The following is a 121,896-nucleotide window of genomic DNA, read 5'->3' as shown; positions in this document are numbered from 1 at the left end:
CATGCGGCTATGTGATTGTATTTGTTCCCATTTTGGTTTTTTACTTCAACATAAGGTATGTGCAGTGTGCATAGGAATTTGTTCATAGGTTTTTTTTTTTAACCTATAGTCCAGCCCTCCAATGGTCTGAGGGACAGTGAACTGGCCCCCTGTTTAAAAAGTTTGAGGACCCCTGTTAGACATTCAAAGGGGCACAGATTTCTGTGCTTTCTCAACTTACTTAACAGGCATCAGTGTCCCCGGCAGTTACCAAGACTGGATTCTTGTCTTTGATTGTTCCTGTTTCCACCAGCAACCCTCTTTTGTCCAGTTACCAAATGCTTTTTCTTTCTTTTTTTTTTTTTTTGTAGAGACAGAGTCTCACTTTATGGCCCTCGGTAGAGTGCCGTGGCCTCACACAGCTCACAGCAACCTCCAACTCCTGGGCTTAAGCGATTCTCTTGCCTCAGCCTCCCGAGTAACTGGGACTACAGGCGCCCGCCACAACGCCCGGCTATTTTTTGGTTGCAGTTTGGCCGGGGCCGGGTTTGAACCCGCCACCCTCGGTGTATGGGGCCGGCGCCTTACCCACTGAGCCACAGGCGCCGCCCCCAAGTGCTTTTTCTATTTATACCAAAGCAGATACCTGAAGGCTCTTCGTTCCTCTTTCCCTGGTTATGTCCTTCCTTGCCCAGACACAGCTCACCTACATCTGTCTCCTTGAAGCACAGACCAAAGCATGTTACTACTTAGCTTGAGAATCTTCATTACCAGGATCACACAATTTAGTTTAAGTCTATTATCTCGACCTTTTAAAAGGAAGAATCGGAATTTCATCTCGGTTCATAAAAGGATTGCCTTTGAGTCGGGAGAAAGCGAAAAGGGGCTTTAGTGCATATCACAAAACAAGGCAGTGGATCTCAAGTTAAAGCAAATTCTGTTAGACAATGTGAGAAGGGTTATGATTGGCCTTTGTATTACACTGTATATAAAGTTTTGAAAATTCATGGAATATCAGTCAAATAATTGATAATGGATTAGAAGAAAGCATTTCTTTTCTCATTTCTTCAATATTCCATTTATTGGGAAAAATAGTCTAAATCTAGTTGTAGCATAATAACGTTAAGTTAAAATGCAGTGCCTATGTATTGAGTTTCTCAGAAGTAAAACAATAAAAGTATGGTTTGCAGATAAAAAAATGTAGAATTGCAGGAAATTTTTCTTACTAATATACCTTGTGAACTTTAAGAATTAACTGGTTTTTAAAATTTTGCTTATACATTTGTTAATTTAATCAATAAATACCTATTAAGTAGATTACTTGGTTCCAGGACCCAGACCCAGAAAATCTAAAAAAAGAAAAAAAAAAAAAAGACCAGGGTGGCACCTGTGGCTCAGTGAGCAGGGCGCCGGCCCCATATGCCGAGGGTGGCGGGTTCAAACCCAGCCCCGGCCAAACTGCAACAAAAAAAATAGCCGGGCGTTGTGGTGGGCGCCTATAGTCCCAGCTACTCAGGAGGCTGAGGCAGGAGAATCGCCTAAGCCAAGGAGTTGGAGGTTGCTGTGAGTTGTGTGATGCCACGGCACTCTACGGAGGGCAATAAAGTGAAACTCTGTCTCTACAAAAAAAAAAGACCAATGTGGTTTTTTGCCCTCAAGTACCTGATTTTCCTTTAACCTGCTGTTAGCCTTTATTTTATCAGATCTTACAAATATCAACAGCCTACTGGTTTTTAAAAATAGGCTACTTGTGCTGTATAGAAAAAAAAAATTTTTTTTTTAGATAGTCTCACTCGGTTGCACCTAGTAGGGTGCCATGGTGTCATAAATTACAGCAACCTCAAACTCCTAGCCTCAAATGATCCTCTTACGTCAGCCCCCTGAGTAAATGGGACTACAGGCACCCATCATGATGCCTGGTTAGTTTTTTCTATTTTTAATAGTGGGGGGGTCTCCCTCTTGAACTTCTGAACTCAAGCGATCTACCCACCTTGGCCTCCCAGACTGCTAGGATTACAGGTATGAGCCACCACACCTGGCCACTATATAGAAAATTGATCAAGAAATTAAACTGGGCCCGGTGCCCATGCTTAGGGAGCTGGCCACATACACCAAGGCTGGCGGGTTTGAACCCAGCCTGGGTGTGCTAAACAACAATGACAACTACAACAAAAAAATAGCCGGGTGTTGTGGCAGGTGCCTGTAGTCCCAGCTACTTGGGAGGCTGAGGCAAGAAGATTGCTTGACCCCTAGAGTTTGAGGTTGCTGTGAGCTGCAGAGACAAGGACAGAGAAGTCACCCGACAGCCCACACCCATCCTGAAGGCCATTGTAAAGACTTCGGATTGACTTTAAATAAAGATGAAAAGCCATTGGATTTTTTTTCCTTTTTTTGAGACAGAGTCTCAAGCTGTCACCCTGGGTAGAGTGCTGTGGCATCACAGCAACCCTCAACTCTTGGGCTCAAGCAATACTCTTGCCTTGGTTTTTCTATTTTTAGTAGAGACAGGGTTTCGCTTTTTTGGTCAGGCTGGTCTTGAACTTGTGAGAGTTCAAGCAATCCACCCACCTCAGCCTCCCAGAGTTCTAGGATTACAGGTGGAAGCCAACGGGCCTGGTTGAGAATAAGTTATTCTTTATGAGACTATCATTTATATTACATTGTTCCTATCGGTATTTTGCAAATACTTAATTAGCTAAATATTACATTATAATTTACATATGTGATGTCAGTGAGCTCTGCCAAATAATCCTCATGACACTGTTAAAAGAAAAATTTTAGGCGAATTAAATTTAACAGAATTTAATTGAGCAAAGAACAGTAGTCAGGCAGCCTCCAGAACCAGAATAGATTGAGAATGATCTGGGGCTGCCACATGTTTGGATACTATTTGTGGACAGAAATAGGAAAAAATGATGTATAGAAAATGGAAGTGAGGTACAGAAACAGCTGGATGGGTTCTGGGCATTTTCTGGGTGGTTGCCTTATCTGAACCAGCTTTGAACAGTTGGCCTCCTGGGTTGGCTGAGACTTGGCTACTTGTTGGAAGAGTAGGTTATAGTTATGATTTAATACTGCATCTAAAAAATAAAGGGAAAAATACCAGGTTATAGTCTGTCAGCGTACATCAAGTTAGGTTACAGTTCACTTTATATAGAGAAACTTGTAGGCCAAACTTAAAATATGTACAGAAGCAGCTTTAGGCCAACCTTCATTTGACAATACTATTAGTTAGGGCTTAATATTGCAGTAATGTATCAGTCAGGGTCTGATTAAGAAAACAGAACACACACCAGATGGTTGCTGGGGAGGAACACAAGGAACTAGTTACAGAGATGTCAGAAGAACTGAAAGGCTTAAGAGAGATGATGGGGCAGCCCGGAGATTAGCACAGCAGGACGGCAGAGACGACTCCAGAGCGCAGGAGGTAAGGAGCCCTGTGTGACTGACAACCCCAGCAGAGGCTGCCTCCGAGGCCTGGGACAGAGGAAGGAAGCAGAGTCCAGTGGAGGGAACACACTCCCTAAGCAGAGAGGAGAAGTCCTCTGATTTCCCCTTCCCTTCTACCTCACAGTCTCCCACCACTGCCTCCAAACTTATCACTGTACAAATTTATCATGAAGAAAGTAGGTTAGGGAGTCCAGGAAATGTCACTTACAGTATCACCAAGCAGTGTAAGAGGGGAGAGCGGTGCATCCGATGGCAAATGGCCAAGTGTTAGGCTGGGAATTACACTTAAAGTACCCAAGATGTGAAGAGCGGAAAGCCCAGACCAAACTAGAACACTAACCCATTAAAGCAGTGGTTCTCAATCTTCCTAATGCTGCGACCCTTTAATACCCACAGGTTGAAAACTGCTGCATTAAAGGAACGCACCTTAATTCATCTAAAGGTTAAAAGAAAAATAATGCGGGCCGGGCACCGTGTCTCATATCTGTAATCCTAGCACTCTGGGAGGTTGAGGCAAGTGGATCGTCTGAGCTCCTGGGTTCCAGACCAGCCTGAGCAAGAGCAAGACCCCATTTCTAAAAATAGCTGGGCATTGTGGCAGGCCCCTGTAGTCCCAGCTACTTGAGAGGCTGAGGCAAGAGAATCGCTTGAACCCAAGAGTGAGATTGCTGTGAGCTATGACGCCATAGCACTCTATTGAGGGTAACAAAGTGAGACTTGTCTCACAAAAAAAAAGAAAGAAAAGAAAAGAAAAAATAATGGTATTTAACTAACCATTATACAAACTACCTTTTCAAGGAAGTCTAACATAAGATAAAAGTATTTCAAATCAGAGGTGATCGCAAAACATGTAAAGATCAAAGTCCGAGGTAAAGGACCTGGGTTAACAGTAATATCTACCATACATAACCTCTGCTTCCTATAGCACTAATAAAGGGTAATATTATTATTTGTACTTTAGAAATGCAAAAGTGGGGATAACTGCGCAGGCGCAGGTAGGAGGGGCCTTTTCCGGGAAAGCGACAAGATGGCAGAAGTGGAACAAAAAAGAAGTGGACCTTCCGCGAGTTCACCTACCGTGTCGTGGATCTCGACCAGTTGCTGGATATGTCCTATGCGCAGCTGACGCAGCTTTACAGTGCCCGCCAGCGGCGGCGGCTGAACAGAGGCTTGCGCCGCAAGCAGCACTCACTGCTGAAGCGCTTGCGTAAGGCCAAGAAGGAGGCACCACCCATGGAGAAGCCAGAGGTGGTGAAGACACACCTGCTGCGGGACATGATCATCCTACCTGAAATGGTGGGCAGCATGGTGGGCGTCTACAATGGCAAGACCTTCAACCAGGTGGAGATGAAGCCTGAGATGATCGGTCACTACCTCGGGGAGTTCTCCATCACCTACAAGCCTGTGAAGCATGGCCGTCCTGGTATAGGGGCCACCCACTCCTCCCGCTTCATCCCTCTCAAGTAGGCTGCCCAGCCAATAAAGATACTTCTCCAGTTAAAAAAAAAAGAAATGCAAAAGCGGTAAAGACACCAACCAGCTTGCTAAAGACTTCTGTGCTAGTTAACAGCAAAACTCTCTGACTGTAAAGATCACACTCTTTCCCCAGTTAGGGCAAAGTGACTTGTCTATAATCACATGGCTGGCAGTCCAGTGTAGAATGTTATTCATACATTCCGCCTTCTAATCCAATAAGGCAGCTCAGAAATCAACTCCTCTGTGGATCTCAAGTCCCTCAGTTCCAAGAGTCTGTGTTTGTTGATCTTCCGCTATCACCACTTGAACCCACTCCAATCAGATTCTGCCCCTATTATCACAAGGGAAAACTTTGCACTAATCTGCAGCATTTGACACAGTGGACCACTCCTCTTTCTTAGAACACCTTCTTCCTTTGTCTTCAGGTCGACACACACTGCATCCATTTCCTCAGGCCTTGTTGGGCCCTCGCCCAGCCTCCGTTCTGCCTCTTCTGTTCTTCCAGATCTCCAAATGTTGCTGTCTCCAAAGTCTTTGTCTTTGTCTCTGTACCTCTTCTTTATTTTCATAACACTCCCTTCTGGACTTGATGTATGCTCATGGCTCTAAATACTATGTATGTATAATACTTAAAAAATTTTTTTGTATTTAAGCACTGATTTTACAAAATATGGTAGAAAGGTGACCCACATTTAGAATTTGTTCACATAAGTTCTCTTCAAGATATGTTACAGCTAAATGTTTTACATGTATTTTGGAAGAAATCACAAAGAAGCAGCTGCTTTTTCTTTTCCTTTTTTTTTTTGAGACAGAGTCTCATTTTATTGCCTGCCGTAGAGTGCCATGGCCTCACACAGCTCACAGCAACCTCCAACTCCTGGGCTTAGGCCATTCTCTTGCCTCAGCCTCCCAAAGTAACTGGGACTACAGGCGCCCACTACAATGCCTGGCTATTTTTTGTTTCCGTTTGGCCGGGGCCGGGTTCAAACCCACCACCCTCGGTATATGGGGCTGGCGCCCTACCCACTGAGCCACAGGCGCTGCCCAGGTAGCTGCCTTTTCAATAAACTGGATCAGCTTCACTCTTTTAGGTCAGCTCACTACTACTGTGCGAGATGAGAGTTATCAGAACCTTAGTGAACCAATGTGAGTGAAGAGTCATCTTCTCTGTTTATAGGACAGCTCAGGCCGTGAGTCATGTTTAAAAGGTAAACTGAGGCATGATTTTTTTTTTTTTTTAGGATTTATTTGCGTAAAAGGGATTCATGAATTAGACAGCTCCAAACCAGATGTGTTTCAGGGACTTCAGTGAAAAGGGGTAAGGAATAAGCTTTTATGGAATAAATACAGAAGTGATACAAAGAAAGTATTTGGTTACAGTTATGAAGTAGCTTTCTTTGATCTGTCTCACTGCAAAGTCCCTAGTTACGTAATTATGTTTATTAGCTGCTTCTGAGTGGTTGATCTTAAATTCTGTTTTTCTTTAATCTATGTGTTTACAAGAAATAGAACAAGTTAAGGTTCACTTGTATTTCCAGAACAAGCAAGGTTAAGGTCACTCATGAGGCCTGACTGGTTTTGTTTGTTCAGGGATTCTTTAGCTCTGCTTTCCATTTTAATTTACTTTAACAGGCCAAAGTCCTGATTAAAGTTTTTGAACAATTTGTTGGAAATGCCCTCTTTCTCTCTTAATTTAGACCGTCCTGTTGCCTTTAGATCAAATGTAACCTTGGTTTCTCTACTCTGCTGCCCAGCACTGGTTGCCCCCAAGGGGCCCAGAACTGCCCAGAACTCTCCATCCATATGCTTTTAACTCCCAGAGTTATCTCTGCAGCCCAGATCTCTCTAATGTTAGTAGTGCATTTAAAACTCGTGTTATCTGTCTACTTAGCACCTTCAGTACCTTTACATGGAGACCTGATGGGAATCTCAAGCTTTCTATGCCCCACACTGAACTCCAGTTCTTTTTTCTTTTTCTTTCTTTTTTTTTTTTGAGACAGAGTCTCACTCTGTCATTCTGGGTAGAGTGTCATGGCCTCATAGCTCACAGCAACCTCAAACTCTTGGCTTGAGCAATCCTCCTGCCGCAGCCTCCAGAATAGCTGGGACTTCAGGCACCTACCACAACGCCAGGCTAGTTTTCCTATTTTTAGTAGAGATGGAGTCTTGCTCTTGCTCTGGCTGATCTCTCAGCCAGAACTCTCTTTTCTTCCAAACCTGCTCTTCCAACATTATCCACAGGTCAGTAAATAGTAGCTCCATTTTTCTAGTTGCTCAGCCCACAAATCTTGGTGTCATTCTTAACTCTTTCATGTTCTATGTCCAACAAATGTCACTGGCTCCACCTTCTATAGAAATGTAGAATCTGATGTCTTCTCAGCACTCTTAAAAATCCACCATCATCTTTCAACTGCTTTATTTCATTAATTTTCTAACTGACACCTTGCTTCCACTCTTGCCTTTTTAAATGGACAATAGATTAAACCAATTTTCTGCTCAAAACGATCCAATGGGCCAGGCGCGGTGGCTCACTCCTATAATCCTAGCATTCTAGGAGGCCGAGGCGGATGGATTGCTTGAGCTCAAGAGTTCAAGATCAACCCGACCCAAAAAGCAAAACCCCATCTCTACTAAAAATTGGAAAACCACAGCAAGAGGATCACTTGAGCCCAAGAGTTGGGAGTTGCTGTGAGCTCTGATGCCAAGGCACTCTACTCAGGGGAAAAGCTTGAGACTCTGTCTCAAAACAAACAAACAAACAAACAAATTTAAAAACCAAAACCACCCGGGTGGCGCCTGTGGCTCAACAGAGTAGGGCACCGGCCCCATATGCTGGAGGTGGTGGGTTCAAACCCATCCCCGGCCAAAAACAAAAAAAACCACCCAATGGCTTCCCATCTTATTTAAAGTCAATCCAAAGTCCTCACAATGGCCTTCAAGCTGGGTGTGGGCTGGAGGTGACATCTCTGACCTCCTCTCTACTCCTTTGTTCTGCTGCAGCCTCATGGTTGCCCTAATGTTCCTACAAAACCCCAGGCATGTGCTCACCTCAGGACATGTGTGTTTCCTTTTCCAGGATAACACCGTGCCCACATTTCCACATGGCTTCCTCCCTCCTCTCCTGCTTGGGTCAAAATGTCACTCTTCAGTGAGACCTTCACTGGCCACCTGTCTCAGGTTGCATCTTCTAGAAGCAGAGACTGTGATAGAAGTTGGTGCACAGGGATAGACACTTGTGAAGGGAGGGTGGGGTGGTAGGATTAGACAGGAGAAAACAGCTTCAATATGACTGGCAAAGGCTTGTGCAATCCAGGAGTGAGTCGTGAGCAAGTATTGCTCGCCGGTATGTCCAGACCGTCAGGCCTTTATGTCCCCGTCTTGTTTGGTCACTGAATGTGGGCTGATCTGTGAAGGGCATGGCTGAGGCATGGTGGGCAGAGTGATGAGCCCTCTTCTTTCCTAAAGGTGGATCTGTGCAGTGTGTTGCTGCATGTACCGTGCCATTCTGTTGAAAATTGCAGCATTACCTATAGTCCCTATCACCCTCCCCTGCTTTGTTTTCCCCATAGCATTTAACATCTTCTTATATAGTATGTTATCTACTCATTGATTCTGTGTATTATCTGACTCCTTCACTGAAATGTAAATCCTAACAGTAGAGGGATTTTTGCCTCTCTCGAGCACAACTGCATGTAGAATGGTACCTGGCTTGTAGCAGCTACTCTAGAAATATTTGTTTTGTTTTTTTTTTGCAGTTGGCTGGGGCTGGGTTTGAACCCACCACCTCTGGGATTATGGGGCCGGCGCCCTACTCCTTTGAGCCACAGGTGCTGCCCAGAAATATTTGTTGATTAAACAGAGTTGTTCACTAGCCCGGCTAGTCATTACACTGTCCAAGCCTTGTAAGAACTGTGTCTTATTCATTGTGCTAGCATGTGGCACACAGTAGGTACACAATACATGTTTGTTGACTATGAATATGAATAATTAAATCTATGAATACAGGCCATTAACTTTATTATAAGAATATACTATTGCAGCAGCACTGGCCAGTAGAAATAGCATCTGTACATCTGTAACTTAAAACTTTTATTAGCCATCTTAGAAAATAAAAAGAAAGCTCATATGTTATTTAACTTAATATAACTAAAATAGTATCATTCAACATGCAACCAATATAAAATTAGCAAAGAAATATTTGTTTTTTTTGTTGTTGTTGTTGTTTTATACTAAGCCTTTAAAACTTACTGTGTATTTTACACTTACTTACACCACATCTCAATTTGGACGAGTCACATTTCAAGTGCTCCACGTGGACAGTACAGTTCTAGTGCAATTTTACAATTCGGGCATCGGAACAATACGTTGTAGGGGATGGGTGGAGAGGGGAGGTGTCTGAAGTCATTGATTTCCTGGATCCCAGTTGTGGCTTACTAGCTGTTGATGTCCTCCAGCCCAAACCACTAGCAACATGCCTGTAGGTTTTCTTGTTGGAAGGAGAAGACACGCCATGGGGAACTGTGGAGCATTTGGGTAAGAGAATGTTAGAATGGACTTACAGGTTTGGGGTTTGTGTTAGGTGACTGGGAAGGGTTGAAGAATGTTGCCAGAAAGTGGGTATCACTCTAAGGGTGGCTATCTTAGTAAATCCTGTCTAGATGAAGGAAGACTAGGTAGAAGCAAACATAATTGGTAAAGAAATAAGAGTCATTCATATTAGCCAGGATGGGGGATGTTGGGTCATTTTTGTGGTTTGCACAACGTTTATGTTTTGGCTGTGTTTAGACATGATTATGGAGAGCTCTTGTCTGATGTTTATGTTTATGCAGTCATCTCCTAGCAACATTAAAGCCTGGCTCGTTATACCAGGCTTTGAAATAACCTATGCAAAAAAAAAAAAAAAAAAAAAAAATTGGGATAGTGCCTGATATATAGTCAATGCTCAATAAACATCATCTACTGTGGTTCAAAGATTTTAAAGTCCATTGTATTTTTCCCATTTTAATATTTCCGAAATTACGATGTGTCTTCAAAAAATGGCTTCTTAAAATGAAGTATAGCAGCAGCAGTGGTATTTCTGAAGGCTCTGGTTTGGGAGACGATTCCTCCTCTCTGCCACCAGCTCAATTCCTTCCGGGTTGAAGGACTCAACACTTTCCCATTTCTCGTCGGGCGCCCTCTGTGGTCCTCTCTAGGCCTTGCAGTTTTATGATGCGCGACTTCCCCAGGCAATACGGGCGGGCGGCGGCAGCACTCGGGAGCTTACGGCGGCGCGGCTCCCCCGCGGTCCCGGCGGCCAAGGGGAAACCGGCGCCGCCCCGCCCGCCCGCCCGGCCGTCAGCTGATGGGCCGCCCGCCCGGGAGGCCGCCGCCGCGCGAACATGGCGGCCGAGATCCACTCCAGGCCGCAGAGCAGCCGCCCGGTGCTGCTGAGCAAGATCGAGGGTCACCAGGACACCGTCACCACCGCGCTGCTCATTCCCAAGGAGGACGGCGTGATCACAGCCAGCGAGGACAGGTAGGGCCGGCGGGGGCTGCGTGGAGCGAGGCGCACGGGGGCGGCCCGTGTCCGCGGCGACGGGAGGTGGGGACGGGGGAGCCGCGGCGCCCGCCGATCCGCGCGGGGGCGTCCTCCGGGAAGCGTGGCCGGCGGCCCCGCCGCGCCCCTCTGTTCGCTGGACTCCCGGTTCCCTCCCGCGGGTCCTCCGGTTTTGACCTCAGCCACATCTCCCCAACCCCGGGCTCGGTCCCCGCCGGGCCTCTCCAGTTCGGGACCATGGTCCCAAACGCGCCCCTCCAGCCCGGGACCCCGTCCCCGCCTCCTCTCTACCCCGGGACCATCGTCCCAAACGCGCCCCTCCAGCCCGGGACCCCGTCCCCGCCTCCTCTCTACCCCGGGACCATCGTCCCAAAGGCGCCCCTCCAGCCCGGGACCCCGTCCCCGCCTCCTCTCTACCCCGGGACCATCGTCCCAAAGGCGCCCCTCCAGCCCGGGACCCCGTCCCGCCGCGCCGCTGCGCTGACTTTCCCAGGGTGTTTCCTTTGCGGATTTCTGTCTCTCAGATGTTTCTGGTCCATCCCGGGTTAGTTCCAAGTCGTCTCCCCCGGTGGCCCGGAGGACTGGCGGCCGCTCACCGCGGGCCTTGGTACCCGGGATTTCCTCCTTGCAAGGAAGGAACCTCAAAGGTCTTTCGCTCTCTTCCTTCTAGTTTATTCGGGGGGCTCGCCCACCTCTCTTTCGCACAGCACTGGGCCTCTAGATCAGTTATTTTTGACACAGCTACTGGAGCTCCTGAGCCCGCCCTTACAGTGTTTTTTGCAATAGCAACTCATCTTTTAAAAAGACGTAGATGCTTTTATTTTAAAAGGAAATTGTATTTATATCTCCAGTATTAGGAAAACTAATCTTACTTACCATAAAGAATAAACTGATAACTAAAATATGTTAATCTGTGTTCACACAAAGTCCTCTCTTCTACTTAGATGTCTTTCGGAAACGCTTCTTTGGTCCAGTGTTCTCGTTTTTTTTTTTGCTTAAGAGGAAACCGAGGCCGGTGGGGGCGAAGCTACTTAGTTGAAGTCACAGAGATATACCTGTGAAGCCAGAAACGCAAACTAGGACTACTCAGCAGCTCTCTGGTCTTCCAGGCTGTATAATTGGACGGAAGCAATATTGTTTGAAAACTTTTAGAATCTTTAAAACCCTGAAGGTTTAAAACTTAATGCCTTTCCATAGGGAACTTGAAGGAAATGTTTGATGTCTCCTGAGTGAAACTGTGCTTCCTTGATACAATGAATAGGCTTAGGGAGTGATATTCCCAAAGTCCACAGGCTCTCTGGAATTTGGAAGGTTCTGCTGTTCTCTTGAAGCTGAAGGTATAGTCCTGCTGTCTAAAGACACTGAAGGTCTGTCCTGAGTAGAGAGAGAACCTGAAGCCCCCAGCTCCCGATTGACCTTTGGATTTCACTTTTGAGTGCATTTGTACCTTTTCCCTCAATTAGATGATGAGCTTGTCATGAGCAGCCAGTGGCCCGTCTGGTCCCTTGGCATGTAGGTAACCTCAAACAAGGTGGGGAGTGATTGCTCCGATTTGGACCTCAGACTGTGAAGCAAGAAGGGAGTGGGAGAGACAAGGAGATATACTGAGAAGGTGGGAATGTAAAACAGAAGCAGGCAGTGCTATTTAAAAGTTAACAGTTTTTGTTCAGTGAAATATTTTGTTCGTGACTCATGTGTGTTGGGTAAATTGCTGAATATTTGAGCTTACTGGCCAGGAGCAGTGCTGATAAATGTTTTATAGAAAGTGATTACTAAGCTGCTCTGGGACCAAAGTGTTCTGGGGAGCCTCAGATCAGTTCGTTTTTGCTCTTTTGCACTGTTGTTACTGCAGGGCCCTGGAGGGTGACTGCAGTGGCTCAGAGTGGGCACCTCAGGTTTCCAATTTGTGTTTCAGTCCCACGGAAATTTGAAGGTAGGACCACCTTTTAGTAGGTGCCAGACTTTATGAGATTTAATGAAAGTACAAAACTGAGGGGGGTTTTTTGTGTGTGGCTGTTGTAGGTCTTGGTGATTTGTTTTCACATTGTCGTAAATATGTCTCACACTCATCACTCACTCATTAATTCTTCTCTTTAGAAATACTGTGTTTATTTTGATCCCTGGGAATACAACAGGGATCAAAAGCCATGGTACCTGCCCTCATCTAACTTCTGATTCATTGATTTTTATGGCCCTGGAGCTGATGAAACTAGTATATACCTCCGAGGAAGTGGACACTGACCTCTCCTCCTCATTCAGTTATTCATCAGACACTTAACCAGGGTCTTTTTAGATCTGCGGTAGAAAGATAGCTGACACCTATACTGCTTATTCCCAGGGGCTGGACAGTCGAGTGAAAAAATGGTTTTATGGACTGGGGTGCTGGAAGGACACAGAGGAGGCTTCTTAGACTGAGGCCAGGGATCAAGGAAACCTCCCAGAGCAGATCATTGGAACACATCTTCATGGATCGAGGAGTGGTCTGTAGGAAGGAAAGAAGGATGCATATCCCGGGTCCAGGCAGAGGCAGAGTCAGGAGGAAATTTTCAGGGGTAAAGAACCGTAGATATTTTTAGATGACTAGAATAAAAGTTGTATGGATGGCTTTGGCAGGGTAGAGTACCAAGGCCAGTGTCCAATTTTGAAAGGCCTTCCCTGTGTGCTGCTCTTCGGAATTTGGACTTTATTTTGTAGGCAGTGAGAAACCATCAAAGAGTTCAAAACAAGCCAATGACAGTCTCCTGGGAGTTTGTACCGTGGAAAATAACACTAGCTAACCTGGTGAGTGCCTCTTCTTTCTACCAGTACAGAGTTGGACCAACATGTGTTACTGTACCCAGTCTTCACCACCCTCCTCCCATAAAGAGGGTTGAGTCACCTTCCCCCATCAGCAGATCCAACATTCAGTATATTGCAAAAGTCAAAAGTTTGTATTTGTGTGTGTTTGTGTATGTGTGTAAATTAGCCTTGCTAACTCGTTTGGTGCTAAAATTTGACTTGAACACATGAGACTATTTCTAATCTTTATTTATCACATACAGTGTGAATATTCATCTATTTTATTGTAGAAATAGTAACGCATTTGATTGCAGATGCTGTCCCAGCTCTTGCTGGGAGTATCATATCGTAATAACCATTTGGCAGGTCAGAAAATGAATGCAAAAAAGGCATTGAAGTAACTACCCCAAATCACATAGGTGGTAAGCGATGGGACTGTCGTTGAGCCCAGGACTGATGCTGAGGCCCTAGTTCTTGCTGCCTTGCACCTGGGTTTTCTATACATTTGGAGAAACTGAGTCTGGGCCGTATCAGTCAGTAGTTGACTACTCCGGCAGCAAGTGTAAAGTGCCAGGATCCTTTATACTTTTGCCATGATTCAGTTATTCTTCCTTTCTAAGTAGTTTTGGGGGTTTAAAAAAAACTGGTTTATACCATTTCTATATAACTTTTGCTTTAATGCTCAGAAAAGTAACTTTTAACATTTAAAGTAAGTAAGATCTAGTTGAAGTTAATTCACTTTGTAAAAGCCAAAAGCAGTGAGAACTAGCCAAGAGCATTTTGAAAGGAAAAGTAAAAGATAGGAAGGTCTTCCTAAAGTCAGACTATTTGTCATAGGCTACCAGTAGTCTCATTTTAGAATCAAATGAGCTTGCAGGGACAATTTACACACACACTTTTGATTTTACTGAATTTTGGATCTGCTGAATCAGGGAAGGTGACTAGACCCACCGTATGGGGGAGGGGTGGGACTGGGTGCAGTAAAATATGTAGGTCTGGTTCTGAACTGGTAGAAAAAAGGGGCTTTTAAAAGTTAGTTATTGGGGCGGCGCCTGTGGCTCAGGTAAGGCGCCGGCCCCATATACCGAGGGTGGTGAGTTCAAACCCAGCCCCGGCCAAACTGCAACAAAAAAATAGCCGGGTGTTGTGGCGGGCGCCTGTAGTCCCAGCTACTCGGGAGGCTGAGGCAAGAGAATCGCTTAAGCCCAGGAGTTAGAGGTTGCTGTGAGCTGTGTGATGCATGGCACTCTACCGAGGGCCATAAAGTGAGACTCTGTCTCTACAAAAAAAAAACGAATAAAAGTTAGTTATTGTTATTTCTGAACTTAAGTTTAGGCTAGTGATTTTTTTTTTTTTTTTTTTTTTGAGACAGAGTCTCAAGTTGTTGCCCTGAGTGGAGTGCCATGGCATCATAGCTCATAGCAACCTCCAACATGGGCTCAAGCAATCCTCTTGCCTCAGTTTTTCTATTTTTAGTAGAAATGGGTGGGGCTTTCACTTTTGCTCAGGCTGGTCTCAAACTCGTGAGCTCAAGCAATCCATCTGCCTGGGTAGGCTATTTTTTTTTAAACCGGGGGTGATTTTACCCCTCCATTCCGCAGGGGATATTTGGCAATATCTAGGGACATTTTTGGTTGTCACTAATGGGGACTGGATACTACTGGCATCTGGGTAGAGGCCAGGATGCTGCTCTGCACCCTCTGATGCCCCAAATGTCGGTAGCACCATATTGGAGAAACCCTGTTCCAGGCTTCTGTACTTGCCTACCTGGTCTCTCTGCAGCACTGGGTCCCTAACTTAAGCACCCATCACAGTCACCTGGAAGTCTTGTGGAACCAGGATTGCTGGCCCTTCTCTCCCTTGGGTCTCTGGTTTGGAAAGGCAGGTGGGGCCTGAACGTTGGCCTTTTTTGCCAAGTTCTCAGATGATTTTGATGCCCATGCTGCTGCTGGTCCAGGGACACTTTGCAAAGCACTGTGCCACAGGAAGGGAGGGTTGGTTATTTGTCACTGTGCTTGCCTATGTGGACACACGGGAAAGGATGCCATCTATTTACATTTCATCATCTTTTTGTCAGTTTCTGGGATACATTTACCTGGGGTCATTCACACATACCTGCCAATTTCTGTATAAGCAAACTACATGTGAGAGCTAAATACAGTCAACCCCCAAAGAGCATCAAGCGATGTGGAATAACAAACCTTAATTCTGTTACATCTGGAGTCACAGGTAATCAGTGAGATGGACAGTCAGAGATTTGGGTAGAAGCCTTCATGAGGTAATGTATTTTGTTAGAATAATGAATATCTTAGGCTCTTTTATTTAAACTTAAATTAGTATTTAAGCCTGAACCTAAATTTGCATTTTTAACTTCAGTTTAAATTACCTGAACTCTGGAACTAAGAATTTGAACTTTGGAATTTAAAGTTCCTTAAATTCTTTTTTTTTTTTTTGTAGAGACAGAGTCTCACTTTATGGCCCTCGGGTAGAGTGCCGTGGCGTCACACAGCTCACAGCAACCTCCAACTCCTGAGCTTAAGTGATTCTCTTGCCTCAGCCTCCCGAGCAGCTGGGACTACAGGCGCCCGCCACAACGCCCGGCTATTTTTTGGTTGCAGTTTGGCCGGGGCCGGGTTTGAACCCGCCACCCTCGGTATATGGGGCCGGCGCCTTACCGACTGAGCCACAGGCGCCACCCAAAATTCCTTAAATTCTTGAATCAATAAAGTAGGACCATCTTTCTATTCAGAAAATTATAAGGGGAAAAAAAACTAAAATTAATTCAGTAGCAAGTTTAAGAATTTGAACTACGTTTGTGACTTTTCTGTTACAGGAAACAGAAAACGAGACTCCACTTTCAGTACTGAAATGTGGTGAGACAGCAGCCACGAACGGGTTTGCTGCGTGGCCTTCTGTGCTGTGGACTGCACTGAGAATTTTCACAGTTGATCCAATGATAGTCTCCACTGAGCCTTGCTCTGTCTCCTGGGCTAGAGTGCCATGCCCTCAAGCCTCCTAAGTAGCTGGGACTATAGGTGCTGGCCACCACACCCAGCTAATTTTTCTATTTTTAGTAGAGAGAGGGTCTTGATCTACCTCAGGCTGGTCTTGAACTCCTAAGCTAAAGTGATCCTCTTGCCTCAGCCCCCCCTCCTCCCCCCCAGCACTGGGATTACAGGCATGAGCCTTAGAAATAAGGTTATAGGGCTACTGTCCTCCTTTTTGAAAAATAGAGTTTGGACATGAACATGCTTATACTATTGCTTCAGGGGCTTGTAGGATGAGATTGCATACTGTAAGAAACTTGATTTTGTTTGTCTTAAGTCAAACAAGGACATATCTCACGTGTTTTAAAATATTTTAAGATGTTGTACTTAGGTTGGGAAATAGTAAAGATTATAGAAAGCCAACTTCTGAAATTTTTTTTAGCATCTTCCTTTTTAAAAAATTATGCCAGGGGGCGGTGCCTGTGGCTCAAAGGAATAGGGTGCCAGCCCCATATACTGCACTTTGGGGGTTCAAATGACTACTTGGTATCAGGCCTTTTAGTGAATCAGCAAACGTAGCCTTTAGAACCCCTAACACAGCAGGGGGAAGATTTATAAGGGAAACAAATGACCAACACAACTTGTAAGTAACCAAATATGGAAATAAAGAAAAGAAGAAAAGGCATGACTCAAAGACAGAAGGATTCCTTTTTCCTTTTTTTTTTTTCTTGAGAAAGAGACTCACTTTATCACCCCTGGGGAAATCTCAGTGCAGGGGTCTTACTGGGGAGACTACATCAGTTTAGTCCACCTTTTTTTTTTTTTGAGACAGAGTCTCACTCTGTCACCCTCGGTAGCACAGCTCACAGCAACCTCAAACTCTTGGGCTTAAGCCATTTTCTTGCCTCAGACTCCCAAGTAGCTGGGACTACAGGTGCCCACCACAACACTTGGCTATTTTTAGAGATGGGGTCTCACTCTGGCTCAGGCTGGTCTCCTGTGAGCTCAGGCAATCCACCCATCTCCACCTCTCAGAGTGCTAATGATGCAGGACAAGGCAGCACCACTACCTGCTGCCTTAGCCCTGGAGGTACTGAAGTTCCTGGGGATGGAGGAACCAGCTTGCTGGATGGGCGGGACACCTGCAGGGGAGATGGGGCACAGTGCTATCTTCTCCAAGTGGACTTCTGACTGGTCAGTTTCATGGATGGTGCCTTGATGTCTCCTCCACTTGCACTTCTGACTGGTGGATTTCCTGTCAGTTTCCAAGGCCTGAGAGTTCATTGGACAGCTGGCTGTAACTGACAAGACTCACACCCTAGCAGAACAACCCCCCTGCCACTATATAAACCCCTGAGCAGAGCCCAAGAACAGACCTTGAAGAGGGAGCGGGAGAGCTTGTTCCCCTCCTGGGTTCTCTCTGCCAGGAGGTTTGGTTTTTGTAGTTGTTGTAATTTTTGGTTTCTGTAGACAAATCCTGACTTACTACTGATCCTGTTATCTGTCGATTTATTCTTCAAATCCCCGAGACCAAGAACCTGAAATTCTGGTATCACTAGGATTATAGGCATGAGCCACTGCACCTGGCCACAGAATTCAGAATTCTAAGTAATTAAATTACTGAATTCAGGATTTAGTAATTCTAAGAATTACTTAGAATACTCCTAAAATAGTATTGCCCTGTTTGGGCAGGAAAATTTTTATTTTATCCTCGTACATGCATGAGCATATGTACACACATACACACAGTGAGTAGAAACATCTTTAGCTTTTGATAAGATTAAATAAATGTGAAATAAATGGCACTAAAAATACACATATTTTTTGAGACAGAGTCTCACTATGTTGCCCTTGATAGAGTGCCATGATGTCACAGCTCAAAGCAACCTCAAACTCTTGGACTCAAGTGATTCTCTTGCCTCAGCCTCCCAAGCAGCTGGGAATACAGGCACCCGCCACAATGCCCGGCTATTTTTTGTTGCAGTTGTTTAGCTGGCCTGAGCCGGGTTTGAACCTGCCACACTCGGTGTATGTGGCTGGCACCGTAACCACTGTGCTACGGGTGCTGAGCCGGCACTAAAAATATTAATAGCTAACACTCACACAGTGCTTTCTGGTGCCAGACACTATTCTATGCACTTTTTTTTTTTTTTGGAGCCAGAGTCTCCTGTGTTCCTTGGACTAGAGGGCAGTGGTGTCATCAGTTACAACTCACTACAATCTCAAACTCCTGACCTCAAGTGATCCTCCTGCCTCACACCCAAGTAGCGAGGACTTAGGCGCGTGCTGCCAAGCTAATTTTTCTAGTATTTTAGAGATGGGAGTCTTGCAAAAAAAAAAATTATACCAGGTATTTAATATATTTGTTTCATTCTAGACATTTTTTGTTGTTGTTGTTGCAGTTTGGCTGTGGCTGGGTTTGAACCTGCCACCCTTAGTATATAGGGCCGGTGCCCTACTCACTGAGCCACAGGTGCCTCCCTCGTCCTAGACATTTCTAATTGTATTAAGCTGGTTTGGGGGAGAAACTTGTATATTTACTAATTGCTCATATGGAAAAAAAATCCTAAATAAACAACTTGATTTTTTTTTTTTTTGTAGAGACAGAGTCTCACTTTATGGCCTTCGGTAGAGTGCCGTGGCCTCACCCAGCTCACAGCAACCTCCAACTCCTGGGCTTAAGCGATTCTCTTGCCTCAGCCTCCCGAGTAGCTGGGACTACAGGCGCCCGCCACAACGCCCGGCTATTTTTTGGTTGCAGTTTGGCCGGGGTCGGGTTTGAACCCGCCACCCTTGGTATATGGGGCCGGCGCCCAGCAACTGAGCCACAGGCGCTGCCCACAACTTGATTTTTAAGTGTTATACTTAGGAGGAAGCCTGGCATAGCTGAACACTGTTTATATAGAAAACCAGGGTGTTAACCAATTGTTATATTTTAGTTGTCATGCAGTACCTGAAAGTAGACTCATTAATTTGCGTTATAAAATAAACCAAAGAAGAGAGAAGGCAGGAAGCCTGGGTGGAAATGCATTTATTTCTCTTATTAGAATGGCCCTTCATTGTTGCATTTTCTTTTCTTTTCTTTCTTTCTTTCTTTTTTTTTTGAGAAAGAGTCTCACTATGTTGTCCTTGGTAGAGTGCTATGGTATCATAGCTCACAACAACCTCAAATTCCTGGGATCCTCTTGCCTCAGCCTCCCGAGTAGCTGGCACTACAGGCACCCACCACAACACCTGGCTATTTTTAGAGAGGGGATCTCACTGTTGCTCAGGCTGGTCTTGAACTCCTTAGCTCAAGCAGTTCACCTGCCTCAGCCTCCCAGAGTGTCAGGATTACCATGGCATGAGCCACTGCGCCCGGCTGCAGTCATTTTCTTTTAATAGCATAGTTAAAAACAGAGACTGGGGAGCCAGAATGCTTGAGTTTGAATCTCAGCCATGTGACCTTGGACAAGTTACTTAACCTGTCTGTCTTATAGTTTTCTCATCCAAAAATTAGAGATAATAATAGTACCTTTCCTATAAGATTTTCTGAGCACTAGGTGAATTAAAGCACATAGAATAGACTGGGTTTACACCTGTAATCCTCCACTTTGGGAGGCTGAGGCAAGAGGATGGCTTGAAGCCAGGAGTTCAGTACTAGCCTGAGCAAGAGCAAGACTCCCATCTCTAAAATACTAGAAAAATTAGCTTGGCAGCACGCGCCTAAGTCCTCGCTACTTGGGTGTGAGGCAGGAGGATCACTTGAGGTCAGGAGTTTGAGATTGTAGTGAGTTGTAACTGATGACACCACTGCCCTCTAGTCCAAGGAACACAGGAGACTCTGGCTCCAAAAAAAAAAAAGTGCATAGAATAGTGTCTGGCACCAGAAAGCACTGTGTGAGTGTTAGCTATTAATATTTTTAGTGCCGGCTCAGCACCCGTAGCACAGTGGTTACGGTGCCAGCCACATACACCGAGTGTGGCAGGTTCAAACCCGGCTCAGGCCAGCTAAACAACTGCAACAAAAAATAGCCGGGCATTGTGGCGGGTGCCTGTATTCCCAGCTGCTTGGGAGGCTGAGGCAAGAGAATCACTTGAGTCCAAGAGTTTGAGGTTGCTTTGAGCTGTGACATCATGGCACTCTATCAAGGGCAACATAGTGAGACTCTGTCTCAAAAAATATGTGTATTTTTAGTGCCATTTATTTCACATTTATTTAATCTTATCAAAAGCTAAAGATGTTTCTACTCACTGTGTGTATGTGTGTACATATGCTCATGCATGTACGAGGATAAAATAAAAATTTTCCTGCCCAAACAGGGCAATACTATTTTAGGAGTATTCTAAGTAATTCTTAGAATTACTAAATCCTGAATTCAGTAATTTAATTACTTAGAATTCTGAATTCTGTGGCCAGGTGCAGTGGCTCATGCCTATAATCCTAGTGATACCAGAATTTCAGGTTCTTGGTCTCGGGGATTTGAAGAATAAATTGACAGATAACAGGATCAGTAGTAAGTCAGGATTTGTCTACAGAAACCAAAAATTACAACAACTACAAAAACCAAACCTCCTGGCAGAGAGAACCCAGGAGGGGAACAAGCTCTCCCGCTCCCTCTTCAAGGTCTGTTCTTGGGCTCTGCTCAGGGGTTTATATAGTGGCAGGGGGGTTGTTCTGCTAGGGTGTGAGTCTTGTCAGTTACAGCCAGCTGTCCAATGAACTCTCAGGCCTTGGAAACTGACAGGAAATCCACCAGTCAGAAGTGCAAGTGGAGGAGACATCAAGGCACCATCCATGAAACTGACCAGTCAGAAGTCCACTTGGAGAAGATAGCACTGTGCCCCATCTCCCCTGCAGGTGTCCCGCCCATCCAGCAAGCTGGTTCCTCCATCCCCAGGAACTTCAGTACCTCCAGGGCTAAGGCAGCAGGTAGTGGTGCTGCCTTGTCCTGCATCATTAGCACTCTGAGAGGTGGAGATGGGTGGATTGCCTGAGCTCACAGGAGACCAGCCTGAGCCAGAGTGAGACCCCATCTCTAAAAATAGCCAAGTGTTGTGGTGGGCACCTGTAGTCCCAGCTACTTGGGAGTCTGAGGCAAGAAAATGGCTTAAGCCCAAGAGTTTGAGGTTGCTGTGAGCTGTGCTACCGAGGGTGACAGGGTGAGACTCTGTCTCAAAAAAAAAAAAAAAGGTGGACTAAACTGAAGTAGTCTCCCCAGTAAGACCCCTGCACTGAGATTTCCCCAGGGGTGATAAAGTGAGTCTCTTTCTCAAGAAAAAAAAAAAGGAAAAAGGAATCCTTCTGTCTTTGAGTCATGCCTTTTCTTCTTTTCTTTATTTCCATATTTGGTTACTTACAAGTTGTGTTGGTCATTTGTTTCCCTTATAAATCTTCCCCCTGCTGTGTTAGGGGTTCTAAAGGCTACGTTCGCTGATTCACTAAAAGGCCTGATACCAAGTAGTCATGCACGTGACTGTTATTTATTATAACTAAAGGACACAAGACAAAATCAGGAGGTGAGGTGAAATCCACAGGAAACCAAACACAAGCTTCCAATAGGCCTTGCCTGGGGAGCCACACAGGATGTGCTTAATTAAGATTGGATTACAACACATGTGGGTGGTCTTACCGGGGAAATTCCTTAGCAGCTCATTACCTAAAGTTGGAAACTGGTCCTGTAGGGTGGTCAGTACAGACTGGGTATTAAGCACAATGAGCCTGAGTGTTAGGGAGTGATGAAAACTCTGCAGATAGCCAGTCTCAGGCACCACCCAAAGGCCTTCCTCACAAGCAGGCCCTTCTAAGGACAGCAGTGTCAGGCCTGCCACAGTGACTCTTTTTCCCCCCTTTTCTTTTATTTCAAAATATTAAGGGGGTTCAGAATTTTTAGGTTACATGGATCATATTTGTAAATGCTTGAGTCCTGGCTCTAGTGTGCCCATCACCCAAATATCATTCATAGGACCCATCAGGCTGGTTTATTCCCTTCCTCCCCCTCCCCCGGTTGCTTTCCACCTACCATTTGATCCAGCAGTTGCACTACTGGGTATTTACCCAAAGGAAAAAGGAACCCATTTTATCAAAAAGACACATGTACTCAAATGTTTATTGTAGCACAATTCACAATTGCAAAGATGTAGAACCAACCCAAGTGCCCATCAATTTCTGAGTAGATTAACAAAATGTTACATGTATACAATGGAGTACTAAGCCACAAAAAAGATGGATTAATGCCTTTTGCAATAATCTGGACCTGGAGACCATTCTCCTGAGTGAAGTGTTGCAAGAATGGAAAAACAAGTGCCACATGGACTCATTATTAAATTGAAACTAACTAATGAGCACACAGGTGCACCTAGGGAAGTAAAACTGTGTGTGTGTGTGTGTGTGTGTGTGCGCGCGCGCTCTTTTCTGCACAGCTGCTCATTAGTACCCTCGTGCTCATCCTCCTGTTTTAAACCTTGTCTTCTAAAGCCTATTAACTGGCTTCCTTGAGTCCGGGCATCCACTACGTGAATCTGTCCTGCCAAGCTCATATTTCCAACCTGGCATTTGTCCCATTTCTGTCCTGCTTATGACCTTTCATTGACTCTTGATTTCATCATGTCTGTAAAAAGGACTTTGAGGATAATCTTTTTTTGTTTTATTGTTGGGGAGTCATTGAGGGTACAATAAGCCAGGAGGGGATAATCTTTTTAAATACTGATTTTTCTTTGTTGAACACGTGCTATTTTATATAAAACAGTTCTTTTATGATCAGTGTGAATCTATAGCAGACCATTCTCACAGAAATTGGAGGTTTAAGGTCACTGGCTGAATATATTTGTCCTTGCTTCTCTCCTTTATATTTGATTTGTCTTCCACTAGTAGAGGCCTGTTGCAAAGTCTAATGGGTAGTTGGGGGTGCTCAGAGTGAGATCAGTTTGGATGAAGACATTTTTGGGTTATGGTTTATAGAAAGGACCACTTAGTGTGGAATTCCTGGAACACCTGCGGTGCCCCAAAGAGGCTTCATATTGCCGTGCTGTTCTCCCCCTGGAGCGCTCTTCTGAGTACTGACTGTCCTGTGCTTCAATAACTCATTTATCAGGACTTGTTGACACACTATTTTTTTTTTTTTTTTTTGAGACAAGGGTCTCACTCTGCTGCCCAGACTAGAGCGCTGTGGTGTTATAGCTCATAGTAACCTCAAGCTCTTGGGCTTGCAGTCCAGCCTCCTGAGTAGCCGGGACTACATATGTGCAACCACACTGGCTTGTTTTCCTACTTTTAGTAGATACGGGGCCTCACTCTTGCTCAGGCTGGTCTCGAATCCCTGAGCTCAGGAAATCCACCCCGACTTGGCCTCCCAGAGTCCATCAAGTAATGAACAACATTAACAACATGAAACACTATTCCACTGGGCTGGCCTTTGACATGCTATTATACCTCGTGCAGTCTTTGCCAAATCCTCCACCCTTCCTACACCATCACCAATTTCTAACATGAATGCAGCCTTTTGCTGTTCCCCAGCTCTGACATTAGCATTACTCATTTACGTTTGTTCTTACTAATTAAGTGGTAACCTGTTAACGTTTTCTAATGCTCCCCACCTAAAACAGTGTAACATTTTTAGTAACATCTCAAGTGTTATTTATTGTATCAGTAAAGAAAACCTGTTAGGAATAAAGACCTATGGAACAGAATTTTAAAATAGGCTACTGTTTGTTACTACCTCAAACTGTGCTTCTTTTAAGTTAGTTTAATTTTGCATTTTAAGAGGCTATGGATAGAGTTTGAATCTTTTTTTTTTTTTTTAACATAAAAAAGAATATTGCTTGGACATCTCCTGGACCCCAGCTCTTGCAGTCTGCCTAGATTACAGGTGTTCTCCTGCAGTTGGGATGGTTTTAGCCTCTTGGTGTCACAGGGGTGACAAAGAATCATTTTGATGCTAATAATGGAAAGATCACAGTAGGAATGGTGTCTTAAATCAAAAAGAAAACATCTGCAGGTAGAAAAGCAGCCACCTTGCTTCTGGAGAGGCATTGTTTATTTAAGGAGTGGTGCAGATGCCAGGGTCACCTGGTGGCCTTCCTCCCCATCAGTCGAGATCTGCCTGTGACTCATCATGGTCACAGACCCCGGAAGCTGTCTAGTAGTCCTTCCCTAGGTTGTGGGAGGGGATGGAACTTTTATTAGCAGCCAGTCTAATTCTCCTCTATAAAAAGAGGCTATTTTTCCTGCCTTTTAATTTTCAGTAATAATCGTTTCTCCCTGTGTAACCAAGGAGAAAGATTTCTTTCTGCAGCAGGAACAAAGAGGGCAGAGTTCTGGAAATTTGATTTGAAGAAAATTGCTATTTATTTGATAAAAACAGATTGGACTAATAACCATACTATTCTTCGTCTCTTTTAGGCAAATATCTTAATGTTGCAGAAACCAGCTAGGGTGCCAGAATCACACATTTGGTCTTTATGTCCTGGAGATACTGTCAGACTAAGAAAAAATATCCTTTGCTATAGGTGACAGAAATGTTTGGAGATTTACCTGGATGTGAAATAGTATCAGCATCTACAAGTGCAACCCCAAAATGAGATTTCCTCAACATCATTATTTTCCCAGAGATTATAAGACATCGGGACTTCGGGCATATTTTGTAATGTTGAGTATACTCTGAAATTATTTTTTTAATTGAATAGTCCCTGTCTATCAGCTTCAAATTTAAAGAAGGTTAATTTGATTTAATTTAGCTGTTAGGGTGTGTTTTTTGAGGAAATTTTAAGAAGATAGCAAGTTTTAGAAATGCTGCTGTGTGGGGGGCAGCACCTGTGGCTCAGTCGGTAGGGTGCCGGCCCCATATACCGAGGGTGGCGGGTTCAAACCCAGCCCCGGCCAAACTGCAACCAAAAAATAGCCGGGCGTTGTGGCGGGCGCCTGTAGTCCCAGCTACTCGGGAGGCTGAGGCAAGAGAATCGCTTAAGCCCAGGAGTTGGAGGTTGCTGTGAGCTGTGTGAGGCCACGGCACTCTACCGAGGGCCATAAAGTGAGACTCTGTCTCTACAAAAAAAAAAAAAAAGAAAGAAATGCTGCTGTGATAGGCTAGTATGAAGTGGCCTCGTGGTCTGACAGCAACTCTCATGTGCTGTTTGTGTCTGTTTGTCGATGTGTAAGTTAGGATTGTTAAGACGCCAGTGCCTAGACCATCCTGCAAAGCAGTTTTGGAACTCTTTGTGGAATGGCCATCAGAGCTGTTGTTGTATGAGGGTCTGACAATTGAGTTTGTAAACTCATCCTAGAAAAGTGTTTTGTTGGGTGGACTAGGCACTCCTGTTGGTGCGCAGCTTCCCACAGGGAGCAGTTTGAAGGTAAGCATGGTGATAATCAGCACTGAGGTATGTAGCTCTTTTTCTAGGATGAATTCATGAACCAAATTGTCCGTCCTCGTATGCTAAGTATTTTGAAATCATTGACACTCCACTCATTAAATGCTGAATGCTCTTTGTAACTTCAACCTCAGATTGCTAAGTATTCTTCAAGGTATCCCTGAGCCCCTGCTATGTGACAAACCCCCTCAAAGTTCAGTGGCATAAAGTAGCAGGTATTCGCTATCATCCATGAGCCTTCCATATCCTGGGTGGTCCTTCTGCCCTCAGCCAGTCGCAGTCATGCTTGTGGCCAGCTGTGGGTTAGCCTGCTGACCTTAGCTGGTCTCTGTCACATGTGTGGGAGTGAGCCAGCTGCAGGCTGACCAAGGATGGGTACAGCTGGGACACTGGGCTGTCGTCCATGCCACAGTTCACCCTCCTGCACACTGGCCCCTCTGGCTCGTGTGGCGTGACAGGCTTCCCTGAGAGGGAGTGAGGGCAGACAGAGCTTCTGGTCTCAGAACTGGTGCGCAGCGTCACCAGCCAGCCCATATTCAAGGCTCATAGAAATAGATTCCATCTCTTGATGGAAGAAGCTGCAAAGTCACAGCACAGAGGACGTGGATTCAGGGAGGGGTAAAGAATTGTTCATATATCATGAAGGCTACGTTGAACAGTTTGATGAGAATATTTCAGATTGTATATGAAACCCGTACATTATACCCCTTGATTGCACTAATGTACACAGCTATGACTTAACAATAAAAATAAATAAATTAAAAAAAAAGAATTGGTCATATATATATTTGCAATTATCTGTGACAAGCACTTACATATTATATTACATGCTGCAACTAGATCCAATTAAATATAAACCTTGAGGCAGTGAGAGATTTTGTTAGAATCACCATTCCTATTCAGCACAAAAGTCAGGATTTTGTTGAACTAAGAGAGAACTTTAGAGTTAAACCTAGACCTTTCTGTATTTTGGTATTGTTTATTTATTTTCGTTTAATTTTTTTTTCACTCTTTGAATTTATTTAGGGAAAAAATTGTAATTTGTAAGGCTATGACTTCTGTAGATAGTGATTCTTCTGATGGATCTTGGCAAAGTAAATTGAAAGCCTTCTGAAAAGGATTCACCATTTCAGATGGCATTAAGAGCATTCATGATTTGTGGAGGGAGCTCAGAATATCAACACTAACAGGAGTTTGGAAGAAGCTGATTGCAATGCAGATGGATGACATTGAGGGGGTCAAGACTTCAGTGGAGGAAGCCACTCCAGGTATGGCAGAAATAGCAAAAGACCTAGAAGGAGAAATGGAGCCTGAAGATGTGACTATGCAGTTCTCTGATAGAACTTGAACTGATGAGGAGTTGCTCCTTATATATTAGCAAACAAAATGGTTTCTTGAGATGGAATCTACTTGTGGTGAAGATGCTGAGAACGTTGTGGAAATGACAGGATTTGGAATATTACGTGATTTTATCATTTCTTGGCCTTTGGCTAAGATCAAGTGTGGAATATTACGTGATTTTAGTTGACAAAGCAGTGGCAGGCTTAGAGTGGATAAACTCCAATTTGGAAAGAATTTCCTCTCTGGGTAAAATGCTATCAAACAGTATTGCATGTTACAGAGAAATCTTTTGGGAAAATTAAGAGTCAATTGATGGGCTCGGCGCCTGTGACTCAAGCAGCTAAGGCACCAGCCACATACACCTGAGCTGGCGGGTTCGAATCCAGCCTGGGCCCGCCAAACAACAATGATGGCTGCAACCAAAAAAATAGCTGGGCATTGTGGCAGGCGCCTGTAGTCCCAGCTACTTGGGAGGCTGAGGCAGGAGAATCGCTTGAGCCCAGGAGTTGGAGGTTGCTGTGAGCTGTGATGCTACAGCACTCTACCCAGGGCGACAGCTTGAGGCTCTGTCTCAAAAAAAAAAAAAAAAAAGAGTCAATTGATGGAGCAAAGTTTATTGTTATGTTAAGAAATTGCTACAGTCACCCAACATCTGGCAGCCACCACCATGACCAGTCAGAGCCATCAGTGTGGCGGTAAAACCCCCTGGTAGCCAAAAGATTAGGACTTGCTAAAGCTCAGGTGATTGTTAGCATTTTTTAGTTATGAAGTGTTTCTTAATTTAGGGATACTGCTACGCTTACTAGAACACAGTATAGTGTAAACATAACATTTATTTATTCATTTATTTGTTTGTTTATTTGAGACAGAGTCATTTTGTCACCCTCGGTAGAGTGCTATGGCATCATAGCTCACAGCACCTTCAAACTCTTGGGCTCAAGAGATCTATTTGCCTCAGCCTCTTGGGTCGCTGGGACTACAGGCACCCACCACAATGCCCAGCTATGGGTTTTAGAGATGGGGTCTCACTCTTGCTCAGGCTGGTCTTGAACTCCTGAATTCAGGCAGTCCACCCACCCCTGCCTCCCAGAGTGCTAGGGTTACAGGCCTGAGCCACTGTGCCCAGCCTAAACATAACTTATATACACTGAGAAACCAAAACCTTCATGTCACTTGCTTTATTGTAATATTTACTTTATTGCAGTGGTCTGGAACTGAACATGCAGTATCTCCAAGGAATCCCTGTATAATACTTTAAAAAAATAATAAACTGAGCATTTCATAAACATTTTCTCAGAGTTCCAGATCATCTTGACAATATTTAATGACTATATAAGCTATTGAATTACTGTATCATTGGCCCATTTCATTTTTAATCTTTTTTCCTCATTTTTACTCTTTTGAGAATGCTCCTATAAACTTTTTTTTTTTTTGTAGAGACAGAGTCTCACTTTACTGCCCTCGGTAGAGTGCTGTGGCCTCACACAGCTCACAGCAAGCTCCAACTCCTGGGCTTAAGCGATTCTTTTGCCTCAGCCTCCCGAGCAGCTGGGACTACAGGCGCCCCCCCCACAACGCCCAGCTATTTTTTTGTTGTTGCAGTTTGGCCGGGGCTGGGTTTGAACCCACCACCCTCGGCATATGGGGCCGGTGCCCTACTCACTGAGCCACAGGCGCCGCCCAGAACTTTTTAAGTGTGTAGTTTTTATTTCCTTTTTGTTAAATAATTTTTTCAGGAACAGTTGCCAAGCCCGGAATTCCTGAATCAAGGCTTATCATTATTGTTTTTGTCATGGTAGTTACCATTTGGCACATGTCTTCCTCACACTATGGGCTAAGAAGAAGTTCATGTGAGGAAGACATGTGCCAAATGGTAATAATAATAATGACAAAAATAATAATGATAAGCCTGATTCAGGAATTCCGGGCTTGGCATGTCTTCCTCACACTATGGAGCGAAATTCTTGTTAGAAATTTCAGTTCTGGGCAGCACCTGTGGCTCAAGGAGTAGGGTGCCAGCCCCTAATGCCAGAGGTGGTGGGTTCAAACCCAGCCCCGGCCAAAAAATCACTGCCAAAAAAAAAGAAAAGAAATTTCAGCTCTACTTTACAGCCCTGAGAGAAAATTATGAGAGCCTTTGAAATGGCATTTTGTTATTGTTTTGACTTTTTTCTTTGCTCATCCCTGTGCAGCACTACATTTTAAACACATTTTAATCAGAAATATTTAAGGAAATAAGATCCAACTTTGGCATTTTACTTATTTGGAAAATAAACGATTGATATACAGTGCTGAAGAATGACAGACAAATAAAGAGACGATGTGTATTTACATGGTAGTTGTGGGTGTCCATTTGTACTGTTACTGTCTGAAGTGGAGGTAGCTTTTCTAATGGTCTGTAGAATACATGCCAACTCCGCCTAAGTCCCTGCTTCTCTAACCAGAAGGGCAAAGGAGATGGATTGCAGCAGCCCTCCCCAAGAACAGGAGCGCCGGCAAGTTTGAAAACCATTTCTGAAAGAAACGGCACATTTCCTTTCATAAGTACCTTTTGGAAAAATAGCTACCATTGTTTTAAAACAACTTAAACGTGGAGCATGGAAAAGAGTGAGCATGTTTCTGAGGTGGTGATTTTAAGGAAAGATTCTTTTTTTCTGGATTTACAAGTCTTGGAATATAAAAGAAAATCCAGACGCTAGAAGAAGGAGCAGATTAGGCAGCAGAAAACCATGAAAGGATATAAGTGTGGGTGTGGACTTGTCAGAATGTGAAAGGGGAAACTAAGCTGTGTTGTTTCATTTTCATGGAGACAGTGACTTAGACATTCATCTAGGCAGAAAATATAGTGATTTATGAAAAAAAAACCCATCTGATCTTGACACTAGTGATTAGGTGGTTTATTATATCCTCCTAGAGGTTTAAATAGTTTGCTCTTATAAAATTATGTTCTTATTTTTTCCTTTTTTTAAATTCTTTTTTCAATCTATGGAATAGTAGATTCTTAGTTTTCAATTTGCTGAATAGTAAGGTTTTTGTTTGTTTTTTGAGACAGTGTCTCACTTTGTCGCCCTGGGTAGAGTACTGTGGCATCCTAGCTCACAGCAACCTCAAACTCTTGGGCTCAAGTGATCCTCTTGCCTCAGCCTCCCAAGTAGCTGGGACTACAGGCGCCCACCACAATATCTGGCTATTTTTGGAGATGGGGTCTTGCTTTTGTTCAGACTGGTCTTTAACTCCTGAGCTCAGACAGTCCACCTGCCTCGGCGTCCCAGAGCGCTAGGATTACAAGTAAGTTTTTTCAGTCTAGAATTTGTTAATTTTTTAAGTAAGTAGCCCTACTTAAACCTATTTTTACAACCATGTGTTAAACTAATATGAAATATTTTGGATATAATACAATACAAATTTCTATATTACTTATAGAAATGAGGAAACTCTGTTTAATACATAGGTTCTTGGGAGTGCTACAGTGTTAATGGTTAAACTTAATATTGGTTTGATTTAATCTCGGACGTGGATGATTTTAGCAGTGTGTAAGGAAGGGGAGAGTTACAGCTTGAAAAGAGAAGGAAGGTACCCTCAATGAATCCCCAACAATAAAAAAAAAAGAAAAGAGAAGGAAGGGTATTCCATATGGGCATTGTGAATATAGAGGTTTCGCTGGCTATCAAGGCCAAGTGCCTAATCTGGAACCTTATTCCCGAACAAGGACGGCCTGGATGTGATAAACAGTCTTCAAAGGAAACACCCTAAGAGATCAGGTTTTATTTATTTATTTTTTTGTTTTTGTTTTGAGACAGTTTCTCACTCTGTGCCCTGGGTAGAGTGCCGTGGTGTCATAGCTCACAGCAAGAGATAAGTTTTTTTAGTTGTGTCCTAGGATGGGGCCAATTTATGCAGACCGAATGGTATGCTGATGTTTCAATACTTTTTTGGAAGATGTTGAAGTCTGAGTGGGTTCCGCTTTGCCCACTTCCTTTATTTAGTTCCCATTGAGCTAGTTTAAACATCATCCTGAAGCTGTGCAAAATTAAAATCAGACTTTTCCAGGTTGAATGATTGGTTAGAAAAGATGAACTTTACGATTTCCTCCTGACAACAGAGTTCTCTGAAATCTGACTATTCCCCCTTCTTTCCGAGAGTGCAGAGGGAAGAGCAGGTGCCCCCAGTTCTTTGAACCACCTACACAGTCATGATCCAAGATATCTGGGGTCAATTTGAAGAGTTTCAGAATGCATTGGACTTCTGTTCTTCCTTAGACCTCAAAACCCTGACAGACAGGAGCTGACAGAGTTAATCTCTTTAGGATACTCGTACAGATGACCCCAGGGAGCAAAATAGCATTAATCTCACTCTAGTGCTACATCATCTTATTTACTCAGATGAATGAAGGTCAACTACTAGTTTTAATTTTCTTTTAATGATACACAGTAATCTATATGGATCTTAGGTGTAGCTGGACAACTTCTAACAAATGCATGGAAGCCTTGCCGCCCCCAGGAAGCTCCCATGTATCCTTTGTGTTCTGTCCTCTGTCCCCAGAAACAGCCACTGTTCTGATTTTTGTCCCTGGTCTCTGACCCGCCTTACTTGTCTTTTTTTTTTTGATCTGGATCAATGATTTTTTTTTTTTTTTGTAGAGACAGAGTCTCGCCCCATGGCCCTCGGTAGAGTGCCGTGGCCTCACATAGCTGACAGCAACCTCCAACTCCTGGGCTTAAGCGATTCTCTTGGCTCAGCCTCCCGAGCAGCTGGGATCACAGGCACCTGCCACGACGCCTGGCCATTTTTTGGTTGCAGTTTGGCCGGGGCCGGGCTTGAACCCACCACCCTCGGTATATGGGGCCTGCGCCCTACTGACTGAGCCACAGGCGCCGCCCAAGGATCAATGATTTTTTATTTTTTTTATTGAGACAGAGTCTCAGGCTGTCGCCCTCGGTACAGTGCTATGGCATCACAGCTCACAGCAACCTCAAACTCTTGGGCTTAAGTGATTCTCCTGCCTCAGCCTTCCAGGTAGCTGTGACTACAAGCGCCCACTACAATATCTGGCTACTTTTTATTGCAGTTGTCATTGTTTAGCTGGCCCAGGGCCGGGTTTGAACCTGCCAGCCTCGGTGTATGTGGTTGGCGCTGTAACCAGTGTGCTACAGGCCTGAGCCTGGATCAGTGATTTTTATTTTTTTTATTTTTTTATTTTTTTTGTAGAGACAGAGTCTCACTTTATGGCCCTCAGTAGAGTGCCGTGGCCTCACACGGTTCACAGCAACCTCCAACTCCTGGGCTTAAGCCATTCTCTTGCCTCAACCTCCCGAGTAGCTGGGACTACAGGCGCCCGCCACAATGCCCGGCTATTTTTTGGTTGCAGTTTGGCCGGGGCCGGGTTTGAACCCCCCACCCTCGGTATATGGGGCCGGCGTCCTACCGACTGAGCCACAGGCACCGCCCAGGATCAGTGATTTTAATAAGGAAAAATATGCTTCTGAGAAAATAACCAAGCTCACTGGTCTATGGTCATTTAAACTATGCAATGAGAAGTTTAGTTGAGGGTGAGTAGTATACTGTTGAGACCATCTTATTCACACTGCTGAGCAACTCTCCATCTCGGGCAGGGATAAGCCTGGCTTTTCTTGTTTCCTTTGAGGAGGGACGTATCCTAATGCAGGAGGCTGAACTTCCTTTATTCACAAGAAGGTTTTACTTGGAGCTTCATGCTCTTGTTAGGATCGTGCACAGTGGTGCCTGATGAGACTTTGAATATTGGAAAGATTTTGCTGCAGCCAGTGCACTTACGTGCAAAAGGACGATTTCATCTCGAAAGAGAGAGTGTGGATCTGGAGATCAAGGGCTGTCACGTGGGTTCTGCCACATCCTCCTCGTGGACATTGACACACGTCCGTCTCTGGGGCCTGAGTTCTTACGTGTTACACATGGTCGTCTTGCCGTGTAGATGTCTCCGTGTAAACACGCTTCCCCTGCTGTTTCTTCCTTGGAGGCTTCTCCCCACATTTCAGGAGTTCCATCCTTGTATTTGCTGCAAAGGAACGTGTCTTCAGACATATTCTGTGTAGCCCTCGTGGGCCTCGCCCGGCTGCGCCAACCTGCCGGTGGGGCAGAGTGCCTCCCACGCCCTTCCTGGCACACCAGAGTAGTGGTTCCTTGGAGTGCTGGCCCTGCTGGTGTAATTGCTGATTTTCATGTTTGCATTCAAAATGTTTCTTCAGGTTTGATTTGGTGTTGAGTTTCTGATCACAGACAGTAGCTACACAAGGAAATGGCTTTTTTCCAGGGTGAATGGGACATGGAGACTCAGGTGGTCCCTGGGGAAGGCCTGCCCTTTACAGTCACAACAAATGTGTCTCTCCCTGCACTTGCCCAGGTGTTTGTCTGGCCTCCAGGCCTCGGACATGTGGGTGGGGGTGGTTACTCCTGGACGAAGGCTGCAGTGGTCAGAGAGGACAGCAGGGACACTGCCACCACGGAGCCCAGGTGCAGAGCCACTTGCCTCAAGGCCCACCAAGCAGCTTTACTTGTCCTGACTTTCAAGAAATTGGAAGTGTATAGTATCAACATTTAGTCTTCGTACATTTTTTTATATATATATTTTTTTTATTGTTAGGGATTCCTTGAGGGTACATTTTAAAGTTGTAAACTTTTATTCAGCTCCTACAGTGTACCAGTATCTATGTTGCTATTAGAAACAGAAAAATATAACAGAGTTGCCAATGGGGAGGACAAGCTAGTTGGGAGGCTCTTCAGAGGCCCAGCAGAGTGAGCCCCAGGGAGTCCCTGCCGTGTCCCTGCCCAGCTCGTAGGGTCATGTGAGCACACAGGGGCCCCACAGCCCTCCTCCAGTCCTTCCGAGGTAATAAACCCAGAGAAGAAACTGACTGTTCTGGTCGCTTGTCATTTTCCTGCCTGTGCACAGGATTTCCTTATCGCCTGGGCGTGTGTTCTGATGAAGGAGGGGCCCAGGGGCACGGTGTGGAGTGTGGAGTGATTTCCTCCCCGGGGTGGAGACTGCCGAAGACCAGAGAGCAAGCCACGCTGCGTGCTCTTTTCCTTTCTGAGCCGCTTCTCCAGAAGCTTCTTCCTCCCATTTACAGCCCCAGCCTTGCTCAGTGGGCTCAGTCAAGCAACTAAGCTCATATAAGTTTTGTTTTTTTTCCCCCAGAAAAGCAATTTAAAGTCCTCAGCTTCCTTTGCATGTCCTTATATGATGGAAATTTCCATATTATTAAAGTTACTTGAAATCCTGACTCCTAGGCCCTCCCTGACTCACCGCCTGCTGTTATGCTATTTGTAACTATCTGTGTGTATAGCATACACCACAAGTGTGTACCGTATGGATGTTTGTGGACACACATGCGTGTTCATTTAGTCTGTCCTACTGGTTAACCTCACAAGATCAGCTAGAAAATAGCTTGAAAATTTTTTAAAAATTTAGTTTTCCTGGAACACAAAAGAAGGTAAAATTCCTATCAACTGCTTCTTTCTCTCCGTTTCTCCACAGAACCATCCGCGTCTGGCTAAAGAGAGACAGCGGTCAGTACTGGCCCAGCATCTACCACACCATGGCCTGTAAGTGGCTGAGCTGCTCCACCAGAGGAAAAAGTCTCCAGTGTTTTTGATGATTTAAATTTCAAAATGTCTGATTAAAAACTTCTCCTAGGGCCGGGCATGGTGGCTCACGCCTGTGATCACTCTGGGAGGCCGAGGTGGGTGGGTAGCTTAGGCTCACCAGTTTGAGATGAGCATGAGCAAAAGCAAGACCGTCTCTACTAAAAATAGAAAAACTGAGGGAAGAGGATTGTTTGAGCTCCAGAGTTGGAGGTTGCTGTGAGCTATGATGCCATGGCACTCTACCCAGGGTGACAGCTTGAGACTCGATCTCAAAAAAGAAAATTGCTACTAGATTTCAAAGTGAGTTTCTCAGTTGCCTAATACCTCTGGCAGTTTGCAATAAACTGCAGGAAAACTTTTCTTTTGCAAAGGAAGTTGAGTCTGGGGCTTAACTGAAGCCGACTTGAGCAAAACTGGGAGGGAGGGGGAAGAAAAGGAAAAACGGCATGTTCCTTCCTGGTTTTCCTGTGTCTTAATTTGGCCAACTTAAATTAGTAGTGACTTTGTATTTAGTAGTAGCTGATATTGGGATGGAAAAAGGACGCTGCAGCTCTAAAGCTTGATGACCAGGCTCACCCTTTTCATCAGCTTCTGGATGCTGTTAAGAGATGCTGTTGTGTGCCTGGATGTCACCCACACCCCAATGGGGCATTGAATCCTGCTATCCCAAGGAGTGTTACAGAAGACATCCATACCTGCTGATTTCCTTAAGCTTTTGGTCCTTAATGAGGGATTTTCCTCAGTTAAGTATTTCAACATTCAGAGGACTCCTTAGGAAAAGAAAAAAGACTTTGGTGTGTGCTGGATGGTATGTTACTGAAGACCATCATCAAATTTTCCAAAGAAGGGAGCTTAACACTGTTCACAACTTGGGTGATTCAGAGCTCAGTCAGTCTGCCGTTCTTGTACCCACCACTCTTGTTGGTTGTACACATTGTCTTCCATGCAATTCTCCTTTTCACAAATAGTTAGTATTGAGCAGGAATTTTCATTTGTTCTATACCTTCTCCCAACAACTTAGGCAGGCCAGTCAGCCTCTCTTTGTTAATAATCATTCAATGAAAATGAATGACTTTCAGAACACCGGTATAAAGATAACTACTATAAGAGGAACAGTAAAATTTTATTTATTCATGTATTTATTTTTAATTTTTTTTTTAAAACAGATCTTACTCTGTCGCCCTGGGGTTGAGTGTGTTGTGACTGGAATTTCTTCTTCCTTGACCTTGGGGATTTGAAGAATGAACCCACAGACCACAGATCAGTAGTAAGAGGATTTTATTAGACAGGAATACAGAAGGAGTAAAAAGTACCAGAGATTCTGGCAAAGGGGAAGACCCAAGTCAGAAATCTCCCCCTGGGCCCTTTGTCTAGAGGTGTATGTTATGTTTTGGCCAGGACTTGGTAGATGGAAAAATACCTTCACAAACTTATGAGCGTATTAACAAAGGAATTAATGCAGTCCCTCCCCTAGAACAGGGTTATTAGGTTTTTGCAGTTTTTGTCTCAAGGAAGGGATTAGGGTGTGTGCTCTCTACTCAATGTGGGAATTAGGGTGCTCTCTACACCCAAAATGTTTCAGGCTGCTTTGTTCATGACTTGGCTAGAGCCCAGAGGGCGTGGCCTGGAAAGGGCAGCCTGTTTGTACCTAGAGATGGGGTTCTGATTTCTGAGCTCACCTGGGCCTAGAGAATGGGGTGAGTGGCCCCTGTCCAGCCCTGAGTGGGGAAATCCTGTGGTGTCATCATAGGTCACAGTAGCCTTAAACTCTTGGGCTCAAGTGATCCTCTTGCCTCAGCGTCCGCAGTAGCTGGAACTACAGGCGCCCATCGTCATACCCTGCTAGTTTTTCTGTTTTTAGTAGAGATGGGGTTTCACTCTTGCTTAGGCTGGTCTTGAACTCCTGAGCTCAAGTAATCCACCTGCCTCAGCCTCCCAGAATGCCAGGATTACAGACACGAGCCCACCACACCTAGCTAGTAAAACTATAATATGTAGCACATTTGACAACTACTTGAAAACTTGTCCATAATTTATCATGCCATACAGAATCATCTTCTTATTTTCCATGCCAGCATATACTGTGAATGTATAACCTTGGTATCTCGCAGTGAATTCTCACATTGAACTATGAGGTGACTGATGTCTTAGTAAAGGAGCTTAGGGAGCCTGTTTGACAAATTTACTTAGAGAATACTCAGACTAGGGCTGAGGTGGATGGGATACCCTTGGCCTCTGAGCTTACTATCTTTTACCCAACCAAAAAATAAATAAATGAACAATGATAATAAGGTTCTGTTAAGCTGATAACTCCTTATTTCCCAGTGGCCCAGTGATAGATAAGATAGCTGAGTAGCAATAGCCTGAGGACTTCATACCAGTAGGAGGGAATGTTTTTCTATCATTGTGGAAAATCTCGTTAATGTGATTGCGATTATTCCTCCGTCCCCACACTTCCTCTGTAGTTAATATTTTGGTCATAGCTTAACCCTGAGCCCTCTGCCTTGGGGTTCATGCTTATTAAAACAGAAATAGACGGAGATGGATTTTGTCTTATGTTTAGTTCAGTTACTTCTTGGCCTGCGTTTCCCCAGATATTTACTACAGCATTACAAGTAATTTTGCTCCCACCAAAACCCTAGCATCTGAAATGTGTGTTCTCTCCTGCCCGCTAGATCTTGGGCGAGTGGCTGCAGCTGTCTTTGTTCCCAGGTTGACTTAACTGTCTCCTCCCCACCTTAGCAGCCACGGCTTCTCTGCAGAGCGTGGCTGATGCCTGCACACCAGCACAATTGTATCTGCACATTTTCAGCTTGTTGCTTCCAGATGCTTCTTTATTGTCTCCACTTGGACCTGGATCTAAATTGCAAGAACACCACAAGAAGGAAATAGAGTGAATAGGTTATGAAAACTAACTGCTTGTCTGTTTTATAATAACATTTATTTCAAAATTAAAATTGAAAATATGAGAAGAAAAGTACCATGTTGATTCTAAAAACTATCTTCAGATTACCTAACTAGGATGTTTTACTGGTTATCCACCAAATGCAACATTTTCCTGTGACCTGACAGTGATCAGTGACCCAACATGGCCACGTGTAGCACTCCAGGAGGACAAGGCAGGTGGATGGCTTGAGCTCAGGAGTTTGAGACCTGAGTAAGAGCAAGACCCCATCTCTGCTAAAAATAGGAAAAATAGCCAGGCATTCTGGTGAGGGTCTGTTTCCCAGCAACTCAAGGAAGCTGAAGGAAGAGGATTTGCTTAAGCAGGAGTTTGAGGATGCTGTGAGCTATGATGCGACAGCACTCTAGCCTGAGGCAACAGAGTGAGACTCCGTCTCGGAAAAAAAAAAAAAAGACCCAAACAGCGTATGCGTATTGTGATATGTAGTCCAACTATGTTCCATAACATTACCTCACATACCAAAAATAACGTTCAGAATCTGTGTCTGTCATGTACTTTGTGCTGTTCCTGATATTATCGTTTTGTGAGATCATCCCAATAGCAATGCAAGGTAGATGGGATTTTTACTTGTGAGAAAACTGAGGCCAGAGGGGCTCAGGTGATTGCTTGTGGTTGTAATTCCGGTTGATATTTGCATATTTTCAATCAGACAAAAGCTTGATAACTAGGATCTATAGAGAACTCAAATTAATTCACATGAAAAAAGCCAACAATCCCATATATCAATGGGCAAGAGACATGAATAGAACTTTCTCTAAAGACAACAGACGAATGGCTAACAAACACATGAAAAAATGTTCATCATCTCTATATATTAGAGAAATGCAAATCAAAACAACCCTGGGATATCATCTAACCCCAGTGAGAATGGCCCACATCACAAAATCTCAAAACTGCAGATGCTGGCGTGGATGTGGAGAGAAGGGAACACTTTTACACTGCTGGTGGGACTGCAAACTAGTACAACCTTTCTGGAAGGAAGTATGGAGAAACCTCAAAGCACTCAACCTACACCTCCCATTCGATCCTGCAATCCCATTACTGGGCATCTACCCAGAAGGAAAGAAATCCTTTTATCATAAGGACACTTGTACTAGACTGTTTATTGCAGCTCAATTTACAATCGCCAAAATGTGGAATCAGCCTAAATGCCCACCAACCCAGGAATGGATTAACAAGCTGTGGTATATGTATACCATGGAATACTATTCAGCCATTAAAAAAAATAGAGACTTTACATCCTTCATATTAACCTGGATGGACGTGGAAGACATTATTCTTAGTAAAGCATCACAAGAATGGAGAAGCATGAATCCTATGTACTCAATCTTGATATGAGGACAATTAATGACAATTAAGGTTATGGAGGGGAGAGCAGAAAGAGGGATGGAGGGAGGGGGGTGGGGCCTTAGTGTGTGTCACACTTTATGGGGGCAAGACATGATTGCAAGAGGGACTTTACCTAACAATTGCAATCAGTGTAACTGGCTTATTGTACCCTCAATGAATCCCCAACAATAAAAAAACTGTGGTCACAGACAGGCATGAACCGTGGGGGTGGGGCCACAAACTCCTTTTGCAAAGGGCCGGATGGTAAATATTTGGACTGCATAGACCCACAATCTGTGGGAATTACTCAGCTCTGCTGTGTAGCGTGAACGTGGTCATAAACAACACAGGCGTAGATCATGGAGGCCATCGTAAAAAACACAGAAATGAAAGTGGCTTTCTTCATTTCCTTTCCTTTCTATCCTTCCTTTCCTCCTTTCCTCAGCCTCCCAAATAGCTGGGACTACAGGTACCCACCACAATTCCTGGCTAATTTTTCTGTTTTTAGTAGAGAGGGGTCTAGGTCTCTTGCTAGGCTGGTCTTGAACTCCTGAGCTCAAGGGGATCCTCCTGTCTCAGCCTCCCAAAGTGCTAGGATTATAGGCCTGAGCCACTGCTCCAAGACTTTGTTAACAAAACATATAGTAGACTGGAATTTAGCCCTCTGGCCTGGTTCAGAGTTGTAAGCATTTGATTTTGGACTATACAGTTGCCTTTTTAAAAATTCACTGATTTGAAAGATGCTTGTGTTTTCCTTTGTGAATACCCAACCCCTTCCCTTCTATTTTAAACTTACATTGCTTATCTTGATGGGAACCTTCAAGGAAGAAAGCCAGATATCATTTTATACAAAACAAACAAGAGAAGCTTTTTGGGGGTGGGGGGTGTGAAAATTCTCAGCTAGGCAAAGTGGCTTTGCCTCTAATCCATGTGAGCTCAGGAGTTCTCAAGACCAGCCTGAGCAAGTATAAGACCCTGTCTCTACTAAAAATGGAAAAATTAGCTAGAAATTATGGCGAGCATTTGTGGTCTCAGCTACTAGGGAGGCTGAGGCAGGAGGGTCTCTTGAACCCAGGATTTTGAGATGGCTGTGAGCTAGGCTGGGGCCACAGTACTCTAGCCTGAGCAACAGAGTAAGACTCTGTCTCAAAAAAGAAAAAAAAATTCTCTAGTCTCATTAAATTACTCAGCACATTGTAATTTTTACACAAAAGAAAGATTTTATGGCTGAGTGCGGTGGCTCACGGCTGTAATCCTGGTTCTTTGGGAGGCCGAGGCAGGTGGATCTCTTGATCTCAGGGGTTTAAGACCAGCCTGAGCAAGAGTGAGACCCTGTCTCTACCAAAAATAGAAAAACTAGCAAGGCATCATGGTGGGCACTTACAGTCTCAGCTACTTAGGAGGCTGACGCAAGAGGATGGCTTGAGTCCAAGAGTTTGAGGTTGCTGTGAGCTATGATGCCACAGTACTCTACCCAGGGCAACAGAGTGAGATTCTGTCTCAAAAAAAAAAATAAATAAATAAAAGAACCCTTATATAAATATATTTTTTTGCAGATTTTGGCTGGGGCTGGATTTGAACCCGCCACCTCTGGTATATGGGGCCAGTGCCCTACTCCTTGAGCCACAGGCACCGCCCCCCAAAAAGAAGGATTTTATGCTTTTATGTTGTTTGTTATAGGGTTGAGCAAAAAAGAATTGAAAAAAAAAAGCTGAAAACTAATGCATTAAGATTTACTACCGACCAAAGAGCAAGCAAAAATGATGACAGCGGGGCGGTGGTAGGGCGCCGGCGCCATATACCGAGGGTGACGGGTTCAAACCTGGCCCTGGCCAAACTGCAACCAAAAAATAGCCGGGCGTTGTGGCAGGCGCCTGTAGTCCCAACTACTCGGGAGGCTGAGGCAAGAGAATCGCTTAAGCCCAGGAGTTGGAGGTTGCTGTGAGCTGTGCGAGGCCACGGCACTCTTCTGAGGGCCATAAAGTGAGACTCTGTCTCTACCAAAAAAAAAAAAAAAGTGATGACAGTGAATCTTTGGAATCATCAGAGCATGATTTAATTTGCCTAATTTTATGCATAGTTAAAAAAGAGCATTTTGATTATATGAGGCTATATAGTTTATAGTTTATAGTTCTTAAATATAGTTCTTAAATATAGTTGTTCTTTTAATCTGAAACATCGGTATTGGGAATAAGGGTATATGGGCTTATAGTGAATTTTAATTGTTTTGTGCACAATTTTAATACTTACTATAGGTTTGTTTTGTTTTGTTTTTGTTTTTGAAGTAGAGTCTCACTCTGTTTCCTCAGGCTAGAGTGCCATGGCTTCAGCCTAGCTCACAGCAACCTCAGATTCCTGGATTCAAGCAGTCCTCCTGCCTCAGCCTCCTGAGTAGCGGGGACTACAGGCACCTGCCACAACAGGGGCAGGACTACAGGCACCTGCCCCAGTTAATTTTTCTATTTTTAGTAGAGATAGAGTCTCACTCTTGCTCAGGCTAGTCTCCACCTTCTGAGCTTAAGCAGTCAGTTGTTTGGCCTTGGACTCCCAGAGTGCTAGATAGATGTGAGCCATCAGGCCTAGCCACTAGAAGTTTTTGAGTGCAATGCAAACAGTTTTTTTCTGTAATCTGATCATGCAATTAGCTGTTTTAGGTTTGGGGTATAATCCAGTATTATAGATTACTTTCTTTCTTTGGTGGAGAATATTGGCCCATTGTAGACAGAGAACTTTATATTCAGATGGTGAATTCATTTAGAAGACTTTTTTTTTCCTTTAAGAGATAAGAGTTTCTGTCACTTGGGCTTACAACTTTAACTCCTGGACTTGAGGAATGCTCCTGCCTTAGCCTCCTATAGCTAGGACTGTGGGCATGCACCACCATGTGTGGCTAATGTTTTTAATTTTTTGTAGAGACTCGCTGTGTTACTAGGCTGGTCTTGAACTCCTGGCCTCAAGTGACCCTCTTGCCTCGGCCTCCCAAAGTGCTGGTATTACAGGCATGAGCCACCACGCCTACCCTCTTTTGCTTTTTTATGAGAATGTTTTATTTCAAAGTAAACTTATGTTCATTTGTTTTGCTTTGGTTTTTTCCTGGTATGCATTTCCTTTTTATGGTTCTTCCATTGTTAACATTTTTTAGGCTAAAATGAACCCAAACATTTCTTTTTGTTCATTTTATAAACCACTTTAATTCTGATTTTTAGCAGGGGAAGACACATTCAGAGTTTCTTCTTTCAGAAATTTATTCTCTGGCCCATGATTTATGGAAGGATGGGTGGAGCGTGGAAGGGGTGTGGGTGTGAGAAGAGGCATGTGTCTTTCTAGGCGCATAACAATGCTGTGGACAAAGACACCACCCCCTGCCTCAGACTCCAGTTACTACAAACTGAGTTGTGTGCCTCATCACAAAAGCGAGCATTTTTTTACCATTGGGGCAAAAGTAATCCCGAAGTGGCTTCCCCAGCCTGCCATGGAATGAATGGGCATTCTGGTGCAGGGAACCCATGTTTGCACGCTATTCTCTGACCTGTCATGGGAAGAGGTGGCAGGCACAGGATGGGCCGCTTTGAGGGATCAGATCACCCTGAGTCTTCAGCCTTGTTGAGGACAGGAGGGATTTTCAGTCAATGAAACTTCACACTAGCTTGCTTTACCCCAAATCACAGAAATAATTGAGAAGGTTTGCAAAGTTGGCATTTTAAATTAAAACAGCAGAGTTAACTTAAATAACCTTTTCAATTTACATGATTTTTTTCTAAAACATTTTTGTCCTTTTTTTTAAAACCAAAATCATATAGCTTTTATTAATGCTTAACTTTGCATGTAACGTGGTCCTTTTTTTTTTTTTTTTTCCTGGCAGCTCCTTGCTCTGCTATGGCTTACCATCATGACAGCAGACGGATATTTGTGGGCCAGGATAACGGAGCCGTAATGGTAGGTAGCTTCCAGAATGTATTCATTATTTTCTTTCCATTGACTACCCCATGTTCACTTACATTATCTAGTTTAAATACAGTTAACAATAGATGTCTGATTATTTGGCATAAAACATAGTTTATTCGGCTTGGCGCCTGTGGCTCAAGCGGCTAAGACGCCAGCCACATACACCTGAGCTGGCAGTTCAAATCCAGCCTGGGCCCGCCAAACAACAATGATAGCTGCAACCAAAAAATAGCTGGGTGTTGTGGTGGGCACCTGTAATCCCAGCTACTTGGGAGGCTGAGACAAGAGAATCGCTTAAGCCCAAGAGTGGGAGGTTGCTGTGAACTATGACGCCATGACACTCTACTGAGGGTGACATAGTGAGACTCTGTCTCAAAAAAAAAAAAAAAAATGGTTTATTCAGTATAAATGTTAGGTCAAACAAGGTATTAATTTAAATTAGTGTTTAATTTTTAGCTCTTTCCATAGATCTCAGAATGCTATCATGATTGATGGCTGGGTGCTTAGGCTAGTCCACAGACCACAGCTTTTGTCCTGTGAATGGGACCTTAGCAGCCCTGTCCCTTAACTGTGATGGTGGTCAGCCCCTGTCATTGTGCGGGGGGAACCTGGGGAAGAGAGGAGTGGGAGGGAGCAAGCTTAGGGGCTAGTCATTCACCAGCAACTCATAGATGTGGTTAAGGCAATAATTCTCAACCATCTTTGGTAAAAGAATTTCTAATCTATAGACTGGTATTTCCATGGATCTAATTGTATGCATGTATTTATTTTTTCCTTAATTGCGATATAATTCATATGCCATAATATTTACCAATTTAAAGTGTATGATTCAGTGGTTTTGTAGTATGTTCATAGGATTGTATGACCATTACCACTCTCTAATTCCAGAACATTTTCATTACTCTCTCTTCCCCCCAAACCCCCACATACAGTAGTAGTCACTCACCATCCCCTTTTCTCCCAGCCCCGGCAGTCATTAATCTACCTTCTGAGTCTGGATTTGCCTATTCCAGATAGTTTATGTAAATAAAGTAACATAATATGTGTGGCCTTTCATGTCTGTCTTCTTTCACTTACTGTCTTTTCAAGGTTCATGCATGTTGTAGCTTGAATTAGTCACTTCATTTTCGTGATGGGATAGTATTTTGTTATATAGATGTTCACATTTCGTTATTTAGATGTTCATACTTTGTTTATTCATTAGTTGATGGACATTTGGCTTGTTTCCACTTTTTGTCTGTATGAATAATGCTGCTATGAACATTTATGTGCAAGTTTTTGTGTGAACTTACGTTTTCAATTCTCTTGGGTATTAACACCTAGGAGTAGAATTGCTGGATCATATGGTAACTACCTTTAACTTTTCAGGAACCACCAAGCTGTTTTCTCAGGTGGCTGCACCATGTTACACTCCTACTAGTAATGTGTGAGGGTTCCAGGTTCTCGGCATCATTGCCGACACGAGTTGATTCCCCTTGTTTTGTTTCTCTTTGTTTTGGTTTGACGACGGCCACTGGAGTTTTGATTTGTGTTTCCCTAATGACTTGGTGACGCTGAGCATCTTTTCATGTACTCACAGGCTGATATTTGTGTATATTCTTTGGGAAAGTATCCATTTAATTTCTCTGCCCATTTCTAATTGGGTTATTTGCTTTTTCAATTACTGAGTTGTGAGAGGCTTTTCTGTATGCTAAATGCTACCTGAGCATGCAGCCTTGTTTCTTTTCTACCACACATTGTAAGAAAAAGTGTTGTCTTGGGCTACACATTAAATATACAAACACTAACAAAAGCTGATGAGCAAAAGAAAAAGTCTGTGCTTACTTTTCGCAATATCTGACATCGCAGATAAGCAAAACAATCCTCAAGTAATCTTGTGTGCATCCTGCTGGCCGAAGATTGGGCACTCCGGTCAGACCCTTATTAGATACATGACTTGCAAATTATTTGCATTTCTTTCATCCAAGTTTGCTGAAGTCTAATTTATCTTCTTTTTTGAGAGATTACTGGTGCTGTAGATATCCTATCTAAGAAACTTTTGCCTAAACTAAGGTCATTTTTACCTATAAAGATAGTTCTCCTTTTACGCTTTCTCTTGAAAATGTTACAGGAAAACCCTGGTAATGGGCATGCACATATATCACAAGGGGGGATGGGGGAGGTCAGATGGAGGGAGAATGAATGGTGGGATCACACCTATGGTGCATATTGCAAGGCTACATGTTGGATCTATTAAGTATCGAGTATAAAGGTCTTAACACAATAATTAAGTAAATGAGGCGAGGGATATATTAACCAGTACAATGTAAGCATTGCAAATTGTATATGAAATCAGCACATTGTACGCCATAAATGCATTAATGTATGCATGATCTACCTCTTTATGATTTAATAATAATAAAAAAAAAAAGAAGCCTCAGAGTGCAAGCTGCAGATAGCTCAGTGGTGGCAGTGTTTGCATGTTCTCTCTCTAGGGAAACTTCTTGTTTCAAGGGGAGACTGTGTGGTCATAGGATGGCACATAGAATCTTACAGCTCCTGGGGAAAGGGGCGATGTACATCCAGTTTAGCATTAGCTAGCAATTGATCTGTTGATCTTCCCTCATTCCGATTCATGTGTACAATGCTGGGACATTTTCATACTTTGCCAAAACTAGACGGAGCACAGGAAATCCATATTCCTTTGTGAGCTTTTCTTCCCTCATTCTGCTTGGTCAACAATTCGTAAAGTCCATGTCAGGCGAGCACTTGATCAGTAGAATTCTTACTTAGTGATTTTTCTGTAGAGTTTTATCTTCTCAGTTTTATGCTGAAGCTTATTTTGTTCATTAAAAAATTCCATCTTTTCCAATTTGTAAAGTATTACAGAGTTCATAGAAAATTTGGAAAATACAGGGGTATAAAAAGAAGATGAGAACCACTTACAATCTGTGAATTTTTTTTTTTTCTGCTGAGTTTAGTGTATTAAATACGTATGACTTCCCTGCTAGTGGCCGATATACTCAGCGCCTTCCTACTGCTGCTGGGATCTCTGTTAGGGCTGGTGTTTGCGGCTTTGCTTCAGATGCATCATCGTGATGGATTGTTTTGTACATCAAAGAGAACAAAATTAACAAAATTTTGCAGTTAGAAGGAGAGGGAATACAAAACAATTACTTGCTGTAGAAGAAGTGGCTGAAAATGCTGAGCTGCTCAGGGGCACTTTATTTATGTTATCCGGGCTCCCCCAAGAAGCCACGGCCTGAGGACAGGGCTGCGGGAAGAAGCCAGTCACAGTCACCCTTCAAGAGCAAACACGAAGTCCCAGGTCATGTGATAATCATCCTTGGATTTTACTTCATTTTAAAAGTTAAGTTCCTGTTGTTTCTGAAACCCTAACTTTTCTCATTGTGTGCGTTTACTTTTAGGAATTTCACATATCTGAAGATTTTAATAAAATGAACTTTATCAAGACCTACCCAGGTAATTATAATACACACACTCTCTCGCACACATATACATGTAGACAGACACAAAACGAGGCCATCATCTCTGAGATTGAGAATTAGGTTTTTAGTTTAAGGTTTTAGTTTCGTTATATCAATTATGTGAGAAATAATTCTCACATAATTCTCTAGAGTTTTATCATCTTTTTCCTGCTGATTCATGGAGATGCCTGTGCTTTTCTTCCCTCAGTCTGGTCAGTCAACAATTCATAATGTCAAAAGCTGATGAGCAAAAGAAAAAGCACAGCAACTCACAGCAACCTCATGTTTAAATTCTACATGTTGGTTATGTGTATCAGATTTAATTTTGCCAGTCTTCTGTTATTGGACATGTATATTGCTTCCATTTTTTGAGAACATGCACTATTGTGTATATTTATACGCATGTGTATATGTCTGCAGGCTGTGTACAGTCTTTATGTCTGTGTGTGTACTACCGTGTATATGTACATGCGTGTGTATACATCTGCAGGTGTGTGTACAGTTTTTATGTCTGTGTGTGTACTACCGTGTATATGTACATGTGTGTGTATAGGTCTGCAGGCTGTGTACAGTCTTTATGTCTGTGTGTGTACTACCGTGTATACGTACATGCGTGTGTATACGTCTGCAGGGTGTGTACAGTCTTTATGTCTGTGTGTGTACTACCGTGTATACGTACATGCGTGTGTATACGTCTGCAGGCTGTGTACAGTCTTTATGTCTGTGTGTGTACTACCGTGTATACGTACGTGCGTGTGTATACGTCTGCAGGCTGTGTACAGTCTTTATGTCTGTGTGTGTACTACCGTGTATACGTACGTACGTGTGTATACGTCTGCAGGTGTGTGTACAGTCTTTATGTCTGTGTGTGTACTACCGTGTATATGTACATGCGTGTGTATACGTCTGCAGGCTGTGTACAGTCTTTATGTCTGTATGTGTACACACACCGGTACTACGCACAGGTGTGTGTGTGTTCTTTACTCTTGTTCAGACTTTAATCCTGTAATTATGTTTACTTGTATTTAAGACAAAAATCCTGTAAATGGAATAACTAGGTCAAACATTTAAAAAGATTTTTAATGCTCTAGATTTATTTTGCAAACTGCTTTCCAGCAATAGTGTAAGTTTTTCCAATCCCATGAGTAGGGGCTGAGAGTGCCTGCTCATAATGTCGCTACAACATTGCCACCTTATGAAGATTTTTCACCAGTTTAAAGCACAAACATTTCTCAGTTTGAAAATTAGTTAAGCTTTATTTAATGGTGACCACTTGTCATCGTCATGAATGTCTATTTGTGATTTTGCCCATATTTCTAGGGAGTTGTAGTGTTTTTTAATTAAAGTATTAGCATCTTTTACTACAAGGCTTTTACTACTTCATAACATCTGTGGCATATACATTTTTCTCAGTTTTTACTTTGCACTCTAAGCTTAGATATAGTAGAATCTCCATAGCTGACCACCTCCTTAAGTCGACCTAATTTTTATAGGTTGGACGTGCGCCACATGTATTTATCAGAACAGTAGGCCTAGTTCCTTACGTTGACCATTTCCTCATGTTGCAGTCCTTTGGGTGGTCAACTCACAGAGATTCTACTCTATTTTAAAACTTAACAGAAGCAGGTTCCAGATGTTAACTTCAGATTGAAATTGCAAAACCAGAGCAACTTGATTAAGTTGTGGATTCCCAGCAGAGCGATTAGCTGATTCCCAGAAACTTTGCCTGGAGACATAACAATTAGACTCATTTTATTTACCCTATATTTCTAAAGTTTTATTCTTCATGCTGGTGGATAAAGGTGAAAAATAGAATCTAGATGTTTTACATATATGTTGTTCAACTTAGAGAAATTTGGTATAATAATAGGATTATATATAGGAAAGAGATTTTTGAACTTTAGCAAAAAGGCCAAATTGCTTTTCCCTAGATACCATTTCACCTATTCCAAATTAAAGTAGGAGAAAAGTGATATAACAATGACCATATTTCTGAACTTGGTGTATAATGGTAAGGGAAAGAAAGTTTTGTGACCCACTTTTTAATCTTGCATTGTTAAAGAATGTACAAGCGTTAAACAGTGTTATTACAACAATAGAAACAACTTTGAATTCTCAGCTATCAATTTACAAGTTTATTTTTAAAGTAATAAAGAAACTTTAAAGTCTTTTATGAAATACTAACTTAGAAATTTGGAGACCTTTTTTTATATGCCTGGTCAATGCTTTTATCAAAGGGCAAATTCTTTAATAAATTATTTTTACTTATTAAACTATTTCATATTTTATGTGCCATGTTATTTTTGTCCATATTTTGCTTGTGAAAGTTCATTATAGGCTATAAGGCAGCATAGTTCTATGGTTTCCAGACCTTTGTACTTTTCATTGACTAGTAACATTTTTTTTTTTCTTTGCGGTTTTTGACCGGGGCTGGGTTTAAACCCACCACCTCCGGCATATGACTAGTAACATTTTTTTTTTTTTAATATTTTTTTATTTTTAATTTCAACGTCCTTGTTCATTCTTCTTCATTTGAAGTACTCTTTTTTGTCTTCCTCTGGCGATGTTCTTGATGTTAGTAGAGATGGGGTCTTACTCTGGCTCACTGCTGTTCATACAGGTCTCGAACTTCTGAGCTCAGGCAATCCACCCGCCTCGGCCTCCCACAGTGCTGGGACTATAGGCGTGAGCCACCATGCCTGGCCAACTAGTAACATTTTTAAAAAATATTTAAAAGGTTTATACAGGGATTTCCAAATTTTTTACTTGCTAAGTGAGTTTTGAAAAATTAAGCAAAATAAGAATCACTGTATTTCACCAATTTCATAGAAGAGAGGACATTTAAAAAACAAAACAGCAGAAAGGATATGATCTTAGAGATAGGACATTTCTTCCCCCCCAAAAGATAGTTGACTATTCACTTCACCATCCTTACCACAAACTAGTATGAAACTTGTCACTGTTTGAGGTTTAGGGGAAAGTATTTAGAGTCAGACAGACCAAGTTAATCTGTTACTCGTTGGACCTAGGCACGCATTTAATGCTTGCTGCTCAGTTTTCTTATCTGAAAATGGAGATGATACACACCTTGTAAGTGTTCATGCAAATTAAAATTATCATTAAAACAGAAAAAGCACTAAGCCCCACGTGTCACTGAGTCAGGCAGCTCTCAGCTAATGGCTGAGTCAGGCAGTTGTCGTTTCCTCGAATTTAAGATTAGTAGCTATCAGAATACTGTTCAGCTTTCAGGAGCCTTCCTGGGTATTGAATCGTTCAGTGTAACCTTTTAGCAGGGGGTGAATCTGACCTTCACAGAGAATTTTGGGGGGAGTTCCTCAGTTCTTCTGAAGTTCAGATGAGAGCAAGATCAGTGCTGTCTTCATCTGGCCTCTGGCTTCATTCATCACCCTGGGCAGTTAGTAAACATCTGCATTTAAGTTCTGTGTGTAGCTGCCCTGGTGTGGCTTATAATTAACCTGGAAATATTTCAAAGCCAGGTGACAGAATACCTTCCTCATTTTCAGCTAATATCTTGGAATAAAGAACTTGACAAATACTTTGTCTTTATAAATAATAAAAAGTTTCACATAAGCAAAAATTACTCCAGAGATGAAGTGACTTCCTTTCCTTTCCTTTTCCTTTCCTTTCCTTCTTTCACAGAGTCTCAGTATGTTGCCCTCGGTAGAGTGCTGTTGTATCACAGCTCACAGCAACCTCAAACTCTTGGGCTTAAGCAATTCTCTTAGCCTCCTAAGTAGCTGGGATTACAGGTGCCCGCCACAACACCTGGCTATGTTTAGAGATGCTCTCGTTCTTTCTCAGGCTGGTCTCGAACCTGTGAGCTCAGGGCAATCCACCCACCTCAGCCTCCCAGAGTGCTAGGATTACAGGTGTGAGCCACCATATCTGGCCTTCTTTCTTTCTTTTTTTTTTTTAATTGTGTGAAATGGGGTCTTGCTATGTTGCCCAGGCTAGTTAGTCTCCAACTCCTGGGTTCAAGGGCATCTCCTGCCTTATCCTCCCGAGTAGCTGGCACTGCAGGTGCCTGCCATCATCCCACCTCAAAAACAAAATGGGTAACACTATGTTTTAATTTTGGAAAATTGTAGTTGCTCTTATTTACAGTACCAGTGTTTTCTAAAGAGTTAAAACACTAAAGTTGGCTTTGTGCCTGTAGCTTAGCAGCTAAGGCACTGGCCACATACACCAGAGCTGGCGAGTTCGAATCCAGCCTGGGCCTGCCAAACAACAATGACAACTACACACAAAAAATAGCCGGGTGTTGTGGCGGGCACCTGTAGTCCCAGCTACTTGGGAGGCTGAGGCAAGAGAATCGCTTAAGCCCAGGAGTTTGAGGTTGCTGTGAGCTGTGATGCCACCGTACTCTACCGAGGGCACCACTCAAGATTCTGTCTCAAAACAAAACAAAACAAACCCACTAAAGTTATAGACAATAAAAAATATGGCTTTGCTAAGAAAAGTCTGATGCTTTCCACATGGGATTCATCATTAGTTCAGGATTTAGGGGACAAATATCTGCTGAAAAATTTTGAGCATAGAAAAAAAATCTGTATTATTGAAATCCCTCTTGGGCACTCTCTATTTGTAGCTTCTGGTAGCCTTCTGTGTGGGGCGCAGAGAGACGGGGCTTAGTGAGAGTGGCGCTGGGGTGCTGGGTGGGCAGACTGCTGTGTTCCTGCCCACTGGGTAGGCATGTCCGGAGCATAGCTGTGCAGACCAGATGGAGGAGGCGAGCATCAGGTCGTCCTGGGGAGAGTTGTTTCTGAAGGACACATTTCCTCACCTTCCTTTCTGCCCTCACAGCTCATCAGAACCGGGTGTCTGGGATTATCTTCAGCTTGGCTGCAGAGTGGGTGGTCAGCACCGGCCATGACAAGTGTGTCAGCTGGATGTGCACGCGGAGCGGGAACATGCTGGGGAGACACTTCTTCAATTCCTGGGCTTCGTGTTTGCAGTATCCTTCAGAGGCCCAGCTGCTGCTTCCCTGCACCTCAGTTTCTCTGTATTTGCGGATTTTTTTTTCTTTTCTTTTCTTTTTTTTTTTTGAGTCTCACTGTGTCACTCTTGGTAGAGTGCTGTGGCATGTTTGCTCACAACAACCTCAAACTCTTGGGCTCAGGTGACCCTCTTGCCTCAGCTTCCCGAGCCCCTGAGACTACAGGCATCACCACAATGCCCGGCTATTTTTAAAGACGGGGGTCTCACTCTTACTCAGGCTGGTCTTGAACTCCTGAGGTCAAGCAGTCCACCTGCCTCAGCGTCCCAGAGTGCTAGGATTACAGACCTGAGCTGCTGTGCCTGGGCTTTTTCTCTGTATTTGGTTTTGATCACAAATTATTCTGTGAGATCTAAAGACTGAGTGAATTCTACGTATTCATCTATTACCCAAGAACTTCTGTATCTACTTTTCTTTGATATAAATAGGGTTTATTAAAAATAACAAATGATTGGGCGGCGCCTGTGGCTCAGTTGGTAAGGCGCCGGCCCCATACACCGAGGGTGGCGGGTTCAAGCCCGGCCCCGGCTGAACTGCAACAAAAAAAAATAGCCGGGCGTTGTGGCAGACGCCTGTAGTCCCAGCTACTCGGGAGGCTGAGGCAAGAGAATCGCTTAAGCCCAAGAGTTGGAGGTTGCTGTGAGCTGTGTGATGCCATGGCACTCTACCAAGGGCCGTAAAGTGAGACTCTGTCTCTACAAAAAAATAAATAAATAAAATAAAAAAAAAAAAAAAAAAAATAACAAATGATTATTTTTTTTGCTGGTTAAGATTATGGAAAACTCAAGCCCATTAATGTTAATCCCTCCCCTCATTTCGTTGCATCCAAATTGAAAGACTTTTTGTGGTATAAAGAAAAAAGAAAAGGAATTGACCTTCTAGTCACACCCTGCAAAAAAATGTACTGCATAAAAAAGGTTTATAACTCTGGGGCTTGTTAATAAGTGGCAAAGAGCTTTACACAAAAATTTAGCACCCTGACTAGAGTGCCATGGCGTGATAGTTCGCAGCAACCTCAAGTTCTTAGGCTCAAGTGATCCTCTTGCCTCAGTTTTTCCATTTTTACTAGAAATGGGGTCTCGATATTGCTCAGGTTGGTCTTGAACTCCTGAGCTCAAGTAATCCATCCACGTCCGCCTCCTAGAGTGCTAGCATTACAGGTGTGAGCCACCACGCCCGGCCTCAAAACTTTTTCAAAATGTCTTTTTATCATGGAGAGGACTCATAATCCATATAATACTCTCAAAGGTATCTTGGGATCTCCCTAAATGCTAAAAATTACGGCCTTAAACATTTCCGATTACAGTGGCACCTATAGCTCAGTGGGTAGGGTACCGGCCACATGCACCCAGGCTGGCGGGTTTGAATCTGGCCTGGGCCAGCTGAACAACAATGACAACTGCAACAGAAAGGTGGCCAGGTGCTGTGGCGGGTGCCTGTGTTTCCCAAGTGCTTGGGAGGCTGAGGCAAGAGAATCGCTTAAGCCCAGGAGTTTGAGGTTGCTGTGAGCTGTGACACCACGGCACTCTCCCTAGGGTGACAGTTTGAGACTGTCTTAAAAAAAAAAAAAATTTCCTATTACTTGGACTTCCCTTCATGTAGAATTCACCCTTGTTAGGGCCACCTCAGGTACTGTGTGTCTTTGTGACGGCAAAGCCAAGACTGCCACAGCAGACCCCTGGGAGCTCCTCTGGCAGAGTTGAATGTCTGACACAGTAAATATTTTTTTTTTTTACTGCAGAGTCTCACAGCTACCTCAGACTCTTGGGCTCATATAATTCTCTTGCCTTGGTCTCCCGAGTAGCTGGGATTATAGGCGCCCACCACAACGTCCTGCTCTTTTTAGTGAAAGGCTCTAACTCTTGCTCAGGCTGGTCTTGAACTCCTGAGCTCAAGCAGTCCACTGGTCTTGGCCTCCCCGAGTGCTGGGTAAACTTTTTTCTTGAAAGCTTTTGATTAAAATGTTTACTACAAACAAATATGCAACTTTGACCATATACTTTGGGATCAGGTGGGGTGGGGAGGAATACTCAAGGTACATTGCAAGCCAAGTGTTTCTGCTGTGTGCTGGGCTCCTGCAGTGGATTACAGCCAGTGGGGCAGAATAACCACGGTCACAGCCTGGCTTGCATTGCCCTCTTTGACTTGGATTTTGGAATAGTGGTATTTCTCCTATTGTAAATAGTAGTTACCCTATTGTGTATAAACTGATGGTTTTCCACAAATTACTGAGGCTACAAACTGAGAAGGTTTTGAGTTATTACAAAAAGTTAATATATTTTTAAAGTTTAAGTTTACTACTACCTCAAATAACTGCCTTTTGGATTATTAAACTATCCCTAGTAATTTAAAATAAATCATCATTTTCATTTAAAGCTAACTCCTCTAGGCCAAAAGGAAGATAGGTTCACTTTCTACAATTGCTGTCAGTTTTATGTTATTTTTAGAGATATTTCATAAATAGCTACTTTGTTCTAGTGCTTTCTTGCTATTTCCATTACTTAGTAATTTTATTCTTTTATGCTTTTTTTTTTTTAATTTATTATTTTTTTTTGTAGAGATAGAGTCTCTCCCCATGGCCCTCGGTAGAGTGCCGTGGCCTCACACAGCTCACAGCAACCTCCAACTCCTGGGCTTAAGCGATTCTCTTGGCTCAGCCTCCCGAGCAGCTGGGACCACAGGCGCCCGCCACAACGCCCGGCTATTTTTTGGTCGCAGTTTGGCCGGGGCCGGGCTTGAACCCGCCACCCTTGGTATATGGGGCCGGCGCCCTACTCACTGAGCCACAGGCGCCGCCCCTCTTTTATGCTTTTTTATACCTTGATCATAAAGATTAGTCTTCTCTGTCAGCTCCTGCCTTTTTTATTGCCAGTTCCTAGGTGATTGCTTGGTATGTAATGGGAACTCAATGAATTCTCGTTGAAGGGATGAATGAATATTAACTTTCCCAGAAATAATAGCTGTTTTACCTTTTTTCCTTCAATATTTACATATTGTATGATTTTCGGTTGGGTTTTTGCTTTCTTTTTCTAGTTTTAGGCTTGTGCTAATTCTCTTTAAAAATGCGTGTTTCCTAACTTTGAAAACTAACTTTGACTGAAGCTTTTCCAGGCTCTTGAGGGGGATCCTGTTACACATCCTTGACCTCTCTCCCCAGGTATGACTTGGATACGCAGTACGCGTTTGTTGGTGATTATTCTGGACAGATCACCCTGCTGAAGCTTGAACAGAATACGTGTTCAGTCATTACAACCCTCAAAGGACATGAGGGTAGGCTGTGTCGTCACCCAGTGGGTTTTCACCTGGTTTTGGGATCCAGGTTCAGCTCTCAGCTCTGTGGTTTCATGGATAATCAGCGTCTTGTGGTCTGTCAAGATTTCAGCTTGACTGTCCAGATATGGGATTTAGAGCAAAAACTAAGTGGATCGTTCACATTATCAAAAAATCCATTCTAACTTGCTTGTATGAATAATATTTTCTATATTGTTTCCTTTTTGAAATTAATTTATTGTTTTCAGAAGTACTTTAAAATTTCTTGTAAGTGGTAAGAATAGATTTTTGGAAGAATAAATTTTTCTTTTTTTTTTTTTTTTGAGACAGAGTTTCACTATGTCACCCTCGTAGAGTGCCATGGCGTCACAGCTCACAGCAACCTTAAACTCTTGGGCTTACGTGATTCTCTTGCCTCAGCCTCCAAAGTAGCTGGGACTATAGGTGCCCACCACATGCCCGGCTTTTTTTTTTTTTTTGTAGTTGTCATTGATGTTTAGCAGGCCTGGGCTGGGTTTGAACCCGCCAGCCCTGGTGTATGTAGCCAGCGCCCTAACCACTGAGCTATGGGCTTCGAGCCAATAGTTATTATTTTTAAATATGCCAGTTTCTGAGACACTAAACATGACCCAATGGATCAATGCAATTAGAAGAAATGTGTGGGCTGATTCAGAGTCTACTTGGGAAACTGGGTAGGACTGAGGGAAAAGAATTCCTGGGTGGAATTTCATTATTTCCATAGTGCAGGGAGCTGGCCAAGCTCTGTGGAGGTCCTTTAAAATTCCATTGTTTGTAGTGGATAACTCACCATGTGCATGTGTGTCATATCATAAAGAAGTTTCATTGAGAATCCATTGCAGTCAATTCTAATATGAAGGCAGTAGATGTGTTAATACAAGGGTGGGGTGGGGGAATGAGGGTAGGGAGCAAGGGGGCAGATGGGGGTCACGGTGAGACAATTATAAGAGGGACTTTATCTAACAAATGCAATCAGTATAACCTAATTCTTTGTACCCTCAATGAATCCCAAACAATTTTTTTAAAAAAGGAATTTTATTGAAAACTAAGTATTATGTAATGCAGTTTTTACATAAAAATTCTGATATGAGTCACAAAGTATAAGCTTTCAGGGCATCTGGTTTAGATTGAAAAATTGGGGATTTGTAGAAAGGATTAATGATGAACTTGTTTATGATAGTGTTTTATGTGTAACAAGTTAAATGTATTCTATGCTTTCTAGGTAACCTGTTTAGGTGAAATAGACTCTATCAGACCAGGGATCTTGTAGGACCAGGGATCTTGTAGGGGAAAAGGAAGAAAGGAGAACAAAGTTAGAACAGAGGAGGGCAGGAAAGCAGAGGCCCCTGAGGAAACCACTTTCTGATCAAGACGAATTCTCTCATGACCTCCAGGCTCTGAAGTATTTTCTGGGTTGCTAAGGGCAGAATGGGTTCTAGTAACTGCTTTGTAATTTTCGTATTGAAAGACTGTTTGCCCTGAGCCGTCTAGCTAAAGCATATGGGGCATATAGGATTACAGCCAGGTCTGAATTCATGCAGAATTGAGCCCTGAAGCCAGTTTTGCAGAATACCCTGTCTTAACTTTTACTTTTTGAAAGTTTAGTAGTTTTTGAAAAGTAATTTGCTTTTCAATATGCCATGATTAATAAACATACCATAATTATTATTGGTTATGTTACTGGTTCACTTTTATAAAGTTTATTAATAATTTTTTTCCTAGGCAAACAGCAGTCAATGAACAATAAAGGGACCTATTGAGACAGAAATCTGTAGAAAGTAAGATTTGTCCAAGAATACCAAATTTGATAAGTTAGCCAATATAGAGTGTGAAATGTAAGGTTTAGATTCCTTACCTAAATTCTTTGGCATAATTGTGTGGTACACATACAGACTTTTTTTGCTGAGGAATTTAATTTTCTTTCTTTCTTTTTTTTTTTTTTACTTAATTTTTATTATAACTATGGTAACATTTATGGGGTACAATATGATGATTTGATATACAATGTGGAATGTTTAAATCAAACTAATTAACATAACTATCACTTCACTTATTTTTGTGGTAAGACATTTATACTATACCCTTAGTTGTTTTGAAACGCACCCTTGCATTGTGTACCTTAGGTCAGATCCTGCCAAATACCTTCCCTCTGCCTGCCCTCGCTGCTCCCCTTCCCTCTCTCTTCTCTCTCCTCTTTCTTTCTGGACTATCTTTGTGTTTTATCATTCATATGAATGTGTAAGTGTTTGTATTTTGGTCTCATAATAGTATTGAGTACATTGATGTACACTGTGGAATACTATGCAGCCATAAAAGAGGGAGATTTGACATCTTATATGTTTAACTGGCTGGACCTGGAACATATTCTTCTTAGTAAAATTTAATTTTCTTAAACATAGTCATCTTGGGTAAAATGACTGTAAGAACCCAGAAATCTAGAATAATCTATATTTGTGCCTGGTATAAGATAACCACAGTAAACTTCCCTGGCTTTTCTCATTAAATATTAGTTGCAATTTTCTTTTTCTTCAAAAACTTTCTCTGAACTGACATTTCATATATAGCTACTTCATAATTTTTAAAATGCAGAGCAAGGGAATGTTTGTATTCAAAGTGGTCTGATGAACAACTGGAAATCCTAATGCTGTAACTTTGGGTGATGGTGCCAGGCGTCTTCTCTGTGACTCATGGTACCGTGGGTGAATGATCCATTGTACACCATAAAGATGCATTTTTACTTGAATGCTCAGCTGAGCCCACTTAGGTCTTCAGCTGTCAAACGTGTATGTGCTAATGCAGTTACATTTCACCTCACCCTCCCTCCCCTCTGCCCTCCCGCCTCTCTCTCTCACCCTTAGGTAGTGTCGCCTGCCTCTGGTGGGACCCGATTCAGCGGTTACTCTTCTCAGGAGCATCTGACAACAGCATCATCATGTGGGACATCGGAGGAAGGAAAGGCCGGACACTCTTACTGCAGGGCCACCAGTGCGTGACTTCTGTGGGGGTGGGGAAAGGCTCTGGTTTGCTGGAAGCCCCGAGATGGCATTAATATTCTAGGCCTACTCTCTCCAAGAGAGCAGTTTTATAGGCTCTCAGCCTGCTTTTACCTGCTTTCTGTCAGTCCCAAGTGTCTAGTGTTCAGTAGCAAAAATAAAAATACAGGGTTTTCTTTGTTCTTAGTCCAAAGACTACTTGCCACTTTTCTCTCCCGAGGAGTCGCCCCACTGAAATGTCTGCTTACAGCAGGTGTGGGTTGAGACCACAGGTGAGGACTTTGACTGCGCCTGTAATGCATTACTAAGCTCTTCTTGAAATGGTTGCTTAACTTTCTTTCTTTTTTTAATTCTAAGAGGTCTTTCAATAAGGAGTAACGTCTGGTTTGACAGTCTCATTCGCCTAAGTGATGATCTTGTCATATTTTGGCTCTTGCCTTCTAGTCTGGAAAGGAAGAGGAATTCCTCCTTTGCCCCCCTTTTCCTTCTACTTTGTTGGTTAGGCTGTAGCTATTTACCGTAATCACAATCAGGTTGAAAATTAACCAAAGGAAAGTTCTGTGTAAAAATAGACAGGCCATGGGCAGCGCCTGTGGCTCAAGGAGTAGGGCACCGGTCCCATATGCAGGAGGTGGCGGGTTCAAACCTAGCCCCAGCCAAAAACCACAAAAAAAAAAAAAAATAGGCCAAGTCTGGGGGCAGTGGTTCACACCTGTAATCCTAGAACTTTAGGAGGCGAAGGGAGGATCACTTGGGGCCAAGAGTTTCAGATCAACCTGAGCAATGTAGTTTTCGTCTCTACAAAAAATAGAAAAATTAACTGGATGTTGTAGTGTGCCTTTAATCCCAGCTACTCGGGTGGCTGAGGCAGGAGGATCACTTGAGCCCTGATGGTGGTAGTGAGATCCTGTCTCAGTCACTCGCAATAAACAGGCCAAGAGAATGTGCTTTGAGCATCCAGGGGAGCCATCTGACGGGCATGCAGGAAGGAGGCCGATTTCTCCCCTCCTTGGTGTGTGTGTGCATGTGCACACGTGTGTGCCTGTGCTACTGGGGATCCCCATGGTTTGTTTTTCCACATTGAGACAGGTGACTGTTGTGTGTCTCCTTTGCAGTGACAGGGTGCAGTCTCTGTGTTACCTTCAGCTCACGCGGCAGCTCGTCTCCTGCTCCTCGGATGGTGGGATCGCAGTGTGGAACATGGACGTCAGCAGGGAAGAGGTGAGAGGCGCAAGCAGGGCAGTGCCGTCAGCAGAGACCCTGGCAAGCTGGCTTGTCAGCCTTGCCTCCCGTGGGCTACAGAGGCCAGCCCGGGTACAGGCAGTCCCCAAGTCTCACTCTTCTGCCTATGGGTGATCGCTTTGCACGGCATCTTCTGTTCACTTGAGGGCTCGACCAGCAACAGGCAGTGCATACAGTCAGCATGTTCTCAGCCTGGAGAAACACAGAGGGAACACTTGAGTCCGTCTTGTGGCACATCCAGGGACTAGACTGCATGGAGCCCTGCGGAGCACTATGGTTCCCTAGGTCCTTGTACAGAAAGGAAACCACCTGCAGGGATAAAGCTGGTGCTCAGTATTTTTCTGGGAAAATACATTTCTGTTTCTCTGCTTTTACTTCCCAGGAGTTCTGTTCCATTGAGATCATGTCAACATGGTTGTGCTTGTCTCAGGTGACCTGATTTCTAAATTGGTTGGGCCACTAACTAGTTGGGAGCCATTGTTTAGATAAGTACTGTAATTTCTCCGAGTGTCAGTTTCTTCCTCCATAAAGTAAAATTGTTGAATGAAATAACTTGTAAGTCTTCTTTAGACAGACACCTCAGTTGTCTAAGCAACCTCTCTTTTAAAAAAATACTTTGAATAGTGTTATAGTTAATTATCTTGACCTTGTTATTCTGTGATTGTTCAATTATTTATTTCAGACAGATTTCGGAAAATGGACTTTCTGGGCCCAGGGATATGTGCATTCCAGACAGGGTTTCCATTCTCATCTTTGCCTGCATTTAGAGAACTAAGCGGTGTCTATAGCCTGTGATATCAGCAGCAAGAGTTGATTCCAGAGAAGATTTAAGAGTATTAGGGATGTTAATGATTCGTAGTCTAACTTTAGAAATATTTGTTGATCATCTATAGGTTTGCCACACAGTATGGAAACTTAGGCAGATATGAATAATAAATGGCTTGTGGATATCTCATGGTGACATTACTCTGTTGAGTGACAACCTGCTATCTGTCCAGCGTGCTGTCCTTCATGGCAGCGTGTAGCTCAGCGTGCCGGCAACACTGCAGTGGACAGGACGTGGGAGCACTGCCTTCCCACCAACTCCTACACATGCGTCCACTTGTTGTGGACTCCCATTCATTGTGCGTCTGATTCTCAAATGATTAAACCCGTATTTTTAGCAAACCCCAGGAGAAGTATCAGGAATCAATCTGTTAGAAACAATAGCAGTGTTGTTCACGTCTGGATTTATTGGCTACCATGTTTACATACAATGATTCTTGCTCATAAGAAGCTTATAATCTAGTGAGAAAGAAATAGACTTCCCTATAAATAATAAAGTGCTGTCCACAATGCAGAAACGTACTGATCTCAAGGGTTTTTAATACCTTGTAAGAAAGACAAGCCAAAGAGAGGAAATTCTGATTACATGTCTACTGGTTAATATTATTAAACAGTCATCTTGGATTTTTAAAATTTAAAAAATTTAAGTTTAAAATTCTGTTGGTGGGCTTAGAGTAACTCATTACTGGACATAGATAACACAGGCTTATTATTATAGAAAGTATAGTATTCTCTTTAAAAAGTTGTATTCAAACTGTGTTTTGTTTATCAGCTATGGGTTAGTTGGACCCAAACAGCTAATATTCCGTTCTGTTTTCTGGGCTTTTGGCCCATCGTTTTTCTGTCTTATTCTGGGAGAGCAGAAAATTCAGAGACAGAATGTGTCCCTGGGATAGCAACAGAAGGCAATTGTTGGAAACAACCGTTTTTTTTTTTTTTTTTTTTTTTTGTAGAGGCAAAGTCTCACTTTACTGCCCTCGATAGAGTGCCGCGGCGTCACACGGCTCACAGCAACCTCCAGCTCCTGGGCTTACGTGATTCTATTGCCTCAGCCTCCCGAGTAGCTGGGATTCTAGGCGCCCGCCACAACGCCCGGCTATTTTGTTGTTGTTGTTGCAGTTTGACAGGGGCTGGGTTTGAACCCGCCACCCTCGGTATATGGGGCCGGCGCCCTACTCGCTGAGTCACAGGCGCCGCCCCAGAAGGCAATTGTTGGGACCAGCACTGCTGGTGGCTCTCCCAAGGGTTTACAACTTGGATTTCACTCTGCTGTCCTTATCTTTGGTAATTCTTATGGAGAAAGTATTTAGGACTTAGGAGCAGGATTCCTACTTTCAAGGTTTTATCATTGTGGAATGCGATTGTGTATGTGGGGGACGAAAAAAATAGTCCCATTAGGCAAGGTGCTTCCTGTGTGGGCAGCTCACCACATCTGTGGGAGAGGCGGGAAGGCAAATTGTGTCAGAAGGATGATTATTTTTAGTAGCCTGACAATGTGGTGGTTGACAGATGTAGAAAAAGTGAAACAATCATTGCACTTGATTAATACTCTCTTTTGCTCTTAGCACAAAACTTTTTCCCTTAGACAGAAGTATATAGCAGAATGGCTCATGGTATAGCTTATAAAGTAAGATGAAAATTTTTTTTTGAGACAGAGTCTCACTCTGTTGCCCCAGGCTAGAGTGCTATGTCATCATAGCTCACAGCAACTCAAACTCTTGGGCTTAAGTGATCCTTCTACCTCAGTCTCCTGAGTAGCTGGGACTACAGGAGCCCACCACAATGCCTGGCTAGTTTTTCTGTTTTTAGTAGAGATAGGGTTTTGCTGTTGCTCAGGCTGTTTTATAACTCCTGAGCTCAAGCAATATACCCACCTCAGCTTTCCAGAGTGCTAGGATTACAGATGTGAGCCACTGTGCCTGACCTGATATTCTGAGTATTAAAAGAAATTAAGTTATTGAGGGTGGCACCTGTGGCTTAGTGAGCAGGGTGCCGGCCCCATATACTGAGGGTTGCGGGTTTGAACCCGGCCCCGGCCAACCTGCAAAGAAAAAAAAAAAAAATAGCTGGGTGTTGTGGTGGTGCACCTTGGTACTGTAGTCCCAGCTACTTGGGAGGCTGAGGCGAGAGAATTGCCTAAGCCTAAGAGCTGGAGGTTGCTGTAAGCTATAATGCCACAGCACTGTACCCAGGGTGACAAAGTAAGACTCTGTCTCTAAAAAAAAGAAATTAAGTTACTATTTCTTATACTAAAATGTGGTCCCAGGGCTGGGCGCGGTGGCTCACGCCTGTAATCCCAGCACGTGGGAGGCTGAGGTGGGTGGATTGCTTAAGCTGACAAGTTTGAGACCAGCCTGAGCCAGAGTGAGACCTCCTGTCTAAAAATAGCAGGGCATTGTGGCAGGCGCCTGTAGTCCCAACTATTGGGAGGCTGAGGCAAGAGAACCAATAGCTTAAGCCCAGGAGTTAAGGTTGCTGTGAGCTATGATGCCGTAGTACTCTACCAAGGGTGACAAAGTAAGACTCTGTCTCAAAAAAATTAAATAAAATAAAGTAATCCCAAAAGGATTTGTTTGTTTTTTAATAGCTGAGTAGATGTAGTACAGAGGGGTAAATAGCCTGTGATCTGTAAGGTTCTGACCATGAGTTAGGGTTTTATACAATTTATGGAACTCCCTTAGGCAGGGCATAGAGGATTGGCTCCAGGTTCCCCAGTTCCAGATGCTTGTCTGGAATTACTTTTTCAGGCCCCCGTCGATACTGACCGCAGCATTGCCAGCCCACCGTAGCTGTCAACCACCACACTGTCAGGTTAGAAGCACATTTGCCTCCCTGCCAGGCCATAAAGAAAGGCTCCTTCCTGCAAGTAAGCACAAAATATAAATGAGCCAGTAACAGTAATTACAGAACTTTATTTTAAATTAGTGAATTACAGATTATTACATCAGTGCAGTGAGTACAGCAATTAGTGGTAACAGTGCAGTGAAATTATTCTTGTCATATCATGATGTTCAGATTAGGCAGATGGAACAAGATACAGAAAAGAGGGAAACAGTTGTAACCCTTGATTAACATTATTATCTTTTGCTCTTTTAAACACAAAATGTTTTTTCCTTAGATAGTAAGTACAGAGCAGGATGTTCATGGTAGCTTATAGTGTAACACTGAATTCTGAGTATTAATAGAAATAAAGTTGTGGATGTTTCTTATCCTAAAATATGTTCCAAAAAGCCTATTGATTTCTGATTTTGATTTTCTTTTGTTACCACAAATTATTTTAAGCATATTCTTTTTTCCCTTTTGCCTCTCTACCTTTCAGCTTAGCAAATATTCCTTTATAAACCCTTGAACAGGATTTTGCTCCCAGAGGCAAGAGTTTGGTTCTATAGGCTGCCATATCTTAGAGCCATGCGTGGAGACCTTCATGTGCTGAGGTGCATAGGCCCCCTTTACAGAGGCCTGTGGGGTGTAGTAGACAGACAGATGGACACAGGCTGGATACCAGGATCTCCCTCTGTTCACTAGCCATGCACAGGTGCTTAAAGCTCTAAGCCAGTTTCTTCACCTGTAAAATAGGGATAACGTTGCTCTCTCTCGTAAGGTTGTGATGAAAATTAAGTGGAACAAAGCAGGTAAAATATTTGGCTCACTGCCTGAACTTATGTGGCACTTACTGTGTGCTGGGCACTATTCAAAATACTTCTCAGGGCGGCGCCTGTGGCTCAGTGAGTAGGGCGTCGGCCCCATATGCTGAGGGTGGCGGGTTCAAACCCAGCCCCGGCCAAACTGCAACCAAAAAATAGCCGGGCGTTGTGGCGGGCGCCTGTAGTCCCAGCTGCTCGGGACGCTGAGGCAAGAGAATCGCTTAAGCCCAAGAGTTAGAGGTTGCTGTGAGCCGTGTGATGCCACAGCACTCTACCCGAGGGCGGTACAGTGAGACTCTGTCTCTACAAAAAAAAAAAAAAAGAATTAGCTAAACAGCGGCGCCTGTGGCTCAAGGAGTAGGGCGCCAGTCCCATATGTCACAGGTGGCGGGTTCAAACCCAGCCCCGGCCAAAAAAAAAAAAAAATACTTCTCAAATATCAACTCGTTTAATCCTCAAAACCTTACAGATGTACACCTCTGTTATCTCCTTTTTACTGATGAGGAGATCGAGGCATGGAGAAGTCAAGAAGCATTCATGAGGACACGGGGCTGCCTGATGGTAGAGCCAGGATTCTAACTCAGGAGACCTGACCCTGAGACTGGGCTGTTATAGCCACTTACAGTGACTATTAGAAAGGAATTGAGAATTTAAAGATGACTTATATGTATGTAAAAAAAAAAAAAACCTTGCTTGACATTGAGTCATTTGAAAACATTAGAATGTTAGGAATGCACTGATGTATCGCTTAACTGACATTGCTCTTATAAACATAACCATTTTGGGCGGCGCCTGTGGCTCAAGGAGTAGGGCGCCGGTCCCATATGCCGGAGGTGGCGGGTTCAAACCCAGCCCCGGCCAAAAACCAAAATAAATAAATAAACATAACCATTTTGATGAAAATGTCCACATTTGATGTACTTTACTCATTTCTTTCCCTCCCTCCCTCCCTCCCTTCCCTTCTTTTCCCTTCCTTCCTTCCTTTCTTTTCTTTCGTTCCTTCTTCTTCTTCAGAGCTTTCTCTGTTGCCCTTTCTTTCCTTTCTTTTTTTCTTCCCTTTCTTTCCTTCTTTTCCTTCAGAGCTTTACCCTATTGCCCAGGCTGGCGTGCTGTGGGATCAGCTTAGCTCACAGCAACCTCAGACTCCTGGGCTCAAACTATCCTCCTGCCACGACGCCCAGCTAAGTTTTCTATTTTGAGTAGAGACAGGGTCTTGCCTCTGGCTCGGGCTGGTCTCCAACTCCCGAGCTTGCGCCCTCCTCCTCCCTCGGCCTCCCAGAGTACTGACTCTTTTTGCTGGTGCAGTGTCACTGTTCTGACCATGAATCCTGTGTACTGCATGGTGATAACATTTTGTATTTGCACACAAAATTCTTTCACATAGAAGCAGCAAAGTTTTTCCTGAAACTATTTTCTTGCCTCCAGTTGTACCCTCCTTAGTCTCTTCTGGGACAGATTTTAATCTGTTTTGAACCTGGAAACAGATTATTAAAACTTATAGATAAAAACAGGAGTCATAAATGAGAGGTGAAGGGGAAAACATACAGACTTTTCCTTCAGGTATTTCTTTCTTCTTTTTCTTTTTTTAAAATACATTTGGAAGTGTTTAATCCTCCTCTGTTTTGGTTGAGGACCAGCCTTCTGAATTCCAGACAACTAAAGTTTGTTTTCTTAAGGTTTTTATTATAAAGTAATATTTAATGGATATTATGTGATCAATGGAAATAGAAAAATTCAGCATATTAACTGTAGACAAAAGTAAATTTCTGGAGCACGTGAGGAATTGGCAAGTTGGCAAATCAGTGTTCTTTTCCTAGGTCACGTTTGGCGTGGTAAACACAGAGTTCCCAGCTGCCGAGTAAACTCACTTCGTTTATTACTCAAGCCTTCACTGTGTCCCCCTGAAGACACCATAGCCCTTCCTAGCGTTGGTTGGAAATGGCAGTAGTGAATATATTTTGTGCCATTTCTTGTTCCATGTGGCTGGTTTTGTAGGAGTTACACTTGGGTGTGTCCCAAACATAAGACTAGGAGGCTGCATCTGCTGTTTTTCCCCTGAGCTGTGGCTGTGTCTCCCTTAGGGACAGTGTCCCCAGGCAGTAAAGCAGCCGTCACCAGCCTTCATCTCCCTTCTGCCAATCACAAAGACATAATGTAGATACGTCTGTTTACTACATGAACAAAGACCTAATTCTAACTCAAGATAGTAATTTTCCCACGTAGGCGCATGTCTCTGAGTCACGCTTGCCTTCTTCCCTTCTTCCCTTCTCATTCCAACATTACCCTGGTTATCTAGAGAAATCTCTATTCTATCTCAGCCCTCTTCAGTCTACTTATGAGTGCCTTCTGTTCCCCACCCCTAGAAAAAAAGAGCTTTGGGTTATCACACTGGTTAACATAGCCTTCCTGGCATTTTCTTAGTTATTGTGTTGAGACATTTACATTCTACATTTACTAAGTTTCACATGTACCCTTGTAAAATGCACTGCAGGCGTAATCCCACTGATCACCCTCCCTCCGCCCACCTCCCCCACCTCCCTCCCTTTCCCCCTTCCCCCCCTTCCTCCCCTCCCTCTCCCCTACCCCCTATTCTTAGGTTATAAGTGGGTTATAGCTTTCATATGAAAGCCATAAATGAGTTTCATAGTAGGGCTGAGTACATTAGATACTTTTTCTTCCATTCTTGAGATACTTTACTAAGAAGAATATGATCCAGCTCCATCCATGTAAACATGAAAGAGGTAAAGTCTCCATCTTTCTTTAAGGCTGTATAGTATTCCATGGTGTACATATACCACAATTTATTAATCGATTCGTGGATTGATGGGCACTTGGACTTTTTCCATGACTTAGCAATTATGAATTGGGTTGCAATAAACATTCTGGTACAAATATCTTTGTTATGATGTGATTTTTGGTCTTCTGGGTATATGCCCAGCAGAGGAATTACAGGATTGAATGGCAGATCTATTTTTAGATCTCTAAGTGTTCTCCAAACATCTTTCCAAAAGGAATGTATTAATTTGCATTCCCACCAGCAATATAGAAGTGTTCCCTTCCACTTCCACGCTAACATCTCTGGTCTTGGGATTTTGTGATATGGGCTAATCTTACTGGAGTTAGATGATATCTCAAAGTAGTTTTGATTTGCATTTCTCTGATGATTAAAGATGATAAGCATTTTTTTCATATGTCTATAGGCCGTGTGCCTGTCTTCTTCAGAGAAGTTTCTCTTCAAATCCCTTGCCCAGCCTGAGATGGGATCACTTGTTCTTTTCTTGCTTATACGTTTGAGTTCTCTGTGAAGTCTGGTTATTAAACCTTTGTCGGAGACATAATCTGTCTTCTCCCATTTGGAGGGCTGTCTACTTGCTTTACTTACTGTGTTTTTGGCTGTGCAGAAGCTTTTTAGTTTGATCAGGTCACAGTAGTATATTTTTGAAGCTGCTTCAATTGCCTAGGGGGGTCCTCCTCATAAAATATTTGCCGAGACCGATTTCTTCAAGTATTTTCCCTGTACTTTCTTCTAGTATTTTTATAGTTTCGTGTCTTAAGTTTAAATCTTTAATCCAGTGAGAGTCTATCTTAGTTAATGGTGAAAGGTGTGGGTCCAGTTTCAGTCTTCTACAGGTTACCAGCCAGTTCACCCAGCACCATTTGTTAAATAGGGAATCTTTTCCCCACTGAATGTTTTTAATTGGCTTGTCAAAGATCAAATAACGCTAAGTAGCTGGATTCATCTCTTGGTTCTCTCTTCTGTTTCGTATATCTACCTCTCTGTTTGTTTTTTACCTTGTTTAAGCCATTGCTATTTCGGGTCTTTTGCTCCTAGCTGGAGCTAATCCTGACTGATATAGGAATCTAGTGGTAAATTCTTTTTTCAACACGTCTAAGGTTGTTTTCACATTTTTTTTTTATTGTTTGGGACACATTGAGGGTATAAAGAATTAAGTTACACTGATTGCATTTGTTAGGAAAAAAGACCTTTCTTCCACATGTAGAATTGTTTCTAGTGACAGCTAAAATAAGCGCTAGGAAGACTAATGGTTTTGGTGCAATTTTCTAGGAAACAAACTGAAGAACTAAGGGCACCCATCTTGCAAACCACCAAAACTCCCTTTAAATTCTCTACAAAACTCCCCATCTTCACAGAATATTTTCTTAGGGTCAGTGTAACTCAAAAATTCTGTGATTCCACAATCGTTATCTCCTTCTATCAGATACTGTTTCCTTGAGTGTTAACTTTCAAGATTAAGAAAAAATGATCTCTTTATACTATTTAGATTAATTTATAGAAAATAATATTTTCCACTATTTTCATTGCATCTATATAATGTTAAGTGATTGGGGTTAAGCAGTTTTTAACAGAGAGTACAATTTGTAACTTTTTTATTTAGAGAAATGCTTTGTATTTTCTAAGTTCTTAATAAAGCAGTTTTGAGAGTTTAATTCTTCTGTTTCAACAAAAGTGCATTGAAAATCTGCTGTGTGACAGGCTATAGATATGTAAGGATGAATAAAGCTAACAAATAACTCATTGGCTAGTGGGGGAAAGAAATGTGCACAGAGACTTAATGGAATCAGAGCTCACTACTCAATGGAGGCTGCGGGATGGGCGTGTGGCTCCCACCGGGGCCCGCTACTGAGAGCTGGGAAGGGCGGGAGGAGGTGAAGCTGCCTGCGTAATGCCCACCTGGAACAACTCGGCTGCCGTTGGTCACCTGGGACCCTGCAGCTTTTCCAAGTGGTAGTTCCCCAGATTCTGCAAAAGTGGCTTTTTACTCAACTGGATAGAGATTTCAAACAACTTTGGTATAAAAAGATATATGTAGGTCAGGTGCACCTAGCACTCTGGGAGGCCGAAGTGGATGGATTGCCTGAGCTCAGGAGTTCAAGACCAGAGTGTGCAAGAGTGAGACTTTGTCTCTACTAAAAAAAAATTGAAAATTAGCCAGGCATTTTGGAGGGTGCCTGTAGTCCTAGTTACTTGGGAGACTGAGGGAAGAGGATCACTTGAGCCCAGGACTCTGAGGTTGCTGTGAGCTATGACACCACGGCACTGTATTCTGAGCAACAGAGTGAGTCTCTCTCTCTCTCTCTCTCTCTCTCTCTATATATATATATATATGCAACCCTATATATATATAAACAACCCATATATATATATATATATATATGTATATATATATATATAAAGACAACCCTTAAGAGTTCATAGTCATGCGGGCTTTCATATGAGGAAGTATCACTTTGTTAAAAGCTAGATGTTATCTGTCAAAAATCAGACTATGATTAACACTTATAGTTAGCACAAATAAAACTCATATTGCCTTGGAAATTAAAAGAAATAGTTCCCAATAAAAAATTCTCTCATCTGTAGATTACAAATTGAACAACCCTGTAAACATTGATAAAATTGTCACATTTACTCAAAATGCAGTTAAAGGTAATATTGAACATGGAAAGCATCTAGAATATGTCACAGAATTAAAACAAAAAAAATCCTAGCACCAGCAAGATCTAGAACTGTGAATTCCTTAAATGTCGGGGTAACACACCTGCTGATGTTGGTTATGACTTTGTGTTGCCCCCAGGCTCCTCAGTGGTTAGAAAGTGATTCCTGTCAGAAATGTGAGCAGCCCTTTTTCTGGAACATAAAACAGATGTGGGACACAAAGACCCTGGGGCTGAGGCAGGTGAGTAGCCAGGGTCGTTGTGTCCCTGGTCTGTAAGTTTTGTTATTTACATAATTAATCTGTCTTTTCTTTTTTGGAATCATTCTTTATTCCTGTACTTTTTATAACATTATCATCATGTGCTAACAATGAGCAAGACATTTCCCGGGGCCAGCAAGACTGTGAGTTTACTACTGCGCGGCCTGCCCTGGAAGAGCAGGGATATATGGGATGTCCTGAGAGCCTGTTTTTCGGTTTAGGGGTATTGCCTACTAAAGGCAGTGTTTTATACCAGCCAAGCACAGAATTAGAATAAATTAAGGCCTGCAATTATGCGTGTGCTGTGTGCTGTCACAAACAGGTACAAGGTAATCATATAGTCTTCACTGGAATACTCCGGCCCTATGAATTTTAAATTATTCTGAGTTATTCCATTATACCTGAACATCTTTATTAAGCATATTTCGAGTACCATTTTTAATTTTCGTAATTAAAGAAACATGCCTCAAATAGCCTGTAGATGCCAAAGATGAGATTAGCACTAGGCATTCTTATAATACTAAAGTTCTCTGAAGAAAATATGTGTCTGCAGCAGTCCTGAAGGTAGTCACTCATTCAGGGCGAGTGTGAACTTGTGCAGGTGAGTAAGAAAAGAATGCTGATTTTATTCCTTTTTCTATTGGTTGCATCCCTTTGGAGTATTAGCCTAAAGTTTCTATGTGCTGACAAAATTTTTGATTTTACTCAAAAAGCCATCTACAGTAAGATGTACTATGAAACTGGCAGGGGAATTTTTTCAGCTCTGACATCATTCTAAAGCTCTGAAATAGCATCTGAATTTTATCAATGCATGGCTGATGGTAACTAGTGCATGGTAATTGATGGGTAATGTATTCTCTACCTCGAAAGGAAATAGAGAGAAATCAATTTTACTTTTATGCATGAAGACCTAATGCAAAAGAGAGAGAAAAGATGCTGGTCACTAAACTTTTAGTGGCAAAATAATATGTCAAAATCAGTAATAAAACTGGATGATTTTGAAATTTTAAGGAGGCTTATTTTCAGAATCACAATTTGAGAAATTAAAAGAAATAGCAAATGGCTGGGTACAGTGGTCACCTTTGGTACCCCAGCACTTTGCCAGGCCAGCCAAGGCCGGCCTTGAGGCCAGGAATTTGAGACCATCTTGGACAGCTTAGTGAGACCCTATATTTAAAAAAAAAAAAAAAATGTAAAAATGGCTCGGCGCCTGTGGCTCAAGCGTTTAAGGCACAAGCCACATACACCTGAGCTGGTGGGTTCAAATCCAGCCCGGGCCCGCCAAACAACAATGACGGCTGCAACCAAAAAAATAGCCGGGCGTTGTGGCAGGTGCCTGTAGTCTGAGCTACTTGGGAGGCAGAAGCAGGAGAATCGCTTGAGCCCAGGAGTTGGAGGTTGCCGTGAGCTGTGACGCCACGGCACTCTACCCAGGGCGACAGCTTGAGGCTAAGTCTCAAAAAAAAAAGTAAGAATGAGGTGGCATGAACCAGTAGTCCCAGCTACTTGCCAAGGTAGGAGGATTGCTTGAGCTCAGAGTTGAAGGCCAGTGAGTTATGATCATGCCATTGCACTCCTGCCTGGGTGTCAGAGTAAGACCCTGACTTTAAAAAAAGGGGGTGGGGGGGAGAGAAGAAGTAAAACATGGGATTGTGGATGTTAGTTTCTTTGTGAGGGCATAGTACGTAGTACATTTAAAACTTTTTTTTTTTTTTTTGCAGTTTTGGCCGGGGCCGGGCTTGAACCCGCCACCCCTGGTATGTGGGGCCAGTACCCTACTCCTTGAGCCACAGGCGCCACCCTTTAAAACTTACTTTTAAACCTTCCTATGATATAGGAATTGATTTTTCCTCCCTAAAATCTGCAATGGTCAGGCTCCTAAATTTTCAGTTTGTTCTTAGTAATATTGTTAACATGTAGACAGATAATCTGAGTGAATAAAAATCAGTAGTTGACCAATAATGCACAGTTGTTTGGAAATCCTTGACTGATATCACAAGTGTCTATCTTTTCTGTGTTAATTCATACATTGAGTTGGGGTGATTATAATTCCAGGCATGTCTTCCCCGCTCCTAGTCCCTTACTCTAAAGGGAAGCCATGTTGCATTAAGGCAGAGCCTAAGGCCCTGTTGTCCTGCCCCCGTGCCCTGCAGCACCACTGCCGGAAGTGTGGGCAGGCCGTCTGCGGGAAGTGCAGCAGCAAGCGCTCCAGTTACCCCGTCATGGGCTTCGAGTTTCAAGTCCGGGTCTGTGATTCCTGTTACGACTCCATCAAAGATGAGGAGTGAGTGTTTGCCTGCCCTTGTCTCATAAACCAATTGTAAAAGAGAGGATTCTGTTCCACCTTTATGACTTAAGGCCACTAGTGTTCATCTCAGGCTGCCCCATTGGCCTGGACAGATTTCTCCTGAGTGCCATGAGGAATGCTAAGGCCCGTCCAGCAGCCGAGTGGACGTTCCTGAGCCCCCTCCACCCACAGGGTGCTGTGCAGGGACAGGGCCGCGTATGGATGGCAATGATTGAGCTGGCTCTCCACAAAATGCCACACAGGTACATAAATTTAACTACTGGATAAACTCCAGAGACCAACATTTGTTCTTCCACAAAAGCCTGACCTTAAATTCTGTTTCTAAATAACTCTTTGCAAGTAAGACACATCTGTGTGTAGACCCATTTCTGCCCCGACTCAAGCAGATCCACCATTTTCTTCTCCTTTCCTTAAAATCATCTTTTAAAGTAGCAGACTGGCAAACCCAGACAGAGGCCCAAGTTGGAAAGTCAGTGCGTCATCTTGGGGGCTGGGATTAGTGATAGGGTCGCAGCTGCTGGTGTCAGGGGAGAGTAAGAGCCAGGCTATAAGAGGCGCTGCCCGGGGACGGCAGGGGGGTTTCGGGGGGTTTCAGGGAGTCTGCAGCCTGCCCATGAGGGATTCGCCCCCACCATGCTGTTATTCAGTGTCGCTCCTCTTCTGTTAAAAGTTCTTGTTCAGAGGGCGGCGCCTGTGGCTCAGCGGAGTAGGGCGCTGGCCTCATATGCCAGAGGTGGCAGGTTCAAACCCAGCCCTGGCCAAAAACTGCAAAAAAAAAAAAAAAAAAAAGTTCTTGTTCTTATGTCTAGGAATGCATCAGCCTTCCCAGTAAAAAGCATAACATTATTTTGGGAGTTTTATGAAACAGTCTTGCAATCATGCTTTCTGCCCCCCCCTTCATGTAAGATTAGCTTTCAAAGCCATAGCCACATTTTTAGGAAAAAATTTTAACAGTCTTATTGTAAGTATTTACTTTTTTTATGTTGCTAAAAAAGCTTACCCGTCAGCCACAGGTACAGTAGGGTGAGGTTTCAGTGACCTCTGTCTTCTTTGTTAGTCGAACTTCTCTAGCGACCTTTCATGAAGGAAAACACAACATTTCCCACATGTCCATGGACGTTGCCAGGGGACTGATGGTGACCTGCGGGACCGACCGTGTTGTAAAGGTAAGCTGGCTAATTGTCTCAATTAGCATCTCAGTTCATATTGCCCCATGGTCATGTTATGAATGGGCTGGAGTTCTAACCCTTTCTGATTGGGAAGCACACCTTCCTTCGCAATTGCCAGTTTAAACCCTGAGTAGCAAATTGCTGCCCTCAGAGGCAGTCAGTCCCCTGGCGTTTCCCTCTGCCGCGTCAACCTGATGGAGTAGGCTGGGGAGGGCCTGGCAGCCCTGTGGGTGCCCATCTGACCTCCGGTGCCTCCACCCTCGCTGGCCTGGATTTGGGGCAAGCCCATCTCTAGATGACCCTTGTCTTGCTCGCGCACCTTTTCATGCTGACCAGAAGGCATCCTCGTTGTTCAATCATTGACTCAATTATGCAGAAATCAAAAGTGAGTGTTGTGTACCGAGTACCACTCTTGAGTTGTGAAACTGAAATGTTATATTCCCAGTGGGCTTTTGAAAAATTAAATGTATAATAAAACATTGTGATGTAATTTTTTTGTATCAAGATACTGTATATAAGCTTTTTTCACATTTTGGTGAACTACATTTCTTTTATTTTTTTTGAGGCAGAAGTTCATTTTGTTGCTCTTGACATTGGCTGGCTGATTTTTTTCTATTTTAGTAGAGGCGGGGTCTCACTCTTGCTCAGGCTGGTCTCAAACTCCTGAGCTCAGGGGATCCCCCCACCTCGGCCTCCCAGAGTGTTAGGAGTACAGCCAACCTGAATCACATTGTTTTATCTCTATCTAAATCTTAAAGAGGTTTTATAGTGAAGGAAGAAGATGAGGGAATTGGTTATTTTGACAGTGGTTTGTCACTCAGTGTTGATTTTGGCTGTTGCGCCATGCGGTCAGTGCTGCCTCTCCCGTTTTTTCTTCCCCTGTAGATCTGGGACATGACGCCGGTGGTGGTCTGCAGCCTGGCAACTGGGTTTTCTCCACATTGATCCGGGAGCTGGGCGATGTCCACACCTTACCAACAGCAACTCCACCAAATGAAACTTCCCACATAGCTCCGACGTCACTGTCTCGTAATGGACAGACAGTAGCCACTTAAAAACAAATCAGCATTTTTACAATGAAGAAAATGTAAAGATGTGTTTTGGGGCATTTGTGGAAATTACCTGTGGGGACTAATGTGGAAAAGGTCTGTGTGTAATGGCTCCCTGAGGGATGGAATTACTTCAGCGAAACTTCCTCATGAAAAGTATGCTAAGGTGTAAAGACGGAATTATCTAGTAAATGAGTGTTTTAGCCTGGAAAAAGTTGAGCAAAAAAGTCAACACTTAGAACATTTTAAAGCAGTCCCAGCTACAGACATACTTCCCCTCAGGGGCTTCCTGAGGACTCCCAGGGCTCTGCGGGAGGAGCAGGAGTTGGCGGGGAGGAGGACTGGTTCTCTCCTGAGGGGTGGCAATAGGAACTTAGGAAACCAGAGATCTCTCCTTATGTCCTGGCAGGATGTGAATATCCTCTATACTTAGTTATTATAAACTTCTTACAGACGCCTATTCTTTTGGGGTAGTGCTATGATCTGCACTTAGCATTCGGCTCCCTCCAGTTGGTTCTCTTCCCAGCCATTGCACCATGGATGAAATTTTGCAGTTGTTTTTGAGTAAGTTGTACAGTTTCTGTAGTGACCAAGGCAATCCGCATTCTTCCTTCTCCCCCAAAATGTGCTCTGAGGTCAAAAATGTTTTTATGGTGCTGTGAACATAGGAGTCAAGGAGTCACTCAAGCTGCCTGGCTTTCCCTCATCACAGTAACAACTAATGGAAAACCCAGCAACCAGCATGATTGTGACGGGAAATGATCAGTCTGTCCCGTGGGCCAGCCCACCCTCCTGACTGCCACCTGCTGCCTGCAGTTCCGAGATGAGACTCTCAGATACTGTGGCAATTTAATATCATCTTCAGGAAAGTACTCTATAGCTTTTAAACCGTTCTGACTTTTAGCTGGAACCAGTAGTATTCATATGTCAGAGTAGGAAATTGGTGACCCAGAGCTGTAAACATCAGTCAGTTCTTGCATAGTAATTTTCACCTTGTAAATTGCTTTCATAACCACTAGGAAAAACCATTGTGCATGGTGGCGTTTCTAAAGCTTCTGGGCCCCGAGTACTAGGATGAGAAAGATATCTGAACAGGTTCATGTCTTTTCATATGCTAATATCTATGTGATTTTTTTTTTTTTTAAACTATAGTTCATGTATCACTGGAGGACTGTGGTAGTGAGTGGAGAAGGCCCAACTTTTTTAAAGGACAAATATAAAAATAGATAGCAACAGTAGCTTTGTTATTCTTAGCAATGTATTGATTTTAAAAATCTCAGGACTTCCCCTGTCTGTGTCTGGATCGTGTTGGAAGAACGTAGTCATTCAACATGATAAAACTGAGGGACTGGGCCTGTTTTATACCAGGTCTTAGAGGTACTAAGAAGTTTAAGACAGGCAGTTAAACTAAGATGTGTTAATGGCTGTGGGACACAGATAATAAGGGAAGGAGGCAAGGCACATTGTGTTCTGGAATGATTTATGAAAAGTTGACTTGTCTTCAGAAATAAGGCAAAGGGTTTTGTTGCTTCTTATAATTGTCATGTTATATCACCTGAAAAAGATAAACTTTCCTGGACTCTTTTATTTATTTTTTTTAATTTTTGCTTTCAATTTCAGCTAGCTTTCACTCTTTTTAATTTGATGGGTTTTTTTCTTATTTTCTTTCTTTCTTTCTTTCTTTTTTTTCTGTTCTTCCTTTAGCGATTCTCTTGCCCTTTGCCTCCCAAGTAGCTGGGATTACAGGCGCCGGCCACAATGCCCGGCTTTTTTTTTTTTTTTTTTTTGTAGAGATGGGGTTTCGCTCTGACTCACTCCTGCTCATACTGGTCTCGAACCTCTGAGCTCAGGAAATCCACCCACCTCGGCCTCCCACAGTGCTGGGACTACAGGTGTGAGCCACCACGCCCGGCCTCCCAGACACTTTTAAACATACATATTGTTAACATAGTTTAGTAAAATTAAGTGATGGTAACTTTTCAACCACAGTGTTAAGTGTTAAGCTTCCTGTATAAATTTTAGTCCCGTTAATGGTTCAGCCCAAACAGTGGTGCTATTCTGGGGGTTTTATTAAGTCCTGAGAGGAAATTAGAACACAAGCAATTCCTTGCCCTGTGGAAGAGTGCTGAACTGTGATTTTGTTTTCTCTTAACTTCTGTAAAATGTGACTTCTTAATATCTGTGGTAGATTGAACAGAATATCATGGCTGCTGAGAGTACTCCATAGCTTTCACACTTGTTTTATTTTGAGAAATTCTTTATGAAAAACCCTGTGTTCCATGGAGAACATAAAGTTGTTATAGTGCCTCCTGAGGGGTTAAGTTAATATAAATCAAGGAGGGAATTTATATTTAAGGAAGAATTGAAGTGAGGTATCTTAGGAAAGGAAAGGAGAATGTTTTGCTATAGCTTGCTCTGCATCCTGGCCCAGTTTCTTTTTTCTGTTTAAAGACACATATGCCAGGCTTATCTTATATATCAGGTTTTAGGTAGCAAAGGGGTAATATTTTTTATAGAGGTGGGCGAAAATTATTTTCTCAATTGTACTGACGAGACTCAGAGAGAAGGTACAGATAGGCTTATAGCTCTTGCCTTATTTTGATTGCACTTCTCTTAAATGGGTCGTTTAAATTAGTTCTTCAAGTAACAGTTTACTGGTCTTTCCATTCCTGAATATGCAAGCTCATTTGTACCAGTAGGGATAAAGGAGTGCAGAATAGTAGAGAAGAAGCTTATATTTAATCTAGTGTTGTAGGATAAGGAAATGCCAATTCTTCATTGTAAACATGTTTTTAAATTGCTCTTTATTAGTCCAAGTGATAGCAATACCCTTATGGCATTAGTAGAAACAAATTATTCATTATGTTGTAAATCTCTGTTTACTGTGTGTAGCTGGGTCTCACTATAAAGAGAAGATGAACAAAAAATATCTGCTCTAGTGTATCACTTTGTTCTCCCCTAAAGAATTCGGGTTGTTAGTATCTATATTTTTAAACTGTTGAAAGTGATCCAAATATGTAATAAATGCCGTAGGAGCTCTGATCCAAGGACATATTTTTCTAAAATCAGTTTTCTACTTCCGTTACTGGTATCTCCTAAAATGTAAGAAACCAATTACTGTAATGCTATATTTATTCAAGTGTCTATTGCTTAATTGTTAATTGTGAACAGATTATTGAATGCCTACTCTATTTTCTGCCGTTTACAATATAATAACTCTTTGAGTCTGCTAAAGTTTAATTGTGCAACAAATTTCCATTGGATTACAGTTTAAAGTGTTTTCTCTATAGCCTTTTTTGATTGGGGAAGCAAAAGCTAATGTTTAATTCGTACATTCTGTTCTCGTACTGGCTATGTTTCTACAAGACGCGGTGCCCAGTGTATCCCAGAGATGCCAGAAAACTTTGTTCTTTGCTCCTATTTGTGGGTTCTGTTTTTGTGGGGGGTTTTGAGACTATGCATACGATAAAATACTCCTTGCTTGTTACCATGTCTGCTTAATTGAGCTTTTGTTATCTTTGCTCTAGACATAAGACAATAATGGAAGCCACCATTTATTTAGCACCTTCTGTGTGCTGGGTGCTGTGCCCGTATTATCTTATTCAGTCCTGTAACACTTCTGCCAGCATCATCTCTTCCGTTTCACAGGTCAGAAAGCCAGGAGGATTCTGTCTGAAGGTGCTACCTTCTCCCTTCCTCCCCCCTGAATTTACTAGCATGTTACTGGTGTTGTATGCAAGGGAGGGGGGTATTTGTATCCCTGCCGGAGTTTGGGGAGGCCTGCTGGAATCGGCAGTCAGGATACCCAGGCCGTCTGGCTGCACAGGCCACTGAGCGTCACCACGGCTACCCTCTGCTTCCCCACCACGGCAGCTCGGTTTTGTGAGTACATGTGGTGGTTCAGACCTGGGAGAGCGGATTCCTCAACTAAACTGGTAAGAGATTGATTTAGAAGCCAGGAAGGGAGTTTACTGTAGGTTTTTCTAAATAGACATAGCTTTACTTTTCTCTCATCATCAAATAATACCGTTATTATTTAAACAAGGAAAAAAGATACAATGAAAAAGTATAAAACAAGATCTTTTTAAGTCCTTCTAATCCTACCCCACCCAGAGAAATCACTGTTAAACTTAAGCTCTATATCTTTCCAATGATTTTTTTTTTTTTTTTTTTTTTTTGAGATACACTCTCATCTGCCCAGGGCTATGGCATCAGCCTAGCTCACAACAACCTCAAACTCGTGGACTCAAGCAATCCTCCTGCCTCAACCTCTGGAGTAGCTGGGACTACAGGCATCTGCCACAATGGCCAGCTATTACTTTTAATAGAGATAGGGCCTCGCTCTTGTTCAGGCTGGTCTTGAACTCCTGAGTTCAAGGGATCTGTCTGATTCAGCCTCTCAGAGTGCTAGGATTATAGGCATGAGCCACTGTACCCAGACACCAATGATTTTTTAAAATGCTTCTGTCCCTGCATATCACGTACATACTGATATATTTTTAATGAGACCACACTTTTTTTTCTCACTTAATATATCATGATAGTTTGCCTGGGTCAAAAAATAGAGCTTCATATTGGTATTGGTAACTGCTGTGTGGCTGCAGCAGACACTCATCCTTGCTGTCACCTAGGCACATAGTGAGATCACCTCTCTCCACTTGTTGGAGGTTAGGTAAGGCCTCATGACTGCTTTAGTGAATGGCAGGTGGGCAGAAGCATTTCTCTGCTGGTAAGAGGCTCTCCACTGGGGCAGTTTCTTCCCTGACAGACTTGGAAGCATGTGTTGGTGAAAAGTGTGATGCCAGGTCATCCCAGGAACACAACTGCCTTGGACCTGCAGTGAACTTCGTGTGAGCAAAAGAAATAGATCTTGTCGGGCACAGTGGCTCATGCTTTTAATCCCAGCACTCTAGGAGGCCAAAACAGGTGGATTGCTTAAGCTCAGGAGTTTGAGACCAGCCTGAGACCCTGTCTCTATTAAAAAAAATAGAAAAGGCTCAGTGCCTGTGGCTCAATAGCTAAGACACCAGCCACATACACCTGAGCTGGCGGGTTTGAATGCAGCCCGGGCCTGCCAAACAACAATGACAGCTGCAACCAAAAAATAGGTGGGCATTGTGGCAGGTGCCTGTAGTCCCAGCTACTTGGGAGGTGGAGGCAGGAGAATCACTTGAGCCCGAGAGTTGGAGGTTGCTGTGAGCTGTGATTTCAGAGCACTCTACTGAGGGTGACAGCTTGAGGCTCTGTCTCAAAAAAAAAAAAAAAGAAAAATTAGCTGGGTGTTGTGTTGGGCACCTGTAGTCCCAGCTACTTGGGAGGGTGAGACAAGAGGATCTCTTGAGCCCAAGAGTTTGAGGTTTCTACAATCTGTGACACCGCAGCGCTCTACCCAGGGTGACAGAGTAAGACTGTCTCAGAAAAAAATAAAAGGGAAGGCATTATTTTCTCCTGGCTGTTTCTGGGTAGCCTGTGCTTTTGTTTTCATCATGCCTGAGCCGGCAAAGTCTGCTCCTGCTCCGAAGAAGGGCTCCAAGAAAGCTGTGACTAAGGCTCAGAAAAAGGATGGGAAGAAGCGTGGCCGCAAGGAGAGTTACTCAGTAGAGATTCAGACCGCCATGCGCCTGCTGCTTCCTGGAGAGCTGGCCAAGCATGCCGTGTCTGAGGGCACCAAGGCCGTCACCAAGTACACTAGTGCCAAGTAAACTTACCAAGTAAGGAGGGACTTTCTCTGGAATTTCCTGGTCTGAACGAGAATGCTTCTTACCAAAAAACTCATAGTTGCCTTCAGTCCCCTCCTTGTTACATCAAGGTCTAAGGCAGAGAAGAAGATGGAAGAATGCAACCGCACCTGGATGGATTTTTCTACTAGATACGCATGTCTGCCTGCCTGCCTGCTTCTTGACAAGTTAATTTCTATCTCCTGGATCTATTGGTTGTCCCTAATAAGCATGTACTGCCCCTCATATAATTGTCTACATTACCCATCTCCTCCTTTCCCTGTGGAAAAGGTTATATGAGCTTTTATACCCCATTGGGGGAGTTGGGGTAATCACTCAGTGATTTCTGCTCCCATACTTAAATAAATTTGTATGCCTTTTATCCTCTTTAAAAAAAATAATAATAATAAAATAAAAGGGAAGAAGGAAGGGAAAGAAAAGAAAAGAAAGAAAGAGATCTTCATTGTTTTAGTCCACTGAGGTGGGGGGTGTGTGTGTGTTTTAACCGTAGCATGATCTCACCTATACAGCACTATTCCTTTATTCTGTTATGTGCCTAACCCATCATTAATTTCCCCAATCCTATGATGAAATTAGATTATATACATTTTGATTATTTTAATTAAACCCTAAATATTTAAAACTGTAAATTTAAAAAAATGTAAAAAACATACAAGCTCAGCATGCTTATATGTTTATCTTTGCCCACTTTTCCAATTACTTTATTAGGAGAATTTTTTATGTAGTTACTAGACTTTATTGTTGTATGAGAACGGAAGGCCGAGAGCCAACTCCCACATCCCCATCCCCATGTGCTGGCTGGTGCAGCAGCTGCAGCTCCTCCTTGCGTGTTGCAGAGCAAGCGGTGAGCCCTGCTCCTTTGCCAAAACCCCAGGTGAAGCAGGACTGTTCAGGACTGACGCTGAGGAGAGAAGGGCTTCCTGAATTTGCATTTAGCCGTCACCAAGGATTCTGCTCACAGAACTGTGAGGTCACTACCGTGCAGCCTATAGGAAGTTTACTGAGTCTTCAAGAGACCACAGTGCAGGCTCCTCCCCGAGAGAAGGAGGAGCGAACTGTCACCATTTTCATAGGCAGCTGGATTCTCAAACTCCTGGCTCCCCCACACGTGGACAAGATGAAATACTGCAAACACCCAAGCGTGGTGTAGACTGCTATGGAGCTGCAGGGAAAGGCGAGCTGCTCCGAGGTGACAGCTGTGGACAGTCACATGCCTCCCTCACTGGGGCCACCTCCCCCACCATCATGCCCTCACCAGCCTCCTTTCTCACTTTTGGCCTGGATAAAGTTTCAAGAATTGTGATTGCTACATCAAAGAATATGCATATTTGTCAGGTTTTAATTCACATTGCTGACATCTTCACACTGTTGCCAATATTTGAATTTGTTTCTTTGGGTAGGTAACCCAAACACATCTGAAATTTTGGAATTGCAGTTAACTCATGATGAAAATCGTATCAGTTTCGGGCGGCGCCTGTGGCTCAGTGAGTAGGGTGCCGGCCCCATATGCCGAAGGTGGGTTCAAACCCAGCCCCAGCCAAACTGCAACAAAAACATAGCCGGGCGTTGTGGCGGGCACCTGTAGTCCCAGCTGCTCAGGAGGCTGAGGCAAGAGAATCGCGTAAGCCCAAGAGTTAGAGGTTGCTGTGAGCCATGTGATGCCACGGCACTCTACTGAGGGCGGTACAGTGAGACTCTGTCTAAAAAAAAAAGAAAATCGTATCAGTTTCTCAAGTGGACAACCTGGAGGTCAAAGTCCATGCTTCTTTCCAAGTACCCCTTCATATTTAAAAAAAATCTTAGATTCCAAATTTGACATGCTGGAGACAGATAAAGCAGCCGGAATTTCCTCACACCGGTAGCAAGGGCACTATGGTTTTATACACTGGAGAATTTTCTCCTGCCCTGGAGTCTAAGATCAAGAGGCACATGAGAACTGTGTTCACTGTTCTTTTTTTTTTTCTTCTATAGTCATAAATCAGTGGTGGCACCAATATATGGCTTGTGTCATAACATAATATGCAAGTTTAGTACAAGCCAATTATTTATTTCCCATGTACTCTATAAGGAGCAGTGGTTATTAATTAGTGTTTTATGATATTCTACTATTTCTAAATTATTTTCTAGAAAGCTCATTTTTTCTAGAAATAAATTTTACTTTTATCTGAAATAGATTAACATGAATGCACAGCCAAAAATGAAGGAGTGTCACAAAATCAAGCTAATGATTTAAAACTTTTTCAAAAAGTAGAGCTGGAATACAGGCCCTGTCACAGCTCTCTGCAGCCTCTAACTCCTGGGCTCATACAATCCTCCTTCCTTAGCCTCCCAAATAGCTGTGGCTACAGGTGCACACCAAGCCTGGCTAAATCTTTTTTAATTTTGTTTTTTTGTAGAGACAAATTCTTGCTATGTTGCCTAGGCTGGTCTTTAACTCCTGGCTCAAGTAGTCCTTTGTCCTTGGCCTCCAAAGTCTGAGATTACAGCTGTGAGCCACTGCACCTAAGCTTGGGCGTCCTTGCTCTAGAGAGAGTATGACTGTTAAACCCGTGACACTCTTAAAAGACTTTTACTTAAATCCGGTTTAATAACAGATAAATGTCATTTGCTTCTAACCAATAGCTTGCAGACTCTACCATGAAAATCAAACCCTAATAAAAGTCACAAAGCAGTCAATATTTTAATATTTCTGAATTCTAGGTATCACTTACTTATTGAGTGAATGTGAGGTTGAGTTTTAATAAGATAATGGTAAACAAGGAGATTTTAATCCCTGTAGATTTTTTTCAGTTAATTCTGTGACATCTAGATTTAGACAACTGCACAATTTGTTGAATTCAAAATACCTTAACTCAGAGAAAGGAAAATTATTTGTGAACAACTGCAAGTTTATTTAAATCCTTTCTCTAGACCTGCCACGTGCTTGAACTCGTCATGAGACGTGGCCCGTGGTAATGGCCTGTGTGATGTGCTTTGCTCTCGCCTGGAAGCCCCTAGGATGCGGGGACTGGTCCTCGTGTTTGTGCTCTCAGCGCCTCTGTCACACAAGCTCTGCTCTGTCCTTGAAGTCTTTAGACCTTTGGTGGAGATCTTTTCTGGGTTTCATTCACTTATTGAACATATTAGCAGAATTGCAGGTATGTTTTTAGGCCAAATATGTAGAAAGTTCTGTTGTGTGGTTTCCTTGAGCTGTTGTGGTTAGAGGAACTGATTAGAGAGAGCAACTTCCGTAAGTAGAATCATCTGGCTCCATTAGCCCAGTGTGATATTACAAAGAAGAAGAAAGGGAGAGGGAAAAAAAAATAGTGTACAGTCAAGCAGAAATGTGTTCATTTCTGAATTCACTTGAGTAAAAACAAGTAATTCTTTACTCAGGTGATCTGGGGACTTTATTTCATCTTTCTTGCATTTTGTTGTCAGATATGACATCTATATCTTTTGCTGCAGGAGTCATATCAGCTGTTGATCTAGCTAATGAATCACAAGTCTGAAATGTGTGCTGACCACACGGGCCAGCTTGCAGACCCACACCCCAGTACTGGCTCCACCTTCCCTGTGGATCCCAGCAATGGCCACTTCTCAGCATGCGGTTGGTGTTACCATGACCCCACCCTTCATCATCCATATTACTCCTGTGGCCTCCTAACCAGTTTCCCTGTTCTGCTCCATCAGGCTGTTCTCAACATCATCTTAGAACATGATTCAAATCATACCAGTCCCCTATACAAAACCCTCAGCTCTCCTATCCCATTTTCAGTGGAAGTTCCAAGTTCTAAAATGGTCCTCATTATCTCCCACGCCTCCTGCTATGGCCTCCTGGCTTCTGCCTCTCTAGCTGCACAGTTCTTGTCACCCTCCCTCTAGCTTCTTGGGAATTTGTGCAGGAGCAGTGTCAGCATGTAGTTAGCACCTGTAGTGTGTACAACGGGGTTCTGTATGCATAAATGAAAAGGAAATTATGTGTATTTTCTGAGGGAGTGAGCCTGAAGCGAAATAGTTGTGAGTGGCCATTTCCCCACCACCATCATTCTTACCCATCCCGTTTCACCTGCTGAGCTATTCTCACAACTTCCAAAGGGTGAAAGGAGCAGTTAGAGGAAGTGTAAGAAAATTCTATAAAGGGACGTGTATACACAAGGGACAATATGAGGTGTTTTTGTCTTTCTGAAACATCAAACTGTAGTTCTGGGGATCTGATCCTCATGAGACTTCAAGACAACTCCACTGTGTAGCTCATGTGTATGTGTGTGGTTCAGTGGTTTTAAAATACTTCTGCAAACTTTTAGACCTTCTTCCTATTGAGCAGTGGGGTCTATATTCCCTCCTTATGAATCTGAGCCACCTCAGTGACTCACTTACAGAATATGGTGGATGTGACATTGTGCAATATCTGAAGTGACATCAGAAAATGCCGTGCATGGCTCCGTGCCCATAGTACAGTAGTTATGGCACTGGCCATATACACTGAGGCTGAAAAATAGCCGGGCATTGTGGTGGGTGCCTGCAGTCCCAGCTACTTGGGAGGCTAATGCAAGAGAATCACTTAAGACCAACGGTTTGAGTTGCTGTGAGCTGTGATGTCACAGCACTCTACTGAGGGCAACATTGTAAGACTGTCTCAAAAAAAAAAAATGCCATGTACTTGACGCCTGCTTCTTTGTGGGAAGGCAGCTGTCTGAGACTGCCAGGTGTTGCGGTCAGTGGCTGAGCTGGGGTCCCAGACGACAGCCGGCGGCAGCCCCCAGCCATGTGCGTGGGCCATCTTGGACATCCAGCCCAGGTGAGCTCTCAGGTGGAAAGTTCAACTGACAGCAGCAGCCTGAGACACCCCACACGAGGACAGCCTCGCTAAGTGCTTCTTGAATTCCTGACCCACAAAATTGTGAACAAAATAAAATGATTGTTTCAAATCATGAAGTTTGGAGTGGTTTGTTACACAGCAATAGTAACCTAAACAGTGGGCCACTGGCCTCTTTTTTTTTTTTTTTTTTATTGTTGGGGATTCATTGAGGGTACAATAAGCCAGTTACACTGATTGCAATTGTTAGGTAAAGTCCCTCTTGCAATCATGTCTTGCCCCCATAAAGTGTGACACACACTAAGGCCCCACCCTCCTCCCTCCATCCCTCTTTCTTCTCCCCCCCCCATAACCTTAATTGTCATTAATTGTCCTCATATCAAGATTGAGTACATAGGATTCATGCTTCTCCATTTTTGTGATGCTTTACTAAGAATAATGTCTTCCACTTCCATCCAGGTTAATACGAAGGATGTAAAGTCTCCATTTTTTTTAATGGCTGAATAGTATTCCATGGTATACATATACCACAGCTTGTTAATCCATTCCTGGGTTGGTGGGCATTTAGGCTGTTTCCACATTTTGGCAATGGTAAATTGAGCTGCAATAAACAGTCTAGTACAAGTGTCCTTATGATAAAAGGATTTTTTTCCTTCTGGGTAGATGCCCAGTAATGGGATTGCAGGATCGAATGGGAGGTCTAGGTTGAGTGCTTTGAGGTTTCTCCATACTTGAAAAGTTGTACTAGTTTGCAGTCCCACCAGCAGTGTAAAAGTATTCCCTTCTCTCCACATCCACGCCAGCATCTGCAGTTTTGAGATTTTGTGATGTGGGCCATTCTCTCTGGGGTTAGATGATATCTCAGGGTTGTTTTGATTTGCATTTCTCTAATATATAGAGATGATGAACATTTTTTCATGTGTTTGTTAGCCATTCGTCTGTCGTCTTTAGAGAAAGTTCTATTCATGTCTCTTGCCCATTGATATAAGGGATTGTTGGCTTTTTTCATGTGGATTACTTTGAGTTCTCTATAGATCCTGGTTATCAAGCTTTTGTCTGATTGAAAATATGCAAATATCCTTTCCCATTGTGTAGGTTGTCTCTTTGCTTTGGTTATTGTGTCCTTAGCTGTACAGAAGCTTTTCAGTTTAATGAAGTCCCGTTTGTTTATTTTTGTTGTTGTTGCAATTGCCATGGCAGTCTTCTTCATGAAGTCTTCCCCCAGGCCAATATCTTCCAGTGTTTTTCCTATGCTTTCTTGGAGGATTTTTATTGTTTCATGCCTTAAGTTTAAGTCCTTTATCCATCTTGAATCAATTTTTGTGAGTGGGGAAAGGTGTGGGTCCAGTTTCAGTCTTTTACATGTAGACATCCAGTTCTCCCAACACCATTTATTGAATAGGAAGTCTTTCCCCTAAGGTAAGTTCTTGTTTGGTTTATCAAAGATTAGGTGGTTGTAAGATGTTAGTTTCATTTCTTGGTGTTCAATTCGATTCCAAGTGTCTATGTCTCTGCTTTTGTGCCAGTACCATGCTGTCTTGACCACTATTGCTTTGTAGTACAGACTAAAATCTGGTATGCTGATGCCCCCAGCTTTATTTTTGTTACGGAGAACTGCCTTAGCTATACGGGGTTTTTTCCGGTTCCATACAAAACGCAGAATCATTTTTTCCAAATCTTGAAAGTACGATGTAGGTACTTTGATAGGAATGTCATTGAATAGGTAGATTGCTTTGGGAAGTATAGACATTTTAACAATGTTGATTCTTCCCATCCATGAGCATGGTATGTTCTTCCATTTGTTAATATCCTCTGCTATTTCCTTTCTGAGGATTTCATAGTTTTCTTTATAGAGGTCCTTCACCTCCTTCTTTAGGTATATTCCTAGGTATTTCATTTTCTTTGAAACTATGGTGAAGGGAGTTGTGTCCTTAATTAGCTTCTCATCTTGACTGTTATTGGTGTATACAAAGGCTACTGACTTGTGGACATTGATTTTATATCCTGAAACATTACTGTATTTTTTGATGACTTCTAGGAGTCTTGTGGTTGAGTCTTTGGGGTTCTCTAAGTATAAGATCATGTCGTCAGCAAAGAGGGAGAGTTTGACCTCCTCTGCTCCCATTTGGATTCCCTTTATTTCCTTGTCTTGCCTAATTGTATTGGCTAGAACTTCCAGCACTATGTTGAATAGTAAAGGTGACAGAGGACAACCTTGTCTGGTTCCAGTTCTAAGAGGAAAAGCTTTCAGTTTTACTCCATTCAGTAAAATATTGGCTGTGGGTTTGTCATAGATAGCTTCAATCAGTTTTAGAAATGTGCCACCTATGCCTATACTCTTCAGTGTTCTAATTAGAAAAGGATGCTGTTTTATCAAATGCTTTTTCTGCATCTATTGAGAGGATCATGTGATCTTTATTTTTGCCTCTGTTAATATGCTGGATAACGTTTATGGACTTGCGTATGTTAAACCAGCCTTGCATCCCTGGGATGAAGCCTACTTGATCATGATGAATGACTTTTTTGATGATAAGCTGTAATCTATTGGCTAGGATTTTGTTGAGAATTTTTCCATCTATATTCATGAGTGAGATTGGTCTGAAATTCTCCTTTTTGTTTGGGTCTTTTCCTGGTTTTGGTATCAGGGTGATGTTTGCTTCATAGAATGTGTTGGGGAAGATTCCTTCTTCCTCAGTTTTTTGGAATAATTTCTGCAGTACAGGAATAAGCTCTTTCTTGAAGGTTTGATAGAATTCTGGAGTGAAGCCATCTGGACCAGGGCATTTTTTAGTTGGAAGCTTTTTTATTGTTTCTTTGATCTCAGTGCTTGAAATTGGTCTGTTCAGGAGGTCTATTTCTTCCTGGCTAAGTCTAGGGAGAGGGTGTGATTCCAAATATTGATCCATTTCTTTCACATTGTCAAAATTCTGGGCATAGAGTTTCTGGTAGTATTCAGAGATGATCTCTTGTATATCTGTGGGATCAGTTGTTATTTCCCCTTTATTGTTTCTGATTGAGGTTACTAGAGATTTTACTTTTCTATTTCTAGTTAGTCTGGCCAATGGTTTATCTATTTTATTTACTTTTTCAAAAAACCAACTCCTTGTTTCATTAATTTTCTGAATGATTCTTTTGTTTTCAATTTCATCGATCTCTGATTTGATTTTGGATATTTCTTTTCTTCTACTGAGTTTAGGCTTAGATTGTTCTTCTTTTTCCAATTCCATAAGATCTCTTGTGAGATTGTTGATGTGCTCTCTTTCTGTTTTTCGAATGTAGGCATCTAAAGCGATGAATTTTCCTCTCAAAACTGCTTTTGCATTATCCCACAGGTTTTGGTAGCTTGTGTCTTCATTGTTGTTATGCTCAAGGAAGTTAATGATTTCCTGTTTTATTTCTTCCTGCACCCATCTGTTATTCAACAGAAGATTGTTTAATTTCCATGCCTTTGGGTGGGGTTGAGCATTTTTGTTAGAGTTGAATTCCACCTTTAGTGCCTTATGGTCTGAAAAGATACAAGGTAAAATTTCAATTCTTTTGATTCTGTTGATATTTGTTTTGTGTCCCAGGATATGATCAATTTTGGAGAATGTTCCATGGGGTGATGAGAAGAATGTATATCTTTATCTTTGGGGTGGAGTGTTCTATATGCGTCTATCAAGCATAGTTGTTCTAGGGTCTCATTTAAATCTCTTACATCTTTGTTTAATTTCTGTTTAGAGGATCTGTCCAGCTCTGTAAGAGGTGTGTTAAAGTCCCCTGTTATGATGGTGTTATCAGATATCATATTGCTCAGACTGAGTAAGGTCTGCTTCAAGAATCTGGGAGCATTTAAATTGGGTGCATAAATATTTAGAATTGAAATGTCTTCTTGTTGTAGTTTTCCCTTGACCAATATAAAGTGACCATCTTTGTCTTTTTGACTTTAGTTGCTTTAAATCCACATGTATCTGAAAATAAGATTGCAGCTCCTCTTTTCTTCTGAATTCCATTTGCCTGAAAAATTGTCTTCCAACCCTTGACTCGGAGCTTTAATTTGTCTTTTGAAGCCAGGTGTGTTTCTTGCAGACAGCAAATGGATGGCTTGTGTTTTTTAATCCTGTCAGGCAATCTATGTCTCTTCAGAGGGGAATTCAAGCCATTAACATTTATTGAGATAATTGATAAGTGTGGTAGTATTCTATTCGTCTTATTTGGTGAGAGTCCATTGCTTAGTTTTATCTTTTGCATCAGTGTGGAGGTTAGGTTCTGTCCTTTGATTTCTGAGTTCTTACTTTGCTGCTGATCCATTGTGGTGGTCAGTGTGCAGAACAGGTTGAAGTATTTCCTGTAGAGCTGGTCTTGTTGTGGCGAATTTCCTCAATGTTTGTATATCCGTAAATGATTTGATTTCTCCGTCAATTTTGAAGCTTAGCTTAGCAGGGTACAGAATTCTGGGCTGAAAATTGTTCTGTTTAAGTAGATTAAAGGTAGATGACCATTGTCTTCTTGCTTGGAAAGTTTCATTAGAGAAGTCTGCGGTCACTCTGATGGATTTGCCCCTGTAGGTCAACTGGCGCTTACTCCTGGCAGCTTGCAGAATCTTTTCTTTTGTCTTGACTTTGGACAGGTTCATCACAATGTGTCTTGGAGAAGCTCGGTTAGAGTTGAGGTGACCCGTGGTCCGATATCCCTCTGAGAGCAGTGTGTCAGAATCTTTGGTGATGTTTGGGAAATTTTCTTTTATAATATTCTCTAGTATGGCTTCCATTCCTCTGGGGCATTGTTGTTCCCCTTCTGGAATTCCTGTAACTCGTATGTTGGAACGCTTCATAAAGTCCCATAATTCTGACAGTGAACGTTCTGCTTTCTCTCTCTTCTTTTCTGCCTCTTTTACTGTCTGAGTTATCTCAAGAACTTTGTCTTCTACCTCTGAAATTCTTTCTTCTGCATGGTCTAACCTGTTGCTGATACTTTCCATTGCATCTTTAAGTTCCCTAATTGACTGTTTCAGTTCCTTCAGCTCTGCTATATCATTTTTATATTCTTCATATCGTTCATCTCTTATTTGATTCTGTTTTTGATTTCCTTTTGGTTATTTTCCACTTTATTAGCAATTTCCTTCATTGTTTCCATCATTTCTTTCATTGTTTTCAACATGTGTATCCTAAATTCCCTTTCTGGCCACTGGCCTCTTAATTCCTCGCTTGGGGACCAGAGTGCAGAGCGGTCTCAGAAGGAAAGGAAGTGATGTGTGCAGACAAAGAACTTCAGAAACAAATTTCTTTTCCAGAAGGGCACCACGGAAGTGTAATGGTAGGTAACAGGTCATGATCCTCATGATGGTTTCTTGAGACTTTTATTTTTGCAAATTTTTGAGGGATTATTATTATTTGGGGGTCATATTAAATTCATTTTTTAACTAACCCACTCTGGACTAAGCATATTCAGATTTTTATATTGGACATATTTAAGGATACTAAATTTTTTCAGCCTTTTTGCCCATTATGTAATACAAGTTATGAACCATGATTAGGGCATGGACAATTCCGAATTACTATATTTTCAATTTTCCAAGTCCGTGCACTAACACTTCACTGTGTACCGTATACGATGTGTCTTACATTCCTGCGTATTGTGCTTTTATGGCCACAGCACAATTCGTTCCCTGAAAAAAAACTGAGGGCCTCTCACATAGAGGTAATATTCTAATTTCTTGAAACAACCTCAACGAACAAAACAAAGATTACTGCCCTTGTGGAGCTTGCGTTCTTAGGGAGACAGGAAAAAATAAATCTGAGGAATAGCTACACACTGCTAGGACAGGATGCTGGAAGGTGGGACGGACTGTGGAGAAAGGTGGAGGTGGTGCTGGTGGCGGTGACTTGCCAAATTAATGCACAAAGAATTTGAGGGAGGTGAAGGAGATAATATCTAAGTTGAAATCAAGGAACACAGGTCCCAAGCAGAGAGAAAATAGCTCTAACAAGGGCTCCGAGACAGCAGTGAGCTTGCTGTGTCTGGGGAAAAGCAAAGAGCCGTGTGGCTGCAGCGAGACGGAGAGTCCGCACAGGTGAGCCATCGCTGGGAGGGTCAGAGGGGAGTCGTCAGAAGCCCGTGAGTGCAGGAGTGATGTTGTCTGACCTGCGCATTGTTAGGGTCACTGGCTGCCCTGCTGTGCCATCTTTAGGGGCAGGTGTACAAGCGGGGAGACCACGGGAGAGGCTGGACAGTAATACAGGTGAGAAACCACAGGAGCTCTGTCAATGGCAGTGGTGAGAGGGGTGAGCTAGCTGTGGTTGGGATATATTTTGATGGAAGAGCCAACCTGATTTCCCGATGCCCCGGATGTGAGCTGCAGAAGTCAATGAATCAAAGATGACTCCAAGGTTTGTCCTGAGCAGTGGAAGGGCAGAGCTGCCCTAAGCTCACAGTTATGATGACAATCATCTGGGCAGTTGAAAAGGAGCTCCCACAGAACTCTCTGGTCTAAATGTGTTTTAGGGAAAAACTCAACATGTTCAGAACTGACCATATACCAAGCCTATGCCCCCTATGCATTTTTTTCTTTATTTCAAATGATATCTGTGATGAGGATAAATCCCTGTTTTACAGACAAGGAAACTAAAATTCTGCAAACTGAAGGAACTTGCTCAGCCTTAAGAAGTGGAAAGCCAGGATTCGGTTCTAACCTTGCTGTCTCCATCATCTTGTTCTTTCTGAGACACACTTGAATTCCTTTTCGTAGTTTTTAAGCCGGCATTCTTAATGCTGCGTGCTTCTTTCTTGTACTATGTTACTATACTGCTCTCTAGATAATTTAATTTTTGATTAAAGGATGTCAAATGCTGTCTGAATTTCCTCACTCCTGTGTCAATCCACTTGACTTCTATTACCCATTTATTAGCTTGAATGATCTATTCTTTTTTTTTTTTTTTTTTTTTTATATTTTTGAGCCAGAGTCTCACTTTGTCACCCTGGGTAGAGTGCCATTGCGTCAGCTCACAGCAACCTCAAACTCTTGGGCTCAAGTGATTCTCTTGCCTCAGCCTCCTGAGTAGCTGGGACTACAAGCGCCTGGCACAACCCCCGGCTTTTTTTTTTTTTAGAGGCAGAGTCTTGTTCTAGCTCAGGTTGGTCTTGAACCTGCGAGCTCAGGCAATTCAGCTGCCTGGGCCTCCCAGAGTGCTAAGATTACAGGCGTGAGCCACGGCGCCTGGCCTGAATGATCTGTTCTTATTGTTTATTATTTGTCATCCAGCAGAGCTTAAACACATTGCTGCTAAAGGCTGTTAAAGCCACGTTGCTTTTTATGCTAATTGTTTTTTTGTGGCTGTAGATACATAATTTCTAAATATAAGTATCTAAATATCTATGAGTTTCAAGTTCTTATATGTGAGTAACCTGTAGTTTCTCAGTATTTTTGCTGTGCTGACTTCTGAATCATTTATTTTTGACATGTGGATTAACTGTGGTGCCAGATAACCTGTTAATCAGGAATGTCAGGTAAACTATGTTTTTACATCTTGCTGGTCTATTACATGGAGATTTAATAGAAGGAAGATGTTGATGAAATGTGGAAATGATGGCAGCTTAGTCACGGCCACCTAAATCCCTTTGCCTGCTGACACCTTCAGCCTTGGGAATGTGGGGCAGGGACGAGGGAAGTATTCTGGAATACTTAGTTAGCTACCTATGTTGCTGATTAAAGAGGGGGCTGCAGACATTTCATTATCCCAGTGTGGAATAGCTGTTGCAAATATATTATAGTAGAACCTCTTTAGGTTGCCACCCAAGGGACTTCGACAAACTGGTCAACATATGAAAATGGTCAACATAAGAAACTAGGCCTACTGCATGTCTGGTCCATGAAAATTAGGTCAACTTCCAAAGGTGATCAATGTAGGAAGGTGATCAATGTAGGGAGGTGATCAACTATGGAGGTTCTACTGTATATTATTATTATTTTTTTTTTTTGAGACAGAGTCTCAAGCTGTCGCCCTGGGTAGAGTGCCGTGGCGTCAGCTCACAGCAACCTCCAACTCTTGGGCTTAAGCAATTCTCTTGCCTCAGCCTTCCAAGTAGATGGGACTACAGGCGCCCACCACTATGCCTGGGTATTTTTTTTTTTTTTTTTTTTTTTTTTGGCCGGGGCTGGGTTTGAACCCGCCACCTCAGGCATATGGGACCGGCACCCTATCCCTTGAGCTACAGGTGCCGCCCGTGCCTGGGTATTTTTTGGTTGTAGTTGTCATTGTTGTTTGGCAGGCCTGGGCTGGATTCGAACCTCCCAGCTCTGGTGTATGTGGCTGGTGCCCTAGCCGCTGAGCTACAGGTACCCAGCCACTACTGTATATCATTTTAGAAAGGTGGAACATATCCACTGATGCCTTTATCACTACCAAAGCCAGAAAGTAACACCCTTTTTGATGCGTGTAATACCTGCTAACCACGGCCTCTTCAGAACACCTCCAGGCTTGTCAGCCGTGGCTTCCTAGTTTCAATTGTAACTTAAGTCATATGAAATCTTGTTCACCTTTAGTCACTCTGGTTTGTCTGATGGTACAAAATTGAAGGAGGCTTATTCTCAGGGTCCTGCAGGAGCAGGGCTGGTGCTGTGCTGTCATGATTTTAATTTTGTTTAAAAGCAGAGGAAAAAATGAATATGTGTATAATAATGAGTCCAGCCTGGACTTATTTACCTTTATACCAAAATTGGCATAACATATAATTAGTAATATGTTTTTACAGAGGAAAGGGATCAGGGAGGAAAAAGTGGCCTCAGGCTCACTGAAGTCATAATACATCCCTGGTTAAACATCTGGAGCTGTGCCTGGCACTTGGCAGGTGCTCTGGGAATTACTGTCACATGAATGAGCCAGTGAAAGGAACATTCAACCAGAAAGATTTGGAGTTGAGCTCAGGAGACACTAGGCAAATAATTTGGTGCCTGGAAGTCTTCCAATTCTAATAATTACAGTTTCTAATTCCAAGTTTTAATCTGGGTTGACAGAAATGCCCAAAGACTATCTAATCCATGCTATGTTTGTATATGGACTTCACAAAACCGCCTGTCTATGTGATTCACAAAGACTGCAAGGGTTCTAAGGAATCCTTAGTAGACCAGCCCAGTAGCGTTCTTGCTGAATGGAAGCCCATTTTTTTTTTCCCTAATTTTGATGAAAATAATTGGTTATTTTTCTCTTGTCCCTGGCCTTTTGTTTATCTAAAAAGTTGCCTGTTGTCATCTCTTATCAATTCATGTTCCCCAAGTTTTAATGTAAACTATCTGTACCTTTCCAGAAGAGTTAGTGATGAATCTTGGTGAATTCTAGAACCCCATGCTGACATAGTAAACAGATCAGTGTTTCACATGTCAAGTCCCAATGGTAGAAAATCACATAGTTTGTTTCGAAGTTTGGGCAGAGTAGCCTTGTGGGACTGATGATAAATTTTCTAAATATAATTTTTGTTGTTACAGATGACAGCTTTTTTTTTTTGAGACAGGGTCTCATTTTGTGCTACAGTGCACTGACATCATCTTAGCTCATACCAAGCTCAGACTCCTGTGCTGAAGTGATCCTCTTGCCTCAAACTCTCTTGAGTAACTGGAACTACGGTGCCTACCACCATCCTGGGCTTATTTTTCTGTTTTGTGTTTTTTTTGGTAGAGACAAGATCTGAAGATCTCTCTTTTGCTTAGTCTAGTCTCGAACTTCTGACCTCAAGCAATCCTCTTGCCTCAGCCTCCTAGAGTGCTAGGATTACAGGGATGGGTTATCCTACTAGCTAGCATTTCTTTTTATGGACATTTATAACTTTGTTTTGGGTGTTAGAAGGTGGGGCAGTGTGCTACCGTGGTTAGGAGGGCAGGCTCTGATGCTTCCATGTCTGGGCTTGAATCCCAGATCTGCCACTTACTCGTAGTGTGAGCTTGGATTAGTTACGTAACCTCTCTGAACCTTACTTTTCTTTTAAGGAGAAGATTATGAGGGTGCTTACATTATTGGGAGGTTGTTACGGCCAAATTGACTAATCTGTGCGGAAGTGCTTGGAATGATCCCTGGCATATAGAATATGTAATTCAGTGTATGTTATGCAGATTCAAAAGCCTTGGGACATTAAAATAAATATTTTTTTTCCATCTAGAAATGGACAGGCTTTATACTACTAAGGGAAACAAAAATTAGATTGTCCAATGCCAACATCATTTTCAAGTTTTATTAAGCATAAACATCATTCTTAAATTTCTTCGTTTTTGGTTATATTATTAAAGGTTAGTTAAGATCAAAGTTTCTATCAGACTCTGCAAGAAACCCAGTTCAAACAAGACCTATTCTCATTGGAATTAAAATTTAAAAAACAGATTTTGAATTATTAATTATTTCTACTGAGTCCATTTGGTATACTTTTTTTTCATTTTAATTTATATCTTGATTTTTTAATACATTTACATGGTTCCATAGTTGTAAGATTGAATGATATATATTGGTTTTAATTAAATTTCTAATATAGCTCCAAGTCTTAAAGCTGTCATGACATCATTTTACTCATAAATGTAATTTGAAACTAAAATCCTTAAATCTTTATAAAGCTTTATGCTTAAAGCTAAACATAACCACAACCTTGCTTCCAAGATTTGAAACCTAACTTCATCACTCTCCCTCCACTCTACCAAAACCCTTTTTAATTTGGCACAATATTGCTAATTGATAATTAAAAGAAAAAAACAATTAATATTCCAGTTTTTAATGATTTGACAGTGCCTTTCACCCCAGATGAAAACTATTTCAATGGCTCTTTGTCTTTAAAATAATTGACTGGGAGGCTGAGGTGGGTGGATCACCTGAGCTGATGAGTTCAAGAGCATCCTGAGCCAGAGAAGACCACATCTCTAAAAAGTTGTGATGGGTTCCTGTAGTCCCAGCTATTCAGAGGCTGAGACAAGAGAATCACTTGAGCCCAAGAGTTTGAGGTTGCTATGAGCTATGACACCACGGCGCTCTACCAAGGGGAACAAAGTAAGACTCTGTTAATTAATTAATTAAACAATTGAGACACAAGGTTTGGTGGCTCATGCCTTTAATCCTAGCACTCTGGACACCATGGAAGCAGGAGGATCTCTTGAATTCAGGTGTTCAAGACCAGCCTGAGCAAGAGCAACATCCTGTCTCTACTAAAAATAGAAAACTAGCCGGACATGCTAATGGGCACCTGTAGTCCCCGCTACTTGGTAGGATGAGTGAGGAGGATCTCTTGAGCCCAAGAGTTTGAGTTTGCTGTGACCTATGACGCCATGGCACTTTACTCAGGGTGACAGAGTGAGACTCTGTCTCAAAAAAAAAATGAATAATAATAGAGACATATATAAAAAATTAAAAAAATATATTAAAGAAATAAGTTCTTCAAGATAAATGTTTTTAATGTATTTGTCAACATTTCAATATCTTTCCCTGAGCCATGCATAAGGCTATTGGATTTGTCTTGGCACTCAATCATTACCACTAATTGACAGTGCTATCAACTGCTTTTTTTCTTCAACTTTTTTTTTTTTAATTTTTAATTTCAGCTTGCTTGTTCATTCTTTGTTTGAAGTACTTTTTTTTGTTGTTGTTCATTTTCTTTCTTCTTTTTTTGGATGTTCTTTCTCTGGTGATGCTCTGTCCCCTTGCCTCCCCAGTAGCGGGGATTACAGACGCCCACCACAACGTCTGGCTATTTTTGATGTTAGTGGAAATGGGGTCTTACTCTGGCTCACTGCTGCTCATACAGGTCTCAAACCTCTGAATCCACCTGTCTCGGCCTCCCACAGCGCTGGGACTACAGGCGTGAGCCACCATGCCCGGCCTTCTTTAACTTTTAATTTTGACAATCTCAGACCTACAAAAAGATGAAAGAATAGCACAAAAAATTCCTACACGCCCTTTCAAATTCTGTTAATATTTTTACCAAATATAATTCATAGTTTGAAGTTATAAATGTCACACATTGACCCCCCACCCCAATTTCACCCACCAGATTTAGCGTCCATTGAGGATTCTTGCATGGGGATTTTCTGGGTACTCATCAAGACTGGTGAGTTCCTGATTCCAGCATCCTCTCTATCTAGCAGCTGTTTTCTGCTATTGGAAGAGCTTCTTCTTTCTCCTGTTTTCGTGTTTGTCTGTTTATAAATACATAATTCCAAAATTAAATGAAATTGAGTTTTTATTTTACTCACTACTGCCTTTGTTGCTCGGATTGTCCTAGGGGTTGCCTGGGGGACCCCCCAGAAGCTGGTTGCCGTGTCCTCCGACATGTCACTCTCATTCTTTCAGCCCTTCCTTACTTTCTAGTTCAAGACATTCCAGGCTTTTCTTGTAGTTTTTTGGTGTCAACCACAGTTTCTGTCATTTCTTCACAAAACACTTTTTCCTTTCATGATATTTAGAAACCATGTGTGGCTGCTGGGTGTGTCCACTGCTTATGTGCTGTCTCTGCTTCTGGGCACTTCAATATAGAGCTTAGGAAATAGGTGCACATCTCTGCACATGGGTAGACAACCCTCCCCCCCCATGCCTGCACATGCTGACGTTTCTTTCTTTCTTTGTTTTTTTTCTGAGACAGAGTCTCACTTTGTCATCTTTGGTAGAGTACATGGAATCATAGCTCACACCAACTGAAACTCTTGGGCTCAAGGGATTCTCTTGCCTCAGCCTCCCAAATAGCTGGGATGACAGGACCCCACCATAACACCCGGCTATTTTTAGAGACGGGATCTCACGCTGATTCAGTCTGGTCTCGAACCTATGAGCTCAGGCAATCCATCCACCTCAGCCTCCCAAGTGCTGGGATTACAGGTGTGAGCCACTTCACCTGGCCTCTAATGTCTATTTTTATATCTCTATTCTTAATAAGCCAAATTTCAGCCCAACACCAGAGAGTTCATTTTGTCATCCACCCTTGCTAGATTTGTAACTCCCTTTTGCAACAGTAAGAAACAGTGAGAAAAATAGGATATTTCCTATTATCCATACTGTATTTATTTGTGGGATCCCAGAATATACAGGAAATATTTTCAGAATTCCTAACTCATACCTCCAAAAAGAAAGGGAGGAAGGAGAGGAGGAGAAAGAAGAAGTTGTTTCTTCCAGTCTGAGCCTGAGTGAGACCCTGCCTCCAAAAATAGCCGGGCACTGTGGCGGGCGCCTGTAGTCCCAGCTACTTGGGAGGCTGAGGCAAGAGGATCGCTTAAGCCCAGGACACTGAGGTTGCTGTGAGTTGTGAGGCCAGGACACTGTACCCAGGGTGACAAAGTGAGACTCTGTCTCAAAAAAACAAAAACAAAAAAGAAGTTGTTTCTTAAGTAGAGTTCAATATTTAAGACGTTTTGGTCTTTAGCCAAAGGAGATGTAGTCCAAAAATTGTTCAAATGTACTTAGATTAATTCTCTCTTCTCCTCCACCCCCAACCCCAGGGATTTTGGTATTCATATGATTGATTCCATGTTAGAACACCCCCTTCCCATTTCCACCCAATCCTAATTTATTTTTATTTCTTTCCTGAAGGATGTTGTGATGGTTAATTTTATGTGTCAACTTGTCTGTGTTAGAGTAATATTTGGTCAAACATTACTCTGTGTTTTTTGGATAAGATTAACATTTAAATCGGTTGACTTTTGAGTAAAATGGATTGTGCTCCATAACTTGGGTGAACCTTATCCAATCAGGTGAAGATCTTAATAGAACAAAAACTGACCTCTCTGGAGCAAGAGCGAACTCTGCTGACAGACAGAACTACAAGGTCTCTTCTTGCCTATGTCTCCGGCCTGCTGGTCCACCCTGCAGATTTTTCGGGTTTTATAATTACATGAGCCAATTCCTTAAAAATCGCCCTCTCGCCCTCCCTCTCTTTCCTTCCCCTCTCATGGAGGGGACACCCTCAGGGTGTCCATAAAGTTTCTTTTTTTTGTGACAGAGTCTCACTTTGTCACCCTCAGTAGAGTGATGTGGTGTCACAGCTCACTGCAACCTCCAACTCTTGGGCTTAAGCAACTCTCCTGCCTCAGCCTCCCAAATAGCTGGGACTACAGGCGCCTGCCACAATGTCCAGCTGTTTTTAGAGACAGGGTCTCACTCTGTCTCCTGCTGGTCTCGAATCCGTGAGCTCAGGCAATCCGCCCTCCTCGGCCTGCCAGAGTGCTAGGATTACAGGTATGAGCCAACGCACTCGGCCTGTGAAACTATTTTAAATTGCACACAAACTTTGTGTCCACCCTGAATAGAATACACATGCATGTATTATACATTCTATTGGTTCTGTTTCTCTGTAGACCCTATTATAGATGTGAACCATGACCCAAATGTTAAAACTATACCAAAAGTGATACTTCAAGTGCCTTCTCCTAACCCTTCTCCTTCCATCCTTTCCTCTCTCATTCTACCTACCTCTAGAGGTGAATATCATCACGATGCCTGGTTTATGTTCTTCTCTCACAATGAGCAAATATACATGTATTTTTTGTTCATTTCCTCTTTTTTTTTCTACCACAAACGTAGCATACTGTAGATGTTGTTTAGCACTTTGCCGTTTTCATTGAATACATCCTGGTAACCACTTTACATCAGTTCACAGAGGTCTTCTTGTGTTTTATCCCATAGTGTGGCTGCACTGTATTTTATTTGACCACTTCTTATGTATAGCATGTAAGTGGTTAGCAGTATTTTTCAATAATGCTGCAGTGTTAAATCTGTGCACATGTATTTTTGTATTGTTGGAGGTATGTCTTCATGTAAGTTCTCAGAAAGAGAAAAGAGTTACCGCGTTGAAAGTTAAACAGGTCTTGTTTTGTTAAATGTTGCCAAATTACTCTGCATAAGGGTTGAAACGGCTTGTATTCCCACAGCAATACATTCAAGATCAACCTGCCAAGCAAATGTGTTGTTATACTTTTAATTTTTCTTTTTTTTTTCACTTTTAATTTTTCTTAGCCAAAGAGGTGAGAAATTATATCTCTGTAGTTTTAATTTGAATTTCTTCACCATTCAATGTGAGTGTAGTCGAACATCTTTTGTATGTTTAAGGGCCATTTAAAATGTGTGTGTGGGTGAATTTGATTGTTTATGCCTTTTGCCCATTTTTCTATCATGTTTTTAATCCTTTCTTCCTCAATTTTTTGGAGTTCTTTATTGATTAAAGATATAGCTCTTTATTGGGAGGCGCCTGTGGCTCAAGGAGTAGGGCGTCGGTCCCACATGCCAGAGGTGGCAGGTTCAAACCTAGCCCTGGCCAAAAACCAAAAAAAAAAGATATAGCTCTTTATTGATTATATATGTTGTAAATATTTTTCCTGTTTGTTATTTGTCTTTTGACCTTTGTCTTAATGGTGTTTATTTTCTTGTCTGCCATAAATTTTTTTTTTTGTAGAGACAGAGTCTCACTTTATGGCCCTCGGTAGAGTGCCGTGGCCTCACACAGCTCACAGCAACCTCCAACTCCTGGGCTTCAGCGATTCTCTTGCCTCAGCCTCCCAAGTAGCTGGGACTACAGGCGCCCACCACAACGCCCGGCTATTTTTTGGTTGCAGTTTGGCCGGGGCCGGGCTTGAACCCGTCACCCTCGGTATATGGGGCCGGCGCCCCACCAACTGAGCCACAGGCGCCGCCCCAATTTTTTAAAAAATTCTATGCAAATTTATCAATCTTTATTTTATTATTATTATTATTTTTCTTTTTTTTTTACTTTTTTGTAGAGACAGAGTCTCACCCTATGGCCCTCGGTAGAGTGCCGTGGCCTCACACAGCTCACAGCAACCTCCAACTCCTGGGCTTCAGCGATTCTCTTGCCTCAGCCTCCCAAGTAGCTGGGACTACAGGCACCCACCACAACGCCCGGCTATTTTTTGGTTGCAGTTTGGCCGGGGCCGGGCTTGAACCCGTCACCCTCGGTATATGGGGCCGGTGCCCCACCGACTGAGCCACAGGCGCCGCCCCAATTTTTTAAAAAATTCTATGCAAATTTATCAATCTTTATTTTATTATTATTATTATTTTTCTTTTTTTTTTACTTTTTTGTAGAGACAGAGTCTCACCCTATGGCCCTCGGTAGAGTGCCGTGGCCTCACACAGCTCATAGCAACCTCCAACTCCTGGGCTTAAGCGATTCTCCTGCCTCAGCCTCCCGAGTAGCTGGGACTACAGGCGCCCGCCACAATGCCCGGCTATTTTTTGCTTGCAGTTTGGCCGGGGCCGGGTTTGAACCCACCACCCTCGGTATATGGGGCCGGCGCCTTACCGACTGAGCCACAGGTGCCGCCCATATTTTATTATATTATTATTATTTTTTTTACTTGATTTTGGCTCCTGTTAGAAAAACCTTTGCTATGTAAAGATTAAAGAGGATTTTGTATGTTTTCCCTTTCTTTTTTTCTTTTTTAAAAATATTTAGATCCTTGATTCAAGTGGAGCTTATTTTCATATGTGTTGTGAGGTATGGATCTAATTTTATCTTTTTCCAAATGGTAGATCAGTATCCTGACACCATTTATTAAAAGGTCCATCTTTATTTCAGGCATTTGAAATGGCACCTTTGTTAGGAAGTTCCAAACGTTCTTGGGTCTATTTCTGGACTTTCTATGCCATCCCAGTGGTCTATTTATTTGGGTCCTGTACCAAAGAGGTATGAATTTACCCATCTTCTCTTTCCACCTCCCCACAGCTTGATTTTCATTGCAATTTACGTCCACATGTGTGTATGCTGAGTACTTTTTGAACAACTTTGTCTTTCTCCCTCTCCTCAAGAAAATCTGTTTGTCTTCATAAAACCTGGACATCCATTGCCTAGTAATGAATTGTTTGAAGATTTTTTTTCTGCCACATTTCAAAAATAACTTGTGAAACTGGGTAAATGAAAATTAAGAAATATACATTTTAACACAGTGTTATTTCAAATCTTCATATTTATTATGATAAAAATAATTTAAGGTCCTAATTTTCAGTGGGGTTAAATTCATGTCCACTGTCTGGGAATATAAGGTATATATCTTTCAAAGGGCTCCTTACAAATTCTTTAGACAAACTCGAAATTCTATTTACAAATATTAAGCAGATTATACCTGTGTGAATCTGAACCATTTCAAACTAGTAATGTAAAGGGTGGAAGGTAAGAGGAAACCTTTATATAGTTGTCAGATTTCCAATTTGCCAAAAGGCGGTAGACCAAGATAGTATTTTTTTTTTTCCCTGCAGTTTTTGGCCAGGGCTAGGCCTGAACCCGCCACCTCCGGCATATGGGGCTGGTACCTGACTCTTTGAGCTACAGATGCCGCCCAAGATAGTGTCAAAATGTATTAACTACGGATAGTACACAATTAAGCACCTAATTGTGCTGAAAATGCAATTGCACATTTAAGTAGAGTCTCACTAGTTTGTGAAGTTGTTTCTGCACTCTTGTAATCATTTCAATTGCTCTTTAATCTTCCTATTTAAACTATTTGTCTCCAGCCTAATGAATGCAGTGGAGGCTTCTAATTAAGTACATAGTGTTGGATTTATTTACACCGATTGGCTAAGCCTCAAAACCAAGTCACGGCAGGATGCAGGGAAGCAGTTCCATTGCAGAGATAACACCATTACAGAACTTATCTCAGTGTTTGCACGTAGTGTCTAGAAATCAGGTACTGAAGGGAACATAAAAGGATGTTTGCTTCGAGTAAGTCTGAAGGGTAGTTTTCTATTTTTTTCTGACATGAAGGGCCTTATTAGAATTGATGCAATGAAAGAATACTTCTCAATATATTTTTCCATGTATGTCTGGTGAAATGATGGAAAATTGGTTATTATTTAAAGCCAACTGATGATTTCAACAATGTCAAAAAATAGGGTATTGAAGATACAGAGTATAAATATTTATTCATTTGTTCAGCCACTTACTGATTCATATATTCTCTTGACATTTCTAGATGTTGCTACTGATTTCAGGAAAAAACTAGAGATACAGCAGTGAACAAAACAGATCAATCCCTGCCCCCCCCCATGTTACATTACACTATAAAGGAATGCACAGAGCAATGGCTAGTTGACATTTTGCATCAAGAGACTCTTATTAATCTATTTGGACCATAATAAAAATTCTAGGGTCAGAGCGGTGCCTGTGGCTCAGTGAGTAGGGCGCCGGCCCCATATGCCGAGGGTGGCGGGTTCAAACCCAGCCCCGGGCAAACTGCAACAACAACAAAAAATAGCCGGGTGTTGTGGCGGGCACCTGTAGTCCCAGCTGCTCGGGAGGCTGAGGCAAGAGAATCGCGTAAGCCCAAGAGTTAGAGGTTGCTGTGAGCCGTGTGACGTCATGGCACTCTACCTGAGTGCGGTACAGTGAGACTCTGTCTCTACAAAAAAAAAAAAAAAAATTCCAGGGTCACTGAGCCAATGTATGGTTTCATAAGAAGGCCCATTGTGGGCAGTGCCTGTGGCTCAAAGGAGTAGGGCACTGGCCCCATATGCCAGAGGTGGGGGGGTTCAAACCCAGCCCTGGCCAAAAAAATGCAAAAAAAAAAAAAATTAGAAGGCCCGTTTTATCTTTCTGGGAAGCTTCAGTTAAGCTGGGTTGAGTGGAGAGCGCAGGCCAGAACATGGAGGTGCTTAGTGAGAGACTAGTTAGATTACCTGGTGAAGAGGCCCTAGAGGTTAGGTCATTATTTCTAAGACTTATTCAAGAGCAGAGTGGTGGGATGAACCACCTGTCCTGGCCAGTACTCTCCACTCAACCCAGCTTAACATAATGGTCCTTCCTAATGAAACCATATATTGCTCGGAGACCCTAGAATTTTTATTATGGTCCAAATAGATTATCAACAGTTACTTGATGCCAAAATGTCAACTAGCGATTCCTCTGTTTCATTCCTTTATAGTGTAATGTTAACATCTGGAGTGGGGGTGGGGGGGAAGGCAGGGATTTATTCATCCCCAGCTGCAACAGGCAGGGAGTCAGGTGGGGGTGGATGGGTCCCTTCCCTGAAATCAAGGAATCTTTACCCACTACTTGAACAGAAAACTGAGATCCTATTAGCATGAAGAAAGGCATCAGATGGTTTTCGAGGAGGCAAAAGATAGCACCCATCATCTCTTAAACATCTGAAAAGGTATTTATCCTTCCCTAATATTTGAATGATAGGTTGAGTATATAATTTTTGGATGGAAATTTCTCTTTCAAAATGTGAAAAATGGCCAGGCAAGGTGGCTCATGTTTATAATTCCAGCACTTTGGGAGGCTGAAGCTTTAGCAAAAAGCGAGACGCCTATCTATATCAAAAAATGCATATATATAAGCTGGGTGAGGTGCTGCTTGCTTGTATTCCCAGCTACTGGGGAGGCTGAGGTGGGAGGGTCACTTGAGCCCAGAAGTTCAAGATTACAGTGAGCTATGGCCACTGCACTTAAGCCTGGGGGAGAGAGAGAGACAAAAAATAAAAAAATAAAAAAGTATGAAAGTGATTTCCATATTCCCTTCTAGGTTCTCATGTTGTTATGAGAAATTTAATTTGTTCTAATCTCCAACCCCCTCTTTGGGTAATTAACTTATTTTATTCTCTTAAAAATTTTAAGGTCTTCTCTTTATCCCTGATATTCTGAAATTTGCAAATGAAGTGCTTTAATGTGGGTCTTCTTCACCCATTAACTAGGACACTTCGATGGCCCCTATAGTCTGGCAATTGTGTCTTGCAATTCTGGGAATTTTTCCTGAATTATTTCCTTTGTAGTTTGCTCCAATTCCCTCTGTTCTTTCTGGAACTTGTGTCATTTGGACACAGAGTATCTTGAATTGGTCCTCTGTCTTCCTATCCTTTCTTTCCTGGTTTCCAACTCTTTGTCATTGGTTCTGTTTTCTGGATGATTTCCTCAATTCACCTTATGATTTTTCTATTAAATATTTCATTTCAGCTTTTATCATTTCCATCTAAATTGTTCTCTGAATTTTTAAATGCCATCCTGTTCCAGTTTAATGAGCACCAAATCTCCTGGGATCTTTCTGCAGATTTTGATGGCAGTTTCTCGCAGTGTTGCCTCCGCGTCTCCTTAGCTCCCCTCCCGTTTATTCCTGTTGTTTCAGTCTCTCGCTTATGGTAGAAGCTTTCTGGGAGTGTCTGGGGACCCCTGTCTGACTGCTTATGTTTAAGAACAAAGCACTAAATTTCTCATGTCACCGCTTTGTTGGGGGGTGGGGGTTGTCAGTTGGCGGGTTTCTCTGTGAAGACCTGACTGGGCTGCTTCCCTGGGGCACCCCATAGTCATGATCTGGGGGTCATTACTCTGTTTAGGGGTGTAAGATTCAGCTTTCTGAGTGCTGAGTTGGGGAAGGGGGTGGTGGGTGTGGTGTTTTGCATTTTAGGATGTAGAATTTTGCAAAATGTGTACTTTCAGGATCCCGAGGCAGGGAGAGAGTCTGGGAGGGGCCAACTACTTCTCATCCAAATCCTTAGTCACCCCTGTTATAGTTAGTCTCACCTGTACGCCCACCTTCATAAATACCCTGTGCCTTGAGTTCCTGGGTCCTTTCAGGGTTCCAGTGTAGGGGTCAGTCTGGATTTGTCTTCCCCACTGCCAGGTTAGATTTTAGCCTTCTCTGGTCTGCTAAGTCAGTTACTCCATAGCTTCCATATTTTCTTGGGAACACCCGCTCTTCTTTTGCCCTCATATTTGTAATTTTTTTCATTGTTGTTTGTTTGTTTTTTGAGATAGAGTCTCACTATCTCATCCTAGGTAGAGTGCCATGGTGTCATCATAGCTCACAGCAACCTCAAACTCTTGGGTTCAAGTGGTAGTTTTTCTATTTTTAGTAGAGATGGGGTCTCACTTTCACTAAAGGTAGTCTCCAACTCCTGAGCTCAAGCAATCCTCCTGCTTCTGCCTCCCACAGTGCTGGGATTAGAGGTGCGAGCCACCAGGCCTAGCCTTGTACTTGTAAATTTAAGCCTTATTTTTTTTAATCCTATTTTTAGAAATTTTAGAAAAAAATTTCGAGAGGAAGTAAAGGAAAACAAATGATTATTTCATCATATTTGACTAGAAGTGTCGTCATTCATATACATACACACACACACATATACACATGCGTGCACTCACACACACTTTATTAAAAGACTGAATAGAAAAGTATTAGGCCACAATACTACATACTAAATATTTTTTAAAGAAATGCATAAGCAAATTCAGTTTCATCTCTTTACTGTTATAATTTTTCTCACATTGGTTCCATTTAACTGTAATGTTAAAAATCTTTCCTCAGAATGTTTCTCCTCAATGTACTATATTTTTATAAAAATAAAGTTGAAAATATCTGTTTTCATAGAACAGCCTATTGTATGCTGAATAAGGAAAAGAAAAAAAAGGCTCAAGTGGCTATGGCGCCAGCCACATATACCTGAGCTGGCGGGTTCAAATCCAGCTCGGCACACCGAACATCAAGGATGGCTGCAACCAAAAAATAGCCAGGCATTGACGAGGGTGCCTGTAGTTCCAGCTATTTGGGAGGTGGAAGCAGGAGACTCATTTGAGCTCAGGAGTTGGAGATTGCTGTGAGCTGTGATGCCACGCTTGAGGCTCTGTCTCAAAAAAAAAAAAAAAAAGGCATAGAATATATATTCTACTGCATTTTGTGTTTTAATCCGATATTTATAGCTCAGCATGGGAGCAGTTAGGCCTGTTTACTTCCACACATAATGTCTTCAGCTGCCCACTGTATTCTTGCAGTTTGTTGCATTTATTCTTTTAATCTCTTTGCATTTGCACAATTTCTCTATGTGATTTTCAGCAGTTCCTTTCAAAATCTGAATCTAACTTAAGTTTAAATCTTTAATCCAGTGAGAGTCTATCTTAGTTAATGGTAAAAGGTTCTTACAAGGGTATATGTGAAACTTGGTAAATGTGGAATGTGTCTTGGCACAGTAACTGAGAGAATGCCAGGAAGGCTATGTTAACCAGTGTGAGGAAAGTGTGTCAAACGGTCTGTGAAGCTCGTGTATGATGCCCCATGATCATATCAATGTACACAGCTATGATTTAATAAAAAAAAAAAAGAAAGAAAAACATCTGAATCTGAGTTTAACTAATCTCTCTACACAAAAAGTATTTGCTTCGACATATGATTTTAGGTTGTGTTCCTTCCAGGCCGCGCCTCTCTGGATGCAAAGTTAGGCATCTTTCTTTACTCCTATGCTGCTGCTGCTTCCTCTTTCAAAAGGCCTGGTGTTTGCTTTTATTGTGTGAGGCCCTGTGTGGGGTCACCTGCGTGCAGAGAGGGCAGAGGAGGTGAAGGCGGAAGGGAAGAGGGTGAGGGAAAAAGAATTGCTAATATGCATTGTTATTCTTTTGCAATCACAGTGCTAAATTCTTTACCTGGATTATTTTATTTGATCCTTTTAAGAACTCCCTGAGGTAGGAATTTTTATTCCTATCTTATGGGTAAAGACACGGTCCTCAAATTTCATTTTATTTTTCACTTCCAAAACATGTCCTTTTATGACCTGCCCAGTGATCCTGGGATCTCAGAGGAGGCCAACAAGAGGGGCTCAGGAACACCTGCAGGACAGCCTAGGGTTGAAAGAGCTTGGACTTTGGCCCAGACTTACCTTGGTTTGAATTCCAATGCTGCTCCTCACTGGCTTTGTTAACATTTGCAAGTTATGCAAACATTGTGGGCATTCATTCGTTTCATTATCTGTAAAGTGTCTACAATAATATCACGCATGGAGAGACTAAGGCATGTAGAGATGCTAACCTAGTACCATCGTGGATAATTGTTTTTTGAGACAGAGCCTCACTCCCTTGCCCAGACTGGAGGGCCGTGGTGTCAGCCTAGTCCTGAGTTGAAGCAATGCTCTTGCCTCAGCCTCCTGAGAAGCTGGGACGACAGGCACCCACCACAGTACCTGGCTGATTTTTCTGTTTTTAGTAGAGACACAGTCTTGCTTCTGCTCAGGCTGGTTTTGAACTTCTGAACTCAAGGAATCCTCCCCCTCTGGCCTCCCATACACTGTGCTAGCAGTACAGGAGTGAGCCACTCACTCGGCCCATGGTGCGTAATATTTTTTTTTTTTTTTTGTAGAGACAGAGTCTCACTCCATGGCCCTCGGTAGAGTGCCGTGGCCTCACACAGCTCACAGCAACCTCCAACTCCTGGGCTTAAGCGATTCTCTTGCCTCAGCCTCCCGAGTAGCTGGGACTACAGGCGCCCGCCACAACGCCCGGCTATTTTTTGGTTGCAGTTTGGCCGGGGCCGGGTTTGAACCCGCCACCCTCGGTATATGGGGCCGGCGCCCTACCGACTGAGCCACAGGCGCCGCCCCCCATGGTGGGTAATATTAACATTAGTTTCTTCCTTCTCCCTTCCTTCCAGTACAAATGAACGTGGTGAGGCTGGGCGCCATGGCTCACATCTGTAATCCTAGCCCTCTGGGAGGCAGAGGTAGGTAGATTACTTGAGCTCAGGAGTTGGAAACCAGCCTGAGCAAGAGCGAGAACCTGTCTCTACTCAAAATTCAAAAACTATTTGGACATGGTGGTAAATGCCTATAGTCGCAGCTACTCAGGAAGCTAAAACATGAGGATCGCTTAAGCCTAAGAGTTTGAGGTGACTGCTGTGAGCTCTGACGCCATGACACTCTACTGTGGGTGACAGAGTGAGGCTCTGACAAAAAAACAAACAAAAAAAAACACAAAAAAACGATTGAGGTGAACTGAATTGACCCTGCCTTGAGGAAAGAGATGGAGAAGGAAGCTGATAGAGTCCAGTGATTCTTCCTGTGCTGACCCGCCCAGGAAATAATGAAGGCTCCAATCCCTGCCCCCCTGACACTTTAAATCCCCATCTACCATAGGCCACATGTGGAATTCTTTCCTGGTCAGAGAGGTCACCCCACCTGCACCCAGGTGCAATAAAGACCACATCCTTCCGTTAACCTCTCAGAAGCCTGTGTAGGAAGTGCCCTGCTGAGCACAGCTCACTCTGGGGTAGAAAGTTACCATGTGAGACCCAGTCCCATCCTGAATTCCTGGTTCATTGCCTGAGAAGAACGGACTGGTGCTTCCATGAAAGGCTGACACTAGGTGGTGCCATCTGGGAGCTCTCTGGCCCAGCCCCCAGGATGCCTGTTACCCAGATTCTTAAAAGAGGGAACCTGTACAGACTGACAGGGTTGGAGGTATGGGTAAGACCCACTCTCCAAGGGTGGCCACGAGTGCCCAGCAGGGAGAAACCTGCCAAGGACAGAAATAGGGCTGTGGAGCTGAGAAGCCTCAGGGCCCAACAAAAAAGGGAAGGCTCTGGGATGATCTGGAGCCCTGGAACATTCTTCAGGGGATCTTGAGGTGAGTTCCAATGTGATTAATTCAGTGTGTAGTCAATAAGAACATGCTCTGGGGCTGGGGGTGCTGGTGTTACCAGAGGAATAGAGTCTGGCTGCCTGTCACTGTCAGCCAATATGCAGAAATGGGACTAGGTCCACCAAACTTAATTTAAATTGTCAGAAGGCCAGCAATTCTGGAGAACAACAAGAGTAACCTCTCCAAGACTGTTGTGTTCTACCATTTCCAAAGCCATGGTTTTATATATAAAAGTTCAAAGCAAAGACCACATTAACCCTTATTTTAAATAATAATCAGCCTAACTCAGTCTATTGCAACATTTCCATTCAAAAGTTAATCTCATAAATCAATTCACATAAACTACTCAAGATAGGCATCTTTAGGGTGGGAGCTAAATCTACAAAACAGTGAGAATGGGAGACAGGGAGTGAGGGTCAGGCAGGCCTTAAACCGACCAGACCAGCTGTGTTGCATATGTCCTAGCCTGACAGACTCCACCTTATTCTCACTACATGTGCTTTCGATACCGGAATTTCACTCTTCAGGAGCCCTTGGTCTCAGAGATTCGAAGAACGAACCCACGGACCATAGATCAGTGGTAAGATAGGATTTCATTAGAACTTAGAAAGGAATACAGAAGAAGTAAAAAGCACCAGAGCTTCTGGAAGGGGGAAAGAATTGAAGAACTCTCTCAGGAGTCTCCATGTGGGCTCTTTTATCTAGGGGTCTTAAATCTAGAGGATTTTACAGTCTTTATCCCTGAGAAGGGATTAGGGTGTGTGCTCCTACCCAAGGTGGGATCACCCAAAAAACCATTCAGGCTGCTTTCTTCATTATCTTATCAGAGCCCAGAGGGTATATCCCGAAAAGGCAGTCTGCTTATGCCTGGAAATGGGGGTCTGACCTCTGTGCTCACCTGGGCCTAGAGAAGGAGGTCTCCCTGTCTAGCCCTGAGTGGTGGAATCCCATATCACTTTCACTGGAGCAGGGCTCCAGTGTTAGGAGCAGGGCTACACAGCTGACCATCTGTATTGGAATCCTCCTCTGAAGCCTGTGAGCTAAGGCCAATTGTTTAACATGTGTCCTCTAATTTGTGTTTGTAAGGTGGGGGGAATCATTACCTTCAGAATGTGTTGTAGTGAAGATTCATTGCTACAATTCAAGATTTTTGAACACTGCTTGACACATATACAATGCCCAGTAAATGTTAGCTATTTTTATGTGCCAGACTGGTCCAGAAGATCAGAAATTTAATGACCAAAAAAATAGCTGGGCATTGTGCCGGACGCCTGTAGTCCCAGCTGCTTGGGAGGCTGAGGCAAGAGAATCGCGTAAGCCCAAGAGTTAGAGGTTGCTGTGAGCCATGTGATGTCACGGCACTCTACCTGAGGGGGGTACAGTGAGACTCTGTCTCTACAAAAAAAAAAAAAGGGCAGTGCCAGTGGCTGAAAGGACTAGGGCGCTGGCCCCATATGCTGGAGGTGGTGGGTTCAAACTCAGCCCCAGCCAAAAACTGCAAAAAAAAAAAAGAAATTTAATGACTAATAAGTCTGAGAGGCCTCATCTCTGGCTGCTAGTGAGGTCTGGATAACCTCGTCAAGAGAAGGACAGTGTTGATGAGCTCTGCCCAGTTTCCAGCTCTGCCTCGTGCGGCAGTGTGTGAAAAGTTCCAGTTTGTTCTATGGTTTCAGGTTTGGATCCTTCTTTTTTTTTTTTATTTATTTTTTTTGTATCCTTCTTGTCTGGTTCCTGACTGGCTTTTATGCTCTTTCTCTTGGGGACAGAGACCACACGTAAGGGAGCCACCCTAGCCTGAGAGTCAAGCTTGGGCCTGGCCAGGGGCTTAGACAAAGTGGTGGTGGTGCTTCTTTCAAGTTCGTGAAGTTGGCTGGAAATTTTGAAGTTACAAATTTAAAGTAGCTGCAGAAATGCCCAGGGGACACTTAATCCAATCCCCAACCTTTGCATTTGATGGTCCTGAGAGGGGTGAGGGTCAGTGACTTGATTTACTCCAATCAAAGCAAGACTAGAACCCAGGTCTCCATTTGTCATCACAAACGCTAGGATTTTGAATTGAAAAGTCTCCTGGGCAGACTGGTACACAACTTATTGACCTTACAGATGATAACACTGAGGTCCAGAGAGCAGATTCCCTTGCCTATTAAGTGACATTTGGAAAGATGTCAACAAAATATATTCGTTGAATGAATGAATGAAGTTCCTAAGAGTGGTCCTGGTGGCTCGGCGCCTGTGGCTCAAGCGGCTAAGGCGCCAGCCACATGCACCTGAGCTGGCGGGTTCAAATCCAGCCCGGGCCGCCAAACAACCATGACAGCTGCAACCAAAAAATAGCCGGGCATTGTGGTGGGCGCCTATAGTCCCAGCTACTTGGGAGGTGGAGACAGGAGACTCGCTTGAGCCCAGGAGTTTGAGGTTGCTGTGAGCTATGATCCATGGCACTCTACCCAGGGCAACAGCTTGAGGCTCTGTCTCAAAAAAAAAAAAAAAGAGTGGCCCTGGTGTATAAGAAACATTTTTCTATGTCATACCTCTGATTTTCTTTAGTTCAAAGAGGAAGCAAGGGTTCTTACTTGCAGCTATTACTCAGAATGAACACAGGAGGTCTCCATTGCCATGGCTTGGACTAAAATAACCTTGATCTTTCCTGAAAGTTATTTGCACTTAATTGTCCTAAGACTATTAGAATTTAGTCTTGAAAATCCAGGACAAAAATAGTGAATGTTTGTTTACTGCTCTGTGTAATTCATTTAGATATCCATCTCTGAGCTAAGCTAATATTCAGCCTTTCATTTTGCTGGAAGTATAAGTTTTATGCAAGAGAACTGTCTGAACCACCTCCCCCCAAAATGATTTCCTGTGTTGCAGAGGGAGGCTTAAGTAAACATACACTCTGCTGCCCAGGCCTGGGAGAGGTGACACCTCTTGGAAAAGGATTCAAGAAGAAGGGACTGGGGCAGTGTGGAATAAGGGTTCTGTTCACAAATTCTTTAATGATGAGAACTAATGAGATTGGGGTGCCATCTTGCCTAGTGAGCTAAAAGAAAGAGGTTCTTTTTTAAATATAATCCCAGCTCTTTATCAGAGTGCAGGCCTGCCTTACGTGGGATCAGGATCTCCCGCCCCCTGTTCCTGCCTTCATTTGGCTCCACAGGTGCTCACCTGTCCCCCCTCCCCTCTTCTTCACTTGGCAGGTTCATGATCAGGCTTCAGGTTAAATGTCTCTTCGTCCACACCTCAATGTTTAGGGTGCCAACCATATATACCAAGGCTGGCAAGCTAGAAACCAGCCAGGGCCTGCTAAAAAAAACAATGACAACAATAACAAAAAATAACCGGGCCTTGTGGTGGGCGCCTATAGTCCCAGCTACTTGGGAGGCTGAGGCAAGAGAATTGCTTAAGGCAAGCCAAAGGGTTTGAGGTTGCTGTGAACTGTGGCACTCTACCATGGGGTTACAAAGTGAGACTCTCTCTCAAAAAAAAAACCAAAGTCTCTTCCAGAGAATCTCTCCTAGAATTCCCCCATCTAAGTGAGTTCCCCATTTTTCTTGGAGTATCACTGCCCCCTGGTTTTATCCATCACAGAACTTACCCAGTCTCCAGTTATATTATTTTTGTTTGTGTGCAGGTTTACTGCTGGTCCCTCCACTGGATTGTGCACTTGCCACCTGCTTAATTTCTCAGTGCACCTGACACAGTGCCCAGCACTGAGGAGGCTTTAATCCAGAATTGCTGAATTGGGCTTAATAACAAAATACATAATGGGAAGTGGATGAGGTGCTTGTGAATAAGGAAAGTGGTTTTAAGAGTCTCTAATCATTTAATGATCACCAATAAATTGATTATTACTGCAAGTTTCCTAGTCATTTATGCTAGAATGTGCAGTATATCCTTTGCCTTGAATCTGGTATTCTCTATCTAGGCAATCCTCAGGGATTCACTTCTTATCAGGGAACTGAGTCATTGAGTGTTTAGGACTGAGCATTTATGGCTGAAGAACACTTTGGAGCCCCGGGGATGTGGTTGTCACAGGCAAAGAGGGAGAGTCAGAATTGTAGCTCCTCCTCTGGGCCTGGAGCAGGTGCAATCTCTGTAAGGTCTTTGCGTTTGCCTAGGACACTGGTTCACAGATGTTGATACTATCAACAAGAGCAGTGGATATTTATTAACACTTACTAGATGCCAGCAGCCGTGCTGAACACTTTCCAGGTATTTTTATTTTTATTTTATTTTTTAGAGACAGAGTCTCACTTTGTTGTCCTTGGTAGAGTGCCATGGCATCACAGCTCACAGCAACCTCCAGCTCTTGGGCTTAGGCAATTCTCTTGCCTCAGCCTCCTGAGTAGCTGGGACCACAGGCACCCACCACAACACCCAGCTATTTTTTGTTGCAGTTTGGCCGGGGCCGGGTTTGACCCTCAGTATATGGGGCTGGTGCCCTACCCACTGAGCCACAGGAGCTGCCCAGTTTCCAGGTATTTTTACTGTGGTTAATTCTTACAACAAAACTATGAGTTGGGTACTTATGTTATCTCCATTTACACATGAGTAAGCAGGTGAGGTACAGAGAGGTGAAGTAATTAGTCCAAGGTTGCACAGATAATATGCGATGAAACAGGACTAGAACTGAAGCCTTGTGAGTAGAGTTGAAGGTCACTGCACCATAAGCTTGAACAAGTTTCCTGTAGGGTTGGCACACTAGCTCTCATTGTGCTGTGTGCACGAAAGCCTGAAGTACATGGCTGTCTGAGAGGGGACCAGCCTTCTCATGGCTTCCCAAGGCCCCAGCAGGGCTTGGCCGATGGGTGTCTGAGATCTCTCTTCTCATCACTCGTACCGTGGCCTGTGTCCAGGACAGCAATTCCATACCTCAGGCTAAAGGAAGAGGTGTGAAGATGGTGTGCAGGACAGGGGACCCTCTTCAGAATCTTGCCCATAGACATGGAAAGGTTTGGGTAGAAGAAATGCAGCCAAATGAGTTGGGAATGCAGTGGATAAAAATAAGGGAAAGCGGAGATTGCGTCGCTACCTTTACCCTGGTACTGTGATGTTTGGTAAGAAAACTGGACACAAGCACAAGCCCATGGTATTTCCATCAGAGAGACTCATGTCTACCTTTCTTTACAATGATGGACAGAACACCATGTTGAAGGGGTAAAACCTCTCAGTAAGCTGTTGAAGAGTGACAAGCTCCATCATTTTACTTAACCACAAAACTGGGTGTCATTTTGACTGTCTTACAAAAGAAGATTTGTTGCTGATAAAAATTGGCCCGGGCTAAATCACCTAAAAATCCTAGGATTGCTGCAGGCCAACAGTCCCCACTGGAGAAAAAGATTTTGAAGCAGGCTAGGACCTTTAATAATGTTGAAAAGAGGTGGGTGGAGACAAGATGGTTGACTGAAGCCAGCTTTCCACAGAGGCTCTTGTCCAGAAGGAGAGTTAAAGGACAGAAATTTAGCAAGTAACCTGGTGGATTAGAGCTGCACCAAGAGAGAAGGTTGAAGAACAAACATCACCCTGCTGAGGTGAGCTGCAACCGCAAGGATACAAACAAAAGGTACAAAATCCATCTCCAAGTGGACAGGAGTCCCCTCCCCCATGAGAACGGCTCAGAGTGCCCCACAAACAACTGAACAGAGTTCAAAGATCCTCCCACCACACTCCACAGCAGAGACCCTCTAAAAACTGGACCTACCTACCCTGTACTAGGGTGCCAAGGCATTCTCCTGCCAGGCATAAAACTGTGTAAAACTGTATATATTCTCTACCTGCAATTCTGAGCTCCCAGCACTCCCCTCCACTCTCACTCTGAGGTCTGGAGGCCTGTCCCCCAGGAGTACAGTTCCTTGGGTGATTTCTTGAGGGGTGTGGACAGGGCCTAGACCGCAGCTGGTCAGTGCTGATTCTGCAGCATGGGAGTGAGGAGAGGATGGTTGGCTGAGAAGGAACCACACTGGAGCAGCAGTGCCCCGAGGAACAGAGAAGCAGCCATTTTTGGCAATAATAGGGCTCACTCCCGGATATTCTGAAGCCACACCCCCTGTCTCCTTGGGCAACAAGAGGAGGCCGGGCATCTTCTCATGTGGCAACCACCGTGGAACAGATCTGGGACAGAAATGCAGGCCCCATGAGTAAAGGGTTTGCCTGAGGTGGTACCGGCCTGGGTGGAGTGCAGGGATTAGAAAATGCACACAAAGAGCCAGGAAATTCCCAGGGCAGGGCTGACCCAGAGGACCGCTTTACTGAGCCTGAGACGTACTGGCTGTCAGGGGATTGTCAGCCTATAGACAAAGGAAGGCAGGAGGCTAGAACTGACAGCTAACCAAATACAAACCTACAAGAGCAAAGAAAGGGCCTGAGGTGCAGGCTCTGGGAACTGAAAAAAGCTTCTCTTCTGCAAGGGAATTTAGCAGGGACAGAAACAAATTCCCGTAAAGTTGTTCTGTTCTGTTCTCTCAGTAACATCAATCAGGAGCGGGGCTGGAACTGAGTGAACATCCCCCAGCCTCCATCAAGCGCCCAAGGTTGTCAGGCCTCACCTCCCACTGCTGGATAGAGGCAGAGTGCAATGGCCTGGCTGAGCAGATATAGATTTCCTTGTGATTCAGGCAGGTGCAACCCCCTGGAGTATCTGTTCACTAGAGGCAACTGGGTCACAGCCCTGCGGGGCTATAAGTGACTGGGTGTGACAGAGGTACAAGGTGGGGAAGGAGGCATCAACCTTCCCAGACTAATCTATTTGCTGGGTGGGTCCTCCTGACTTCACGGAACACCAGAGCAAGCCATATCTGAGTAGTCACCAGACCCCTGCGACCCAGTTGCCAGAGACATTTTAAACTTTCCCACCTAAGACAGGTGCTGACTGAGACAATTGATTTGGACCTTTTGAACTGAGCCAATCGCCTGAGGACTACTCAAGTGGTGCCCTGGGTGTGTGGTTGTAGGAAGGTTTGATTTTCCTTTTCCAATTGTTGCCTGTAGGGGGTGGGGTGACTTAATAGTTGGTATTTCTCCACAGCTGACACTTCAACCCAGAGTAACTATTTCACTAGGGTCGGACAGAGACCAGCTGAAAACAAGACAGAACCACATAGCCACACCACAACAAACAGGTCCCCAGTTTCTCCAGGCTGTAGCACTGTATGGGTCCTTGAGGAAGCTCCAGGGAAAAATTCAAATGGTGTAAAATAATCATGGGGTGGAATCAGTGAAAAAACTCTCATAACATGAATAACCAGAATAGATCAACCCCCCCAAGGAAAGATATGGCAGATGGAACCGAAGATCCCATTCATAAACAGCTGGTCGAGATGTTAAAAATCGAATTCAGAATTTGGATTGCAAACAAGATTAATAGAATGGAGGAAAATTTGGAATTAGAAATTTGAGGAGCAATTCAAAAGTCAGAATTAGAAATTTGAGGAGAAATTCAAAAGTTGTCTCAAGAATTTAACGAATTTAAAGACAAAACCACAGAAGATTTTGGTGCACTGAAGCAAAAATTTGCAGCCCTCAAAGATCTGAAAAATACAGTAGAATCCCTCAGTAACAGAGTGGAGCAAGCAGAAGAAAGGATTTTTGACATCGAAGACAAAGCCTTTGAATGCTCCCAAACTCTCAAAGAGGAAGAGAAATGGAGAACAAAAACAGATCATTCTGTCAGAGAGCTCTGGGATAATGCGAAGAAAGCTAATATCTGCCTCATTGGAATCCCTGAAAGTGAGGAAGTGGCCTCACAAGGCACAGAGGCCCTTGTCCATGAAATTATGAAAGACAATTTTCCAGACATGCCAAGAGATTCTGAAATTCAGATAGCAGACAATTTCAGAACCCCAGCATGACTCAATTCGAACAAGACATCCACCAGGCATATCATAATTAACTTCACTAAAGTTAATATGAAGGAGAAAATACTGAAAGCAGCCAGACATAAGAAATCCATTACCGGGCGGCACCTGTTGCTCAGTGAGTAGGACACCGGCCCCATATGTCGAGGGTGGCGGGTTTGGACCCAGCCCCGGCCAAACTGCAACAGAAAAATAGCCGGGCGTTGTGGCGGGCGCCTGTAGTCCCAGCTGCTTGGGAGGCTGAGGCAAGAGAGTCGCGTAAGCCCAAGAGTTAGAGGTTGCTGTGAGCCATGTGATGCCACGGCACTCTACCCGAGGGAGACTCTGTCTCTACAAAAAAAAAAAAAAAAAAAAAAAAGAAATCCATTACCTGGGCGGTGCCTGTGGCTCAGTCGGTAGGGCGCCGGCCCCATATGCCAAGGGTGACAGGTTCAAACCCGGCCCCGGCCAAACTGCAACCAAAAAATAGCCGGGCATTGTGGCGGGCGCCTGTAGTCCCAGCTACTTGGGAGGCTGAGGCAAGAGAATCTCTGAAGTCCAGGAGTTGGAGGTTGCTGTGAGCTGTGTGAGGCCACGGCACTCTACTGAGGGCCATGAAGTGAGACTCTGTCTCTACAAAAAAAAAAAAAAAAAGAAATCCATTACCTACAAAGGGTAGAATATTAGAATGACTGCAGATCTCTCTGCTGAAACTTTTCAAGCCAGAAGAGGGTGGTCATCGACTTTTAATCTCCTAAAGCAAAATAACTTTCAACCCTGAATCCTGTATCCAGCTAAACTGAGTTTCATTTATGATGGAGAAATTAAATACTTTAATGACATTCACATGTTGAAGAAATTTGCCATAACCAGCTTTTCAGGATATTCTCAGATCTATTCTCCATAATGACCAGCCCAATCCTCTACCACAAAAGTAAACTCACTCAGAAACTTTTGATCAAACTCCAACTTCCAGATCCTGTATCCAGCTAAACTGAGATCTATCCTCCATAATGACCAGCCCAATCCTCTACCACAAAAGTAAACTCACTCAGAAACTTTTGATCAAACTCCAACTTCCACAATGGTGAAAGGATTAAAAATGTCCAATGGAATTTCGAAAAGCTCGATACCCAAAATTATACCAGACTTATTAATATTCTCCATTAATGTGAACGGCTTAACCTGTCTTCTAAAGAGGCACAGGTTAGCTGACTGGATACAAAAACTCAGGCCAGATATTTGCTGCATACAAGAGACATCTTACCTTAAAAGATAAATATAGACTCGGGGTGAAAGGATGGTCATCCATATTTCAGGCAAATGGTAATCAGAAAAAAGCAGGTGTTGCAATTCTATTTGTAGACACAGTAGGTTTTAAACCAACGAAAGTAAGGAAGGATAAGAATGGTCACTTTATAATTGTTAAGGGTAATACTTAATATGATGAGATTTCAATTATTAATATTTATGTACCCAACCAGAATGCACCTCAAGTTAAGAGAAACTCTAACAGACATGAGCAAATTGATTTCCTCTAGCTCCATAATAGTCAGAGATTTCAACACTCCTTTGGCAGTGTTGGATAGATCCTCCAATAAGAAGCTGAGAAAAGAAATTTTAGATTTAAAGCTGACCATCCAACATTTGGATTTAGCAGACATCTACAGAACATTTCATCCCAACAAAACTGAATACACATCTCATCGGCCCATGGAACATACTCCAAAATCAATCTTAGGTCACAAGTCTAACCTCAGTAAATTTAAAGGAATAGAAATTATTTCTTGCATCTTCTCAGAACACCATGGAATAAAAGTTGAACTCAGTAACAACAGAAATATACATACTCATACAAAAACATGGAAGTTAAATAACCTTATGCTGAATGTAGCTGGGTCAGAGATGAAATTAAGAAGGAAATTGCCAAATTTTTGGAATAAAACGACAATGAAGACATGAATTATCAGAACCTCTGGGATACCACAAAGGCAGCCTTAAGAGGGAAATTTATAGCACTGCAAACCTCCTCAAGATAAGAGAGGAAGTTAACAACTTAATGGGACATCTCAAGCAACTGGAAAAGGAAGAACATTCCAACCCCAAACCCAGTAGAAAAAAAGAAATAACCAAAATTAGAGCAGAATTAAATGAAATTGAAAACAAAAGAATTATAAAACAGATGAATAAATCAAAAAGTTGGTTTTTTGAAAAGGTCAATAAAATAGGTAAACCTTTGGCTAACCTAACCAGGAAAAAAAGAGTAAAATCTCTAATCTCATCAATCAGAAACGACAAAGGTGAAATAACAACAAACTCCTCAGAAATTCAAAAAATCCTTAATGAATATTACAAGAATTTTATTCTCAGAAATATGAAAATCTGAAGGAAATTGACCAATACTTGGAAGTATGTCACCTTCCAAGACTTAGCCAGAATCAAGTGGGAAATTTTGAACAGGCCAATAAAAAGTTCTGAAATAGCATCAACCATACAAAATCTCCCTACAAAGAAAAGCCTGGGACCAGATGGCTTTTCGTCAGAATTCTACCAAGCCTTTAAAGAAGAACTGTTACCTATATTACTCAACCTGTTCCAAAATGTAGAAAAAGAAGGAAGACTACCCCACACGTTCTATGAAGCAAACATCACCTTGATCCCCAAACCAGGAAAAGACCCAACAAGAAAAGAAAATTATAGACCAATATCACTAATGAATATAGATGCAAAAGTATTCATCAAGATCCTAACAAACAGAATCCAGCAACACATCAAACAAATTATACATCATGACTGAGTCGGTTTTATTCCAGGTTCTCAAGGTTGGTTCAATATACTTAAATCTATAAGTATAATTCAACACATAAACAAATTAAAAAATAAAGACCATATGATTCTCTCAATCGATGCAGAAAAAGCTTTTGATAATATCCAGCATCCCTTCATGATCAGAACACTTAAGAAAATTGGTATAGAAGGGACATTTCTTTTTTTTTTTTTTGGCCGGGGCTGGGTTTGAACCCGCCACCTCCGGCATATGGGACCGGTGCCCTACTCCTTGAGCCACAGGCGCTGCCCTAGAAGGGACATTTCTTAAACTGATAGAGGCCATCTACAGCAAACCCAAGGCCAATATCATATTGAATGGAGTTAAATTGAAATCATTTCCGCTCAGATCAGGAACCAGATAAGGCTGCCCATTCTCTCCACTGTTTTTTAACATTGTAATGGAAGTTTTAGCCATTGCAATTAGGGAAGAAAAGGCGATCAAGGGTATCCATATAGGGTCAGAAGAGATCAAACTTTCGCTCTTCGCAGATGATATGATCGTATATCTGGAAAACACCAGGGATTCTACTACAACACTCTTAGAAGTGATCAAGAAATACAGCAGCATCTCAGATTACAAAACCAACACCCATGAATCTGTAGCCTTTATGTATACCATCAATAGTCAAGCTGAAAAAACAGTTAAGGACTCTATTCCATTCACAGTAGTGCCAAAGAAGATGAAATATTTGGGAGTTTAAGTAACAAAGGACATGAAAGATCTCTATAAAGAGAACTATGAAACTCTAAGAAAAGAAATAGCCGCAAATGTTAACAAATGGAAAAACATACCATGCTCATGCCTGGGAAGAATCAACATTGTTAAAATGTTCATACTACCCAAAGCAATATACAATTCTAATGCAATCCCTATTAAAGCTCCACTGTCAAACTTTAAAGTTCTTGAAAATATAATACTTTGTTTTATATGGAATCAGAAAAAACCTCGAATAGCCAAGACATTACTCAGAAATAAAGCAGGAGGAATCACGCTACCAGACCTCAGACTATACTATAAATCAATAGCGATCAAAACAGCATGGTACTGGCACAAAAGCAGAGAAGTAGATGTCTGGAACAGAATAGAGAACCAAGAGATGAATCTAGCTACTTACCATTATTTGTTCTTTGACAAGCCAATTAAAAACATTCAGTGGAGAAAAGATTCCCTATTTAACAAATGGTGCTGGGTGAACTGGCTGGCAACCTGTAGAAGAGTGAAACTGGACCCACACCTTTCCTCATTAACTGAGATAGACTCTCACTGGATGAAAGATTTAAACTTAATACACAAAACTATAAAAATGCTAGAAGAGAGTGCAGGGAAAACTCTTGAAGAAATCAGTCTGGGCGAGTATTTTATGAGAAGGACACCCCGGGCAATTGAAGCAGCTTCAAAAATACACTACTGGGACCTGATCAAAGTAAAAAGTTTCTGCACAGCCAAGAACACAGTAAGTAAAGCAAGCAGACAGCCCTCAGAATGGGAGAAGATATTTGCATGTTATGTCTCCGACAAAGGTTTAATAACCAGAATCCACAGGGAACTCAAACGTTTAAGCAAGAAAAGAACAAGTGATCCCATCGCAGGCTGGGCAAGGGCTTGAAGAGAAACTTCTCTGAAGAAGATAGGCGCACGGCCTACAGACATATGAAAAAATGCTCATCATCTTTAATCATCAGAGAAATGCAAATCAAGACTACTTTGAGATATCATCTAACTCCAGTAAGATTAGCCCATGTCACAAAATCACAAGACCAGAGATGTTGGCATGGATGTGGAGAAAAGAGAACACTTCTCCACTGCTGGTGGGATTACATTAAATTAATACATTCCTTTTGGAAAGATGTTTGGAGAACACTTAGAGATCTAAAAATCGATCTGCCATTCAATCCTATAATTCCTCTTCTAGGTATATACCCAGAAGACCAAAAATCACATCATAACAAAGATATTTGTACCAGAATGTTTATTGCAGCCCAATTCATAATTGCTAAGTCATGGAAAAAGCCCAAGTGCCCACTGATCCACATATGGATTAATAAATTGTGGTATATGTACACCATGGAATATTATGCAGCCTTAAAGAAAGATGGAGACTTTACCTCTTTCATGTTTACATGGATGGAGCTGGAACATATTCTTCTTAGTAAAGTATCTCAAGAATGGAAGAAAAAGTATCCAATGTACTCAGCCCTACTATGAAACTAATTTATGGCTTTCACATAAAAGCTATAACCCAGTTACAACCTAAGAATAGGGGGAAGGGAGAGAGGGAGGGAAGGGAGGAGGGAGGGGGGTGGAGGGAGGGTGATTGGTGGGATTACACCTGCGTGCATCTTACAAGGGTACATGTGAAAGTTAGTAAAAGTAGAATATAAATGTCTTTTTTCTTTTTGGCCAGGGCTGGGTTTGAACCTGCCACCTCCAGCATATGGGGCCGGCGCCCTACCCACTTGACCACAGGTGCTGCCCCAGAATATAAATGTCTTAACACAATAACTAAGAAAATGCCACGAAGGCTATGTTAACAAGTGTGATGAAAATGTGTCAAACAGTCTATAAAACCAGTGTATGGTGCCCCATGATCACATTAATATACACAGCTATGATTTAATAATAAAAAAAATAATGGTGAAAGAAAATAAAAAAAAAAATAAAGGAAAGCTCAAAGTCTGGACAAAACCCAGGCCTGAGGCCACAAGGTAAAAGCAGTGGAAAGTAGGCTTGGGAGGGGAGATAACCCAAATTTTAATCCCAGGCTGTCTGTGTTTTACCAGCAAGAAGTTTCACAGGTTGTTTAACTACTCTCAGTCTCAGTTTTCTCACTGATAAAATAGAGATAATTTGAACAGCACACCTGGAACAATCTCTGCATTTTCCAAACTGT

At 42.8% G+C, this 121,896-nt stretch overlaps 2 protein-coding genes and 1 pseudogene across 4 annotated transcripts; all 3 read left to right on the top strand.

The window, feature by feature from the left end:
* Nucleotides 1-4,456: 4,456 nt before the first annotated feature.
* On the top strand, nt 4,457-4,919 carry LOC128590288 (40S ribosomal protein S15-like; annotated as a pseudogene). The gene has a single exon (XR_008381254.1). The product of XR_008381254.1 is annotated as a 40S ribosomal protein S15-like (transcript).
* A 5,276-nt stretch (nt 4,920-10,195) lies between these two features.
* WDFY1 (WD repeat and FYVE domain containing 1) lies at nt 10,196-76,963 on the top strand. Of its 2 annotated transcripts, none has more exons than XM_053597583.1 (12): nt 10,196-10,423; nt 34,412-34,479; nt 42,678-42,751; nt 46,168-46,222; nt 51,052-51,202; nt 54,402-54,514; nt 57,391-57,517; nt 58,641-58,746; nt 68,831-68,932; nt 71,104-71,234; nt 72,316-72,424; nt 73,313-76,963. In XM_053597583.1, exons 1-12 carry the CDS (start codon nt 10,287-10,289, stop codon nt 73,370-73,372), a joined length of 1,233 nt encoding a protein of 410 aa, XP_053453558.1. In that variant the 5' UTR covers nt 10,196-10,286; the 3' UTR covers nt 73,373-76,963. The 2 variants fall into 2 exon arrangements, with proteins under 2 accessions (XP_053453558.1, XP_053453560.1); XM_053597585.1 differs by lacking the exon at nt 10,196-10,423 and adding an exon at nt 12,356-12,377.
* A 128-nt stretch (nt 76,964-77,091) lies between these two features.
* LOC128590290 (histone H2B type 1-K-like) lies at nt 77,092-80,931 on the top strand. The gene has a single exon (XM_053597588.1). It carries the CDS (start codon nt 78,963-78,965, stop codon nt 79,176-79,178), a length of 216 nt encoding a protein of 71 aa, XP_053453563.1. The 5' UTR covers nt 77,092-78,962; the 3' UTR covers nt 79,179-80,931.
* Nucleotides 80,932-121,896: the final 40,965 nt, after the last annotated feature.

Source organism: Nycticebus coucang, chromosome 7 (genome assembly GCF_027406575.1).
Source record: "Nycticebus coucang isolate mNycCou1 chromosome 7, mNycCou1.pri, whole genome shotgun sequence".
Classification (NCBI taxonomy): domain Eukaryota; kingdom Metazoa; phylum Chordata; class Mammalia; order Primates; family Lorisidae; genus Nycticebus; species Nycticebus coucang.
This window is presented reverse-complemented; position numbering and strand designations above follow the sequence as displayed.

What these genes read in the sequence shown, in the direction of transcription:
- WDFY1 (XM_053597583.1), top strand. Translation starts at nt 10,287, where the DNA reads ATGGCGGCCGAGATCCACTCCAGGCCGCAGAGCAGCCGCCCGGTGCTG. An exon ending in CTTTATCAAGACCTACCCAG is followed by an intron (nt 46,223 to 51,051) that starts GTAATTATAATA and finishes CTGCCCTCACAG; the next exon opens with CTCATCAGAACCGGGTGTCT. An exon ending in CTCTTACTGCAGGGCCACCA is followed by an intron (nt 57,518 to 58,640) that starts GTGCGTGACTTC and finishes TCTCCTTTGCAG; the next exon opens with TGACAGGGTGCAGTCTCTGT.
- LOC128590290 (XM_053597588.1), top strand. Translation starts at nt 78,963, where the DNA reads ATGCCTGAGCCGGCAAAGTCTGCTCCTGCTCCGAAGAAGGGCTCCAAG.